This window comes from Gopherus flavomarginatus, chromosome 12 (assembly GCF_025201925.1).
Source record: "Gopherus flavomarginatus isolate rGopFla2 chromosome 12, rGopFla2.mat.asm, whole genome shotgun sequence".
Lineage (NCBI taxonomy): Eukaryota > Metazoa > Chordata > Testudines > Testudinidae > Gopherus > Gopherus flavomarginatus.
The window spans coordinates 51,594,164-51,705,278 of NC_066628.1; the positions used below are offsets into that span (position 1 = coordinate 51,594,164).

At 57.8% G+C, this 111,115-nt stretch overlaps 3 protein-coding genes across 11 annotated transcripts; all 3 read left to right on the forward strand.

Annotated features, from left to right (window-relative positions):
* The first annotated feature begins 12,906 nt into the window (after nt 1-12,906).
* TIMP2 (TIMP metallopeptidase inhibitor 2) lies at nt 12,907-38,553 on the forward strand. The gene is made up of 5 exons (XM_050920065.1): nt 12,907-13,184; nt 32,383-32,483; nt 32,792-32,900; nt 35,018-35,142; nt 36,984-38,553. Exons 1-5 carry the CDS (start codon nt 13,055-13,057, stop codon nt 37,179-37,181), a joined length of 663 nt encoding a protein of 220 aa, XP_050776022.1. The 5' UTR covers nt 12,907-13,054; the 3' UTR covers nt 37,182-38,553.
* A 4,461-nt stretch (nt 38,554-43,014) lies between these two features.
* Nucleotides 43,015-59,805, forward strand: USP36 (ubiquitin specific peptidase 36). 5 transcript variants are annotated; one of them, XM_050919916.1, is made up of 19 exons: nt 43,015-43,100; nt 44,698-45,003; nt 45,395-45,616; nt 47,169-47,279; nt 47,691-47,793; nt 48,740-48,807; nt 49,312-49,382; nt 49,879-49,961; nt 50,336-50,447; nt 50,738-50,878; nt 51,241-51,341; nt 51,682-51,820; nt 53,206-53,868; nt 54,559-54,689; nt 55,374-55,838; nt 56,238-56,446; nt 56,989-57,126; nt 57,410-57,525; nt 57,752-59,805. In XM_050919916.1, exons 2-19 carry the CDS (start codon nt 44,751-44,753, stop codon nt 57,881-57,883), a joined length of 3,258 nt encoding a protein of 1,085 aa, XP_050775873.1. In that variant the 5' UTR covers nt 43,015-43,100; nt 44,698-44,750; the 3' UTR covers nt 57,884-59,805. The 5 variants fall into 5 exon arrangements, with proteins under 5 accessions (XP_050775873.1, XP_050775872.1, XP_050775875.1 ...); XM_050919915.1 differs by having other exon boundaries at nt 43,059-43,119; XM_050919918.1 differs by having other exon boundaries at nt 43,078-43,100; nt 44,742-45,003.
* A 5,768-nt stretch (nt 59,806-65,573) lies between these two features.
* Nucleotides 65,574-110,578, forward strand: CYTH1 (cytohesin 1). 5 transcript variants are annotated; one of them, XM_050919997.1, is made up of 14 exons: nt 65,584-65,653; nt 75,703-75,872; nt 98,195-98,277; nt 100,123-100,187; nt 101,254-101,320; nt 101,865-101,983; nt 102,667-102,747; nt 102,964-103,076; nt 103,416-103,564; nt 103,725-103,837; nt 108,269-108,347; nt 108,769-108,840; nt 109,466-109,620; nt 109,951-110,578. In XM_050919997.1, the coding sequence occupies exons 2-14, from the start codon at nt 75,800-75,802 to the stop codon at nt 110,027-110,029; spliced, it is 1,248 nt and encodes a 415-aa protein (XP_050775954.1). In that variant the 5' UTR covers nt 65,584-65,653; nt 75,703-75,799; the 3' UTR covers nt 110,030-110,578. The 5 variants fall into 5 exon arrangements, with proteins under 5 accessions (XP_050775957.1, XP_050775954.1, XP_050775958.1 ...); XM_050920000.1 differs by lacking the exon at nt 75,703-75,872 and having other exon boundaries at nt 65,574-65,653; XM_050920001.1 differs by lacking the exons at nt 65,584-65,653; nt 75,703-75,872 and adding an exon at nt 67,283-67,453.
* The last annotated feature ends 537 nt before the right edge of the window (nt 110,579-111,115 follow it).

Genomic DNA, 111,115 nt, shown 5'->3' on the forward strand with positions numbered 1-111,115 from the left:
CATCTGCTGGCGATGCGGGGCCTGGCCAACCCAGCGATAATTGCATGTGCAGAGTGTGCTGGCTTGCACTTTCAGAGACCCCTGGTCGGATTGGGCTGAGGGGGGGCCCTGCCGGCTGAAAGGATCGCTTGGGGCTCTGTATAGGCCAGTGGCTGAGAGCAGCTAGAAGCAGCCACTCCAGAGGAAGGTGCAAGCTCTCCAGTGACAGGGAGTTCCGCCGGTTATGCATTGGATCTGGAAGTGTGGCCTCTCATCTGCCTGGTACTCGGAGCAGGCCCCAGCTGCCCTCCCTGTTTGACCTGGGTGGGGCTGGGGTCACATGCATGATAGTGCTCTGCTGTGCACAGCTAGCATGCGCCCGTCTGCCTGTGGAGCAAGTCTGCTTCAGGCCCCCCCAGGGGCTGTCCAAGGAAGTGGTGTCCCCTGGCCTGTTGTGCAGGGGCTGGGATTGGAGATGGGACATGGCTGGGGGAGCTTGGCGTGCTGGTAGTGGCAGAGTTGGGGGGGTGGGAGGGTAGGCTCGTAGCCGCGGCATCCCCCTCCGCCTGCCTTTCTGGCGGGAGTTCTCTCGCCTGCCTGCCAGGGAAGTTGTGAAATCGGAGGCTGCAGGTCTGCAAGGCTTCCAGCAGACGGGATCCACGCTGGCTGCAGAGTCTGGCTCCAGCACACAGGCCGCGGGACAGAGTCTCTCAGGGCCAGGGAGGGATCAAAGGGGACCAAAGGCCAGTCCCTGGAGCTCCCCGGCCCTACCAGCTGTGGGCAGCAGGAGCCACCCTGCTGGGGGACTAGGATTGTAGTTTGAAGTCAGGTCACAAGAGCAGCATGTGCTGTCCCTGCAGCAGCAGGGCTGGCTGGGAAGCCAGAGCAGCAGCCCATGCTTGCGCCCTGCCGCTCTCCGGTCCTGCGCTGGCTCGGGGCATGCGGGCAGCAGCTGCCTTGCAGGGCGGGTGCCGAATGCTGGGGGAGGACTCTGGGAGGCTTGGCAGTAAATGACTTACTATGGGCAGCCCCCTGCTGTTCCCATGCCCCTGCACAGCCTGGAGGAGAGGGAGCCCCAAGCTTGCCTTGGCCAGGAACTAGGCCAGAGCCTCCCCAACGCCCCCTTACTGCCAGCACCCATGTCCTGGTACAGCTGGGTTCGGTGAGATGGGGCTGGGAGGCTCAGGGCAAATCTTCCCCCATCCCCAGCTGCCTATGCCCCTCCCATCGCTGGGCCAGTTCACACCCACTTGCAGGGGGCAGCTGTGGCACACTCAAAACAACCAGCAGTGCTTCCCTCCCCCCCCGACCCCCAGGGTCTGGAGCAGCCCTAGCCCATGCACACAGCCCCCAGGGAGCAGGCTAGTGGCATGGGGCCAGCTGCAGCACATCCTGGCACCCAGTGTGAACGTGGCCCAGTGGAGAGCACAGAGACTGGAGAGCACTAGGTAACCCCCCCCCCCCCATTACGAAGTGCTTCTCCTGACCCCACAGCTGCCCTGTGTGTGTCTGGAGGGGCTGAGCCGGGGGTGTCTGTCGGCTGCCCCCTGCTGGACTCAGGTATGTTCAGGCCAGCTCTCCCACACACACTGTGGCTGTGGGTTTGAGTCCCTGGGATACTCCCCATTGCTTTCCAGGTCTTCCCTCCGGGGCTTGATGGTCCAGTGGCAGCTGGAGGGGCTAGGCCAGGGGAGCGAAGGCCTCAGACCCCTTGGCAGGAGGGTACAGAGCCCCCAGTGCAGCCCCATCTTGCTCTGTGGCAGAACCAACTTGCAAGTGTGTGGAACAAACTCCCAGCTGGGGGCTGGCACTGCAGCTGCTCCCCATCAGCCCAGCCCCAGCCCAGTCAAGGGATGCACATGACTGGCCTCCATGCAGGTACAGACATGCCTGGCATGCTGACTGTCATGGCAACACAGCATGGTGCTCTGGTTATGTAAAAGTGCCCCCCCTCATCCCTGAGTCCTGCTGCTGGTGGAACAGGTGATCTGGGCTAATACCTCACTCCCAGCTGTGCTCAGGCCTGGGGCTGCACCCTGCTGCAGGTGCCTCCCTGGGCTGGGCTCCTTTGGGTCAGTGAGACCTCATCCATTTCATTAGGGAATCTGCTCAGGGCAGCGCTGAGCCAGCATACAGGATATAATCCAAGGGAGGGGGCAGCCTGGTCCAGGAATACGGACAGGACTCCTGGGTTCCATTCCCAGTGCCACGAGCCTGCCAGGTGATGTCAGACAAGTCCCTTCTCCGCCCTGTGTCTGTGTCCCCAGCTGCAGGCGCAGCCAGTGACCGCTCTACCGAGTGATGGCCTGTGAGCCTAGGCAGCACCTGGCCCCATGTGACAGGGAAAGGGAAAACAGGCTCCCCTTTAAGAATCTGACTTGCAGGAGGGGAAAACAAAGAGATGCTCATAAACAACCGCGTAGTCTCAGTAATGACTAACAGCTGTCAGGGAGAGGGTGCGCCAGCTTGGGGCTGGGCCAGCGCCACACCCCAGACACACATAGGGGATTGTGGGACCTGCAGAGCACAAATCAAGTGGCCAGAGGCAACTGCCTAACCCAGCAGGACAGGACTAGCCAGCCTGGGAAACCAGCTGCCACAGCCAGGTCCTGGACACACTCTATGCATAGACACAGAGCTGCCTTGCGCCAGGGGCCTGGAGCAGTGGGGGGCCTAGGCCTCAGCCTGCAGTGGGGGTTGTGGCGTGGGCTTGGCGAGGGTCCCATCCCTTCTGCTGGGCACAGAGCATGGCAGGCAGGGCACTGGCTGCTCAGCTGGGATGCTGCCACTGTGGAGCCTGGCCTGTATTATTGGCACCTTCAGGCCCCCGGCTGGAGTCATGTTGCCATGGGATCGAATGGAGCTTGGGGGGCAGTCAGAGGGAGCCTTGCTGAACCATAGCAGCAGAGGCCCAGCTTGGGCCCTGGGGTGCAGGGACCTGGGCCACCTCAGCTCACTGCAGGGCACCCTGCATTCCTGACTGGCCCCTGGCACCAGGGGCCCTGGCACAGGTTTTATAGTGGGGGGGCTGAAGGTGGAATCTGTGCATTTGAGTTATTACTACTTTAAGCCAGGGGGTGTGGCAGCCCCCACACCTGGTCTTCCAGCAGCTGGGCACGGCACTGGGCATTAGCCTGTTTCAGGCAGGCGGACCATGCTCCCATTAGAGGCTCATTGTTGAAATCAGCCTATGGGGCTGAGGTATCCCCCATCCCAGACAGGTGACTCACACTGCAGCCCAGCTCCTCTGCGGACTCGTAGTCACACAGCTCATAGCAGCCCAGCTTGGCCAGGCTGGGCTGGGCTAAGGCCTGGGTTCGTCCTGCTGGTCCCTGACAGCCAACGTCCCCGCTCCCGCTGCTGCTGAATCAGATCAGGGCTCTCCAGGGGCTGCTCAGGATAAGGCTCCAGGCTGGACCTGATCTCAGCAGGCCTCGGCAACACGGCTGGGGTCAAGGGCTCTTGGCTTTGTGACAGGTGTTTGACACAAGACAGGCGCTGGCCTTGCCAGTCCTAGATGTGAGGCCCTTCCTCCCCAGAGCTGTGGGGCTCAGCAATCTGGACTCTCCATACATATGGGACTGGTTGGTTCTGAGGGGCCAGTTCAGGAGCCTTTGTAAGGACAGGCCCCGACCTGGCAAGTTCCATCCAGCTGCAAGTCCTCAAAGTCCAGTGGTCAGCGCAGGGGACTGGGGCTCTGCTTTAAAGCAAAGGGCTCGATTATACCCCCGAGCAGAGGCCACTGCTGATCCCACGCGCTCCACTGATCTGATCTGGCAGCCTGGCCACGGGCACGGCTGATCAAAGCCTTTCCTTGCTGGCTGGCCGCCTCGCACCCTTTACGATGTGTTTTGTTCCTTCACCTGCAGGGAAGTCATCAGCTAGTGCTTCACATCTGGCAGAGACCACACACGATCCCCATCGAGGCAACAGTGAGATGACGGTTGGACGCGGGGTAACATCAGCGTGGGAGTTGTCCCTGCTAAGGTTCTGGTTTGCTTGATGGCTGTTTCTTAGGGTGGAGCCCTCCATGTTTCCCTGGGTGTGTGCTAGCGTGTCCTGGCACCGCAGCTAGCTGTCTCTGGAGGCCCCCTGATTGTGCCACCTGCTGCCATCTGGAGACAGCTGATCTCCTGCAGTCTGGTGCAGTGACTCATGTGCCTCTAACACAGACTTGCCCAGACGTACCCCGGCAGGTATGTTACCCTGCGTCCAACCGTCCTCTCACTGTTGCCTCGACGGGGGTCGTATGTGATCTCTGCCAGATGTGAAGCACTAGCTGATGGGCATGGTTGGGGGAGAGGTTTGTACAGATGATAACTAGAGTTCTGTGACGTAGGATATTGGCTTTCAAAACTGCTGCAGTGAAACTTCTCCCCTGGGGTGAGGTGAGTTGCAGGGTAGCTCAATCGCTAAGAGCACCAGACGCCTCTGGAGCTGTGCTGGGGGTACCACCAGGACCAGGTACAGGCGTGAGGATTTACAGAGACAAAAGAACCCCCCAAAGTCTCTGATGATGGGACCGCCAGGGCAAGAGGCAAAGGGCTACAGGTCTATACGAGGTGAAGAAAGCGCCCACATGGGTGTTCATTATGGGGGAGACACTCTGCCAGCAGTAGGGTCTGGTGAAAGGTGGGGGCCCAGCTCTCTGGCCTGGACAAGTGCTGCCAGGACTGCCCTTTGGGAGAGGAACACCATATAGACAGGACAGGAGTCTGTCAACAAGGGCCGGCTGTAGATTGCACCCCGTGTTTCTAAACCCTGCCAGTGCTCTGTTGTCTCAGCTTCACTTTGGTTTTCCGACAGACCTGGCTATGTGCCTAGTACTAAGGAGAGTGTACGGAGGTGAGCCGAGGTGTAACCGGTGACCTGGGGTGCACTGCTTCCATGGCTAGGGGACAGGGCCTTGAGAGTAACAACGTGGGGTGTGTAATGTGGTAGTCTGCAGAGGGAAAGAGCCAGCTCCCGGAGCCTGGAGTGGGCACCTGTGCTGCCAGGAGCCAGAGGCTGAGGAGCACTTCCCCTGGTGGGCACAGACAGGGCTCCCTCCCGCTGTGAGCACAGGGCAGTGATTCACCCCAGGCAACTCAGGTACCCCGAAAGGTGTCACACACACCCCCAATAACCCAGGCACCTCCACTAACCCCTGAACCGTTTTCCCTGCACCCTGGAGATGGAGGTTGAGTTCATTTAGGTGAGCGGTGATGTCAGTTAGAAACATGAGCTTACACAGCCATTTGTCATTATCCAGTTTGGGGTAGTTTTGTCCTTTTTCTGACAAAAAGGCCTTGATTGCATCAAAACAGTTTACAAAGCGCACCAAAACCTTGCCACGACTTAGCCACCGAATGTTGCTGTGAAGTGGGATGTCGTTATAAACACTGTCCATCTCTTCTAGCAGTGCTTGAAACTGTCTGTGAGTCAAAGCAGATCAAGCAACAAGGAAATTCACAATTCGCACCACTGGATTCATCACATTACTGAGTTTTGAATTAGAAATTTTAGCAATAGGTTTTCTTGATGGATGATACAGTGAAATTTGACTGTCGGGCAACCAATTTGATCTTCAAGTAACTTTACAAATCCCTTCTGTTTTCCCACCATGGCAGGAGCACCATCTGTTGTCACACAAAATATTTTTCTGATGTCAACTCCTCCTTCAAAACGGTTTACAAAACTTTCCACTATATCTTCCCCTTTTGTTGTGTCATGCAAGGGTTTTAGGCAACAAAACTCTTGGATTTCATCGGAAGCACAATATTTTGCAACAACTGCCAAACGTGGAACGTCATTTATGTCCACACTCTCATCAGCTGCAACACTAAACACTGCTGTGTCTTTTAATGCAGTCGTCTGCTTTTCGTTAATGTTTTCTGCCATTTTGCTTACACGTCTCTCAACTGTTCTGGCAGAGACAAGCAGTTCTTTTATTCTAGATACGATCACATCTTTATTTAGCAAATCATTGAACAAAACCTCCAAACTGCTGAGAAAAACTTCTTTTATATATTTCCCATCTGTAAATGGCTTTCCATTTTTTGCAATGCACTGTGCAATCCTGTAACTTCATTCTGTGGCTTGATTTTTACTTACACTTAAGCATTTAAAAACACTGCTTTGCTTCTCATATTCTCCTACTGCCTTTTTGACTGATTCAGTCTTGTCTGCTTTGTCAAGAAAGGTTTCCTCGTGCTTCGTTTGAAAATGTCATCAAACCTTGGATGTGCAACAAACAACACTTTCACAACAGAAAGCACAAACTGCACAATCCTTCTTTTGAATAAATCCAAATGTCTGTATCCAAGAAGGCTGAAACGAACGGACATCTAAGTTTGCTTTCTTAGGCGCTGACATTTTGTCAAATGTACCCCTCAACTTACAGTGGAAAAAAAAATTGTGGCAGACGGCACACACAACGTCAAACGCAGTGCGCTGTTCCACGTGATGTGATGGTGATGTAAGCAGCTAATCAGGAACTAAAAATATCCCGGTACAGTGGCACTGGAACAGTTTTTAAGGTGGGGGGTGCTGGGCTGTGCCCCCTCTTGCCCCTGTCTACACACCTCCCTGCCTCAGGCTGGGGCCAGTGGGCCACAGCTGGGGGGCAGCTGCAGAGCCCCGGGCCGGCAGTAGGACCCCAGGCCCAGCAGCAGAGCTCCCAGGACTGGTGGCCAGGACCCAGGGCCGGCAGTGGGCTGAATGGGGCCGGCAGTAGAGCTGCAGGCTGGCAGCAGAGCCCCTGGGACCGGTGCCCAGGACCCAGGGCCGACAGCGGGCTGAGCAGGGCCAGCAGACGGAATTCCAGGTGGAAGAGGGCCAGTGGTAGGGCCCCAGGCTCGCAGGAGAGCCCCCAGGCCAGTGGCCAGGACCTGAGCAGTGTGAGTGCCACTCAAAATCATCTCGCATGCCATAGGTCGCTGACCCCTGTGCTAGGGAGATACTTTGCGACTGGACAAGCCACCTCCACATATGATCTGCATCTTGCTTGGAGAAGGCTTGGTCTCCTTCAGAATCAGCCTCCTTCCCAGGCTGCCCTGAGCAGAAACACTGAGCTGTCCCCCCAGCCCCCCCGGCACTCAGGTTCCCTTCTGGGCATCACCGTGGAGCTAACGGGACACGATGGAACCCAACTCCCTGGAGATGCCCCCTAGGGCTGGTATCTAAAGTTACCCTCCCCTGGGATCTGCAGCACATGTGCTGGCCTTGCCTGGACCCATAGTGTGCTGGCTAGCTGGCATGCCCTTGTCCCAGGGCCCATCCGCGCCGGGCTCTTGCCTCCGGCTGCTTGTGCTGTGCGACCTGGGGAACTGCATGGCCTTGCACTCATCTGCTGAGCCTGGCCCTTAGCTGGCACCTGGGGAGCTCCTCGTCCCTTAGTTAAAGGGACGTGCCAGGTTTGGTGCCTGGTGGCTTGTATCAGGGCATAGAGGGGGCGCTTGTGGGGCTGGCCTGGCATGGGGCCCATCTGTCTGTGCTCTCGGCTCTGAGAGGCCAGTCTCTGCGGCTCCCGAGCAGGTACCAGGAACCTGTAATGGGGTTAATGGCCTCATCTGCCTCACCCCACGGTTGGTGCCTGTCTTCTGTCCAGAAGCAGGGGGGTTATCTCCTGAGTCAGCTTCTCGTTTAACCCTAGCTCGTCCAGTAGTGACCATGTGTGGGCTGAGCCTCCACGAGACAGCAAGAGGCTTGTGCTGCACTCCCCATCTCAAGGGACAGTCTCATTTGTACACTTGGTGCCTTGGCCTCCAGATGAGGCTGGTACCACTCCTGTGCCCTGACACCAGCACCCCCTGGACCCTACTGCTTTCTCCCAAGACTCCAGCTTCACCTCCCCACCAAGCACCCTGTCCCTCTGTCTCCTATCCCCCTGGGGCAGAACTGGAGAGGAGGAAGTAATGGTGCTCTGTCAACTCTGCCCAGAGGCCAAGCTTTGCCCACTGGAGACACTACTTGCAAAAGATTCAGCAGACTTTCAAAATATGGTCATGCATGTTTTGAGGGATCTGCTGGGCTCCCTAGGCAAGGGTCATCGCCCAGCAGGATTTGGGTGTTCCTGTGGGCTCTACTCCCTCCACCCCACCCCTGTGGGCTCTGCTGGGCTCAGCTCCTTAGTTTGGGAGGGTGGGGAAAGACATGGTATCTCCCAAATGCCACCTGCCCCACTCGCTGTAGCTGTAACATGCTCCTCTGTCTCCTTCCGTCCATGCCGCACTGACCGGGGATAGTTGGTATTTAGCTCAGCGACCCTGGGCACCTGCATTCCTGCCTCACTGAGATGAGTGGGGCAGTTCACACCTCTCCAAGCCATTGTTTCAGACTCTCTGTAAACTCAGGCAGACGGCTGCAGTGACTCACAGCTTGAGTCGGGAGTGCAAGGAGGCAGCTTGAAAGGGGCAGTGCTCGCTGCCTTGCCATAGCCTGACTCTCCTTCCGGCACTCCCAGGAGCTATCTGCCAGTTCTCACCCCCCCTGCACCCTGCTTGGAGAGGTGGCAGTGCTGTGCCTTCTGGGTGCATTCCAAGCACAGACCTGCTCCGTGGTGCAGCCGTTGCCCTGAGCTCCCAGCATGCTCCTCCTGCCTGTGTTGTTTTCATGCTCACAAACGTATTTCCTTTGGCAGCAGATGAAGGAGCTGCACGGCTAGCGCATGCTGCTGGGGGAGGTAGGGGCCACACTGCCACTGCTCTCTGCATCACAAGAGGAGATGCTGCTCATGCCAGCTTCGCTTCAGCATGCCCTGCTCTGGTCCCTGGGACAGGCTGCATTTGTTCCTCTGAACAGACTGCCAAGAACAGGGCCTGGGGGCAGGAATGGCAGATGCCAGGGCTGGCAGTGACCCATGGCATGGGAACAGTGGGGGCACACCTTGCTGTAATTGTAAATGCTGGATCCATGCTCTTCCCAGCAGCCCTGAGCAGGGGATGAGATTTCCAGCCTGAGGTCAAGGCGCTGCTGGCAGGCCAAGCAGCACCAGCTGAGACCTGTGAGCATGCAGTCTAGGGGACTGCAGACCGCCTCCCTGGAGTGTGAGCTGGGGTTGGGCACTCCCCTTCCCTGGCCCAGGAGGGTGAAGTGCCAGCTGTTTTTGGGAGAGGGGACAGAGTCAGCCAGGGAGACCGGCCCATAGCCTCGGGCTGGGCTCAAAGCCACAGCACAGATCTAGAGAGCCAGGGCCATGCGTGCCAGGAGGGGGCTGGGCTTTGGCAAATGAGGACCTGCCTCACTCAGTCTCCTCTGGGGAGTGCCCCTTCTTCCCATCAGAGCTGCCTTCCCCTGCCCTGCTCCACCTTTGCTGTGGAGCATCGGGAGTCAGGCCCAGCCACTCCCTTGCCACCCAGAATTGCCCTCACCCGGGCTGTGTGCTCAGCGGGACGCAGGGCAGGTTGGTCTGGGATGGGGGTGGTGCCTTCTGAGATGACCATTGCTGGAATTTGGGGTTAAACTCCCCCCAGCCTGATGTGCTGGTGTGCTGGGGCTGGGGCCCTCTCCCCAGGGCAGAGCCAAGCAGGCTCCTTCCCCTCCCCCTGCCTGTGTTTACCGAGTGCCTCTGGAGAGCTGAGCCATAAGCCAGCCTGGGGCTGGACATGTGTTTCCATTTATCCCATACAGCCATGACTCACTGCTGGGCTCGGGGCTTGGGGGAGCTTCCTCCAGCGCCTCTGCGGAACATTCCCTGCCGAGGCCTGCTGCCCCCGAAAACCACCTGAGAGCAGGGGAGCCCTATCCCAGCCCGCTCTGGACCCCAGAGCCGCCCAGCTCCAGCAGTGCCATGGGCCCCCCAGAGGCTCCTCGCTCGCTGCTGGCTCAACTAAGTCAGCTCTGGCTTTGTCTCGGCTTCTCGCTTTCTCTGGGCCACCCCCAGCCCAGCTTCCTCTCAGTGGGCCTGGCCCATGTCTCCCACCCCACCACCTTGGGGCCCTTCTCTTCCTCCTGCTGTAGCACCTGGGTTGGCCAATCCCTCTGTTGTCACTCCCACCCCATCCCAGGTACTGCTTCGGTTTCCCCTGCTGAGCTCCTTAGCCACATCTGTCTCCTGCAGCTCTCACAGGGCCTCAGTCTCCAGCATTGCTGTGATTGGCACCTCAGGCTCTGTGGCTGGTGGCTTGTATCAGGGCATAGAGGGGGCGCTTGTGGGGCTGGCCTGGCATGGGGCCCATCTGTCTGTGCTCTCGGCTCTGAGAGGCCAGTCTCTGCGGCTCCCGAGCAGGTACCAGGAACCTGTTATGGGGTTGATGGCCTCATCTGCCTCACCCCATGGTTGGTGCCTGGCTTCTGTCTCCGACTGCTCTGGAGGGCGGCTCTGGTGCAGACTGGGGTGCCACCCTTCTGTGTGTGCTCCAAACCCCATCACCCCCATTCCAAGACAGCCTGACGGCCATTCCAGAGCCAATTTCCCAACTGTCCTCCCCCATCTCGCCCCAGCCGGCCTTGTGGGTTTGGCCCCCCTCTAGAGCCGTGCCCCATCCTTCTGTGATGCTAACTGTCCCCCTCAGTATCAGAGGCCAGTGCTGCTGTTGAGGGGGACTGTGCTGGGGCCTTCACCCCACACCAATCCTAATGGGGTTAAGGTGGCTAGATGGGCCAATTAACCACCTAGGCTGCTCCTCGAGGGGAGCCAGGGCTCAATAATGCTTAATTAAGGCTGAAGCTGCCCTGGGCAGGCTTGTGAAAGACTGAGAACAGAAGGGCAGGTGCAGGGGGCAATAGGCTGTAGTCACCCCCTGCCCGGAGGGAGGCGTGTTAGCAATTACAGGCTCTGGTAAGAAGCCCCAGGGAGAAGTAGCCATGGGAGTGGGGCCACGCAGAAGGGGGAAGTAGGCCAGAACCCGGGAAAGTAGCCACCAGGTCTGGGCGTGAGTGGCCCATAGCTGCGGGGCACAGGGTCCCTGGGCTGGCACAGCTGGGAATGGCAGAGATGCTGACAGACCCGGAAAGGGGAGGACTACAGAGACCTGGCTAGAGGGCTGAATCACAATGAATAAGACTATGCTGAATCCTGGAGGGGAGAGAGAGCTGGAGGGGAGCATGAGACGAGGGGCTGAGGGACTGTGGGAAGGGGCCATGGTGAGCTAATCCCCAGACAAGCCATGAGGAGCTGTGGCAGGGGTGACTCATGAATCCCCTTATAGGGACACAGTGGGGAGGGGGTCCTGTGCATCCCACCTCCCAGGGGACGGCACTGGCAATGCAGGGAGAAAGGAAATGTGCAGCTCACCAGATGTGATGCTGATTCCAGCTCTGCCCTGTGCTAGCTCTCAGGCATGCTGATATTTAGTACCCAGGCATAAGCATCTTGCTAGAACAGACTTCTCCTTGTTGAAAACCCACATCTCTGGGAGTGATGTTGTGATTTCGTGATGTCGAGCTGGAGTTCAGAGCAGACTGTCCCTGCCATGTAGCAGGCAGTACTGAGTCTCCACAGCCCTGCCAGGCACAGCCACAGAGCCACACGTCCTCCCCACTCTCACACTGAGGCAGGGACTGCTGGAGAGCCTGCGTGTGGAACGACCAGGAAAGTTGTGTCCGCTGCATGTGGCCGTCAGTGTTACACAGAGCCTGCCTCCTCCAGCACTGAAATGGAGGCCAGTGGGCAGCCAGGCCCAGGCTGAGTGTCGGGGGGGCTGCACTGAGGGTTGCAAGGCCCAGAGAGAAGATCTGAGCTCTGTGCACAGTAAAGGACGAGGATCTGGAAAGTGGCACATTGGTGGGTGTGAGCAGCGGTTGGTCCCAGCACTGTGGGAAGGGGCGGCTCTAGACATTTTGCCGCCCCAAGAATGGCGGCATGCCGTGGGGCATGCTCTGCCGGTCGCCAGTCCCGCAGCTCCGGTGGACCTTCCGCAGGCATGCCTGTGGAGGGTCCGCTGGTCCTGCAGCTCCACCAAAGCCGCGGGACCAGCGGACCCTCCGCAGGCATGCCGCAGAAGGCAACCTGCCTGCTGCCCTCCCGGCGACCAGCAGAGCGCCCCCATGGCATGCCGCCCCAGGCACGCGCTTGGCGTGCTGGGGCCTGGAGCCGCCCCGTGGGAAAGCAGTTGCTTGTGGTGCTCAAGGGAAGAGAGCTGGGGAAGGGGGGGCAAGAGATGGAAGAGACCAGCAGGAGAAACCAGGAAATGCTTGGGCACAGACATAATCACAGCCCTTGGAGGAAACGTACTGCTCTGCTCAGCACTGGCCAGCTGCCACCTCCACGTGAGGCTGCGTTTGGCCTGGTGCTGATGTCGCAGCTGTGAGCGCTTGGCTCCTGAGCGCAGGGGAGGGGGTGATGGCAGGAAACTGCCCCTTCCCCCAGTGCTCACATTTCAGGGGAAGATAATAACCCCCTGGCCGTGATCCTCGTCCTAAAATCCCTGCCAGGCTGGCATGCCGTGGCCCTTTGTGTCAGGGAGGGGCAGCGCTCACCACTCCTGGAGGAGCGGCACCTGTCGCTGCCATGCTGAGGTTATTCCTGCCAGCAGTGGAGGGGTCTCTGGAAGGTTCTGCCCCACGGGAAGGAACGGAGCCCCACAGGAGGGGGCACGCTGCAGCGGTGGCCTTGGTCTCCTCCCTCCCCCCGCTGGCCCACAGGGCCGTCTGGGGCACCCTGCTAACTGCGGCACAGGCCTGGGCATTGCTGGGGCGCTGGCAGGCCAGACCCAGAGGGAGGCCGTTGGCAAGACCGACCCAAGCCCAGCCGCCGAGGGGACTCCCCAGGTGTGGGGGGAGCAGAGGGGCAGGGGGCTGGGCCTGGAGCCGGGCATGACCTGCCCCTCGCAAGGAGAGCCGGACCCTCGCCGCAGGCCCGGGGGAAGGAAGGGGCGAGAGCGATCGAGCTGCTGAGCGCAGCGGCCTGGCCCCGTGCCACGGGGCGGAGCAGCGGCGAGCCCCGAGCGCGTTAAAAGCAGCTTTCGCGGAGCGGCGCAGCAAACCCTCCGCGCAAGGGAGGCAGCCGCGGCGTGTGTAGCCTCCTGTCCGCGGGGATCGCGGCTCTCCAGGCCCGGCGGAGCCGGACTCGGACTCGGACTCCGGCTCGGGCGGGAGCTGGCGGCAGCGCCTGGCTGGATGCGGCGGCCCCCACGGGCGCTCTGAGACCCGCAAGATGCGCGCTGCTCTGCCCAGCCTGCTGGCCTGGCTGGCGATGCTGCTGCTCTGGAGGGCGGCGCGCCCGGCCGCCGCCTGCAGCTGCTCCCCGGTGCACCCGCAACAGGCCTTCTGCAACGCGGACGTAGGTAAGGGCGCTCGCCGCCCGCCCGCCGCGCCTCCTCCCGCGCCGGGACGTGACTCGGGCCCGCTGCGGCGGGGCCACGGATCGATCCGGGCCGGGCAACACAAACCGCCCCGCGGGAGGGGCCGGCCGCCCGCCGCCGCCGCCAGTTGGTGCGGTGGGGGCTGAGACGTGCGCCCGGGCCGGGCCGGGCCGGGGCCCTGGGGGTCTGGAGCCCGGGCTGCTGGGGGCTGCGCTGGGTTGCGGCGCTTGTACAAACGTGGGAAACTCTTTTATCGGCAGGGGGCGGTGGGGCTCGGATCTCTGCGGCCCCTGGCTCAGGGCTGCCGGGCAGGGGGGCCCGAGAGACAGGCCAGAGGGCGGAGGCTGTGGTCGCTGGACGTGACCCGCAGGCTGGGCAGGCCGCGGGGGGAGTCGTAGAAGGATGGATTGTACAGGATGAACTTAAGTGTGCCTGAAATAGGCGCCCGCCCCCCCACTTTCCAGGCCTGTTTGGTTCACTGGGGTTTATTTTTGGGTCAGAGCCCTGTGCCCACGCCTGGTAGCTGTGCCCAGGGGCAGCGCTCTCCCTGCATCCAATCAGCAGAGCGGAGCTGGGAAGCTGTTACCTGCGGAGAGCCGAGTTCAAGGGCTCACTGCTTCCCTGGTAGCTGCTGGGGAGCTGGCCCCTCTCAGCACCATGAGCAAACAGAAGCCCTGGCTGCTCCCGCCCCGTTAAAACCCATGAGAGATCAGTCTGCTGTGAACAGAACCATTTCCCTGGAGTCCTTGGCAGGTCACTCCCAGACCCGCTCTTGGAGGCATTTGTGATGGAACAAGGCACCTGTAACACCCACCCTGAGAGGGGCCTGGCCAGGGCTCCCAGGAACTGCCCTGATTCAACATATCCCCCCAGCAGCCTCAGGCTCCCTGGAGCCCTTCCCAGGGCAGAAGCTGCTGGTGTCCCATCTCTGCCCAGGGAGTGCTGAGCCAACCTGTGCACGTGAGAGCTGGACTGGGCCTGCTTAGTCAGAGCCATGGCTCTGGCGAGAGACAGGAACAGGAGCCTGCTGTCCTCCTCATATGCCACCTGCCTCTGCCACTCGGGCCATTCGGCTTTCAGCTGAGAATCATTTGTGCTTTAGCTGTTGCCATCACCACCTGCCACCTAGCTACTGATGGGTGCCCGGCCCGAGCTCCCTGCTCCCTCCAGCCTGTAGGACCAGACACACGTGGCCTAAAGTGGGGCCTGACTATCTCCTCTTTCACCACCTTGCAGTTATCAAATGTATTGCTCATTTTATGGTTCCCTGCAGTAATGCCTTTAAGCACTGTCGTCCTCCAGGCCTGGCTGGATTGGCTTGCAGGCATGTGGGAGGCTGTGTAGACGAAGCTTAAACAGCAAAGCACCCGATAGTGACGCCTTGTAGCTCTCTCCGGACCCAGCACCAACCTCAAACTGAACTTGAGCTTCTCCGGGTTTGTAGCCTCAGGGCTTCTGTCTGTTAATCGGAGGTGGTGCTGGGTGGGAGAGTGTGTCAGTCCGTGCTGCCAGGAGTGTGCCTGTCTGGTAGGGTGAGAATCCCCAAGGCCAGTCAGATGAAGATCCTCCTTGAGAGGTCTGAGCTTTGTTCTCTGCGTCCCTGCACAACCCTTCCCCCAAGCTCAGCCTGGGCACTGGGCCTGTGGAGGGCGAGTACCAGGCACAAATGGAGCTGTCTGCTCTGGTGGGTTTGACTCAATACAGCTGAGCCCCTAATGACAAAAACTAGCATTGCACGTTGCCATCTTGATTTACGCAAGCTAGCTGGTGACGCCCTGGGGAAGGCGAGAGCTTTGTTAGTGCTGTTGCTGATTGGATGCTGTGCTCAAAGGGGAATGCTGAGCAGAGCGCCGGGCCCTGCCTTGGGGAGTAGGCTGTGTTGGGTTGGGTCACCTTCTGTCTGTTCCTTACTTCCAGGCATTTCCTTTCCTCCATTCCAGTTTATTCGGCTTGGATGCTGCTGAAAGAGAGGCCTTGGCAGGGCCGGGATCTGGATTCCTCTTTCTATGAATAATGCCCTTATTGCATTTAACATATTAATCAAACTGAGCCCAGTCCCACTGCCTGCCGCACTCAGGGGCAGTGCCATGCCACAGCACCCAGGCTTGGCTGGAGAGAGACATTCTGAAATGCTTTGGCCGCTCCGTTGGGCTGACAGCCCAGCCCCCTTCCATCACTGCACACCCTGCGCTGCCCCAGATTCCCCTCGCTCCTGGGTGCCCACTGCCCTTGATTGGCCTCCTGGCTTTGGATGCCTCACCCCTGCCGACCCCCCAGAGTCTGTCAGGGCCCTGCTGTTTGTTAGGGAACTGTGCAAACTGATTTAGGGACAGGAAGATTTTAGACAAAGTGAAGCAGCATCAATCTGAGCTGCTGGATTTCCCCGAGTCTTTCAGTGGGAGCTGGGCAGGGCAGTATAGCTGCAGTTAACAGCACATGTCAGCTGGCCTCTGTCACTTTCCTGCCCTCATCCTCCCAGGCTCCCCACTCCTCATGCAGGCTTCAGCCTCAGTGGTCCCTCTGGATGGTTCATCGGTGACATGGCCTTGGAGTGACTACAGCAGGAAATGCTGCCAGGAATTGGGCTGGGTATGGGCACTCACCTGCCCTAGTTGGGATCCTGGCCATGGTCACAGCACTCATCTGGCTGCGAAGTAAAACCCACCTGTGCGTGAGGCGAGAGCTCGCCAGTGAGCAGCCCCCAGCAGGGCAGAGACCTGGCTGTGGCCCAGTGAACGCTGCCGAGGGAGAGGCAGCTGGTGCCCTTGGCTCTGACCTGCACAAGCTTCTCTCCCCATTGAGGAGACAGGCTTTGGGGCAGTGATCCCGGCTGGCTTGATGCCCTCTCTCTCGGCTGGGGGGTGAGGTGTATGGAGGGCAGGGAGGGGCAGTGCAGCTAGCACGCAGGGCTGTGGTACAGGCCCTAGGATGTCAGACTTCCAAGGGGCAATTCTCTGGCCCATGTTATATGGGTGTTACCTGCACACTTTAGGGCACCCACCTCTGCCCTTCTGTAGCTCAAGGCACAGGCTGGTTAGTTTAGGCACCTCCACCCTTGCCACGTTCCGAGGGCTTGGGGCGTACTCTTCTATGGGTTTGCAGGGTCAGTGAAAGAGCCTTACACGGTAATATCCTTAACCTCTATTAACAGTCATCAAACCAGACTGCACAGGCTCAGCAGACAGTGCTCGCCACTCCCAGTGAGGCAGACACAAACTTTTCTTGGGGGCCAGTCAGGATCAGGTCATCCAGGGCCTCCGGCTTCTGCACGGTGTGGTTGTCAGAGTGCTGAGCTCTGGCAGGTCTGATCCTGGGCTGTGTCCTGCAGTGGGTTCCAAGGAACTTCCTTTTCGACCCCAGTTTATACAGTTAAAACGTGAGTTCCGCTGAGCTGCACCTTAACCAATCGTACACTAAAGTCCTACATGACAGTGTTTTTCACCAATACTGGCACATTGTGAAACAATTCTTTACCCAATCAGATCCCACCACCTTAGTTGACTTAAATCTTACAAAATTAGTTATGCAACAGACAGAAACAATTAAAGGACCTGATGGAGACCCTACAGATAAACAATAGAGAAGTGGAGATTTCACAATCACAGCTGTTGAAGTGGTTCCTTCCCAGACAGGATGCATCAAACAGCATTTTCATTAGACGTCTTACAATCTGTCTCTCTGGTGGCGGTGGTGCTGCTAGGACAGGAGCCTCCTTAAGAGCCTGATGGGACACTGTTGTGATGCAATTTAGATGGAATGTAAGGATGTGACTTTCTGCTTTTTAGCTCATGGCTGCTGCTGGCCTAATGTGGCTGCAGAAAAAGGCCTGAGACTCAGCCTGGACGATCAGTGGCCCCTCCTGGTGTTGGGATCTGTGATGCTGCTTGCGTGTCTCCCTGCACTGAGCCGTGCATGCTGCCTGCTGGGAGGGGAGCTATTGCTCTGGGTCCTGTAAGCCAGCTCTGCTTGGGCTGGGGGAGCCTGGGCTGGGCACAGAAGGAAATGGACATGAATCGAAAGCCTGATTTCTAGGCAGAGCTTTAGGAAGGGGGGAGTAAGTATTGAGCTTTGGGTAGTGGGCGCAGCGGGATGCCAGACTGGGAACCAGGAGGTCTTGAATTCGTATATTGGCTGCAGGTAACTTTGGGCAATTCACTTGGCTTCTCTGTGCATCTTTCCCTGCCCCATGGCCCACTCTTCCTGTGTTGCCTGGGGGAGACCTCAGGCCCATGGCTCATAGGGGTGTGAGCCCAGTGCAGGGAGTGCTGTTCCCCTCCCCTCTGCAGAAGCCAGCCCAGGGTTTGCCGCATGGTCCTGGGGCCACTTCCCTTTCCTCTATGACCCTGACTCTGCTGCCTTGTTCAGACTGGAGTTCTCCTGGGCTAGTCTGCAACTCAGCCAGCCCCACATGTGACCTCTAGGTAGGCTGCAGCTCCCAGCTTTCTGCAAGGACTCAACCCATGGCCCTGGCCCCACTAGCAGATTCCTTGAGGCCTCTGGCTGGTTAGTCATAAGCCCTGGGGGAGTACCAGAGGCCAGCAGCACATGGAAAGGACCTGCAGAAGGGGGAGGCTGGGCAAGTGGGGACTCCAACTGTCAAGGTTCCTTCCCTACTCTGAACTTTAGGTGCAGATGTGGGGATCTGCATGGACACTTCTAAGCTTAATTACTGGCTTAGATCTGGTACACTGCCACCATCCAGAATTCCAGTGTCTGGAGCACTCTCTGTCCCCCCCAAAACTTTCCCCTCCCTGGGTTGCATTGACGGACTTCACCAATTCCCCGGTGAACACAGATCCAAATCCCTTGGATCTTAAAACAAGGAGAAATTAATCATCCCCCCTCTTTTCCCCCACCAGTCCCTGGTGAGTCCAGATTCAATCCCCTTGGATCTTAAAACAAGGAAATCAATCAGGTTCTTAAAAAGAAAGCTTTTAATTAAAGAAAGAAAAGTAAAAATCATCTCTGTAAAATCAGGATGGAAAATACTTTACAGGGTAATCAGATTCATATAACCCAGAGGAACCCCCTCTAGCCTTAGGTTCAAAGTTACAGCAAACAGAGGTAAAATCCTCTCAGCAAAAAAGGACATTTACAAGTTGAGAAAACAAAAATAAGACTAACACGCCTTGCCTGGCTGTTACTTACAAGTTTGAAACATGAGAGACTGATTCAGAAAGATTTGGAGAGCGTGGATGGACGTCTGGTCCCTTTTAATTCCAAGAGCGAACAACCCTCAAAACAAAGAGCACAAACAAAAGACTTCCCCCACCAAGATTTGAAAGTATCGTGTCCCCCCATTGGTCCTCTGGTCAGGTGTCAGCCAGGTTTACTGAGCTTCTTAACCCTTTACAGGTAAAAGAGACATTAACCTTTAACTATCTGTTTATGACACCAGCTCTGATAGTCCCCCAGTGTTTGGCCAAGGGATGGGAGGCTGCAGCTCGCTCTGGAGTGGCTCTGCCTGCGCTGCAGCAGGGCTGGGTGAGCGTGGCACGAGGCTGGGGTGAGAACGGAGCCCCCAGGGGATTCAGGTGTACAGCCCCTGTAGAAGGAGAGCTGCAGGGGAGTTGTGTGTCTGAAGCCCTGCGGCAGTGCTGGAAACCCCAGCCCTGGCAGCTGCTTCATGTGACGAGTGGAACAGCCAAACCAGTCCCTGAAGCTGTGCTGCATGTGGACAGCACCCCTCACCCCACTGCCTGGGGCCTTGGCCCTTCCTGGCCTTTTCCTGGCAACTCCGTGTCACCTGCCGGGGCCTGTCTTTCCCTGACTGAGCTTTAGAGTGACTTGCTTCAGATCCACCGCACCAGCACTTGGACGTTGTCTCACTAGCCTTCTTCAGGAAACCTCTCCGCTCCGAGTGGGGGTGCTGGCCTGGGGTGGGGGTGCTGGCCTAGGGTGGGGGGGGCCTTAGTGAGGGTGCTGGGGATGGAGAGGAGGCGCTGTCCTGAAGTGGGGGGTGGAGTGGGGTGCTGGCCTGAAGTGGGGTGCTGGGGTGGGAGTGAGGGTGCTGGAGGGGGTGCTGGCCTGGAGTGGGGGGGCCTTATTGGGGGTGCTGGGGGTGGGGAGGGGGTGCTGGCCTGGGGTGGGGGTGGAGTGGAGTGCTGGCCTAGGGTGGGAATGGGGGTGCTGGCCCGGGGAGGGGGTGCTGGCATGGGGTGGGGAGGCCTTAGTGAGGGTGCTGGGGGTGGGGAGGGGGTGCTGGCCTGGAGTGGGGGTGCAGTGGGGTGCTGGCCTGGGGCAGGGGGGCCTTAATGGGGGTGCTGGGGGCGGGGCTGCTCTGTCACATGGACCCATTCTGGCTGGGGAGAGATGCTGGCGTCCTATGGATGCTAGCATGGCAGGTGGAGTTGAGCTGGTGCTGGTGCGTCAGGGCTAAGGGCAGACTCGCTCCGAGGGGGCTAGGACAAGGGGGTCCCAACTACAGGGCAGGCTCTGGATTCCTGCCTTGCAGCTGGACTCTTCCTTTCTGTGGTGGTTGACACCGCAGAGCAGTAACAATATAAAATGGGGATCCCTAGAGATTTCACTCCCTTCAGGTTAGCCTGTGCTGGTGTAAATCCAGACTGACTCCAGTGACTCCAGATTTACACCTTAGAGCAGGTGTAGCCCATTGCCAGGGTTTGCCGTGCACCAACAGAGCCATATAAATAATATGCAGAACTTGCAATGAAACATAACCACCTGCAGCCCTCTCCTCCTGCTGGGATCGCTGAGCTTAGCAGCCTCTGCTTCCCTTGCAGCTAACAGTCCAGCCCAGGGCCCGGATCAGAGCTTTTCCCTGTGCTGTTGACACCGGCTCACGCCCAGGGAAGCCCCGAGCACAGGTCAGTCCTGGCAGGTCAGTAGAGGAGGCACTGCTAGGGTGGAGTGTGGCTGTGATGTTTGTGGCACCTTCCAAGGAATCCGAGATGCCTGTGGGTGCTTCCCAGCAAACCCTCTGCTGGCAGCGCCAAGCCTGCCAGCTCTGGGAGGCAAGGCCGGGGCTGGGATGCCTCATGCTGGCCACGTGATTGGCTCTCCCTCTTGTCTCACTAAGTCCTGTGTGTCACAGCTGCTTGGAGTGAGGTCACTTCCTGTCCCAGTGCCCCTCCGAACTGGGCGTGCAGGAGCCAGGGGACCTCCTGCTGACCCCAGGGAAACGCCCAGCGCAGGAGAAGCAGGGAGGCTGGCAAGCAGCTGCTCCTCTTCTGGCTGTTCTCTGCTGTTAGAAGCATTGGTTCCGCTGTGCGGGGCCGGGCCATACCGGGCTGTGCGGGACCTCTTGGGAAACTCACTTGTTTTGCTGCTTTGACTCAGCAGGTCAATGACTTGTTTGGTCTTGTCTTCACTAGCTGAGGATTGTGGGGCAAACTCCAGTGTGCGCCCAGGGGATCTCCATGCAGGGCCAGCTTTGCCGATGTATCTGTGCCTGTTGCACCTCCCTGACTGCAGGCAGGATTTGTGTAAGTGGTGACTCCTGCTGCCATGGTAGCGGCCTGTGCAGGTGACCTGTTACCCATCTAATCTCTCATCGGGGGGTGGAAATGACCCCTTAAAGTGAGGGGCCCCAGGCAGACAGCACTGCCCACTGCCCGGTTCTATTGCACAGTCCCTGCAGGGAGCTCTGCTTGGCGGCTCTAGGGGTGGAACCTGCCCCGTGAGTCTGGAGTTTGATGCTGGAGAAGTGGCCAGTCAGACAAGCAGCCATTGGCCAGGAGCCACATTGTCTGGCCATGGTGCTGCCGTGGCGGTAGCTGCGCTCTGCAGGGTACTGCTGTGTGGCCCTGCCACAGGGCAGCCCTTGCCTCCCCCCGACAGCAGGGCTGACTCTCCTAAAGGCACTGGCTTGGCTACGCTGCCACTAAGGTCGGTGTGACCAACCACCCCTGAGCCACGTAAGTGACACCGATGTGAGTGCGCTGTGTCCTGCCGATATTCCTGCGGGCCGCTGCTCCTTGGGGCTGGATTAATTAAGCTGACAGATGGGAGAGCTTTCTCCTGTTGGCTTAGAGCGTCTCTAGCCAGGGATCAGTGGAGACCCATCCTCACACCAGCTGGCTGCAAGTGGAGAGTGGACCCCTCCCTGCATAACGCTCCCTTCCCCCATGTGGGGCTGCTTGAAGGCTCCTGGGCCAGAGCTGTCAGATTCCAGTGCTGCTGCCTTGGGTCCCTGGTGCAGGGAGGGGGAGTCGGGGCTGGCAGCTCAGCTGCAGCAGAGCGCTCCCCTCGCAGGCCCCAGGCTCTAATTAAGCTGCAGATTTGGAGCTTGCAGTGTTTTGGTCTGAAGCATTAATTCTCTCCAGGGCCTTGCCATGGTAACCAGTGGGGACACAGGACCTACCAGCTGAGTGCCTGGGAAGTGGCCTTCAGGTGGGGGAGACGCAGCATCGGAGGGTGGGGGGAGTTTCTCGCTCTTGGCCAGCACATGGTGATCAGCCCCTTGCTCAGGGGAGCTGGCGTCTTCAATGAAATTGGGCCCAGCAGTCTGGTTCTGGTCCAGCTGCACCCTAGTTTGGTGTCAGAAGGGCAGGGCTGCCCTGCTCTGGCCAGAGGGGCTGGAACAGCTTCTACAGTGGGGGAGCTGAGAGCCATTGAACCAAACTGTAAACCCTGGATAGGATGGAACCACTTCAAGTCAGGGGGTATGGCAGCACCCCTAGTTCCAGCACCTCTGGCCTGAGAGTTACAGGTGAGAGGCAGCCTGAAAGCAAGGGAGGGTCCGGAGAGGAGAGGGTGTCCAGAGACTGCTCAGAGCAGGGCTGGGCTGCCCCCGAAGGAGGGAGTGGCGAGGGCCCCTGCCGAGCAGTGGAGTCAGGGCAGGCTGGTGAAAGCAGGAGGCAGCAGGTCTGTTGGGGGAGGGAGGGGGGTCACCTACAAACTTGCCCAGGCCAGAGTGGTCTGAAGCCTGAGAGCTGCAGAGGGAGGTACCTGCTGGCTCATTGGGCTGCAGAGGGCTGAAGGCTGGGGAATGATGGACGGGTGAGTGCGCTGATGTCTCTGGGCGAGAGCTAGGACCAGACCTGAGAATGAAATGAGTGGAGGAGCTGAGGAGCTAGAGGGGCCGGGTGAGGTGTGGTAAGAGAGGCCAGAGGTGTGCCGGAGAGCCTGGCTGTGGCGGGGGAGACAGGGGCCACGCCAGGGAGCCTGGCAGTGGCAAGAGGGGCCGGGTGAGGTGTGGTGAGAGAGGCCAGGGAGCCCTGGGTGTGGTGGGGTGGCCAGAGCCACGCCAGGGAGTCCCAGCCTGGGTGTAGCGATAGAGGCCAGGGCTGTACTGGGTGTGTGGATGGACAGTCGGTGTGAGCTGGGGGATTCTGGGTGGTGGGGCTGGGTTATGATAAATGCTCAGAAAGTTTTGCCTGAAGTTATTAGGGACTCAGAGAGGATAGTTGAGGCAGGGGCTGCTTGCAGGGCCACCCTGAGGCGGTGTGTGGGTGGTGATCACCAGGCCACACCCCTGTTACATGGTGGTGTGGGGCATGGGGGCTGGCAGGGGCCCATGGCATTGGCAGCTCAGAAGTGGCCGGAATAACAGAGTGCTCTGAACACGAGTGCAGAGGCTGAGTAGCACAGTACCCCTCAGCGCTCTGTTGGGAGAGCCCCTGGCCAATGTCAGCAAGGAGTGATTGGGAGTCAGGACTCCTGGGTCCTGTTACTGGCTCTATACTGAGTTTGGGCAGGTCTTTGAGCATCAGTTTTCTAACCTGTGAAATGGGATCAGTGGTAGCTATTTTGCTTTGGGATGCTGGCTATTGTTCTCATACAGGAGCCCAGAGCTCTGCTCCCTGCTCTCTCAAAGGCCTTGGGAAAGTCACTCAGGGTATGTCTGCACTGCAGTGAGACACCCGTGGCTGGCCCATGCCAGCTGACTTGGGCTAAGGGGCAGTTTAACTGCAGTGTCTGTTTGTGCCTGTAGAATGGAGCCAATGGGACAGGCCTCCCTCCTGGAAGGGGAGGGTGGGCGGGAGTACTCGCTTCTAGGTGCTGTTATTTTGATCTTCCTTTCCTCTGAAGAGGGTGAATCCAGCCTTGTATCCAGTAACATGGAGCATCCCAGTGTGGGATTCCCCACATACAAGGCGGGACCTAGAAGGGAGCCCCTCTCGTAGCAGGGACACAGGTGGGTTTGGCAGCGCAATGCTACCCAGCTAGCAGAGGCACATGGCGACCCAGGAATCGCCCTTGCCCAGGTTACAGATCACAGCAGAGATAATTCAGACTCTGAGTGTTGCTGCATCAGGCTCCTGCAGCTTGGCTGGCTTCCCCTCGTTCCTAGCCTGTTTTCAGCCACTAGTACAAGGCAGGAAGTTTCCATGTAAAAGCACACAGGCGTTCCTGTTTCGCTGGGGGGTTATTTCAGATGTGGCTATGGGTTAAACTCGTTCCCACAAACCCTGTGTGATGCCAGTGCTCCTGCTTTAATTCAAGGCATCTGGAACTGCAAAGACTCTTCCAGGTGGTTCTCTTCTCCCTCTAGGCTAGAGGGTCGGTCAGGGGCTTACTTATTTTGAGGGAGTCCCTGTTATATAGGTGCCAAGGACTGGCTGTCAGCGGTGCCTAGATACAGTGCTCGTGCCCCTGTGACTTCACCTCTCATCCAGCTCTGTGCCCCAGAACCAACATGCATCATCTCCTCCGTGTGTTGGCCTGGGAACTGGCTAGCTCAGGTGTGACGGTGGCCTGTGATGCCTCTCCCTTGAGGTCCCTAGTACAGATCCAGCCCAGGGCAGTCATGATGGAAAGTTACCATCCATTGCTGGCTGCTCAGCTCCCCATGAACACCCCCAGTATCAAAAACACATGAGTTTAGGGAAGTTTCTGCAGGGAAGCCAAGGACCGAATGGGCCATAGAGAGTGAGCTTCCTGCTCAGAACCAGCTGGAGTGAGGGCACTCTGGCTTAGGCATGTTTCTGGGCAAAGCTAGACTGATAACCGTGCGTGCGTGCTCTCTCTCGCTCTCTCTCTCGCTCTCTCCGGAGTTATCAGAAGAAGCAGGGAGCAGGGGTCCACATTCCAGTGCCTCCAAGAGCCAGTGGAGAAATCCATGGGGAGGGAGATGGGCTGTAATGGGGAGAGCTGTGGGGACAGCTGCACCCATCTCTCTCTCTGCATGGAGGCTGCTGCAGAGGCAGCTAATGGCTAAGTGCTTGAAAGCTGCCCAGAATACATTTGTCTGGCTCCTGGAGGTGCTGTTAGCAGGATGGGGGACGGTGGAGCGTTTGGCTGGCCAGTGATTCAGACAGCGCAGAAGACGGCAGTGTGGGGATGAGAAGTGTGTGTTTGCTGGAGTCCTTTGCACAATCCTGGGTCATCCCATTGCACCCCCACCCCCTCCTGCTCTGGGGCAGGTCTGGGGGACTCTTGGATTCATCCTGGATGGAGTGTGGGGGGGCCTGTGAGCTCAGTGGTAACAGCCAATCGTCATATGGCATCAGGGAATTTCATAGTACAATCCTATTGGTTAAAATGTGTAAGGTGACGTGCTTCCCCCTGCCCATTATAACACTCCCTCAGTCCCATCCATTGGCTCTTGCTGCTGACATGGAACCATACCCCACTTGTTGCCATGGTGTCTGAGAGCCCCAGACAGCACTCCCCCCATTAACAGCTCACCCAGCCAGGTAGCCACCTGGCAGTGGGTCTTGTTAGCATCCCTGGGCAAGGGCCTGGGCACATGTCCCTGGATGCCCAGCGTCACTGCCATGCAGCTAATGAGGTGTGAGTTGGGATTCTAGGCAGCCTCAGTTTGCCAGGCTGCCGCTGGCATCTTTCCCAGGGAGAGGAGTGTTTTATCTCCAGGGTACTGGGCTCTGCGTGTCCCATTCTCTTGCCTGGGGAGGGCACCTTGTCCTTCCTGGGGAGCCAATATGAGGCCATCATTACTCACCCCTGGCCTTCACCAGCTCTCTTGTGACTTTAGCATGAGTTGGAGAGTAGCTAGGATTTCCATTAAAGCTCCAGCTCCTGGAGTCAGGGAATTCTGTGGGGAACTTGGCTTTCGTTGGGAAACCCCAGTATATTTACAGCCCCCTCCGCCCCCCCAGCTGCAGAGATGCCTGAAAACGTGACCTGATCAGCTCACTCAGCAGACATGGCAAATACAAAGGGTTTCTTAGCATTAAAATCTCCTGACTTTGTGGGTCTGACTCACGGTCTGAGTGCTCAGAGCTGCCTCCCGTTGAGGGGCTGGGAGGGACCTCATGCTGTGCCCTGGATTTCCCTGGGCTGACTCTCTCCCTCTGCTTCCCACACCACCCTCCCCTCTGGCTCCTGGCTTTCAGCGTGGAGCTTGGCTGGGCTCTTGGCCGGGAAGTGCAGAGCAGTCTGCTCCACAAAGCCGCACTGTTCAGAACAAATCTGCCTAGAGAGGGCTGCATTTCTGTCAAGTGATTCATCAGCACGTGAATGGAAAAGGCCGGAGCCCACTGAACCAGGAGCTGTTTTCCTGCCCACAGTCACTAAGCCAATGTCACTGCCCACCCTCCCAGGCCAAAGCAGGAGCCTCAGGCGGCAGCTACTCTGTTTGCTACCTTACCTGAAGCAAAGCTGGAGAGGCTTGTCCTCCCTGGGGCAGCAGGGGGTCCAGGCAGGAGCTGGCCAGCAGCTCACAGGGACACCTCTGTTTCAGAGCCATTCCCATGAGCCCCTGGATGTGACTTGGGGGTGCCAAGAGGGCTGGACAATCAGCAGGGGCAGGGAGTGGCAGTAGGGCAAACAGCCGGCATAGGCCTTGGCCCCTACAGCAGCACTTCCTGTCCCAGCCAGCTCGGAATCGGGACTCCTTGGGGGTCAGGCGGCGGCTGTGCAGTGAGCACTGGGCATGGCTGCTGATCGCTGCATTGGGCATGGCCTGGATGCTTCTGTCTGGTAACTAGGACCACACCACCCACCCCATCAGCTGCTCCCAGCCCCAGTGCCAAGAGCGGGTCAGGGAGGTGTCCTGTCAGGTGAAGGGGGAAGAGCAAACAGCAGAGGGGAGGGACCTAGACCAATGCCGCTCTCCCTGCCAAGGGCCCGACTGCATGGCTTGCGTCTGGAGCTTGGCAGAGTCTTTCCTAGAGGCTGGGTGGGGTTTGGGTGGGGACGATCTCTGCTGGGAGCTGAGCTGACAGGTTCTCAGCACAGCCCTGGGCAAGTATGGCACCTCTCTGGCCCATCACCGTGGCAGCAGAGCACCTTTCTATGTGACCAGATGTGCCGGAGACCCTGGCTGGGCCAAGTCATTCCCTGGAGAGCCCGTTGGCTGCATGAGGAGAGGCCTGGGTTAGTGCCAGATGTACGGAGTGGCCTGGCTTGGCTGGCTGCCCACGCCAGCCGCCCCGTAGACGGCAGCTGTCCGGCGCAGGCCTGGGGCAGGTAATGCTCTGCAGGGAGTAGGGGTGTCCTGTGACGATACTCTCCAGTGGCCTGTTCACACTCACGCCTGCTGCTCTGGGCCATGGGAGGGCGTCTGCGCGCTGCCCTTGCCTGGGGCTCTTGGAACCAGCTGGATTCCAGTCTGCCCTGTGTTGCCAAGACTGGTCAGCTCAGGGTCTGAGGCAGAGAGGCCGTGGCTGGCTGGCGGAGCCCAGCTACCATGGCAGCCCTGCAGCCAGGTTCTCTTGCTGCGGGGGAGTCAGCTGGATCCTGCCCCAGGAGAACTGGCCTTGGGAATGAGCTCCTGCCCTATGCATGATCCTGGAATCATCCGATGGGAGCAGGGGTGGGGGGAGATCATGGAGCCCCACAGCTCTAGCTATCACTGGATCACATCCCCGTGGAGAAGCAGAATGGACCAAGTTTAACCCCCGCCCCTTCACCGCTTTCTGCGCCCTGCCTGCTCTGTATGTTCCCCTCCCGCAGGCCCTGCCCTGCGCTGTCAGCAACTGGCATAAGCCTAAATCCAGGCTTGGAACCTGAACCTGCAAACGCTGGACCCGGACAGTGGGGCAGCCATGCTGCCAGGTGAGCTGTGCTCGTGCCAAGTTCTGCCCAGGGTAGCGGGAGGCCAGGACCCTGCCCTGGGGAGGGGACACCACAGGAAATGCATCTAGGCAGTGGGGGGAAGCCTGGCTCCTGAACCTGCCTTTGGGAAAGAAGTGGCCCTGTCCCTCCAAACTGGCCCCGCCTCACCTCTGTTTGCCCACTGCCTGCTTTTCACTCTGCTGTTAGGCCTTGGCTGGTGCCTTCTGCCTTGCAATGAAAGCTGCAGTGTCCTTGCTGCACCTGCCAGCAGCACCCAGCACTTACTCCCCGCTCTGCAGGACGAGCCTCTCCAGGGGCAGGTCATTAGGCTGGGGTGGAGGTGGATGCCAGCAGGCAGGGCCGTCCTTAGCCATAGGCAGAACAAGCAGCCGCCTAGGGCACGACTAGGTCTGCGGGCACCACTCTGCCGGGAACCCGGACAGACGGGAAGCAGTGGAGAATGTTAGAGCAGGGCTGCTGGGTCCTAGAGAGCCGAATGCAGCACAGTCTGAGGGAGGAGATTGGCTGCTGGGAAGTCTCTGGGAAGAGGTGGGGGAAGGAACTCACCTGTAAGTGTGACTCTTTCCCCCGGCGTGAGGGCTGTCAGAGCTGTGTTGGGTGAGGTGCTGGGAGGAGGTGAGGCTGGCTGCCTACCTGCTGAGGAATGACAGTGAAAGTAACGCACTTCCTCGCAGGCAGCCAGGATTGGAATGGTCACACATGGCTGGGCTGGGGATAGCCAGACAGCATGTGTGAAAAATCAGGACAAGGGGTTGGGGTAGGGTGAGCAGATGTCCCACTTTTATAGGGACAGTCCCAATTTTGGGGTCTTTTTCTTATATAGGCTCCTATTGCCCCCCACCTCCCTTCCTGATTTTTCATACTTGCTGTCTGGTCACCCTAGGTGGGGGTAATTGGTGCCTATATAAGACAAAATCCCAAATATCGGGACTGGCCCTATAAAATCAGGACATCTGGATCTAGTCACCTTAGCTGGGGAGCGCGTCTCTCCCCTGGGCTGGCAGTGAGGGGAGCTGCACAGGGCAGGATGAGCTGCTGTGGCTCCATGGGTGCCCCATCCCTGAGATCAGATGCTGTGCTAACTTCACCATGGTCCATTGGGCTGGTGGTGCCCATTGGCATGTGATCAGATCTGAGGGTTTGCTGCTGCTGTTGCCACTCTGCACCCCAAGAGGTGGATTTTGGGGTCCTGCAGTTTTCCACCTATCTGCTCCTCTACTGCAGCTGTTGAACCAGCAGGCTGGGGGTTGAGCCAAGCATGAATGCAGTACTGTGTTGCCATTTTGATTGTCATTGAGCAAATTTATTTGCCAAAAATGCTTGCTAACAATCCTGAATTCAATTTCTATATATATAGAAAACCAATATCTTAGCGAAAAACAGAAAATTAAGTTGTTGACAATTGTTTGTGACAAGTTTGGTATATGGAAGGGAGTGGGCCAGTTTTCATCAGAGAAACAGAAAATGTTGACTGACTTTCCTGTAGCCCCGTTACTGCTAAATAGAGCCCTCCAACAACTGTAATATGCTCATCTCTTTACTAATGTATAGAGCAGGGGTTGGCAACCTACGGCACATGTGCCAAAGGTGGCACGCGAGCTGATTTTTGATGGCATGCAGCGGTGGGCTGAGTGGCTCAGCCTGCCACTGCTCTGGGGTTCCAGCTGCTGCCCCATTGCCACCCGGGGTCCTGGCCACCGGCCCCACTCAGTACCCACTGCTGGCCTGGGGACCCCCAAGGAATCCCAGGCTGGCAGTGGGCTGAGCAGGCCGGCGGCTGATACCCTGGGTGAGCCACTCAACCCGCTGTCGGCCTGGGGTTCCATTCACTCAGCTGGCAACAGGCTGAGCGGGACTAAATTCAACGAAATAGGAAAACAAGAGCAACTAATGACAAAGTGCAAGAACCTAGAGCAGTGGTCCCCAACTTCTTTCGTCTGGCAGGCACCAGACGAAGGACCGTGGTGGCGGATGAGCATCTGCTGAAAATGCTGCCGAAATTCAGTGGCAAGCAGTGTCATCCAGAGGCGCCGGCGCCGAAATGCCGCCAAATTTCAGTGACCATTTCGGCAGATGCTCATCCTCCAGCAGTATGTGGGTGCACTGAGAGGCCCCTGTGGGCTCCATGGTGCCCGCGGGCACAAAGTTGGGCACCCCTGACCTAGAGAGCCTCCTGAAGCATGGTGATCATTTTGATTTAAATGGACTTGAACTGTACGAAGAATTGAGTTGTTGCCACATGCAAAATCGATGATGGGCATTGTACAGTTTATTCATACCAGCCAACCTGCCACTCATATTCTACTGACAATTCCTGTAACAGCAGCATCAGGAGAATGGAGTTTCTCAAAACTAAAGCTCATTAAAAACTATCTCCGCTCTACAATGAGTCAGGAACATTTGACTGGTCTTGCTATTCTTGCAATCGAACAAGTCATCACTTTGTCTTTGTCATATGATGACATTATTACTGATTTTGCAGCCAAAAAAGCCAGAAAGATTGCTTTTAATTAAAAACAAATCCTTGTTTCAATACCTCATCATATAAATTTCCAATAAAATGTTGAAAAATTAAAAAAATTATATTTGCATCATACTGTCAAATCAGAATTTTTTCTTTTAGTGCTAGTTCATCAGCATTACAGTGTGCTTAATTAAGTTAAACTGGTTTTAGTAACATGGATGTGGCAAGTTTTCCAATACTGTAAGCTTATGTTCATGTTGCTAAGAGCAAGACAGGCACAGGGGCACCAGTTTAATAATCCCGCCTAGGGCGCCATAAATCCTAAGGACGGCCCTGCCAGCAGGGGAGAGTCAGGAGAGGAGGGGCTCCTCAGTGCAGGCCTCGCTGTGTACGTAGGGGAGTGGTATCATCACAGGAAAGCTGCCAGCTCTGGGGTGGAGCCTTCACCCTATCAGTTGTGCCCACACATGGGCCCTTGTTCCTGCCACTCACTTGTGTTGCAAAGCGATGAGGCTGCATTAGGAGGAGGGGCACACGGATGTGGAGCAGCTGCTGCCATAGGGAACTGAGGTCCAGGACCCAGGGTTGGAGCCTGCAGGTCTGTGGTGTTTGGCGAGGCCCATTCCCTTCGTGCTGCCAGCTGCTGCGCTCACCCTGACAGACCCACCTACCTGGCTGTTTTTCCAGAGCCCCATGAGGCCTGCTGTGACTAGAGGGGTTGTTTTTCCAGGCATCTTGGGGAGGAAGTGACATCATGTGGTTCGCTTTGCTTTCAGCCTGGAGGGAGGATGCGGTTCCTCGTGGCCACCCAGCATTCCAGCAGCCGACATCTGGCAGGAGGCTCCTCCGCCAGCGCGTCCCCTTGATCTCAAACGCAGACGCTGGGTTAAGAGCGGCTGCTAGAGGAAGCAGAACTAACAGCTCAGTGGCAAGGCCAGGCTGTCAGTCCAGAGCTGGGCTCTCTGTTTACACCAGGGCTGCTGCTCTTAAAAACCTCCCCATGCCACGTGCTGCTTCTGCTGGCCTTGCAGTGTTACCCGTCCTTCCTCCTAGCTATCTTCCTTGGTCTCTGTGCAAGGTCCGTTTGGGCTGCGGGATGCCGGGCCGTACACACCGCTTGACAGTGGGGAGCTGTGTGCCTGTAACATGACGTGGCAGCCGCTCGAGTCCAACGTTTCAGGGAATGGCCTGGGCACCACTGGGCAGAACCTCATGGATTTTGTGGAAAATTAGTGAACCAGAAGGAAGAAACTGAGGACCTCTGTTGTCTTCTCCCTTTGTGCCCCTCTCCTTCTCCTGCATGTGCCTTCCCTTCTGTCTCCAGCCTGCTCTCCTGTATCCTCATCCTCCCCTGCCGCTCCTGGTGCTTTTTTCCGAGCTCAGCATTCCCTCAGTGCTGCTTTTCCAGCTATTCTGATGCTGCTTGTTCACCTCTTTGCCCAGTGCATGAAGCCAGGCTGCGATCAAAGCAGCGTCTATTCAGCTGTGTGCAGGAGTCTCTGGAGAAGCAGCAGCCCGTGCTGAGGAGTCCCTGGAAGCTGCTCTTGCTCTGGGCTGCGTGATTGTTTTTCCCCTGCTGTGTGGAGTCTCAACACTGGCTTTCGTATTTAATATATGGCCTTGGAAAGGAAAAGAAAAATCATGGAGTTCTCCAGCCTGCAGAGTTTGCAGGCTTGGCTGAGGTTGCCAGAAGACCTAAGCTCCTTTCTATGAAGGACCTTCTCCGCCCCCAGTGGGTGGGGCCTGGCCTGTCAGGAATCTGTGCCCACTTGAGGGTCACTCCACACAGCCCCATTTGCAGGATTGGGGCCTTACAGCTGTGCACACACTGGAAGCAGCTGTGTATAATGATGAGCCTTGGCATGCCATGACGGTCCCGTGGCACATGCCCAGCCTGCACTTCTCACACGCTCCTCTTTGTAAATCCAGACCATTTCTCCCCAGGCTGACCCCAGTGCTATCAGCTTCTTACCTCCAGACCAGGTTTCAGGCATTTTGTGGAGGCTCTTGTCAAAGGACGGTTGGAATGGGCTGTAGTGGAAAAACTCACTCAGGCACTGCACAGGGGATTTCAGTCGTTAGCAGCCCTCTGGTAGCACAAGCTGGGTGCTAGGTGCTGCACAGAGAGGAGGAGCCAGTCCCTGCCTGGGAGCTGTGGGCAGAGACCAAACCCTGCAGGTGACCAAATTTGGCAAGGCTGAGGTGTGGGACTGGCCTTGCACTGGAGTCTGTTTTGCTGCCCTATAATAGACACCTAAGGGGTCAGTTTCCTTTACTGCACTGTAAAGTCATTGAATTCTCATGTGCTGGCTCCAAACCAACAGGGCCTTTGACACTCCCCGTTGTCTGCCCTGGTCTTAGTCTGCAGCCCCGTCTGGCTAGCAGGCCTGTTGGGGAGGGCTGGGGTGCAGGGAAGCCAGCGGCACTAGAAACACACCAGCAATAACTGTTGGAACCCAGCGTCCACTAGCACCAATCTGATTCCACTGTGCACAACAAACTAACCAGAGGGAGACGCCAGTTCTAACTCGGCCAACCCCGTCCACGGCTAATGGCTATGGAGTGGGAGCAGGGAGGCCTGCATCAGCATCATCGCACCAGAAACCATCCTGGCCAAGGCTGCACTGTTAAAAACACAGGTGGTAGCTGCTCATTGCACTGCCCCTCAGTGCAGCTCCCCTGTCTGGGGATGGGCAGGCTGAAACAGAGCCAGCAGGGCTGGGGAACGGAGGCCGTTCCCCCACTAATGCTCATCCTGTCTGTTTGTTGCAGTGATCAGAGCAAAGGCTGTCTCCGGAAAAGAGGTGGATTCTGGGAATGATGTTTATGGGAATCCGATCAAACGGATCCAGTACGAGATCAAGCAGATAAAGGTAAAGACCCCAGCCTGGGGGAGTCGGGCTCTGGGGGAGCAGGTGGGAAGAGGGTGCTAGGGAAATGGAGCATGTGCAGGAATGAGAACAGGGTTAGGGGGTCCCCACAGCAAACCCACCCTTGGATCCCATCTGCATGGGCTGCAAGAGCTGAGCTCCCCCAGCTGTGATCTGTCAGTACCACCCAGCACTGCAAGAGCTCAGCTTCCTCCCCGCTTGCTGTGCGCATGCTCCTGGGGCAGCGTGAGAGCCAAGCAGTGCCGCCTGTCTGACTGCGCGCTCACGCTCTCTCTCTCTCCTCCCGCTAGATGTTTAAAGGACCTGACAAGGACATAGAGTTAATTTACACAGCTCCTTCGTCGGCTATGTGCGGGGTGTCACTGGACACCGGAGGGAAGAAGGAATATCTCATTGCAGGTAGGAAGTGCGTTGCTGGAGGAGCTGGCATGGCCCCTGCTGCTGGCTCTGGGGCTCCAACCGAAGCAGGACACTGGGGCATCTCAAAGACTCTCTTGACCTGAGTCAGTGGAGGCAGGAGGCAGGCGAAGGGAGTGGACCCATATAGGGAGGTTTCCTGGAGCTGTGGAAATTGCCCAGGGAAAGGCCACAGAACTGAGAACCTGCTCCAGCCAAGGGGCCTGCTCTCTGCTGTGGCCATGGGACCTCAGGAGAGGTCAGGATTGCGGCGCTGCCCATAGGGTTCCCCTCTGCCCTCTCCGGCCCCTGCGCTGGACCCCCAGAGTCCTTAGCGCTGGTCTGATCCTGGAGCAGTGAGCATAGCACACATGGTGCTCCCATGCTGGCCATGGGGCCAGGGCCCTGCCCTGTGACTGGGCTGGTGCTTCACATTCCCCATCCCATGCAGGGTCCCTGATCATCTGGGCCCCTTCTGGCACCATCTAGTGGCTCCTAGGGAAATAACAGTCAATAGCATTTCTTGACCAGTCTGCAAGCTCGTGCCCAGTCCATGCTGGCCTGGGGGCAATGATCATGTTCAGAGCACAGGGCCAGCCACCAGGGTCACTCATCCCAGCTCAGACATTGGCTGCTGCGCCCTGGGGCCTTTCAGCCTTGGTTTCCCTGTCTGTGCAATGGGGATAGTGTTCCTGTCCTGCCAAACCCACAGGAGCATTTGAAGCTGCAGCTCTCGGTCCCAGTGGCAGGAGCACGGGAGTCTCCCTCTGTCCGTTTCCAAGTCCAGCACTTGCCCAATGGCACTAATGGAGAAGGGCACCGAAAAGAGTCTGGCTGCAGTGTGAGTGCTATCACACATGCCTTCACCCAGGCGTTTCTCCTGGGCTCTCTGAGGTCTGCTGGATCCATCTCTTGGTCCATTCTTCTGGTCACTCCACTCCCTGCGGGCCCCAGCATCTGGTGCTGCAGGAGTGTCTGCTTCTAGGTGTGATGTCTGTCTCCTCCTCTCCCTGGATGGAGGCTGTCAGAGAGTGTCCTACTCTGTAGCCTCTTGCTCGTCCTGGGATGTGCTCGCTCAGAACACGGGCTCTAGAGAAGCGCCAATCAACAAGCCCTAAATAAAGTCTTCCAGATCCATATAGGAAGGCACTGAGCCTAGAGGACTCTGGACAGCCCCCTTGGCTTTATCCCCTCTGCATGGCTGCCTGCTGAGTGGCCCTGTGGAGTGTGACATCACAAGCATTGTGATCTCTCCAGCGGGGATGGCCACCTTTCCAGAGGTGCCCAGCTCATCTTTCCCTTTGGAGCCTCCTGGAAAACCTGGCCCGAGCAAGCAGTGGGATGTGGGCCAGGGCAACTTCCTCCTGCCTTTGTTTGCTGAGCGGACCCAAGCGGATAGGAGGTGCTAATCTGAGGCAGGAGAGCTGACCCAGGTCTGAGCAGTCAGTAGAAGCTCTGGCCAAGGGCTAACCAGAAAGGACAAACCAATAAACTCCCTTTCCAGCACACTCTGCCTCAGGGAAAGACCCCAGGGGGGCTTGCCAGCGGCTCAGCGGGGTTCGGTGATAGCATCACGTAGCTTGCTGCACAAGTACCCTGGAGAGACTCCTGGGGTTTGAATTAGGCCGGCCCAGAAAGCCCTTGGGCCCCAATTTTCACTGCAGTTCACTGGCACTGAGACCTTGAGAGTCTGGGGAAAGTGAGCCAGGAGTTGGACCTGCTGTGGAACATTACCCCAGGTGCTTGGGAAACTCCCGGGGCTTTTTAGAGCAAATTCTCTATGCAGGGTCTGAGGGGCCGGAAGGGAACCCGGTGCCTCGCACCCATACTGACTGGCTGTACGTCACAGCAATGATCTGCTTCTCCGAGGCTCTTTTATTTGTCTGTCTTCTCCCGTGCCCACAGTCTGCTGCTCATGCCATGGCAGTGGTGAACTGCGTTAGCCAAGAGGGACAGTGTCCCAAGAAGGGGATTACTGTGTGTGGAGCACACAGCATGTCCCTAGAGCCCCCCAGAGGGGCGGGCTGCTTGCCTGGGGCTCGTGCTGTTCGAACGCCCTCAAGGCCCTGATGGGATGTGTGTCTCTAGAAAGACTAAAGCGCTGTATGACCTTTCCTCAGGCAAGTCCGAAGGCAACGGCAAGATGCACATCACACTGTGTGACTTCATTGTCCCTTGGGACTCCCTGAGTGCCACCCAGAAGAAGAGTCTGAACCAGCGGTACCAGATGGGCTGTGAGTGCAAGGTATGCAGAGTGGGAGCACTCCTGCCTGGAGCCTGCCATTGCTTGTGGGGCTCTGAGGTTTCTGGGGTCCTTGCTCATGGCCATCAGAAGGCTTGGGGTTGAGAGACCTTGGCTGGATACAGTGCTGCAACTCAGGAAAGCACGTGCTGAAGTGAACGGCAGAGATACTTTCCTGAATCGAGGCCTGGGTTTGTATCTGAAGAGGGATCAGTGCATTGCTGGGCCAGGTGCCTCCCCTAGCAGGGGTAAGAGTCTTGAGGGTGGTGCAAACCCAGTGATTTTGTCTGGAATGGCCAATGAGGGGTACTGCTAGAGAGGCAGAGAGTGGGCTGTCTAGGAATGACGGTCACTTGGCCTGTTCTCCTATTGCAGTACTGCCCACGGGCCCCTACTCGGGATTGGGCCCTCCACAGCCACCTAGGGAGATACTGTCCCTGCCTTGAAAAGTTTACTACATAACTGGGGCTGTTTCCAGGCCCTCATTCCCAAGGGATCTGAGCATCCCATGTACCCTCACAGCACCCTGCTAGGGATGGAAAGACGAACATCCCTATTTCACGGCCGGGAAGTTGAGGGGAAGTGAGTTGCTGAAGGTCACTAGGGAGTCTATGGTGAAGGTGGAGTCAGACCCCAGTTTTGGGGAATCCTGGAGCTGTTCCCCACTCTCCTCTGCTCTTTGTTCTTTTCCTGATCTCGCTCCATCCCCTCTGCTTGGAATGCTCCACTCTGCTCCCTGAGCAAGCTGGACTCTCTATGGCCAGGCTTCTCCCGTGCACCCACCCTCACCCCAGCCCCACATCTCCTGCTGTCTGTAACTTGTCTGGAGGCTTGTATCTGCATGGATTGGTTGCAGTTAGATGTGGAGTATTTGTCTAAAGGATGTAATCTAAGTCCACCTTGCATCGTACTGTGTGGAGATGAACTGCTGGCCTCATTCCTCAGACATGCCAACATCAGGATGGTTTGCAGAGCTAGACTGTCCTGATTCCTCTGTTAGAGAGACTTCTTTGCTCTGTGTGTAGTTCTGTCCAGGCAAAGATCCCATGTTTGGCTTCAGCATTGGGAAATTCACCTTCAGTAAGAGGAAGACCCAATTCTGTCTCCTTAAAAGGAGCCATGCGGCCAGTGCCTGGAACAAAGGGCCTGGACCATCTTGAGCCTAGATCCCTGCCTCCCTTATGTGACCCTGAGAAACTTGCTCGGATTTCTTGTGGCTCAGTCACCATCCCTGGGGGGCTGGGTAAAGCACAGGTGCTTCTGAAGAGGAGTGACCCGTTCTATTCATGTTAGGCAAAACTTTCTAAGTGTAAGGAGAGCTAAGCCCTGGAACGGGCTAAGAGCAGCTGTGGAACCCCCACCAACCTGTTCTTGGGAAAACTCCTGTCAAGGATTGGGTGAGGTGCTTGGTGTTCACCAGGATTCAGCCCAGGTTTGACTCCCGGGGGACTGCCCCAGGGCTGAACGGTCATTCACAGACCCTTCGAGACAAAGGCTCAGCCCTGCCCTGAAGAGCTTGCAGGCTAGGTGGACAAGGGATGCAATGGAAACAAGTGACGGTTGGGGACAGATAAGACCGTGGCCTTAGAGCCACCCCTTTCTCCTCGTGTGCTTGGAGAGGGGAGTAGGGGCTCTAGAGGGTGGGAAAGGGAGGGGGAAGAGGGACATCTGCCCCATCTTCTAACCCTGGAACTTTAGCGAGTTGCTTTCCTTGGCTCCGGGTCTCTCTCCATCCCCCAGCCCAGAGTGACCGATGTGGGAGATGGCAGAGGCACAGCAGGTCCATCTCTTCCCCCAGGCAGGGCATCCGTGTATGCTCAGCAATGGTGTCTGTTCTTCTGCAGATCTCCCGCTGTCCCTCCATTCCGTGCTTCGTCTCCTCGTCGGACGAATGTCTCTGGACAGACTGGGTGACGGAGAAGAACATAAACGGGCGACAGGCTAAGCATTACGCCTGCATCAAGAGGAGCGACGGCTCGTGCGCATGGTACCGTGGCGTGGCCCCACCCAAGCAAGAGTTTCTCGACATTGAGGACCCCTAAGCTGAATAGCTGCATTCCAGTACCCAATAGAAAGGCCTGCAAGAAATTAGACTGGTCCACCTCTGACATCACTTCCTGGAAACAGCATGAAAATACAGTATCCCAAGTGGGTCCCAATCGGGGTGATTAAATGCCACGTGCTTCCAAAGTGGGGTGAGGGGCCACTCCATTGTATTTAGCTCCCAGCAGTGCTTTCCCTTTCCTTCCTTTCACAGATGCAGTGGGGCATGGGATGGCTTCATACTGGTCGGACTTTGATCCATGAGATCCCAGTGCTGTTCTGGAGGAAACCAGAATGCTCGAGGGTCGATGTGTCTCATTCTGTGTAGCAGGCCTACCAGGTTCCCCTCACCTGGGGCTGGAGTGTCCCTTGTTTTGGGTAGCTCCTGCCCCTCGATCCCCCAGCACATTGGCGTCTCTTTTTCAAGCAGCCTTCTCCACTGCCAGAGGACGGACCAACATTCCCCAGATCTCCTTTGTAAGCCCTCTAGTCTCACTGCTCCCCTGGTCACATGCACCCCCACCTCTTGGGCTAGACGGGAGAGTCAGCGAAAGGTAGCACTGGCTGAGTCCCAGCTGGACTGCAGGGGCCAGGAAAGGATTAGGCTCTAGTGAAGTCTCCTTAGCCATTTGTCAAGTAAGATAAAGGCCCTTTGCACTGACAGTGTCCCTGTGGTCCCCAGCATCAGCATCTTTTGAGGGGGACCAGAGGGTCCCCGTCTCACTCATTTGCAAGCAGTGTTGTTGTTTCATGCATCCTTCCAAGTCAGAGGGTGCTGAGGTTGGACCTCTGGGGTGGCGCATGCGTGAGACCCCTGCAGACTTTGGTCCTGCGCCTTCATCCTGGCAGTTTACTAAGGAAAGCAAATCCCCTGGTGGGTATGTGTGTGCCTTGCTGTGGTGTAGCTGCCGGATCTGTGTCCTAGTGTAGGCTTGTGCCGTCAGCATAGTGCTAATGCCAAGTTCCAGGTGAGGGGAAGGGCTTGGTTACCGTATAGCCTGTAGGATTATGCAGACAGCAGAGGTATTATTGTGAATTCATTGCTCAGCAGGACAATGAACTGAGAGCACTCTAGCCCCACAGACGGTGGCGTGCTGACAATGACCCATAGCTACTTCCCTTGCCGAGAGCCTTTATTCCCAGCAAGGTGCATGAATGCAGGAGCTGGCGATCGGAGGCATATTCCAAGTGCTCTGCCGAGAAGGAGCATGGTGAGAGACCCCACAGGACGAGGTAGTTTTCTATCCACTGATGGCTGTTTGCTGATTGCAGTTGTGAGGCTCATGGCAGTGAGCTGTGATAAAAGTCAAGCTTTTCAGACCCTCTTCTCCTACGCAGTGAGGGTGCGCGTGCACACACACAACATACCTGGCCTCTACGCAGTGAGGGTGCGCGTGCACACACACAACATACCTGGCCTCTACGCAGTGAGGGTGCGCGTGCACACACACAACATACCTGGCCTCTGGCTGCTATAGCCTTCTGTGAAACCCACCCAGCCACCTTCAACTCCCGCTTCTTTGGAGCTGGTTTCATTTTGCTGAGCCACTAGAGAGCGCTGCATGGCTAGCCCACCTGGAATGTGGCCAGCACAGACCTCGGTGAGATAAAACCTAGATATCCAAGCAGGTTTGGGAGAGTCCTGAAATTATCCCTGCAGACCACCTTCAGGGGCATTTTCATGCTGTGCATCGGTGTAAGATTTTAATGATGTCATATTGGACCAGTCTGGGTGACTTCAATATATAAAAATGAAGAGGGGAAAAAACTAATCAATTCAATATAAGACTCCTGTTTGCTTACTGTATGGTTATATCATATGTGACATTTACTCCTGTCTCTGCTGATGCTCTAGTTTTGATTTTGATGTTTCAGTTTGTTTTGGCATCTGCTGTATCATTCCTGTGCTGTAACTTTTTAATTTCCTTGTTAGGTATTAGAACTGCACTTAATTTGTTTTTTAAATGCATTTCTGCATTGGAAGCATTCAACATGAAGTGGGAAGAGTATCAAGAAAGTCTGTGGAGGGTTGAGTCCTCCAGATTTTTCTGTTTGTTTATTTTCCCTCCTTCCCATCCCCCTCTTCTGCCAAGTGCACAAGTCTTCAGAAGTTGGATTTGGAGATGGGATGTACCATACATTTGCCTCTTGCTAGTTTGTCTCCATGGCCTTGCTGAACAGCAATATCATGGCTGTTGGCAAACACGATGGGTGAGCCTCACACAAAATAATTGCAAAAATCTCTCTCTGTATGTCAGGTATATGAAGGATGCTTGATTGGCTTTTTTAATTTATGTCTTCTGTTCTCAGCTCCATTCTCTGCCCTTCCTTCCTAGCTCCAGTCTCCTCCTCCATGCAAGCAATTCAAAATATTTAAAAAAATAAAAAGTTTACATTATAGTTATTTTCAAATCTTTGCTTGATAAGTATTAAAAATAAGGAGTATCTAACTTGCTGCCATAATTTAAGGCTTTTGGGTGGGGTTTTTGTTTAGGTTTTTTTGGAGCAATATGTTTTTTTGCTGGAATCTGAAGTCTGAGACCTTCTTGTGCTGGAAACACATGAAAGTTGTTGAATAATGACAAGCAGACTGTGCATGTCTCTGATGCTTTGTATAATTCATATGTGGACATTCAGTCTTTGGACAATAAACAGTATTCTAAAAAATTAGATGATTTTCCTCTTATTGAATTCACTACACATCTATAGTGCTGTAAAAATAAGTAATAAGCAGACGGGCACACCAATCCGCTGGTGCATATGAAACAGCCTGTGGGGTGAGCGTGTAATCCACTCCCCCTTGGGGGGCATATGGCATGGACATTCCCCCCGCTTCCCTCAGATCTGTAGGTCTGCTGGTAAAGTTTCTTATTACAGAAGCTGTTCCACTGCATCAGCCTTCTTCATATAAAGCAATTCTGGGAAACTGCAGCCATGGGAGAGAATGGCCCCAGTCTCGCTTTTATTATAATCGCCATGTTTGAGAAAACCATCCCTAACCTCTACGCTCAGCTCCTGCTTGCTCCAAGCGTGGCTAGGGGCTGGCCTGGTAACGCTGCTCCCAAAGCAAGTACTGCTACCCCAGTACTACTAATTGTATGGCTTTAGCCGTGGCAGAATTCAAGTTTTATTTTTATAATGTCAGTGGATAAGATCAGTGTTTTATTGCTAAGCTTGCCCCCTCTTTGTATTGATTTAAAGGTTCACAGTTGCAGGAAATGATGCAGGGGAGAGGGTCAGACAATAATGCCAGCAGACCAGTGGATTTCAACATTTCTTCCTTTGTGGACCCCTAAAAATGTAAAATGGAGGCGCAGACCCCTTTGGAGATCTGCCATAATCTGCAGATCCCCATGGGACACTGGAGCACAGGTTGGAAACCACTGCAGTAGACTCAGATACAAAACAGTTAAAGCTTCATAACCATTAAATCACATTGCATGTGAAAATACACAGTCAGTATCCTTAAATCAAACTCCAGTGAGTTCTCAAGCAGCACTTTTCTTAGTTTGCCAATTTGAAAATTTCAGTTGTTAGCAAGTTAGTTCCCCTCCCCTGCCCATTGCTTTGTGTCTGCAGTGAAATCAACATGTGCCCACACTTACGGATAAAAACAGACTCTTTCCAATCCTGTTTGTATGACAGCTGAGACTGGGACACCCCCCCCCCCCCAACACAGAGTAAAAGACACTCCCGCCACAAAGGGGTTGTCTATTTAGACTACAAGACAGACAAAGGAGGGGGAGGGAAAATAGGTGCAGAGAGATGTGGTAAGTCACCCAGGGTTGCTTATTTCCCAAGTTCACAATCTAAGATTACTGATTTTGCTAAACATACTTTATAGAATGGGTTTAAGTAACGTTGGTGCTTTTTTACTGTATTGAAGCTGGATACACCTGTTGCAAGCAGCAGCAAATCTGTCAGCAGCGCTCTTCAGAAGAAGACACTTTGACAACTTTTCCCTCAATAGCCTCACAGAACTACAAACAGAAACTTACCATGGCCATTGAGTTCACAAAGCTACTTCAATTCCACCAGTTTATTTTTGGGTTGTACTTCTTTTAGAAAGGCTTTGAATTTACCATGTGTCACTGATCCAGAGAGAAAAGTGTACAGTTTCTCCAGAATAGTGGGGGGGAGTCAGTACCTTTGTTTCCTCTGCATACCTCAACAATAACTAAATTGAGCCTGTGATTGAAACAGTCAGCATCCATCTTCCTGTAAAAGAGATTGCACACCATAAATCTGGGCAATACAGTTCTGGATTTCAGTGCCACACCGTGATGTGTTCTTCAAGTACTGAAGGAGAGACTTTGCATCAAGTGAGTCAGCAGGCTCGAAAGCAAGAAATCTTTTATTTACGCAAAGCAGGCAGTCATGTGATAAGAGGGAAGGTCCTCTCATGGATCAGTAGCTGGTTAAAAAACAGGAAACAAAGGGTAGGAATAAAAATGGTCATTTTTTCAGACTGGAGAGAGATAAATAGTGGTGTCCTCCAGGGGTCTGTACTGGGACCAGTGCTGTTCCACATATTCATAAAGCAGGCTGCGAAGAGTTACAAAGGGATCTCATTAAACTGGGTGACTGGGTGTCACGGAGTGTGGGGGAGTCCGGTCCTGCACCCCTCTTCCTAGGACCCACAGTGACTTTTAGCCAGCCAGTAAAACAGAAGGTTTATTGGACAACAGGAACACAGGTTACAGCAGAGCTTGCAGGCACGGTCAGGACCCCTCCACCGAGTCCTTCTGGGCTTTCAGGGTGCTTGGATCCTAGCTAGGAAACCCTGAATTCCGCCCACCCAGCCCCCAGCCCAAACTCAAACTGCTTCCCTCCTGCCACTCCCTTCCTTTGTCCTCCTTCCTGGGCAAAGGTGTTGACCTTTCCCCTCCCTTACCTAGCTCAGGTTACCGGCTCCGGTATCGTCCATCCCCTAAAGTCCTCCCCTGCTCTCCCACTCCCCACACAGACAGCCCCTACTCCATCACACTGGGCAAGAAAAGGCAGATGAAATTCAATGTTGATAAATGCAACGTAATACACATTTCAAAACATAATCCCTGCTGGTAATAGGTCACTTTAACTGATCACGCTTGTTAGAGTGTGTATGGTAACACCCATTGTTTCATGTTCTCTGTGTATATATAGACCTTCCTACTGTATTTTTCCACTGTGTGCATCTGATGAAGTGAGGGGTAGCCCAGGAAAGCTTATGTTCAAATAAATCTGTTAGGCTCTAAGGTGCCACAAGGACTCCTGTTCTTTTTGCAGCTACGGATTAACACGGCTGCTACTCTGAAACCTGTCAGAATCCCAACTATACACACAAAACAATGAGGTCTGAATTAGCTGTTACCACTCAAGAACCAGGTCTTGGAGTCACTGAACACAGCCATGCAAGGCGCTGTGGCAGTCAGAAAAGCGAACAGACTGTTGACATCATTAGGAAAGGGCTGGACAAGCGAGAACATAGCCTAACCCCACGCGTGCAGGACGCCCCGCGGAAGAGTGGTGGGAGGCGGGCACTGCAGAGCCGGGCAGGAACAGCTCCCACGTGCCGTGTGTGAAATGCACTGGGGGGGCTCCGCGTGGCGAAGAGTCGAGCCCCGGGCCCGCAGAACGGGCTGCCGCAGCCCGCCAGGGGCGCGCCCATTCCCCGCAGGCGGCGGGGCCGGCGGAACTCCCTGCCACGGGCCGCGGCGCGAAGGTCGGGCTGTAGCCGCGGGCGCTGAGACCCGCGGGCATCCTCCCGCTGGGGGCGGGGCTTCAGCGTCACGCGCAGTGGGAGGAGGTTCCGCCCCAGCGTGGCCCCGCCCCTTAAGGGGGAGTGGCGCGCGAGAGGGGATTTGTGTCGGCGGTTCGCAGGCGCCTCCCCTTTAAGGCGCAGACACGTGTGCGGCCGGGCCGGGGAGGCCCGGATGGTGCGTGAGGCCGGAGCAGGTAGCGGGGCCGCGCGGGGCGGGATCCGGGCCGGGCCGGGCCGGGGCTCGGGGGCGCCTGGCTGAAGCCGCCCCGGCCGGGCGGGGGGATCCTGCGGGCCGCGGCCCTGCCCCTCGGGGGCTCCGGGGCTCCGCCCGGCCGGGGCGCTGCGGGGCACCAGGGCTGCCAGGCCCCGCCCGGGGGCACACAGCTCTCCAGCCGCGCGCTCCGCTGGGTGAGCCCGTTCTGCGCGCCCAGCCCAGCGTCAGCCGGGGAGGGCACCGGGCACCGCCCGGCTCCCCCCACCGCCCCTTCCCGGCCTGGGCGCCCGGCAGCCAGGGCAGAAGTTCCCGCGAGGGCTGGCGGAGGCGCGTGTGTGACACCGCACTGCAGGGACTGACCCTGGAGCTGCTCGGCCTCCGCCCCAGCCAGCCAGGGCTGTGCACGGGGGGCGCTCAGAGGGACGGGGGTTATGCTTCAGTGCCGGCTGGGACTAGAATGGCCAATGTTTTAAAGCAGACACCTGGCTGGGGACCCTTGGGTCCCACGGCTGGCGGGGGGGGGGCGGACACCCTTGGGTCCCACGGCTGGCGGGGGGGGGGGCGGACACCCTTGGGTCCCACGGCTGGCGGGGGGGGGGGCGGACACCCTTGGGTCCCACGGCTGGCGGGGGGGGGGCGGACACCCTTGGGTCCCACGGCTGGCGGGGGGGGACACCCTTGGGTCCCACGGCTGGCGGGGGGAGGGCAGGTGGTACTGGTGGACCTTGGGCCCCGTGGTGGGGGCTCTGCACTGCCCTGCCCTGCAGGAGCACAAACTCATTTCCCTCTTGTGCAGTCTGTCCCCGCGGGGTGCTTACTCCTGGGTGAGGAGGAGGGAGTACCCGGCATCACTTGTCTGAGTGAAGGGGTGCTACTGGCTGCTCGTACATGCCTCGTGGCACAAAGGGAACGGACTCTGACGTGTGTGGTCTGGGAGCAGGGTGAGGAGTGCCCTGGCCAGGGGCGGCTCCAGGCACCAGCATGCCAAGCGCGTGCTCGGGGTGGCAAGCCAAAGGGGGGCGCTCTGCCGGTAGCCGCAAGGGCGGCAGGTAGGTTGCCTTCAGCAGCTTGCCTGCGGAGCGTCTGCCGGGCCCACAGGGTGGGGGACCTCCCGCAGGCAAGCTGCTGAAGACAGCCCGCCTGCCGTGCTTGGGGCAGCAAAATACCTAGAGCCGCCCCTGGCCCTGGTGCTCATGCGACAAATGACACATTTGCTTGCTGTTCCTGATTATTTAAATCCTGCAATCCTAGAGCCTATGTGCCATTTCTGGGCAGGCTGAGGAGATCCTTCCCAGAGCCAGCCCAGCAGATGCCCCTGATCAGGAGACGAAACTAATTCCCACTGCCAGGGGCTGCAATCTGACAGTCTCTGAAGGTGGCTCTAACTGCTGTGCTGAGAGCTCTCGGGTTGCTTTGGGTGGTGGGCAGGCCAGGGTTACAGCACTGTCGAAACCACATGCCTGGAAAGGTCTCTGGGCCTGGTAATTGCTGTGAGATCTGTGGCAGTTCCCGACTGGCCACCCTGCCCGTCAGTCTCCCTTCCAACTCTCCTCTGCAGAGAGACGCTTCCCCGGTTAGTGAGCTGAGCCCACTCCCCCACAGTGATGCACCATGCCGATAGTGGACAAGCTGAAGGAGGCTTTCAGGCCAGGCCGGAAGGACTCCACTGACGATGGTGAGCTGAGCAAGCTCCTGGCATCTTCTGCCAAGAAGATCCTGCTGCAGAAGATTGAGTTTGAGCCGGCTAGCAAGAGCTTCTCCTACCAGCTGGAGACCCTGAAGGGCAAGTACGTTCTGCTGAACCCCAAGACAGAGAATGCCAGTCGCCAGAAGAGCTCTAATGAGGCCCAGATCAGGAAGCAGGGTAAGTAGAGGGCTCTGGGGTTGGGAGCTGCTTCTCTTACCAGTGTTTGAATCTGCTGAGATCTCGTCCCTTGAATGTCTGGGCTCTCCTACGCTACAGAGGCTCCACTAACATCACTGTGCCTCTGCAGCTCTGTCAATGTAGCAGCATTGTGTAGCTGCTTCCTGCAGCGCTGGAAGAGGTTTTCTATTGCTGGAATTAATCCACCCTTCCGAGAGGCGGGAACCAGGCTGATAGAAGAATTCTTCTATCGATTTAGCTGCGGTCTATGCCGGGGGCATTCAGGGTGTCCCGTTTTCACATGCCTGAGGGCCGCACCTCGGTCAGTCTGACTTCTCTGTGTCGACCAGGGCTCCGTCTCCTTTCTCAGTGACTCCTCTCTCTCTCGCAGGGAGTGACCATGCTTTGGGAGGCTCTGGGGACGGCGTCCCAGCTCCCCAGAAAGTTCTCTTCCCCATGGACCGCCTGTCCATGAAATGGGACCGGATGTACAGGGTTGGAGCAGGACTCCACAACCTGGGCAACACCTGCTTCCTGAACTCCACAGTGCAATGCCTGACATACACGCCGCCGCTGGCAAACTACCTGCTGTCCAAGGAGCACAGCCGCAGCTGTGAGTGGGGGAAGGGCCAGCTGGCGCGGGGGCTCGGTAGGGCTGAGCTGAGTGTCCCCGTGGTGCTCAGCGGCTAGTGCTGAAGCTGAGGGTTCTCAGGCATTTGCCAGGTGAATCTCCTTGCGCAGTGACCTCTGGTACCTACATTGGAAAGTGCTGATTGAGGAGGGAGGCTTGTGTGTGAATTCCCCAAGGCCAGAAGGGACCTGGTGTGAGCTCCTGCATGACACAGGCCAGACACCATCACTGAGCCGTTCCTGCATGTAGCCCAATCACTGAGCTGCTCTTCCTGGGGGGGGTGTATAACTGACCTGCCTCTGCTTTATCCAGTTACTTTCTTGTATTGTGCCCACTGCTGTGGTCTCTGGGCACTTTTCTTTCATTTCCCATCGGTCTGTTCCCCCTCTTCCCTGGCATGTGCTGTTCTGCCATCCACTCCTCTCTGGGAAGATCCCCTGTCCCTGCCAGGCTCTTCCTTGGTTCCAGCGGCATTGCCAGATCTCAGTATGGAGAGACTGATGGTCTGGGAGAAACAGCAGGGAAGGAGGAGCACCAGTGCCATGTGATCTGCCGGTGTTGTGGAGAGCAGGCCTTAGCAGCAGTCCCTATTCCCATCTCTGCGGGCCATGGAGTGACTGCAGGCACCCCGGCAGAAGAGGGGGAGAGTGCAGGCTGAACAGGATAGTGCTTTGGGAGGGTGCTATGTATGGATTGTTGGGAAGGGACCACACCGCCCAGGTGGAGGGGGCCATTGCTATGAGCCTCTACACTGCAAGAAGCAGCTGGTCTGAAGAGATGCCCTGGTGATGGTCACTTTTTAATGTGGATGGAGGGGTCTTGATGGCTCTGAAGGTATGTTCTCACTGCAGAGTTAGCCTGGCTGTTCCTCAGACACCTGTCCCCACACACAAACCTCTGACCCAAGTGCTTAGCCCCAGACACCCCAGCTAGCCCAGGTGCAATCGGCTAGAGCCGGAGAGCTGCGTGGTAACTGGCTCACTCTACCAGAAGGACACAAGCCAAGTTGAGTGCTCATGGGCCTCCAGTATCTTCCCCATGTTTCTGGCCAGAGAGACAAGTTCTCCCACAACTCACTGGGGAAGACTCCTAGCACGGTTCTGCATAGTGGAGCAGAAAACTCATGGCTATGCCGCCAGAAGTCCTTGGGCCTCATACGGGTGAGCGTGGTGCCAGTAACTTGGGTGGGGCTTTGCAGTGTGGCAGCTCACACCCAGTTTAGGGTAACCCAGCTGCTTAGGTGTATGTGCCAGTCACCTGAGTTAACGCTGTGATGAAAACAGAAGGCTGGCAGCCCCTGTCTTTGGTATAATGGCCTCCATCGTGAATGCTGGCCACCCAAACGCTGCCCACTTGCCCATGGGGGCTCTGTGGCTCTGCAGATCAGGCTGGAAACCTGTGACTAGGGCATGGCACCCCGGGCTCTGCCTGTAAGAGGAGTGGGTGCTGTGCAGGTTGAATTGGAGAGAGCAGTGTGGCTCCTGCAGCGAGATCTGTGCCTAACCCCCTTTCTCTCCTCCCCACCCTGCTGCAGGTCACCAAGGAGGCTTTTGCATGATGTGCATTATGCAGAATCACATGATACAAGCTTTTGCCAACAGCGGCAATGCAATCAAGCCAGTGTCCTTCATCAGAGATCTCAAAAGTAAGGAAACGAGCCCTCCCTTCTGCTCCGGGCAGCGAGGGGTCTCCCTTCTTTTCTCCCGGTACTGCTGGGAGAGGCAACGAGTGCACTTGGGAGGCTTTCTCTGCTTGAGCCCAAGGCCTGAATCTCCCGCTGTCTCCTTGCAGGGACTCACTAAAGCAACATGGCCGTGTACTGGACATGTGGGTCACTAGCCCAGCCCCGTGACTGAGTCCTTGGCTGGGGTGCGCCTTCCTCCTCAGCCCTGGGGACAGAACTAGGCACCTGGCTCTTAAACTGGACTGATGGTCTGGCCTCCAAGTGGCAGCGTTCCTGTTTGAAGGAGGGGATCTTTTCGCTGTCCCTGGCCAGTGCTCAGGGGCCAAGGGCTAAGCAGCTGGCTGACTCGTTTCTCTCTCCCCCCTCCTGCAGAGATCGCTCGGCATTTCCGCTTTGGCAGCCAGGAGGATGCACACGAGTTTCTGCGCTACACCATCGATGCCATGCAGAAGGCCTGCCTAAACGGCTACACCAAGTAGGTGGTGCCTGTGCAGAGCCCCAGATTTACCCCTTTACCCCTGGACTGAAGGAGGGAACTGCCCCCTTAGCCAGACAATGAAAGAGAGAGCAGGAGCCGCGGGGGACTGTCTGGGGCAAGCACAGTGCAACATGGGGCATGTTGTGCTGCAGGTGGCGCAGCTGCACCTGGCCGGTGGGGAGCAGCGTGCCGGCCCCCGGCCCCTCCATGCCTTGCAGCACCAGGATCCAACCTGCTCCTCCCCGTGCGCCTTGGAACTTGGCAGCTCCACAGCCTGCTTGCCACTGCCTCCTTCCTTGTTCAGTGGGCACAGCCATGGCAGGTGTCCCCTGGCATGCTGGGGGCAGGTTGTGGGTGTGGCGAGAGAATCCTGGCACACTCACTGAGCTGAGGCCTGGGCCTGGCTTGAGACCCTGGCCCTAGCCCTGACATGCCCCCCGCCCATTCTCCTGGAGGTAAGTCTCCCCGCCGTTTTCACCAGCACCACACAGCTGACTTCACCACACGCTGATCGTCCTGTAACAGCGAAAGGTGCATCTGCAGGCCCCAAGGCTGGCATCCTGGGACGGGGCAGAGGGTGCCGCCCTCTCGAGGTGCCTGTCCCCGTGCTATCCACTGAAGTCGAGTGGTGCATCGAGCTGCGTCATGCTTGGGGGAAGCCCCGTGGGCAGGTGGCTAAGGGCTGTGATGTAGGCCTGTCCTATGCCATTCTGAGGGGACTGGATGTGGTCCTTGCATCCCCAGCACCTTGTTGCACTAACAGAGGTGTCTGAGCTGTCCCTGCTGTTGCTGAATCCAGCAGACTCTGCTGCCTGGGTAGCCAGGCCTCCCAGCCAGGAGCAGGGCTGGAGCCTGCTTGGGGGGCTGCAGCCTGGGAGGTCTGGCTCAGAGGGAAGGGGGCATAGGGGAGGGGACTGTGCGAGACCAGCTGCTTGTCTCGTAGGTTGGATCGTCAGACTCAGGCTACAACTCTGGTTCATCAGATCTTTGGCGGTTATCTGCGGTCCCGTGGTGAGTGCAGGTTGTGAGGCACCTTGTCCTGGGCCCAGACAGACCTGAGCCTCCCTGGCAGCTTCCTCTCAGGGGCCCACTTGATTCCCTTGGGACCCCAGCCCACGGTGGGGTTATATTGCATGTTCTTTCCCCCGGCTGCTGGTCCCTTGGCATGTGGAGCCTGAGCTGCCAGCGGCGAGCACAGAAAGCTCCTGGTCGGGCTGGCTCTGAGGGCTCCCTGACCCCCAGCGAGGGTGCAGATGTGTCCGCAGCACTGCCTGGTTCAACTCCACCCACTCTGCTTCCAGCACTGCACAGACGCTGCTGCTGCTGCTTCAGTTGGGTGGAGGGGAGTTAGCAGAGAGCCTGGGCTCTGCTGTCCTGCTGCTTCCTCCCCAGGCCCAGATCCAGGGAGGGGAGCCGTCCCTCAGGGCTGTGTGGCAGTACCAGCTCTAGGTGCCAGTTGTTCCTGGGTTCCGCCCTCTGGTGCGCTTTGCTCATTGCTCTCTGCTTCCCTTGCAGTGAAGTGTTCGGTGTGCAAGAGCGTCTCGGATACCTACGACCCCTACCTGGACGTGGCTTTGGAGATCCGGGTACGGGCACACTCGCCGGTGGGGTGGGTCCAGGGCACATGCAGGCCTGGATAGAGGTGGAGCCACGGTCAGTGAGGCTCCTCGTGGGGGACAAGTCGGCCCAGCATTGAGGAATAGTGCCGGGGTGCAGCTCCCCCTGTAGCTGTGCAGTCTGCCTGCTGTTCTGGGCCTGGGCCGAGAGCACCAGGCACCCTGAATTCTGACCGTGGGCCAGTGGTAGGATGCAGTCCCATGGCAACCCCCACACCAACCTCCTCCTGGGAGGTGAGGTCATGTTGCCCCTGGACTGCCAGTTAGCGCCTGTGCAGGCAGGCCCCTTGCATGCTGGGGAGCACTCAGCCCGAGTGGCTGTGGGGTGGCAGGCTCACACTGTCTGCCCTTGGGCCCATACTAGTGCCCCAGGGGGTCTGCTAGCTGCAGTGCCCTGTGGTGCTGGTGGGCAGCCATGCCTCGGGGTGCCTGGACTCTGCCCTCTGACTCCCCCTTGTCGTTGCAGCAAGCCGCAAACATTGTGCGCGCGCTGGAGCTGTTTGTGAGGCCGGACGTGCTGACCGGGGAGAACGCCTACATGTGTGCCAAGTGAGTCGTCTCCCCCGCGGGGGCTGCTGGCTCGGGGGAGCGAGCTCCTGGAGGCTGTTCTGCAGCGTGGCACGGCAGTCTCTCTCCTCTGCCTGGTTGGGCCGGGCTCCTGATGCCAGCCCAGACTGAGCTCAGATCCAGTGTGGAGCCTGGCTGGGCAGCACCATGTGCAGCAGCAGGGCTCCAGGCACATCAGTTCACTCCTCCTGTTCCTTGACTCTGGGAGGGATCCCAGCCCTCTCCTTGCTGAGTGAAGGGATGCCCTGCCTCGGGGCAGTGCTGACACTGGGCCCTGCCGGGGTGGCTGGCACAGGAGCGGAGGCTGGGGGCAGGAGCGGTGTGACGGCATCAGCTCATCCCTCTCTTCTGTGCAGATGCAAGAGGAAGGTGCCAGCCACTAAGCGCTTCACCATCCACCGTGCCTCCAACGTCCTCACGCTGTCCCTCAAGCGCTTCGCCAACTTCAGCGGAGGTAAAATCACCAAGGTGGGTGTCTGCGCGGGGATGTCCCTGGGGAGCAGGGCTGGCATGTGGCGTAGTGCCTGAGCTCTGCCCCTGCACTTCAGTTCTGGCCTGCGCCCTTCCAGAGGCCCTCCGACCCCTTGGGCGTGCCCCCCTCTTGCATTGTGGGGTGGCTGTGCCATGCAGGTGACTTGTGTAACGGATCTCGGGTAGCTGATGCTGGCGGCCCCCTCCCGCCAAGGGGACGGGAGATCTGCCTCCTGAGCCGGGCAAGCCCCGGGGCCAGGTTCCCTGATGCCGGTCTCTCCTTGCAGGACGTGGGATACCCCGAGTTCCTGAACATTCGTCCCTACATGTCTCAGAGCAATGGCGACCCGGTCATGTACGGCTTGTATGCGGTGCTGGTGCATTCGGGGTACAGCTGCCATGCGGGTCACTACTACTGTTACGTGAAGGTGAGGCCCTTCCCAGGGGAGTCGCTCCTGGGCAGGGAGTGGGACCCTGAGTTGTGCGTCCTAGGGGCCCAACGGTGGTGCTGGGTGGCCCTGCTGGATGGTGGGTGCTGTATCACCTCAGCTCTCTGCTGCTGTCTGGGCAGCCTGCAGTGCTCTGTCTCTAGCTGTGTCCCCGCCTCCGAGATGCTGGGGGGGTTCCCTGTTCTGCCCTGGCGCCAGCGAGTGGTTTCTGAGAGGCAGCGCTGAGGAGCACTGCCTTAGACCTGCCAGGGGAGGGATCCCTGGCACCCCCCCAGATGCTCCAGTCTGTCTTGTCTCTGAGCGGGGTCTCTGCTACTGTCTGTTGCACACTCCTCCCCCAGGCCAGTAACGGGCAGTGGTACCAGATGAACGACTCCCTCGTCCACTCCAGCAACATCAAGGTCGTCCTCAACCAGCAGGCCTACGTGCTGTTCTACTTAAGGTACGCAAGTCGCCGTCAGCGGCAGGCAGCTCTGCCCCGTCCCTTGGGCTGCCTCGTCCCTTGGGCTGCCTCCTCTGCAAAGTGCTGCTTCCCTGGGAGGGCTAGAGTCATGCGCCTAGCAGGGATGGTTCAGCAGCTCCAGCTGGGCTGGCACGTGGCTGCTGGCCTGTCCCCAGGGCACCTTCAGGCCTTGGCTGGGAGTGAGGGCTCTAGCTGTGGTTCTATGATGACTCCCGATGGATGGGTGGCCCTGCACCAAGCCCCTCTCCACCACGGCATCTGTTTCCTCAGCATGTCCCCTGGCTCCTCTGACTCCACGTATTTCTCTGTCCTTGGCCAGAATCCCAAGCTCTAGGAAGAGCCCTGAGGGGCCTATTGCTAAGACTGCCTCTGCCCTGCCTGGCCGAGCCAACATGATCTCTGACCAGATCAAGAAAACCGTAGCCAACGGGCTGCTCTCCTCGCCGCTGCCTGGCAAGGTAAGTGTCCAGGCCTTGTGCCAGAGACTCCCAAAGCACGGGGCTGCAGCTGTCCCTGCTGCTGAGTGGGAGAGGGCTCTGACTCGCTGCCTTAGGGCCTGGGATTCTGCAGGCATGCAGGGATGTTCGGTGCCTGGGTGAAGCTATTTGAGTGAGCGGCACGTGCTCCTCCGAGGTTCCTTGCTGCTGCTAGCAGAACATGTCTTGGCAGGTGACAGAGGGCAGTGTGGGTTCTGCACAGCCCAGAACATGCTGTGACGGGTTAGGACCCCTCTGTCTAGGAGGCAACCGGATGTACTGGGGTTTCACTGAGCCTCTCCTTTTCCACCAGCCTGGATTCCCTCTCCCTGTTTTGCTGAATTAGGCTCTCCGGCCTCTTGCCGCGCACAGACAGGTAGGGCCACACCCAGCTGCAGATAGACTGAAGTCAGCGCTGTGTGAGAGGACTTGCCCAGAACTCACGTGCGCACCTCTTTTGGGAGATAAACCCAACCTAATACTGTCTTGCGCTGTGCAGATCTTTCTATATAGTGCAAACTCGTAAAATGTGCCCCCTCCCTCAATGTGGAGAGAGATGTACACGACTTCTTCCCCTCCGCGTATGAATTGCAGAAACTGGGTTATGTTATAAGTTTATTGTCTACAAAAGGTAAATGTTAAGTGCCTATAAGGGATAGCAAACTGATCCAAGCAGTTTGTCTTAGTAAATAAACAAAAACTGCAAACTGATTTTCATACACAGGCTAAAGTTCCTTCAAGCCTGGGACCATCACTTCCCACAGTTCAGTCTTTGTCCCTCAGGTGTTTCCAGGTGTGGTGTTGCAGGGAGAGTGAGGTCCCCCCATGATGTCATTTTTCCTCCTTTTATATCATCACCCCACTTGGTGGAAAGCTCCTTTGCTGTGACCTGGGTCAGACAGTTCCCCTTGTGCAGTGCTATCTCGGAGAGGTTTCTGTCGCACACAGTTCCTGGGGTAATCCCTGCGCTCGTGTGCATTTCCTCAGTGAGCCAGTAACATCGTTTGGCCTTGTCACTGTTGTACTTGAAAGGCTGCTTGGGGGTGTTTTCAGCCTCAGGACGTGTTTCAGTAACGCACACGTAGCCAAACGTCCTAACTTCACACACGACGATATCTTGTTAGATGGTGTGCATTGTCACTGTCTAGCAGATCAAGACTTGGAATGATACCTCACAAAACGCTGTGTATAAGACGTACCCTAATTACATGACAATGATCGATATTGGGTGCCAAGGTGTAAGACGCCTTCTCGCCTGGGATGGGGGCTAGGGCTGGCCGTACCCTGCAGCCAGCTGTGCTCCGGAGCAGGACTGAGTTCGCGGCTCCCTGAATCACCCCCTAACTCAACTCCTCTGCTTTGCCTAGAGACCAGACGGGACGCCTGGGAAGAGGCTCCAGGGAGCGGAGGAGGCTGGGACCCCTGTGGCCTGGGGTGTGTTTAGGGCCGGGCCCAAGCTGCAGAATGGGACCGCTCAGGCCAAGCCCCTTGCTGGGTTTCCCTCACCCAGACTGGGTGCCAGAGCCATGCATGTGGCAGCTGCGCTCTCTGATGAGCTGGCCAGGAGGCCCAGGAAGCCACTTGCTGTGTCCCAGGGCTTCTGTGACACCAGTGAAGCGAGCAGAGCCAAAGCCGAGGTCCCCAAGCAGAGCTCCTGGGAGAGCACGGAGTCTCTGTCACCCACCTCGCCCAAGCACCTGGTGGAGCCAGCTGCACCCAGCCAAGAGCCCAGGAGCAGCGGGGAGGGCACTGAGCCACGGAGGAAGGACTCCAGCAGCAGCAGCTCTTCCAGCCCAGCACACTTGGCCAAGGGACCCCTGCGGACTAAGAGTGGAGCCAACAGCTTCTGCGCCTCTCGGGACACGGAGTACGGCCCAGCCTCATCTGCGGAGCAGGAGGCCAAGCCGCCTGGCTCAGAGGACCCCCAAGTGGCGAAATTAAAATCCCTGCTGCTGACGGGTGCCGCCCTGGATCTGAGCAGCACCATGTCGCCCCCTCCTGCCAAGAAGCTGGCCCTTTCTGCTAAGAAGGTGGGTCTGAGGTTGTACCCTTGAGAGCCACGCAAGTCATGTCCGCTCTCTGTGCGTATGAGGCCTGGCCACAGTGCCCAGCTATTGCTCTGGGTGCAGGAAAGCCCCTCACCACCAGCCTGGGTGGGGCCTGTCTGGGCCTTGGGCTTATTGGGCAGCCTGGAGGGCACAATGTCACTTACCCACCTTTCCCCAGAGCTACCGGATCCGCACGTGACAGGCTCTCGCCCTGGGCAAGGAACGGAAGGGAGCAGTTCCTGGGTGGGCTGTCAGTCCCAGGTGACTTACCATGACATTGCCCTGCTGTGGGGGGCCTCTTCAGCCCTCCCGAGGGACCACCCAGACCAGGCCCACTGCCAGTCCTGCCTCCCAGGCTGGTTGGAGCTGGTGCTGCCATGGGAGGATGCTGCAGCTGGGAGCATGTGGGAACCCCTCCCTCTGCAGGGCCAGGCTCCCCCCGGGTCTCTGTTCCAGTGCTGGGGCTAGGGTTTCGGTTTACATTTCCGTCCTTCCTTGCTTCCTTTGTGTTTCTAACTGAGAACACTCTTCTGATTCTTCTCCTCCCATCCCCGCTCCTCCTTGTCTGTGTCCATCTTCCTCCCCCTCTCTGGGCTCCCGTTTTGTTTTCCCCTCTTGGCTCATGGAAACCTCTCCAGACCACCAAGTTTTTATTTATGTCGATAACTGCAGGGCAGCACCCCGCGGAGGGCGAGCGGAAGTGACCGCCATGCGCCGCCCCGCCCAGCCTTTGCTGACAACTCCTCCCCCACGAGCACCACTCACCCTTCCTCCACCTCTCCCTGGCCTCCCGACAAGTCCAGGTAAGCCGCGCAGATGCCCCAGCAGCTCGCTCGGCCTCACTCCCCCTGTGCTGAGCGGGATCCTTCGGCTGCAAGGCAGCGCAGCACCTCTGACACGCAGTGCTGGGTGTGCTCACTAACCCCTCCTGCCCGGCCCGGGCCTGGGTGCATGGACCAGAGTGCGTCTGGCCGGTGCAGGCTTTGCCCTTGTCTAGGAGCCTGGGGAAGCAGGTGCCCAGAGGCTGGGCAGGAGTCAGTGTCTGGGGGCCATACGTGGCTGGGCTATGGGCTGTTATGCATCTCTGCCAGAGCCACAGGGATCCTGTGTGTGCTGGGCAGCATGGCAGCTGCTCCCCTTCCCCAGAGGCCTGGGCCCTCCTGCCGCACCAACTGTGCTGTACCTGCCTTGCCGGGCACTCCAGGGCCTGTGAAATGTTCAGTCTGCTGTCAGCAGCTGGCTGGCCGCCCTGGCATTCTGCTTGTGCCCCACGTTCACGTGACGTGATGTGTCTGCCACCAACTGCCTCTTCCCTGCCAGGGTACCAACCTCCTCTGCCACCTGCCTGCTGAGCTGCTGGCCTGCCAAGGCAGGGGCCTCTCTGTGAGTGCTCACAGCTGAGGGCTGAGAATGGGGTGGGGGGGCTGCCCTCTGGACAGGCCCCTGGACCATGTTACCGCATCTCTCTCTCTTCCCCCCCCCCCCAGGGTGCTCTCATCTACTCCCAAATCACCACTTCCTCGGAAGCCTGCCTGCAGCCTCAGCCCAAACTCTCCGCTCCTGGCCAGCAGCCAGCCCACCCACCCTTCACACTCAGGCAGGGAGCAGGGGGCCAGCCAGGCCCTGGCCGGCTCCTCCAAAAAGAGACGACGAAAGCGGCATCTTGAGGTGGTCCCCCAGGGCCTGGGCCCAGCAGGTGCTAGTGGCGAGAGGGCTGGGCTCATCAGCCCCTCCCGGAAGAGACGGTACCTGGAGGAGGGTGAGAGTGAGGAAGCTGCAGCCAGGAAGAGAGAGGGGCTGGGCAGTGGGGATCTGGAGTGGGAGCGCAGGCACCGAGGCTCAGGCTCCAGCTGCCATGTGGGCACTGGGCCCATCACTCCCCGGAAGAGGAGGAGGAAGAGAATGCGGCAGCTGGAGGAAGATCGCAGCCCTGGCACATCTCCCTTGGGCAGGTGAGGGGGCGGGGGGCGGGAGCCTGGGCCTGGCGGCTCAGCGCCATGGGGAGTAAAGGTCCTGTGCTGGCTGTCTTGCTGGGTGAGGGGCTGGGCCCCTGAGCCCTGTATCTCTGCAATGAACCCAGCCCAGGCCCTGGACCACTGAAGTCAGTTGCCCCCTTCCCTGCCCCTTGGCTTTGCTGCCCTCCTGGCTCTGCCTGGCAGGAGATCCCTGTGTGCAGCCGCTAGCCTATGGCGGGAGCTCTGACTTTAGGGGCTCCTGGACCCTCTGGAGCGATCAGGTGTGGCTCCAGTGCAGGGCAGGCCACAGACGCTGGGCAGGCTCTGGGCCTGGAGTGAGGCTGCTGAATGACGATGACTCCTGCCGCCAGTCTGACCCTGGGTCTAAATTCACAGCAGCTGCTCCGGGAAGGGCGAGGCTGCGACCCTGGCATCTGGGGCAGGAGAGCTCCGCAGGGAGAAGCAGCAGCAAGGTTTGGAGGTGGAGGATGGCGAGAGCGAGCATCGGAAGTGCAAGCGGAGGGAGAGCCCAGGCAGCCCCGCTTCCAAGGCCGGCCCTGAGCAGGCAGCTGTGAATGGGCTCCACACCAGAGCCAGCACTCCAGGTACTGCTGCTGCACAGGTGTGTGCTGTGCTGGGCGTGTGCTCTCCTAGCCGGTGCCTGGTTCATAGCAGCATCTTTGGCAGACTGGGGGTGGGGCAGGGGCAGCTGGCTGCTCTCCCTCTACCTCCAGAAAAACCATCCCTCCTGCCCCACAGGCCACAGTTCTAGGCCACTGATCACACCCAGAAACTCCTCCTGCTGGCACGGCTGCTAGGCTCTCGTTGGCTGTGTCCTGTGCTCGTCACTGGGGAGATGACATTGCCCCTTCCCTCTAGGCTGTCGGATGTGACTTCCTTCAGGGAGGGGAAGGCTACTGCCCCTGTGCCTGGCTGATGGACGTGGATGTCTCCAGGGGGCCTGGCTCTGCCTGTAAGATGAAGAGTTCCCCTCTGCCAGCTGTGAGGCCAGGCCAGGGCCCTGCGGAGCCCACGCTGGCTGGGCTGGCTTAGTGCTCCAGCCATGGAATGGCCCCTTCAGGACACAAATTCTGCAGTGTAGCTCGAGGTGAGCTGTCTGATGCTCACCCCTACCTGGTCTCCGCAGTGCCAGTGTGCATCTGGGACAGCCAGGTCAGAGACGGCTCCATGCGGGACACTGGGACAGCGTGGCAGAGCAAGGAGGAGGCCAGCGTGGTGCAGGAGCTGCTCAGGAATTCCTTGGATAAAGCGTATGGGAAGCAAGGTAACATCCCGGCACTAGGCTGCCGTCCTGGTGGCTGTGCACAGGTGCTCCCCCCTGCACAGAGTGCACCGGGTCGAGGCTGCAGGATAATGGTACGGCCCCGCTTGGCGTTGCAAAGAGGCTGGTCCATGCAGCCGGAGGTGGGGCAGGGGATGTATCTTGCACTGAGGCCTGGAAAGCCGTCCAGGTGGCCACAGGCCCCAGGAGGGGCTGGTGGGTCGAGCAGCCTGGCACTGTGCATTAGTGCAGCCTGCAGTCGCTGATGGGCAACTCTGCTTAGCAGTGCTGACGTGGGAGGGTGAGATCTCGGCCATTAGCCAGGATGCCGTTCGGGACATGGCGTGGGCCCGGCGCGCGAGAGTCACCGACGACTGGGACGAGGACTTCGACAGTGGCAAGGTGAGCTGAGTGCTGGCGGTAGTGGAGCATTATGACTCGTTGTTGGGGCCCTGATCCTGTTGGAGGAGGGAACAATTGGACTTGGTCTTGGGAACTGATCCCTTCCTTGGGCTTCTGCCTCCTGTCCTGGCATGCTCCGTGTGTGTGGGGGGTGTATGGGGCTTTCTTGCCAGGTCTGATGGAGGCCCCTTCCCTTCACTCTGCCGTGGGCTCTGCTCTCATTCAGGTGAAGAAGAGTAAAAAGTTCAAGCGGGAACGGAGGAGACACTTCAACGCCTTCCAGAAACTGCAGAGCAGGCGTAACTTCTGGTCCGTGACTCACCCAGCCAAGGTGGCCAGCCTGAGCTACCGGCTCTGAGACAGGCCTTGCGGTTCAGTCCTGGCATTCGTGGGCCTGGTGGAAGAGTGGCTGCACCCTGCGGTGCTGAAGTCGACTCGTCCCCTCCCAGCTGTCCCCAGAGCCAGGCTGGGGGCCGTGGTGTGTGACAGGTTGGGGTGGCTGTCCTTGGTTCTGCTGGTGTTCAGCCTCCTGTGCAGGGTGGGAGCAGAACAGGAACAGGAGGAGTGGGGCCCTATGGAACAGGGGCTGGTTCTTGGACATTGGGGAAGGTTGAAACTTGCGGGGGCTGCTGCTGCTGGAGTTTAGCCAACCTGGCTGGTTCACATGCTTTGTTGCCCTCGTACCGCCATGGCTGGTGCGAAGGAGCATCATGGGGGCACTGATGCCTCCCCCCAGCAGGTAGCTGAGGAAGGGCCGCTTAGGGCATGTCCCATAGCCAAGGCTGGGATGCAAAGCATACCCTGCTCCTGATTGCCACAGCCTCTGGGTGACTCCTCCAGGCCCCCGCTCCTGGCACTGGGACTGCCCAGCAGCCTGCCTTGTGCCCAGCCATGCTCCTCCCTTCCCTGGAGCCTTGTGACTGTGCTGCTGTCACACGCTGCCTACTGGGGCAGCCATTCCCCTGCTGCACTCGCCCCAGGACTGCAGCGTGGTGCTGGGATTGCGTCCAGCCCAGTGCTTCTGGGCAGAGAAGTGCCTCTCAGTGGCGCTTTGTCGCTGCTGCCTGGTCTCTGCTGCTGCTCCATGCCGAGGCCTCTCCAGTTAAGTGCACATGTGGCTGCTGGGTTGGGGCTGGCTGCCGGCACTGCTCTGCCTTGCAAACGCGATCGCTGCTCATGGGGCTCTGAAGTGCTGCCTATGGCAGTTTTCTGTTAATGCTTCCCCCTGTACTGCCGATCTCCTCCCCACCCTTCCATCCACAGGAGCTGCTTCTGCCTGGGTCCCTGGGCGGAGGGAGTGATGGGCTCAAACAGACCTCCTCCAGCCCAACCCAACTGTTCTCGTGGGTGAGCATCACCCCCGTCCAGCTTGGCCTCCTGTCCTGGGTTCCCCCTGTCTAGCTGGGGACATGGCTGCTGCCAAAGTGGGAGAAGGAGGCTGTCCCCTGCCACAGCTTGGTCCAGCTGTGTGCATCCCTGCACAGAGAACAGCTGCTCGCCCCTAGCACACCTGCCTTGACTTCACTCTGTTTGGCTTCCCCCGGTAGTGCCTTGGTGCATCTCACTGAGGGAGCGCTCCCTGCTTTCTGGGGAGGGGATGCTGCTGGGCCAGGAGCAGATGAGATGGGGTCTGCTAGGCTAATGGCTGTTGTGGGGGCCGTGGGACGATTTCCTGCTTCAGTGGAGAGGCTGCCTCCACCCATCTGCTGCTGCGTGTCCATGTCTGCCTGGTATCTCTTAACTGTGTTCCTTGCATCGCTGCCCCTTGGCCAAACCCCCTGCTGTGCAATTCCCAGGAAAATAATGTTCTCCAAGTCTTCCACTGGCAGGGCCCTGCTATCCCCCCTTCTCCCTGGGAGCTGTCCTGCATTATCTTCTAAATACCCATTAACCTTTTGCACCCCCGTTAGCCAGACAGGCCAGGTGAAGGGGTTAATGGCTGCAAATCATTTCATTATCTCAGATGTGTACATATATCAAAGCCTGTTTAATGGCTGTTACAGCTAGGATTTGCATTTATTTAAATTTTCAACTTAGTCAAGGGGAGAAAAGCCAGCGTGAGACTCTGTCCCCACCCCAGGGGAGATTTCCCTCCTACAGTGGGGATTATTCTGACATCTGTACAGTTTGCTGATTGACAGTTCCATAATCTCAATGTATATGTGTGTAGATACCCGGAGCTGATCTGTACATGGTTGTATTTTGCACCTCCTGCTGGGGACAATGCAGTAGCCTCAGCTATTGCCAAGATCATGGTGCAATAAAGTAACCCGTTTTTGAGTCCTGGCTGTGTCCAGTTTGTGTCACTGCTGAAGAGCCATCCCTGACCTTGCCTGTGGCAGGCGATGCGGCAGCTGTAAGTAGCTTGATGCCTTGGTTGTGGGGAGTTTGGCTGTCTTTAGCAGTGCAGGTAAGGAGGCAGCCTGGGGGATGGTGGAGAAGGACCAGTCTCTGGCTGGGGAGAGAGAAGAGCCTAGGAAGTAGAAGATTCATGCATCTGCCTGGGGAGACCTGTCTCTGCTAAAGAGATTCTGTTCTAGCCTCAGAAGGCTTCTGTGCATCTCTGATCCCAGAACAGCTGCTAGCGCATGCTTTGGGGCTCAAGGAAATAGCTCCCTGTTGTGGGGCTGGGGGCTGTGCACACCCACTCACCCTGTGCAGAAGGGAGAGCAGCTGTTGGAGGGGTTGGTGTTACACTGCACGAAGCCCCACTCTTTAAAACCTTAGCTGATTGCCTTTAACCTCTGGATCCAAATGGGCTCTCAGCAGCAGCCAGTAGCCTGCCTTGCCCAGGAGCACTGTGCACCTAGGGATAAACCAGGTCTGTGGCCATGTCGGTTCAGAGATTGGTGGGGGGAAACTGTTATGCAGACAGAACTACACAGGATCGTTTTAGGGGACAAGACAAAGATGCCACATTTATTATAACAATTTGATTTATGACCAATAACTAATACCCCCCACACACACACACACACCAGATGTTCTGCAGCTGTTGTACAGTTACCAGTCCTGAACATAGCTTTAGTCTGTGGCTTGATTTAACAGCTTGGGTTCGTAGCTTGTGGCGGCTAGCTGGCCAGGAAAGCCGGGCACAAGGAAGGGCTGAGTCTGCCCTCCCATGTTGGCAGCAGAACGTTACCCTCCAAAGTCTTCCATCTCACCCATCCTTTTTGTAGGCTTTAGTTTGAATCCAGAGTCTATAGGTCTTGCTGTGTCACGCTGCCTCTGGGTTTTGTGACTGATCACCCAGTCAATTGTAGGTGTGACTTTCAGCCTGGGACCTGGCTTTGATCTTCCTCCTATTGTACCTTTGTTCTTTTCTTTTTAGGGTGGACTCTTCTTACTTTTGTTAGGGCTGTTGTCTGCATCTTCAGCTGTTTGTGTTTGAACTTTATTTCATCAGGACAGGCTGGTGCTGGAGGTTGATTCCATCATCCATACATGCCTCATTCCCACATCTAACCTAAACTAAGAAGATTACAGCAGGGTTTGCAAAAATGAAGGTTGGAGGAAGCTTTTACAAAACAGAGTGAGCGTTTTAAAATGGAGTTTGAATTACAATATGGCCAACACTGAACAGAAGTTACAATGTAGGCACGTGTAATGAATGGTGAACAGAATTTACAGTACTGAAACAGTGCAAGTCTCAGTGATTTAAGCAGGAATGGGATTGATAGTGAAACTTAAAAGGGTAATTGGCTGAACAGCTATAACTGGTTTATGAATGAATGTTTTCATTCATAAAACTTTACTTATGAAGTTACATTAATAAAGTGAACAATTAAAAACAATGTAATTCATCAGTTCTACATTGTCCCTCTTGGCTTCACAAAACAGCTGCTTCTTCCCTGCTGCCTCCCCAGCCCATTGGGTAGGGGGGAGGAATTCAGTATTGGATTTGCCATCCTCCTTAGAAACAGCTGCTGGCCTCATTGGCCCCCACCCACTCACTTGCTTTTCACTCTGTTTTTCCTCTGCCCACCTCTGTCCCCAGCAATGCACAAACTGCTTTGCTTTGAGGAGTGAGCACTCCTTTGTCTGCATTTCTACTTGCAGAGGCAGGCTGCTCTTGCTACCCTAGTGTCATTGCTCCTTTATTAATCTTGCTTTTGTGGTAGTGCCCCATGGTGCTAGGCCCTGCACAAATAGTACCAGATACTCCCAATGGGCATGAGGAACAAACAGGAAGAACTGGAAGTCTTAGTCCATAAGCTAAGTTAAGACTTAACTGGCATCACAGAGCCTGGGTGGGATAAATCTCATGAGTGGAATATTAGAGAGAAGGACCAATAGGGGGAAAATGGAGGAGGTGGTGTATATATTGCCTTGCTTGGAGGTGAAAAGCAGATCAGCTGAAATCCCTTTTGTAAAAATAAAAGGGAGGAAAAATAGGGGTGACAAAGGATGGACCTACTGTAGCAGCAGTGCTCAGCTAGGGGGTCTAAGGCCCCCTGGGGAGCTGTCAGCAGGTTTTAGGGGGTCCTCCAAGCAGGGCTGGCATTAGACTCAGTGGGACCCAGGCAGAAAGCCAAAGCCACGGGGCTAATGCTGAAGCCTGGGCAGCTTAGCTTTGCAGGGCCCCCTGTGGTGTGGGGCCCATGCAGTTGCCCTGACTTTTATATGCAGATAAACAATTGTCGTGACACAGGTAGGCCATTCAGTTTTTATAGCGTGTTGGGGGGGAGCCTCAGAAAGAAAAAGATTGAGAACCGCTGTACTCTAGCACACCAAATCAGGAAGAGGAGATGGCTGAGTCCTTTCTAGAACAAATGACAAATACCCCAAACCCAAGGCTGGGTAGTAATGAGGGACTTTAACCACCCAGAGACCTGCTGGAAAAGTAATACTGCACAATGCAAAATTTCCAGAAGTGTTAGAATGTGTAGGGACAACTTGTTTCAGAAAGTAGTAGTAGTACCCAGCTAGACGGCTGGTTCTGACTAATAGAGGAATTGGGAGCAAATCTGAAGATTGAAGGCAATTTGGGTGAAAGTGAACATGAAATGAGAGATTTCATGATTCTAAGGAAAGAGCAGAATATTGATAGTGGTCTTCAAAAAAGCAGACTAACAAACTCAGAGAACTGGGGGGTAAGGTCCCCTGGAAAGAAAATTCAAGAAAAAAAGTAGTTCTGGAAGTCTGAGGCACAAAGGAAAGAGGGGAAGAATAGTATGAGGCCAATATGGCTCCTCCAGGAACTCTTAATGACCCGAAAATCCCACAGAAAGTGGAAATGTGAATCCATTGCCCAGGAGGGGTACAACAGAATATAGCACAAGCAGGTAAGGACAAAATTGGAATGGGTAAGGCACACAATGAGTTACAGGTAGCAAGCCATCTAAAGGCAATAGGAAGAGATTCTCTAAAGAGATTAGGAGCAAAAGAAAGATATAGGACCATGTAGCCCCTCTACTTCAGTGGGGAAGGAGAGCTAATGATGAATCAAGAAGGCTGAGGTGTCTAGTGCCTATTTTGCTTCAATCTTCACTAAAAAGATTAATTATGACCAGATACTTGCTGCAATTAACATGGGGGAAGAAACATGTTAAAGAATATTTAGATTATTCAAGTCATCTTGTAAGGTTGGTGCACAACTAGCTGAAAACTTGTACTCAGATTTAGCAGAATTGGACAGCAAACTACGGTTGTCAACTGGGAGGACATATCTAGCAGGATCCTGCAAGGGTCTGCCTTGGGCCTGGTACTATTCAATATTTTCATTAATGATGCAGATTAGGGTGACCAGATAGCAAGTGTGAAAATTTGAGTGGGGATGGGGGGGGGGGTAATAGGAGCCTATATAAGAAAAAGCCTCCAAAATTGGGACTGTCCCTATAAAATCAGGACATCTGGTCACCCTAATGTAGATAATAGAGGGGCAAGTATACTTATAACACTTGCAGGTGACACCAAGCTCCAAGGGGTTGCAAGCATGCTGGAGGACAGGATTTGAATTCAAATGACGTTGACAAATTGATCAGAAATCAACAAAATGAAATTCAAAGCCAAGTGCAAAGTACTAAACTTAGGAAGGAAAAACCAGCTACAAAACGGGGGAAAGCTGGATAGAGCCACTGAAAAGGATCTGGGGTTATAGTAGATCCCAAATTGAGTACGAGCCAATGTGATGCAGTTGGGGGGGAAAAGGCTAACCTCATTCTGAGGAGCACTGTAATTGTCCTGATCTACTCAGCACTGGTGAGGCATCAAATGGAGTGTTGTGTCCAGTGCTGGGTGCCAAACTTAAGGAATTATATGGACAAATTGGAGAGTGTCCCCAGAAGAGCAACAAAAGGGTTTAGAAAACCTGACCTATGGGGAAAGGTTAAAAAACGGGGCCTGTTTAGTCTGGAGAAAAGATGATGGAGGGATCTGATAGTCTCAAATCTGTTAAGAGCTTTCTATCCTTCCTCTGCAGTTCAAATTGTATCATCTCAAGCTTTCACGCTGCCCCAATGATTTGAGAATGGCGATGTCAGTTGTTCAGAGACTAGAAGAATCCCCTCTCCTATACACGTCCTCAGCTTCTCTTGTTTTATTTTCCATCTATTCATTCAGTTCTGCTGGCTGAGCTTTTATCTTCCATGTCTCATTCACAGAGTCTTGTTGCAGAATTGTTCTTGTACTGATGTCTCATTCTAGCTGAATTCTCTTCTTTAATTTTTTCCTCTCTTCAACAATTTCCATGTATTCTTCTCTCTCAGTTCTTTTCACTCCTGCTGTCGGCCTGGCTGCACCCACACTTGCTGCTTTTAGAAATGGCCTTTGCTCTTCCCTATCGTCCAGCACTATCTTTAATTCTTCAGCTCTGTGGCTGGGCTGTAGCTTGAAATGAGCCTTCACTGCTGTACCTGGGGGCCAGCTCTGTGCTGGCAGAAGAGCCGCTATTTCTTCATGCGTGGGGCTCTCTGTCTGCTGTAGGGTGAACACTTAGTTGCTGGGCTGGGCTGGACTGGGTGGGTGCCTATGCCATAACTACCTGGCTGAGTCTGCCTAGCTCCACTGGTGCAGCTTTCTCCCTCCAGTCATGCTGCTGAAAAGGACCACGGAGAAGCTCGTGCTGGTGCCACACCTGATGTCTGGTAGTTGATAAACCCTGTAACTGGAAAGTGGCACTTTAAACGGGAGGCTTCTAGAGCCTTTTGGCCATCTGGGTACAAGCCCCCAGCACCCCAAAGCCTTCAGACAAAATGAATTCAGCTCACAGTACTCCAGGGAGACAGGTTGGGGCTGAACATTATCCACACTATAGGGGTGAGGAAAGAGAGGCAGTGATGAAATGACCTGAGATCATATGAAGAGTCAGGTGGATCTGGGAATGGAACCCAGGAGTCCTGGCTCCCCCCATCCCTAGACCCCCCCAGAGCTGGGGAGAAAACCCAGGAGTCCTGGCTCCCCCCATCCCTAGACCCCCCCAGAGCTGGGGAGAGAACCCAGGAGTCCTGCCTCCCCCAATCCCTAGACCCCCCTCCTCTCCCAGAGCTGGGGAGAGAACCCAGGAGTCCTGGCTCTCCCACATCCCTAGACCCCCCATAGCTGGGGAAAGAACCCAGGAGTCCTGGCTCCCCCCATCCCTAGACCCCCCCCCCCCAGAGCTGGGGAGAGAACCCAGGAGTCCTGGCTCTCCCACATCCCTAGACCCCCCATAGCTGGGGAAAGAACCCAGGAGTCCTGGCTCTCCCCATCCCTAGCCCCCCCCCCCAGAGCTGGGGAGAGAACCCAGGAGTCCTGGCTCTCCCCATCCCTAGACCCCCCCCCCAGAGCTGGGGAGAGAATCCAGGAGTCCTGGCTCTCCCCATCCCTAGACCCCCCCCAGAGCTGGGGAGAGAACCCAGGAGTCCTGGCTCCCCCCATCCCTAGACCCCGTCCCCCACCCCGTTGGGGAGAAAACCCAGGAGCCTGCGCACGCGCACACTCGCTCTCCCCGGCTCTCCGCCCCGCCCACCTGCGGTATCACGTGGTCCCAGCCCATGGCTGCTCCCAGCTCGGCTTCAGAGGCCGCGCCCAGCCGGTGAGCTCCGCCCCTAGGTGGGCGGGGTCGGGGAGGGAGCGAGCGCGGGGCCCGGCAGCCGGCAGAGGCAGCCGGGGGCGGCGGCGGGCAGCATGGAGGAGGAGAGCGTCTGCGGTGAGCGCGGGGCCCGGCAGGGGGCGCTGTGGGGACAGCTCCGCTGGGGCGGGGCTGGGGGTCACCTGTCCGCGGGGGCACTGCTAGAGCTGGGGGAAGTGGTGGGGCTGGGGCAGGGCAGTGCTGGGCTGGGGGAGGTGGGGTGGAGGGGCTGGGGCAGTGCTGGGGCTGGGGCAGTGCTAGGCTGTGGGGGGGAGGGGGCAGTGCCGGGGTGTTGGGGGGGGACACCTGCCTGGTGGGACACGGCTGGGGGGGCAGATGGGCTGGGGCAGTGCTAGGCTGTGGGGGGCAGGGGGACTGGGGGGCAGTGAGAGGGAGGGTGCCCCCCAGGTGAGGATCGCATTACTGGGCTTGGGAAGAGCGTTGTGTGGGGGGGACTGTAGGGCAGCTGCAGGAGCAGATGCTGTAGGCTGTTCTCTGTGGGTCACCCCTCCTGGGGGTGGGTGGCTGGGCAGGGCAGGGCTCTCTGTGTCTGAGGTCTGACGCTGCCACTCAACAGCTGGGCACATGGGCTCTCACCAGGCACCGGCTGCGTTCTCTCTCTGTGGCTGCATTTGATGCTTCTTGCTGTTTCCTGTTGCTGCAAGTGATCGCCTGGGTCCTTTCCTCTGGCAAAGTGCTAAGCATGGGGGCAGGCGCATAGTTCAGAGCTGTGCTTGGGTGGGATGTGGGCACTGCTAAAGCTGCTCCCCGGTTACCCCCGGCAGGCCGGTCACCCAGCTCTACTGGTGCTAAATCCTAAACTGCAGTTCTGGGTGCATGGAGCAGATGCCCTCAGTTCTGTGGCCGTGGGCTCTGGTCACAGAAATGGTTGTGTCTGATGGGCATGATCTGATATGCTGCTTAAACCCTGGCTAAGCTGAAAGGTGGGTCACGCAATGGGGAGTGAGAGGACCTGTCCCAGGGGACTTGGCTGTTTAAATGAGGAATGTGTAGCTTGCAGTGAGCTACAGACAGGGGGAGAACAGATGCCAAGATGGCCTGGGAGGGGTGGAGGTTGAGAATGAAAACACCTAGAATTGGTTGAGGAGAGGGAGGCTGGGGGTATAATCAATGTGCTCAGCCTATTGTGGATTTGGGTGTAATGTTCCTAGTAACCTGAACTACCAAGAGGTGTTTGGGCCTGAACTCTCCAAAGCTGTGAAATGCAGGATTTGAGCAGACAACTGCTCCCAGTGCTCCCCAGCAGGCTTGTATGTTGTGGGAGCTGATGATGTGCACTGACACCAGGTAGATGAGCTGCCATGCCTAGAGGTGCTTAGGTGAGGTGAGGATGGAGCAGCAGGGCTAACTGAGCAGCTTCTCTTTGCTTCAGTTGCCTGCTCACTTCACTTCTGGACAGGGTGTGCTGCTGTGAGCTTGCAGTTTTAATTCAAGTTTTCCTGGAGTACAGCCTGAGGGGGAAGGGGAAAACCCCCCTGGCTCTTTTCTAGTTAAAGGACTTGTTTTTAAAATCCAAATTCTCTCTTGGCTGGCATCTCTCTGCAACTTCCTTGCAGCAAGTCAGTGAATTAATATGTATGACCCAGTTATCAGCATGAACCCAACCTTCCCGCTAACAACTCCAACACAGACCTGCTTAAATTATCCTCTTACGCTGCTGCAACATCTTTCGTCCTACAGACTGCACCAGGATTTCTTAACCCTTTGGAGGCAATTGCACTTGGATATCTTTGGCCTTTTAGATTTGGGGGCATGGAGTGAGCTGGCTGGAGCTCTGTGATGATGATGGCTAGACTCCTCGGTTCACTTGGTTTGAGTGTTATGAAGTTCACATCTCGGGTAGCTTGGACTTCCCTGGTAAGTCACTGGGGCCTGGTGTTGATGTCCCAGGCCTTGCCTGAATGTGTTGATGGGGTCGCTGTTCTCAACTCCCTGTGTAGATGACTCTCTTGGTGGGAGTGGCTAGATATCAAACAGCTGTGTGTGCGCCTGTGTCTACACACCTGCTAGTGTTGCTTTTGTTCCTAACTCATTCAGGGAAATGGCTGCTGTGCTTGGAGTCTCATGCGGCTTCTGTTGTAGTCCTGGGTGCCTTGTCTGGTGAAAGCAAAATGGTGCTGACCTTATCCAGAGTGCACTGGAAGTGCGGGATTAGTGCTGCAGTGGTGGTCTCTTTCAGGCAAGTGGCAGGCTGCCCATCCTTGTTCTGAATGTTATTAGGATCTGTGAATTCTAACCAGGGCAGCGTTGCTGCTTACCATGTGCATGGAGAAGGACCCAGAGTTCTTGTTTGGCTGGTGCAGCTGCATGCACAGGGAGTTACCTGTGCTGCTGGTGACTGCCAGTGGCTCTCAGGAGGCAGCTGATGGAAGACCCCAGTGTTCATGGGACAGTGCCCCCATGCACCCCAAAACTGCTCAGGGATTCTTGCACCCCAAGTGCCCCACTGGGACTGTGGCGGTGACCCCATCGGATGTGTTCTGTATTCAGAAGCTCCGGAGTCTTGCTCCGAGACTGACTTTCCTCCTGGTTTCTGTGCCTGGGAGGTGACCTGGAGGTTGAGGAATTCTGCCTCAATGCACCATCCCCAGGGGCATGTAATGACTTTCTGAGCATAGACTAGGCTGTGCCAGCGGGCTGTGGAGAGGAGCAGGACTGAGCATGCTCTGCCTGCCCTCTGCGGGCTGAGTAATCGACCAGTTCACATTACTGCTGCTCTGTAGCTTTTCTTTCTATCCATAGATCTGGGCAGAAACTCAGTCTGCCCTACAAAGCGTCCTGCCCATTCTAGCAGCTGTCAGGAACGTGCTAAGCCAGGCAGGGCTGAGTGATCTGTATTGCAGCAAGGGGCAGAGAGTCCATGGCCTGGCTAGTGTGTTCCAGTCCTGGGACATGGCAAGGCAGCAGGCAAGGTGTCCCCAACATGCTGATGGCATAGTGTGGCAGGGAAGGGGTTCTTGGCCTGTCTTTCCATGACTGGGTTTGTTCAGCAGATTTAACGTGAGCCTGCTGCTAACAAACAGGTGCCCTTATGGGACTGCTGGGTGCTGTTCTGTGCCAGCTGCTTACACTGCTTAAGAAATGCCCCCTTGGTTTATTTGCTTATAGGGAAGCCAACTAATCCAGGTTGTGCGTGTGAGGTGTGTCCATCTGCTAGGCCAGGGTGGGGGGTGAGCCAAGAGGTGTGCAAGGGTGTCGTACCCAGGGTTATAACTTCCAATCCACATGCAGTCTCTGGTCTGCAATGGAAGGAATTATCGAGGGAGGCTTTGGAGTGTGCATCTCGGCAGGTTTGACTGCTTCCTGGTATTACCACTCACAACGTGCTGTGCTGGGCTCTTGCAGGAGGGAAGGATGAGGAGACCCAAGAGATAGGGCTAAAATTAAGCTGCCTCTGATCTTTTTTGGCTGTCACTTCAGAGAGCGTCCTCCAGGGAGCAGTCTTAGCAGCACCTGCCCTGCTTCCACCCAGGCTATGTCTAGATTATCTGCATCATGTCCTGGGAACAGAGAGAGAAACTGCTGTTTGTGTTCATGAAACCAAGCCCACATCCTGTGCAGCTGCTGTTCACACCCCTTTGGTCTGTTACCCCACACGTGGGCCCGGCTGGCTTGTGTGTGCGTATCTCTCAGTTCCTTTTCTGTCATCTCAGGGTTGGGTCAGTGGCTCTCCCCTCTGCCCTAGCAGCTCTGGCTGGGGCTGGTGCTTCATGATATGATGACTGTCAGTTTCAGCATCACTGGTAGCTTCTGACTGGCTCTCAGAATAAACCAAGAAACCAGCCAAAATCTATACTTTTGAACATTACCAATAGGATATGTGATTTCAGGCTGGAGGAATGTAACTAGATCTCCCATCACTCTCACCTAGCTGTCCTTCTCTAAGGGCTCCCACCTGACCAGCCCTTTGTGCTATGAATCCTCTGTCCCAGTGCAGCCAGCACCGCCCGAAGTGAGCTCTGAGCTTGGCTGTGTCTGACACAGCGGAACAGTAGGTTTCAGATTGCCTTGTCACACAGATCTGATACAACTATAGCTTCCCGTCCCCTGGGCTTCAGGACTCCACTGCCTGCATCTTCCCTCACTGCTTCACCTGCTCTGCATTCAGCTGATGCTTCCGAATGCTAACTGAATTTAAACTCTCAGCCAATGCTCCGCAAAGCCTTCCAGGGTGGGAGCTGGGTTTGAATTTCATAGTGTCTGTTGAACTGAACTTCTTGCAAACAGCAGCTGCCAGACAGCACCCCCTTGCAGATGATCACTGCCACGTGCTGTGCACAACGTAATCACGCTCTAGGCAAATAAGAGACCTGGGCTAGGTAGTGCAACTGCCCAGCTCCTCCAGAACTAACCTCTGGCTGCAGGCTCTGTCACTTCTAATATAGCGAACACTTTACATTTAATTCCCAGCTCTCTCAGGGCCTTCCTTGGCCTCTGCAGCTGGACCCCTGGTACTTTAATGTCTCTGGGCAGGTTGGTCCAGGCCAGTACTTAATGGGCAATCTCCATGGTGCACCTTGGTGTTGGGGACAGTGGTGCTGGTGAGTCAGCAGGTGGTGATCTTCCTTGGGAGTTAGTACTCACCCTGTGGTGCTCCAGGGGCTGGTTTGGTAAGATGTGAAACTGAGATCCTGACTGACCCTTGCGGTGCTTACAGTGTGGTGAGAAGTTGCAAGGGGCCACAGACCTGGCCAAAAAAACCCTGTAAAAATCCAGCCAGGTTGCTGGCGGCCACGCTTTGCTGGTTTACCAAGGCGGCTACTCCCAGATGATGATAGACCACTATCCTGGGATATGTAGGAGTCCAGTTTTCTTGAGCCAGAGTTGTCTACCACAGCACCAGGGCCAAACTCCCATGGGCTAATTCTGTTCTGCCTTCCTAAGCTGCCCCAGCAATTCCAGGCCAGTATGAGGCTGCTCTCTTCCTGTTTGAAATCATTGTGCAGTATAGCAGAGAGCTGCCACATTGCATCCCAGAAGTGCCTGCATTTTGATGATGAGAGAGTTGATCCCCGTGTGTTTACATTTTGGTTTAGTTTGGTAAGCACTTGGATTTCTCGGGACATTTTCTTCTCTCTAGAGGCCCCTCAGCACAGGCACTAGCAAAGCAGCCTGTGGAGCTGGAGAGTACAGAGCCAGATTTTTCTTGTGGCAGGTGACAGGGTTTTGTGTGGCCAGAGGCTGAGCAGGGACACCTCATTGCACCAGAGCTTGCAGATTGGTTGCTAGCCTAGCCACCCAGTTTGGTAAGTGGCTCACCACAAGCTCTCTAGTCCACAGCTAGCTGAGGAGCCCAGCACCCTCGAGTTTTCTCTGCCGCCTGTGTCTGTCTCAAATGCGAGGTGGTTTGCAGCCTAAAGCTGGGACATCCCGGTCTGTCTGCTGTGCCAGCAGCTCTTTGTGCTGCTTGGCGAGTGAGTTAACATGGCAGGCTTAGTGCCAGGGCCCTTGTGGTAACCGGGCCCTCTGCTGTGGTGGAGACAGGCTGCACCTTTGCCTGGGGACACTTTTTTCACTAGGGCCCTCTTGTTCCTAAAGGATAGTGCAGGGCAGGAAGGGCCCCTCTCTGGCCAGGCAGGGATCTGTGTCCTGGCCCCTTGCGAGTGGAGTGATTCTGCTGATGCTGTACTTCTTCCTCACTGCACATGTGGTGTGTGACCTTCCCCCAGCTGCCTGCTCAGCAGAGAGCAAATCCCTGGGTCAGCAGCGGGTGGCATGGGTGTGTCTCTGGGACCATGCTGCACCGAGCAGGGCTGCCCCATTGAGAGAGCTCAGAGAAGTGAATCACATTCACTCAAGGACTCAGAGCTGAACCCCTGTGGTTTAGCTGGGCAACGGGGCTAACAGCAGGGAAAAGTCTGCAGGGGGTCCTGGCACCTGTGAACCCCACGGGCAGTGCCAGGTGTAAGTAACTAGGAACGTTGTTCTGCTGGCAGTTAATCGGGAAGCCTAGAGCTGTGCAGAGATGTCTCTCTATCTTTAAATCTAACTACATAATTGGGAGGAGAAGGAAATCAGGGCTGAGCAGTGGGTGCTGGGCTGGGGCATCGGAGAGCAGAGAGGACTCAGCAGGGCTGTTCTGCTGGATGCACTGACTTGTTGGCAGTAGGAGCCAGGACTGGCCCACAGCCTGTGGGTGCCAGGGCAATGGACGCTCCTGGCAGGGGATTGGCAGGTAGCTGTAGTCCTGCTGCACTCTGAGGTTAGTGACAGTTTGGGCTGGGGTGATGAAGGGATTTCTGTAAGAGGGGCTGGGGGTGGGGAGCCCAGGCCTGGGAGCAGGGTGACGCTGCAGGAGCTGATGGAGAATAATTCAAAGGCACTTCTTGCGCTGGGAAACCTGAGCCTTTTCCTGGAGGACAGCAGAGGTAGCAGCCCCACACCTCACTGAGGTGCAACGTTCCCATCCTTTCTGGGCTCTTCCCGGCAACCATGTGACTGCAGCTCTGTGCCAGGGTGTACAGCAGCAGCATGAAAGTCTGTTAAGGCCTCACCCACAAGCCCCAGCCAGCCACTGGGCATCCTCTGTAGCCAGCGATCCTGAGCAGGTTTAGCATTTCTCTAAGCTCTGCCGCAGGAGGCCTGCACCAGCGTGGGTCCTGTGTGCAGCCTGGCAGCCCTACCCCAAAGAGCTCCAGGGGAGTGGGACGTGCTGGAGGGGCAGGCTTGGAGCAGGAGCAATGGAGAGCCAGGGTTGTGAGAGAGGCCGCGGCGCATGGGGAGCGGGCATGCAGCCAGGGTGCCAGGTGGTGGACCCAGAGGGTGCCCATCAGTACAGCTTGGTTCTCCTTCAGCTGGCTTAGCGTCATCTCTTCTTAGCTCGGGCTGTGCTAGTTCTAGTGAAACAGGAAAACTCACCCAGGCTCCTTCCGTGCTGCTGGCTGGGGGTGAGCTGGGGCCAGGCACAGGGCTTGCTGGTGTCTCCCTTCAGCAGTGCCAGCCCCGCATCCACCCGAGTGCCGCTGGGGGACCCTGCACTGGCCATTCATAGCACCGAAGGGGGAGCAGGGGCCCAGTCATCCCTGAGCGGCCCGTGGCAGCTCTTGCTGATTAGCATGGAGTCATTCGAACTTGCTTCCCTGCTTAGGGAGCCCTGAGCAGCCCAGCAGCTCCAGCTTTTCTCCGCCCGCCCCCCGTGGGAGCCCATGCGGGCCAGGCAGCACTGCTACCTCAGCATTCTGCCGGTTAAAGCCATGGGTGCCACTGGGTGGCCAGAGTGCTGTGAGCCTCACCAGTGTATGTGGGCTTTTCGAGATCCTACCCAGCTTCCCGGACATGTGGAGAGCTGCCGGTCAGTGCCAGGCCTACTGCACTGCTGGACCTGCGACCCCCTCCCTGCCTGCAATGGGAGGGGCTCACCGGGGTTGCAGGCATTTCTAATCCCAGCTGCTGAGCCCCTGAATCGTCTGAGCCCCACTGAAATCTCAGCAGGGGCCCTGGGCATCTCCCAGCCTATGGAGAGTTTGCCATCTTCTCTCTCCCCTTCCAGCCCTGAGCTTCTGGAACCCTGAATCCGGGAAACCATGGCGTCTTCTCCCCCTATAAACTGATCACACAGCCGTAGCCGCCCAGCGCCCCAGCAGTGCCCTGCAGAGCTGAATCCTTCCCCAGGCCTGTGGCAGTCGCTGGCTGTGAGCACGTCATGGGCCAGGCGGGCCACAGCCAGGACCCTGGGATCTGGAGCAGCAGCACAGAGTTTTATTGGTTTAGATAAAACCCACTGTGCACATTGGCTCCTGCTGCTTACTGTGAATTAAAAGGTTTTCACTGTCTTGCACTTCCAGTGTCTCATGGGGTCCTGTACTGGGGGTTTTTATTCGGGTTTGTGGGAGAAGCCCATTAGCTGGATGTTTCTTCTAATAAAATCAACCATTGAAATAGCTGAGAGGTAAATCTAGCCTGTTATCTGTAGGATTCAGAGTTAACCACGTGCTGACTCCAGTGTGGCCAGTGCATGTCTCGTGGAGCTATCTTTTCAGGCTACCTACAGACTCAGACAGGCATCACTGCACCAACCTTGCTTGGGTCACATCCAAAGGGTTTGTCTGGACCTATCAAAGGCCAGACGTATCTTGTACAGTGGGTGCTTGCTTTCTGGAGCCAGGTTTTATAGCACGGTTAGAGGGGGAATGCAGGACATTGTTGGGCCAGGCCCGCTGGGGTTGGGGTGAAGTTCACATCAGTTTTCTTCCAAAATGCCTCAGGCCAGGACTTTTGCTCAGAGAAATGTTGGCAGGTGGGAAACGAGCTGGTGCCCAGTGCACAGGACACATCTCTCTGCCTTGGCTGAAGGAAGGAAGCTCGGGGTGTCTGTCTGTGAGGTACAAATCTGTCCTGATTTCATACCAGCTGGGAGCTTCCCTGGCACACAGGGATGTTCCTGCTGCAGCAGGATTTCCTCTGGTGGCTGACACTGGGCCTTGGTCAAGATGCTGAGAGGACTATGTACGCTCCATCGCTGGCCCGAGTATCGTGAGCACAGCGCAACTTCCTCTGTGCTTGGCTCCTTCCTCGGCTTGAGCGTTTGCCTTGGAGCTGCTGGTGATGCTCAGGGTCAAGGCTCAGCCATGTGGCAATGGCAGCACTGTCCACTGGGGAAGTGAAAGCATGTGGAAATCAGAAGGTCAGGCCTGTAAGCCAGGACAGCAGCATGCAGCCCACACTGCTGTTCCTGGGAACAGTCGTTTTCCCCGGGTCTGCACAATCAATTGCACCATTTGTCTCTTGCTAAGAGCCTCCCTGAAGGCCAAATTCCTGCCCCAAGTGCCCATGGGATGACCTACCAGAGGTTCCCCCACAGCTGGTGCTCCTTCCCCTCTGATGTCTCCGCCAGGGAGCTCCTGGCTGCCCCTTCCGCTCCTGACTCTTCCAGCTGGACTGCAGTGTGGTGGGCTGAGATCTCAGTTGCTTGGCGGATTCTGGGTGCAGGGGCAGCTCCGGGCCCCGGCCTTTGATTCAGAGCTGGTTGCTTAGTGCCTTGGTGCTGCAGCAGCTGGTTAGTTCTGAGGGGTGGCATCTGTCTGGACTGCCTAGGCTGCACCATGATGCTCCCGGCGGGCTCTGACAACAGAGCAGCAGCCAGCTCCGGTGTCTGGAGGGGGAAACGCACCCCACCCCATTGGTTGTCTCTTAGTGGCACATGTGGAACAGCAGCTGCAGGGGCCTGAGGGGCTCAGGTGTGGGCGAGGGGGACAGGTGGCCAGGGCTGCAAGGTGCTGAGGGCTTGGGACAAGAGGTGATGGTGAAGCATGCAGCATCTGTCTTTCCAGCTCTACTGCTGTCCAGCCTTCCAGCTTGGGCTGAAGCTCCTAGGCCTGGCCTCTGTGGCTGGGTCTGAGCTGCCTCGGGACTCTCCCAGCTGCACACTGCATGGGCTGTTCAACTCAGCTGTCCCAGGGCAAGATGCTCATGAGCGGAGGATTTACGTCGGGCATCACCCAGCCAGAGCCCAGGTCTAAATAGCAGGGAGGCACGTGTGGGGCATCGGGTTCAGAGGGGCTGGGCAGACATTCTCCCTCCCTCTGCCCATGCGAGATGCTCCAATCAGGCTGAGCCAGTGGGTCAGAGCCTGGGGAGCATCCTCCTCCTGCTGCAGCTGGTGCACGTCATGCTGTTGGCCGCCCTCGGTGGGGCTGGAGGGGAGCTCGCCACACCCTCCTCATGCTCTTCCCACCTCCATCACTTCAGCTTGTGTGCGTTGTAGTTTTTTATGCACCTTCCCTTTATGCAGTGGTGGTTGCTATGCAACCACCGGGCTCACTGGATGCTTAAGACTCTAAATACAGAAGGCAAAAACTGACCTAGAAATCCCCCCGCCCCCCTGGGGGCAGGAGGGGTGGTCTGGAGCTGATAGGCCGGGGCAACTAAGGGGAAGTTCCCCAACTAACTGTCCTTTAAGTGGCTTTGAGCACCCCCCAGCCGCGACTGCAGGAGCAGCAGCTGGGTTAGTTCTCAGGCGGGGAGCTGGGATTGGCTGGCCTCCTGTGCGTGGGCTTCCTCAGCTGGGAGCTTCCAGGTGCCAGATAATCAGTTCCTCCTGCTGGAGCCAGACCGGGGAACCCTCTGTCTGTCTGTCTCTCCCTCCCACTCCCTCCTTGGTGCTGCAGAGCCAGGGCTCTGGCCATCCCTTTTCTGGCAGGTGCGCTGTCTGGCCTGAAGTGGGCACCTGCTGGCCTGGCTGTTCCTGCCCACTGACATCGGAGTATGGGGACGGTCAGCGAGCTTTGTGCCTCGAGTTTCCAAGCCTTCCTGTGCCCCTCTGCAATCACCAAGGCAGGTATGCACTTTACCTTCCCCCTCTCCCTGTGCAAGGTGCAGGCAGCTGGGGGAGCAGGCAGGATCTCTGGCTCCTGGGAAGCCCTTAGCTGCCTGCTGCTCTGTGCCCTTGTGGCTCTCGCTGACCGTAGTGCATGGAGAGCTCACGTTCCCTTCGCTGCCTGTATGTGCTGCTGGATCCTGACCTTTTCCTGGGAGCTCCTGGCAGTGCTGCTGTGGTGCCAAGCTGTCCCTGCCAGGGGGGCATGGGGTCACCGGGGGGCTGGTATAGCTCCACTCCTGTCACATGGGTGCTGTGTGGCTGTGAGGAGGGTGCCAGGAGTCTGTGACTGCTGCAGCCCCTCAGAGGGTCTGGACAGGCCCAGGGTTCCTCCCAAGCAGCGCTCAGCATGTGTGCGCAGCGGTGGCATGGCCACTCCGTGCTGCCATCCTCGGGGGCCTCACCTCAGGATGGATCTGGCTGCTTCTCAGCCCCTGTGGGGGTGAGGCTGTTCTGCTGCCAGGCACGGGAATTATCACGAGTTTTGGAGGAACTGCTGGGTGAAGTGTCCTTGGCTAAGCCACAGAAACCAAATGCAGTGCAGTGCTGAGACTGCCTGTTTCCATTGCTCTTTCGCACGAAGCCTCTGGGGTAGCACGCAAAGAGAGTGCAGGCAACTCTTGGTCCCAGTTGCTGAAGTCTCCGGATTCTTGGTCTTGTCGTGGAGCGAGGGGGTGGGGAAGGATCTTGTAGGGCATTTGGCAGTGTCTGGCATCAGCTGTGTGGATGAGGGGTGGGGGACCGGGCTGTAAGAGGTGGCACTGTGTGCAGAGCTCCCATATACGGGGTGCATTTGATACGTCTCTAGGCTGGCCGTGGAGTACAAGGTGTACAGGAAATAGGCATGTCAGGGTCCTGCTTACTGCTGAGCTGTGGGGCATGCCTCAGCCTGGCTCTGACCTGCTTCCAACTGGGCCCATCTGGAACATTGTGGGGTCAGCTCTGTGCTATGTGTAGGGGACATAGTGCCTGCAATGGGCCACGCATCCCAGGACGCTGACTGTGGGCCAGAACAGACCTGCCTGCAAATTGGGCCCCATGCTGGCATCTCGTGGCCGTCATTCCCCTCTGCTGGTTCCCTAGGGCATAGCTGTACCTGGTGAGAGTCCCTGGGCCCGTCTGGGGCACAGACCTGAGAGTGGCATGAGTTTGAGGAGCCATCCCTGGGCTCCCCCTTCAGTGAGCGGGGGCAGGGACCAGCTGCTGAGGACGGCTCTCTGACCCCCTCGGATGTGTCCCCGTGTGCCTGCAGTGTCCAGCTGCTGGCCGCAGTGCTCCAGGTCAAGAAGAAAGAGTCAAGGGCCCACTGGGCATCAGTCTGCGATTCCACAAGGGGGCTGAGGAGGGAAGACAACAGCCCTGCTGCTGAGGGGCAGAGACGGCTCCCTGGGCAGCACTGGCTGCGCCGATGCCCACCCTCCTGGGAGCATTACTGATGCAGAGGTGTCTGCGGAGGCTGATTTCCCGTTCAGCTGGCCTGAAAGGGGCGCTCTAGCTGCTTGTCACTAGCTGGGAGCAATGGATCTGCCCCCTGCCTCCACCCCTCTCCTGTGCCAGAACCAGACAGGTGGAGGCTCCCTGCTCAGCCGCCAGTGTCTTGCAGTTTGCAGAGGACAGAGTGAGAGGTTATCAGACAGGAGCAGGGAGGCAGGTACATGCTAGGCACCAGCTGGGGGGGAGCAGGGGAGGGGGAGCATGGCTGACATGTGGGGCCCACAGTTCCCTGCCATCCCATCCCTCGGTTCCCCCCTATCCTGACCCACAGCCTCCTGGGCTTTCTGCAGCTCTGCCGGTACCCCCGAATCATCACCAAAGTTCACCTGTGTTTCCAGGCAGGTGTGTGCTGTGCCTGGCCATGACAGGCTAGATTCCTGTCCCTTCAGGCAGGTGGTGGTGGGGGTGGGGGTCTCCAGGGAGTCGGCTGGTGCTTTAAGCCCAGGTAGCTCCTTTGACTCTGTTTCCCACATCGGTCACTGCCAGGCTCCAGGTGAGGGCTGCTGCCTGGGGAGGCCTGCTTGTAAATGGGCCTAGCTGGGGTTCAGTGCAGGCATTGGAGGTGGGGGGCCAGGGCAGGGATCCCGCAGCTGCACTGCCATTCCTGCCCTTGTGTTGTTTGGGGAGATGCAGCTCATGTGATGGCCCCTCTGCTCTGCCCCAGTGGACAGAAGGGGGTTCTCGCTTGGAGGGAACTGGGGAGCCTGCAACCAGAGCGCTGAGTGAGCCAGTGTCCATGGTAACAGGTCTTCTGCTCAGCCGGGAGGCTGCGGGCAAAGAGCTGCTGCTTCTCCTTATCGGCCTGGGCAGGGACTCGGGCTGTGGGTGAAGAGGAGTGAGGGTGACTGAGGCCTGGCTGCCCATGTCTGGGGGTTACTCCATGTGGCAGCTGAGGAACCTGAGCCAGCCTGGCTGCAGGAGGGACCCAGGCAGTGTCTGGCTGCATGTCCCTGGTGCTGCCCCCATCCGCAGTGGGCCTCTGGCTGCACCCTGTGGGAATAGCTCACTGTGATGTAACCCTGGGACGTGCGCATCGCGCAGTGAAAACAGGATGTGGTGGCCCTGTGCCCGCAGTGCTGAGGCAGCAGGCAGAGGTGGGAGGCAGGGCAGGAAGTTCCCCTGCAATGGCTGGGAGACCTGAGTGCTCCTGAGCCGGCATCGAGGAGCAGCCAGTGGGGAGTGGGACTTCTGTGTGCTGGTGCCCGGCCTTGGCGCAGAGCAGCAGCTAAATCCTCCCTTTGCCACGTGTGGTCTTGGCCACCGAGCTCCCCGTTCCTCTGCACCCTCCTTGTCCCATGGCACTCCGAGACAGGTGCAGGCAGGACTCGCCCAGGTGTCTGGGGACTGGGAAGACCCTAGAAGATCATAGAATATCATGGTTGGAAGGAACCTCAGGAGGTCATCTAGTCCCACCCCCTGCTCAAAGCAGGACCAATCCCCAACTAAATCATCCCAGCCAGACCTTTGTCAAGCCAGACCTTAAAAACCTGTAAGGATTGTGATTCCACCACCTCCCTAGGGAACCCATTCCAGTGCTTCACCACCCTCCTAGTGAAGTAATTTTTCCTGCTATCCAGCCTAAACCTCCCCCACTGCAACTTGAGACCATTACTCCTTGTTCTGCTTGTCATCTGCTACCACTGAGAACAGTCTAGAGCCATCCTCTTTGGAACCCCCTTCAGGTAGTTGAAAGCAGCCGTCAAATCTCCCCTCATTCTTCTCTTCTGCAGACTAAACAATCCCAGTTCCCTCAGCCTCTCCTCATAAGTCATGTGCTCCAGCCCCCTAATCATTTTTGTTGCCCTCCGCTGGACTCTGTCCAATTTTTCCACATCCATCTTGTAGTGTGGGGCCCAAACTGGACACAGTATCCAGATGGGGCCTCACCAATGCTGAATAGAGGGGAATGATCATGTCCCTTGATCTGCTGGCAATGCCCCAATACAGCCCAAAATGCTGTTAGCCTTCTTGACATGCATCTGAGGAAGTGGGTATTCACCCACGAAAGCTCATGCTCCAAAACGTCTGTTAGTCTATAAGGTGCCGCAGGATTCTTTGCTGCTTTTACAGATCCAGACTAACACGGCTACCCCTCTGAGACTTGGCAACAAGGGCACACTGTTGACTCAAATCCAGCTTCTTGTCCACAGTAAACCCTAGGTCTTTTTCTGCAGATCTGCTGCCTAGCCACTCAGTCCCTAGTCTGTGGCAGTGAATGGGATTCTTCTGTCCTAAGTGCAGGACTCTGCACTTGTCCTTGTTGAATCTCATCAGGTTTATTTTGGCCCAATCCTCTAATTTGTCTAGGTCTCTCTGTATCCTATCCCTACCCTCCAGCAAATCTACCAGGGAAAGGAGAGGCCAAGCCCTGCTGCACTCCCTCCTGTCAGCCGCTCGCAGGGTGTCACAGGTTCAGTTCCACTCTCCCAACAAATGGCTCCCGCAAACCCTGTTGGCCCTGGCCAGTCCTAGCACTGCTTTTCAAGTCCTGCATTACCAAAAAGCAGGGCAGTGTTGTGCCCCCTGCGGAGGCCTGGGGCAATGTGCACCTAGGCTTGGTGTGAGGGAAGGGTTCTGAACCTGGCTTTGGGGGGCAGTGTCACAACCAGTGAGACCCCGGCTCACCGGGAGTGCTCCTGATGCAGCCTGTGCTTGGCCGGAGTCTTTGCCCTGTGAGCTGGGTTGGCCTTCTGTAGTATGAGTTGTCACGGAGTGTGGGGTAGTCCGGTCCTGCACCCCTCTTCCTGGGACTCACAGTGACTCTCAGCCAGACAGTAAAACAGAAGCTTTATTGGACCACAGGAATGCAGGTTACAGCAGAGCTTGTAGGCACAACCTGGACCCCTCAATCAAGTCCTTCTGGGGTTCAGGAACCTTAGTCCCCAGCTTGAGATTCCTTGAATTCCAACCACCCAGCCCAAAACCGAAACTGAACTTCCCCCAACTCCCTCCAGCCGGCCCCCTTCCTTTGTCCAGCTTCCCAGGCAAAGGTGCTGACACCGCTCCCCCCCATCTGGCTCAGGTTACAGATCTTGTCCCTCACCTAAAGACATCCCCAGCTCTCCCATCCCCGACACAGACAGTCCCTACTCCATCACATCTCTCCCCCCTTCGAGACTGAACTGAGCAGGGTCACTCTGCCCAGTGACCTGGGGAAGTTGAGGGCCCCCTCTCCGGGACAACGCATCCGCTGTCAGGTTGGCACTTCCCTTCACATGGACCACGTCCATGTCATAGTCCTGCAGGAGCAGGCTCCACCTCAGGAGCTTGGCGTTGGCTCCTTTCATCTGGTGCAGCCAGGTCAGGGGAGAGTGGTCGGTGTACACAGTGAAGTGTCGCCCAAAGAGATATGGCTCCAGCTTCTTAAGAGCCCACACCATGGCCAGGCATTCCTTCTCAATGGCTGTGTAGTTCTGCTCCCGGGGTAGCAACTTCTTACTCAGGTACATGATGGGGTGTCTCTCCCCCTTTTCATCCTCCTGCTTTAACACCGCCCCCAGTCCCATGTCTGAGGCATCAGTGAACACCATAAAGGGCTTGTCAAAATCTGGGTTTGCCAGAACTGGGCCACTAACCAGAGCCTCCTTCAGCGCCCGGAGAGCCTGCTGGCACTGCTCGGTCCACACCACCTTGTGTGGCTTCCCCTTCTTGCACAGCTCAGTGATGAGGGCGGCTATGGCGCTAAAGTGGGGCACGAACCTTTGATAGTACCCCGCCATCCCAATAAAGGCCTGGACCTGCTTTTTGGTTTGGGGGGCGGGCCAGTCTCTGATCACCTCCACCTTGGCTGGTTCCGGCTTCAGGCAGCCGCTCCCCACCCGATGGCCCAGGTAAGATACTTCAGCCATCCCCACCTTGCACTTCTCAGCCTTTACGGTTAACCCAGCCTCTTGGAGTCAGTCCAGCACTTGTTTAACCTGGGACACGTGGTCCTCCCAGGTCCGGCTAAAGACGCAGATGTCGTCAATATACGCCATGGCAAAACTCTCCATCCCCCTCAGTAGCTGATCTACCAGGCGCTGGAAGGTGGCCAGCTCTCCCTTGAGGCCAAAGGGCAGGGTCAGAAACTCGTAGAGCCCCAGAGGGGTGATGAAGGCCGATTTCAGCCTGGCCTCTGCGTCCAGCGGCACTTGCCAGTAGCCCTTGGTAAGATCCATGGTGGTGAGGTACCGAGCACATCCCAGCTTGTCTAGGAGCTCGTCAGGCCTGGGCATGGGGTAGGCATCAGATACGGTGATGGCACTGAGCTTTCAATAGTCCACACAGAACCAGATCGACCCATCCCTTTTGGGGACCAGCACCACTGGTGAGGCCCAAGGGCTGGAAGACAGCTGGATCACCCCCAAAGCCAGCATGTCCCTGACCTCTCTTTCGAGATCCTGGGCAGTTTTACCAGTGACCCGAAAAGGAGAGCATCTTATAGGGGGATGTGACCCGGTCTCCACCCGGTGGACAGTCAAATTAGTGCGTCCAGGCTGGTTGGAAAACAGCTGTCGGTAGAGATGCAGCACCTCTCTGATCTCAGTGTGCTGGGCCAGGGTCTGCTGATCAGAGAGGGGAATTGCCTCCAGGGGGGAACCAGCTTTTGTCCCAGGGAATAGATCCACGAAAGGGTCATCTCCCTGCTCCTCCCAATGTCCGCACACGGCCAACACCACATTCCCCCTGTCATAGTATGGCTTCATCATGTTCACATGGTACACCCGGTGGTGATGTGCCTGGTTAGACAGCTCCACCATATAGTTTACCTCATTTAGTTGCTTGACAACCTTGAAGGGCCTTTCCCAGGCAGCCTGGAGTTTGGTTTTCCTCACAGGGATGAGAACCATCACCTGATCCCCAGTGGCGAAGGCGCAGGCCTGTGCCGTGCGGTCATACCAGACCTTCTGCCTCCTCTGGGCTCAGGCCAGATTCTCCCTGGCCAGGCCCACAAGCTCGGCAAGTCTTTCCCGGAATGTCAGGACATACTCCACCACCAACTCTCCATCGGGAGTGGCCTTCCCCTCCCATTCATCCCTCATCAGGTCCGGGGGCCCCCTTACCCGCCTTCCATATAACAATTCGAAAGGTGAAAACCCAGTAGATTCCTGGGGTACCTCGCTGTACGTGAACAGCAGGTGAGGTAAGTACTTGTCCCAGTCCTGTGGGTGCTGGTTCATAAATGTTTTTAGCATCATCTTTAGCGTCCCGTTGAACCTTTCCACCAGCCCGTTGGACTGGGGGTGATACGCTGAGGCCCAGTTGTGCTGGACCCCACATTTCTGCCATAAGGACCGGAGCAGGGCCGACATGAAGTTGGACCCTGGTCCATTAAGACTTCCTTGGGGAACCCCACCCAGCTGAAAATTGTCAGCAGCGCATCTGCCACCGTGTCTGCTTCGATAGAGGACAAGGCCATCGCCTTGGGGTAGCTAGTGGCGAAATCTACCACCATCAGAATGTATTTCTTCCCCAACCGGGTTGCCTTGCTGAGAGGTCCCACTATGTCAATGGCCACCTTCTGGAAAGGTTCTTCTATGATGAGTAAAGGCCTCAAAGCCGCTTTCCCCTTGTCCCGGGCCTTCCTCACCCTCTGGCAGGGGTCACAGGATTGGCAGTACTCTCGGACATGGGTAAAGCCCCCAGGCCAGTAAAAGTTCTGTAGCAGCCTCTGCCTGGTGCGCCGGATTCCCTGGTGCCCTGCGAGAGGGATGTCATGGGCCAGGTACAGTAACTTGTGGCGAAATGTCTGGGGAACCACCAGCTGCCTCCTGATCCCCCATGACTCTACTTCCCTGGGGGGAGCCCATTCTCAGTACAGGAACCCCTTCTCCCACAGGAACCTCTCCTTACAACCTCTCCTCATGGACTGTACTGTACTGAAGTCAGCCAGGTCCCTTGGCCTCCGCAAGGAGGGATCTTTCTGCAACTTGGCCTGGAACTCAGCAGCTGGGACAGGGATGGGGACCTGCTCTCTCTTGTCGGCTGGGTCTGAGACCGCAGCCTCTCTGACCCGTGTCCCTGGGCGTTCCCTCCTCACCAGGTTAGGGTCCTGTGCCTCGGGCAGAGTACCTTCCCCATTGTCAGGGTGCAGCGCCCTGCGCCGACTCTGACTATGGGTCACTACCAGGGCACCTCAGGCATTGCTTGGCCAGATCTCCAGGTCCCCCCCCATTAACAGCTCCGTGGGCAAATGTGGGTGGCCCCCCCACTTCAGGTGTACCCTCGCCACGGGCATCTTGAATGGGGTCCCACCCACGCCCCTCAGGGTCAGGTAGGTGTCGGGCACCATCCGATCTGAGGCCACCACCTCAGGCCGGGCCAGCGTCACCTCTGCGCCTGTGTCCCAGTACCCAGTGACCTTCCTCCCATCTACCTCCAGGGGAACAAGGCACTCTCTCCAGAGGGGCAGCCCTGCACCCACCCTGTAAACCAAAAACTCAGAGCCTGGAGCATCCAGCCCCCCAGAGAAGCTGACCTGGGGCCCTCCTCCCTCCTTCGCAGGCAGTATGCGGCCAGCCCCCTTTCCTGCGAATGCTGCCCCTCGTCCAGCTGGGTCTCTACCAAGTTAACGCTGTGTGGGGTAGGTCTGCTCAGTCTGTCCTTGAGCCTGGGGCACTCGGACCATATGTGGCCCCTCTGGCCACATTGATAGCAGCTCATGTCCCTTTGGTCCTCTCGAACCAGTCAGTTGTCCCTAACGCTGGGCATTCCCCTTGGGAGGAGGGGGTTCTCCCTATTCCCCCTTTGGGAGGTCCCAGGATGACTCTCTCTCTCTCTGCATCGCGGTGGGCCTATTCCTTTGGGACTCCTCTCTGCCACCCCCTGTCCGGCTCTTCACAAACTCATCAGCCAGCCGTCCTGCATGTCGCGGGTTCTCTGGCTTTTGGTTCCTCAACCACAGCCTCAGGTCAGATGGGCACCACTCATACAGTTGCTCCAGTACCAGCAATTTAACCACGTCCCCCTTCGTCTGGGGCCCATCTGCCCACTTGCTGGCCTATCCCTCCATGCGGACGGCTAGCTGCAGATATGAGACCTCAGGGGTTTTATCCTGACTCCAGAACCTCTCCCGGTACATCTCAGGAGTCAGCTCAAACTCGCGCAGCAGGGCCTGCTTGAATAGTTCGTAGTTCCCTTTCTCCTCCTCTCCCAGCTGGCGATACAATACCATGGCCTTGGGGTCCAGTAAGGGGGTGAGAACCCGGAGCCCGTCCGCAGGACCTACTTGGTGCAGCTCGCAGGCCGTCTCAAAGGCATCCAGGAAGTCATCCATGTCCTCCCCCTCCTTACGCTGGGCCAGGATGCACTTCTCAAAGCTCCGCGCAGTCCTGGACCCCCCCTCACTCACCACATCCGGGGGCTCGCTGCCCCTCAGCCTCGCCAGTTCCACCTCATGATGACGCCGTCTCTTTCTCCTGCAGTTCCCGCTGTCTCACTTCATATTCTCTGTCGCTCAACGATCCTCCAGCTCTCTGTTTTAGCGCTCTCTCTCATTCCAGCTGCGCCGGGATGATCTCCTGCTGGCCGGGGGTGTCACGGTGCCCTCGGCATTCACTGGGCTCCTCCTCACCCTTCCCCTAGGCATAGGAATGGGGGGTCTCGGGAATCCCTCAGCTGCCGGCTGACCACTCCCAGCAGTGACAGACACTGGTTTATTGAACAGTAGGAACGAAGGATACAGCAGAGCTTGTAGGCACAACCTGGACCCCTCAATCAAGTCCTTCTGGGGTTCAGGAACCTTAGTCCTCAGCTTTAGATTCCTTGAATTCCAACCACCCAGCCCAAAACCGAAACGGAACTTCCCCCAACTCCCTCCAGCCGGCCCCCTTCCTTTGTCCAGCTTCCCTGGCAAAGTGCTGACACCCCTTCCCCCTGCCTAGCTCAGGTTACAGGCTGAGCACCTGTCCCTCACCTAAAGTCACCCCCTGCTCTCCCATCCTCCACACAGACAGTCCCTACTCCATCACATGAGTACAGAGTGCCGCCTTTGTGCCAAGCTGCCCCAAGCCCCACAATGTCCATGGCCGGGGAGGTGGGATGGTGGTGAGCTTCCCGGGCCCGTGCGGCTGGCCCTGGACAGGGACTCGCGGCATAGGTGGGTTTTGCTAGTAGCTGGTGCTCAGGAGAGCCCTGCCCTGTGATGGGTTTGCTCCCTGAACCCAGCAGCATCCTGTGGACCTGGCTGCCATGAGACATGCCAAGGCCTGGTGCTCAGCAGAGGTCGGGAAAGCGAGGACGTAGATGACAATCAATAACATTTAAAATAACCAGGCCTGTGGGACAGGACAAACCCTCTTGCTTCATGATGTGGGCAGCTTCTGAGGCAGCGTGGGAAGAGCCATCCCTGGAGCAGGTCACACTGTCCCTGCCTGCTGCAGGGCTCCTGCTTGCTGAGGGCTAGGTGGGCCCTGGCCTGAGCCAGCCTGGCAGCGCCCATGTTCCTGTGTAACCAGCAGGGGGCAGCACGGGCCAAGGTGAGGCCCTGTGATTGGCATCTCTCCTGTGGTGGGGGTGCGGGGGAGGCAGGATCTGGCCTCTTGCCCTGAGGCCTGGGCAGAAGCGGCTGTCTGTTCCTGGCGAGAGAGAGGAGCCAGCAATGCTACCTAGGGATGCAGCCAGTTAATTACCTTACTGGCCTTGGGCCCCGTCCAGCGGGTCCTGCAGGCATCGGCCTGGGCCTTGTCTGTTAAAGAGCTGGGGAAGGGGATGAAAGCCAGCAATGGTAATGGGAGGGTCTGCCAGCACCCTGGGAGCTGCAGGATGACGGAGGGGATGTAAGGAGATGGGCTGGCAGGCGAGGTGTTGGGACACCCACTGGACAGAGTGCAGTGCTTGGGGCCAGCAAGCAAGACCTAGCCCTGAAGATGATACAGCTGCGGGTGCAGAGGCCTGATGTCCCAGAGCAGGGAGAAGTCAGTCCCCTCTGCGACCCCAACTCGCTGGGATGCTGCACTCCCCTGTGAGCCCCTCCTCACTGAGACATGCAGGGAGAGGGGCTCTGGGAGGACCTGGTGAGTGCCCGGAGCAGCAGCAGTGACCTGTCAGCGCTGTGGCTAGGAGCTGAACTGCGGGAGGGGGAACCCCAAGGCTGTGGGCAGGGTGGGGAAGCCCATGGGGGAGGGGATCTGTGCCAAGGTTGGCCTCAAGCCAGGTCTCTGGCTCCTGTGGGCAGGGGAAAGCAGAGCCTTTGGGGCTGGCAGGCCTGGGGCTTGGCTGCTGTACTCCACTGTGCTTTGCTGGGGGTATTCTGAGGAGGTGTCTGAAGGAACATGGCTGTTGGACACTTTGAAATCTCTCACGTCCCAGCAGTGTCCTTGGCACCCCCAGACCGTAGGTCCAAAACTGTCCCCCTACCCATCCCCAGGCCTGCTGGCCCCCCCCCCCCCAGAGAGGTTTGGATTTCCCATCCTCCAAAGACGCAGTCTGAAGCCCCAGACCCAGCTGTCTATGGTGGGTAACACTGCTGTTGCCTAGGGCCCATGTAGCAGGGCAAAGCATTTGCCCCAGATCCTGGGGTGGTAGGAAAGCCCAGGTTGGCCATGGCAGAGCAGGAACAGTGTCCTCCGGCCCAGCCCAGGGTCTGTGGCAGATGCTGTGGGCCGGGTTGGCGTGTCTTGGGGCAGTGCCTGGGCCAGAGTTCTGGCTCAGAGCACTGTGTGCTGAGCTGGGGTTGTCTGGGAGCAGAGGGGTTAATGACTGCTGACGGCAGGAACAGGGTGTTGTACTGTAGCTCCGGATGACGCCTGCCCATCCGGCTGACAGATCACTGGCTCAGAGCGACTGTGAGTCATTCCGGGAAGTGCAGCGAGCAGCAGGTGTCCCACCCCGCCTGGCCTGGTGGAGCTTACCTAGTGCTGGAGCCGAGGACAGGCCACAGGGCAGGCCCTGCAGGAGCGCTGGCCAGGATGGTCCTCAGGACAGAGGAGGGGAGTGGTGAGTCGGCAGAGTGGGGGTGGCTTGCTTTATGCCTTGGGGGGGTGTTTCTGTGGATCCCCATATGGCTTTGTGGCTCAGGTAGGAGTTTGGGGAACATCCAAGCCCCACTTCTCTGAGTGGTGTTAATGGGTGGCCTGTTGGGGAGGTGATGGGGGCACCCCTGGGTCCCTCCTCTCCAGGGATTTCTGCTCCTGCCTCAGAATGCGTGCTGGGCCTGAGTCCAGCACTCCCCGTAGGCCTGTTGTCAGTGCTGTAGCGGTGCCCGGTTGGCAGTGCCCAATGCACCCAGGAGGTCAGCTCCGCCCATGCCTCGGGTGCTAAGGAAGCAATGATCCCACTTCTCCCATATACTGGAGAATGGGAGAGCACAGGGACCCTGACTAGGCCATCCGAGCCCTGCTCCAATCGCCTCACTGCATCAGCACCTGTGGACTGTGCTCTCCCCTGCCCCAGAGGGTAGCTCCATGGGGCAGTGCCTGCCTCCAGAGTAAACACTCTGACCCATGGGCATCCCAATGGCGGTTCGTGGTTTGCTGGCCAAGGCAGCGCATGGGCAGCTTGTCGGGAGCTGGGTCTCTACTCTCCCTCCCGGCGAAGGGTTAAGGGTGCTGCTTCCTGGGAGAAGGCATCTCTGGGTCCCTCCCAGCTGCAGACTCCAGTGCGTCTCCAGGTCATGCTGCTGCTTGCCCCGAAGCTTCCAGGCAGCTGGGAACGTGCTGGGCAAATTGCAAATGGAGTGAACAAGTCCCACGGGCCCTCCTTGCCAAGCTGTTGGGGATGGGGTGGGGCTTGGCTGCTGCTTTCTGCAAGTTCCCCCCCAGGTCCCCTTCACCTTGAATCTTGGGGGGATGGGTCCCTTTGAATGGGTGCCTGTCAGAATCTGCTGGGGTGCAGAGCAGACGGTGAATGTGGGGTGGCAGCAATTCTCAGAGCTTCTGGCAGAGCTCTTGGCTGCTGATGGGCTCAGCTGCCCCTCCCCCCCCCAAATGTATTAAGCAGAGAGGCTGGCAAACCCTGTTCAGTGAACAAGGGACCTTGTGCCTAACCAGCAATGTGTAGCTCTGCTCGTGCCCCTTAACTCTGACACCATCCCCTGACTATCCTGGCCCTGAGCCTGTAGGCTCTGCCCAGGCCCCTTAACTCTGACCCCAGCCCCTGGCTATTCTAGTCTGGGACACTTGAACCCTGGTCTCCACAGGAATAAAGTGGGGTGGCACGTGGATGGCACCTCTCTCTGGGGTGGCACGTGAGCTGGGCAGGGAAGTGAGATCTTGTGCATGTTTCTGGAGGCTGAATCCTGTGGAATTGTGCCAGGACTGGGGCACTGTGGGCTCAGTCTCTCTGGCAGGGATTCTTACTGGCTGCAGCACTGCCCCTGTTCCTAACAGCTGTGCCCTAAGCCTGCAGTCTGGGGGCAGTGATGCTGTCTGACACCACGCTCTGGGGGAGGGGGGGTCTCCTTCAGCCTGGATGTGGCAAGAGGAGGGGGTGCTGCTCTGGCCTGGCGCCCAGCATGGAGAAATGCCCTCGGTAGCTCCTTGGGGCTGGTTCAGATGGGCACGGGTCCGAGCTGGGCTCAGCTTTGTGCAGGATCACTGCAGCGCCTGTCCATGTCTCGGCCAACGTCTCGGGGAAGAGCCAGTCCCTGGCTCCTCCCTGCAGGTCTCTGCTTACCCCCTTCCCAGCAGCCGCCTCGCTTGGCTCCTTGGGCGAGTGGCTTTAGTGCGACCCCCTCCAGGAGAAGGCCCGTTCCTAAGGTGGGAGGAGGACAGGGCTGTGCTGTCGGTGCAGGCAGCGGGGGGAGGGGCTGACCCCCTCACCTCAGGAGTGTTCCCTGGCTCTTGGCATTGCATGGGGAGGGGGACAAGCCTGAATACCCCCCCACACACCCCCCAACTACTCTGCACTCATCCTGCTGCTGCCAGTGAGCCAAGTCCTGCTCCTGAGCCTAGCGCAGCTAGTGGGCTCTGTCCTGACCCAAGCCATGGCCTGGCGGGGAGCAGTGGCCATTGCTGCAGCAGGCCTGGCCTGACTCAGTGGCCTGTGGCTGGGCCTATTGGGAATGGCAAGCTGCTGCACTACCCTGAGACCCAGGGCCAGCTGCCCCACTGGGCAGCACCTGGACTGAGTCACTGTCTCAGCTGAAACGTGGGCTCTGGCCCAGCCAAGTGGCGGCCTCCGTGGGTGTTGAGGCAGTGAAGGCCCCCTGCTTTCCCCCATTGTGGGGCTTCCCCCTCTGTCCTCACAGGCTGCTGAGAGCTGGAGTTCTGTACCTGAGCTACTCTCAGTAGCTGGGAAAATGTGGGGGAGGCATGCTGGGGGGACCCAGCTCGGACTCCTGAATCCCTATGCAGTCGACACTGTCCAGGTTGGGGTAAGGTCCCATGCAGCCTCAGCAGTTTGATGTCCTGTCTGGGAAGGGTGGGTCTGCCCTGAGAAAGCGGGAAGAGTATAGCTGGATGGTGGGAAATGGCCCCCTCCATATTTCTGTGTCCAGAGGCTGGTGTGGCTACGTCTCCCCCCACGCTTCCCTTGTCCTCTCTGCCTTTTGCCTCTGGACTCTCTGACGGGATGAGCCTGTAACTGACTCAGCTCCTGAGAGTCGCCTCCACTCCAGACAGAGGACGAGCGCTGATGGGCGCAGTCACCGCGGGGGAGCTGCCAGCCCTGTGCAAACAGGCTGCCCTGCTGCACAGACACCTAGGGCTCCCTGCCAGGGGAGGGTTCCACGAGTGAGTTAGGTCCCCTCTTCTCTGTCCCCATGAGAAACAAACTGCGTCCCTGTTTCTCTTCACCTTTCCTGATGCTGACACTGGCAGGTCTGTGTCACGAGCCCATTTACCCTCTGTGCAGCAGCACTGCTATCTGCAGGCTCAGCTCCCACTGCCCAGCCTGACGGGGGCCCCAGAGCCCTGCCATCCTAGGGCAGGTGGGCACCTGCCCCAACCCCGTAGGCTGGGATGAGCTGGCAGCAGAGTCTCGTGCCCAGCACTCCTTCCCGTCTGTACCCGGGCCCCTTTTGCCTGGCAGTGCCACCTGCCCAGGGTTGCTGTGCCTGCTGCACCCTTCTCAGGGTGGCAGGGCATCTCTGGGCAGTGGAATGGAGATTCCTCGGGCCATGATGGCTGCCTGCCTGGGCCCTTCTCTCCCACAGTCCCCTGTCTGCCCGTTTGTTACCTCGCCTGGGCGGTCTCCCCGGCAGCACCTGGGGAGCAGCATGCTGGCTGGAACCCTGCAGTGCTTGGGGTGTGCCAGGAATTCCTCTGTGCCAGTTCTCCCAGCCACCTCATCCTCCAAGAACCGGGTGTGTTAGTGGTGTGAATTTCCATCCCTCCCCAAAGGCTCCGTGCTGCTGTCTGCGCCTGGCTGCTCATTGGGCTAGCAGCAAGCTGGAGTTGTCCTAGGCTGGGCTCCACACCCCACCTGTGCACTACTCCACGTGGGAGTGGAACTGCCAAGCGACACAAGAAGTTGTGAGCACTAGGAGGCACTGTCAATGCTGGCTGGTGGCAGCCAAGGGGCAGGCGAGACCCGCTTTCCTGTAATGCAGTAAGCACTGGGCAGGGCAGCTTTGAGAATCGAGCTGAGGAAGGACGGTTGTGTGGCTACAGCCAAGCTACTGTGCCTGGCCCTTGATGTAACTGCAGTCCTGAGCCCTGCTGTGCTGTGTTCTGGGGGTTTCTTTGCCACCCATCAGCCTGGTATCCGAGCACCTTGCACGTGAAGTGGGTAGCACAGACAGCCGTGCTTTCTGCACATCCTGTCTTGTCTCTTTGGGAGAGGAGCTTTGGTTTGGAGATTTAGGTTCAAATGGTATTTCCTTTGTTTGGGATTTGAGATGTCCCAGCAGCGCCAGTGTCCACGTCGCTGTTGTGTGGAAAGCTGCAGCTGTGATGTGCAGGAAGGGCCGATTGAGTCGGAAGCTGAGCTGCTAAGTCACTGTGACCATGTTAGGCATCCGGGGTGGGGCTGATGATGCCAACTCAGGTGACGTTATCGCAAGTCTCATGGTGTTTGGTGGTGGTCTTAAAGCTCCAGTTCCAGCTCTGAGATTAGGTGAGAGCCTCTGCTTTATTTTAGATCAATGTATCTAGCTGGTTGTGCAGAAGCTCGAAAGCATGATGTGAGTGCGCCCAGAAACTTCAGACCCTGAGGCAGAGAACTGCCCCACACTCTTTAAAAATGCCACATGCTTTTCAAGAGAGTCTTCTAACTTTGAGGGCCTGCCTGGGGAGTTTTACAGACATGGGGCTGATAATGCTCGGAATCGATCCAGTCAAATCTGGAGGGATCAGACCAAAAGCTGGTGGCACTGACCTTTAGAAGGGGGAGTTCCAGGAAAGGAGAAGCTAGTCAAAAAGGCCCCATCATCAGAAGTGAGGAAATTTCCGTGCTGAGTCTGGAGAGGTAAAGTGACTGGAGCTGCCCTAGTGGTGCGTCTAGCCCAATGGAAAGAGGAAGCAGTGCAGCCAGAGCAAAGCACCAGGCTTAAATGGCGTGGGACAGGAGAGTCCTGCAGCCAAAGGGGACTGGTCCTTTAGAAAGCAGAAGTCCAGTCCTAGGGACGGCACTAGAAAGCCCCCTAAGCCATGATGGAGAACATCCAATAGAAATTAGGACAGCAAAGAAGGATTTGAGAGAAGTCAGAACAGCAAATAATTCTTTAAATGTATCAGCAGCAGAAAGCCTGCAGGAAGCTGCCAGGGACTAAAGGGAGGAGGGTAAGGGCATTGCAGAGACACTGAGGGCTTGTCTACATCAGAAAGTTGCAGCGCTGGTGAGGGAGTTACAGCGCTGCAACTTAGGAGGTGTACACATCTGCAGGGCACCACCAGCGCTGCAACTCCCTGTTTGCAGCGCTGGCCGTACTCCCGTTTTGTCTCGGGTGTAGAGGATCCAGCGCTGGTGATCCAGCGCTGGTAATCAAGTATAGTCACTTACCAGCGCTTTTCTTGACCTCCGTGGAATAAGCAGGTATCCCAGCATACCTGAGGAAGCCTCCGGTAATCAAGCTGGTCTCCTTCCCCGGCTTGCTCTCGCGTTCCCCGAACCCCGAGCAAGCAGGTCTCCGTCCCTGTGGTTTGCAGGGTGGTTCCGGGAACGCGAGAGCAAACCGGGGAAGGAGACCAGCTTCGCCGCGGTTTGCTCTCGCGTTCCGCGAACCACCCTGCAAACCGCAGGGAAGGAGACCTGCTTGCTCGGGGTTCGGGGAACGCGAGAGCAAAGCAGGGAAGGAGACCAGCTTCGCCGCGGTTTGCTCTCGCGTTCCCCGAACAAGCAGGTCTCCTTCCCTGCGGTTTGCACGGTGGTTCGCGGAACGCGAGAGCAAACCGCGGCGAAGCTGGTCTCCTTTCCCGGTTTGCTCTCGCGTTCCCCGAACCCGAGCAAGCAGGTCTCCTTCCCTGCGGTTTGCGGGGTGGTTCGCGGAACGCGAGAGCAAACCGCGGCGAAGCTGGTCTCCTTCCCCGGTTTGCTCTCGCGTTCCCCGAAACCCCTTGAAGCCGCCCAACAGCGCTGCAGTGTGGCCACATCTAACACCACTTGCAGCGCTGGTTGCTGTAAGTGTGGCCACTCTGCAGCGCTGGCCCTATACAGCTGTACAAATACAGCTGTAACAACCAGCGCTGCAAAATTTTAGATGTAGACATGGCCTTAGTGATGTCTTTGTATTGGGCTTCATGACCGAGGATGCTGAAGAGAGAGACCTGCTCTTCTCGGGTGATCTGGGCAGGGCTGTCTTTGTGTTCTGTTTGCACTGTGCCTAGCACAACAGGTCCAGATGTGTGACTGGTGCCTCTAGGCATACCACAGTATAAATAATTATAATAAAGCCAGAAATGACAAAACGGGAGGTGCTACTAACAGGTAGGCAATGTCATTAAAATTAGCAGCTAGTCTACCAAAAGAATTGGATGACTTTGAGGCCTGAAGTAATAGAAATGGGATGAAATTTAATAGTGCAAGGTCATGCACTTAACAGAAGTTCTTATTAGTATCTCTGTGCCAGGAGCTCATTAGTTGGTAATGACAGGAGGCAAAAGACCTGGGTGTGCTGATAGATCACAGGAGGCCTATGGGCTGCTGATGTGTTGTGGCTGTGAGAAAGGCACAGAGAAGGGCTGCTAGGATTAGCAGAGGAGTGGAGAGCTGAGCTGACCAGAGGAGACTAAAGGAGCTTGGCTTGTTCAGCCTAGCACAGTGAAGGCTTAGAGGGGATCTGATTGCTCTCTCTAAACACCTTGGGGTAAACCCCAGGGAGGGCAGGGAGCTATTGACGCTAAGGACAATGCTGGGACCAGAACAAAGGAGGACAAACTGTCCACAAATACTTTTAGGTAGAAAGTAGAAGACGGTTTCTAGCTGTTAGAGGAGGGAGGTTCTGGAACAGCGTCCTCATAGTAGTACTGGGGGCAAACAGCCTAAGTAGTTGGAAGATGGTCTGGGTTGCATTTGAGAACTATTAGCTGGCATACAGTAATTGGATTGAAAGATGACTGCAGGTCTCAAAATGTAACTCTAAATGGGGAATCTCCATTGAGCAGGCATGTTCCTAGTGAGGACCCACAGGGATCAGTACATGATCCCATGTTATTTAACATTTGTATCCCTGACCTGAAAGAAATCCCAATATCCGCCTGGATAGTTTACAGATGACATAAACCTTTGGGGGGTGATAAATAATGAAGAAGACAGGACTCTGATTCAGAGCAATCTGGATTACTTGGTAGGCTGGGTGCGAGTAAACAGTAGGCATTTTCATATGGCTAAATGTAAATGTCTTCATCTAGGAACAAAGGATGCAGGCCATGCTTACAGGGATGGGAAGCAGTGACTGAAAAAGGCTAGGGGGTTGTGGTGGATAATCCACTGAACGTGAGCTCCCAGTGTGATGCTGTAGCCAAAGGACCAATGCGATCCTGGGATGCATGAATGGGAATCTCAGGTAGGAGCTGAGAGGCGATTTTAGCTCTATATTTGGCACTGGAATAAGATGTAGGTTTTTACCAGGGCAGGTAATTAATGATTGGAATGGTTTACAAGGGTTGTGGTGGATTCTCCCTCACTGGCAATTCTTTATATTCGGATGGGATGTTCCTCTAGCAGCTCTGCTCTAGGCATTCTTTGGGGCAGGGTCTCACCTGTGTTAGACAGGAGGTCAGAGTAGATGGTCACAGTGGTCCCATTGGCACTTGGAATCTATGGAGCTATGTGACAGCAGGGGCTGGACTTGACCGGAGGGTCCTACCAGCCCTGTGTTCTACAGTAAATGTTTGGAGGATTTTTCAAGGGGCTAGGGAACTGCAGAAACACGATTGAAATGATGACTCCAGTGGAATGCCTAGAGGAACATATGCAGCTGTTAAAGCAGTATGACAACTCGAAGAAAATTGTGCCTCTGAATCCACTAGAATTGTAAGGCGACAAGGTGGAGACACAAGGGCTGGGAGAGAGGACTGGCCCAGAGAAGTTGAAGGTAGGTTTCGTGCTCAGGCCTCAGGACAGGAGCAGTCAGTCACTGGAGTATCTATTGGGTTTCTGGGAAGTGGGCGGGCGAAGCCCACCCACTGCTAAAGGATCCTCCCCCAGCCTAAGGGGAGGACCCACAGAACCCACTGATTATGGGGGACAACTAATAAAAGAACAGGGACAGGAGTGTGGTCAAAGGGTCATAAGAAGGGAACCTGACGGGGACACTGAGCAGAGAACCCCAGACAGCGCCCACGGCTCCTCGAAGGCGTCAAGGGAGCCAGCGGACGCCGCCCAAAGGAACTCTGCCTGGATTCGTGAACAGACCATGGAGGCAAGGAACTGAAGTCTGATGAGTGCTGCCAGAAGAACTGGGGGCCAGGAACTGCTGGTGCCTCTGCTGAGAGGCGCTGGCCTGTGTCAGCAGCGGGAGGCCGGCGGAGGATGCCCTGTCCCGGGCACGTGGAACGGTGCAGTCGGGGTTGTGGCTGGCTCCTCCGGGGGCCGGCCCTGCTTGGAGAGCACCTCGGGGTGCCGGAGCCCGCGGGCCGGTCCCAGGGGAAGAGCGAGCCGGGCTCCGGCCAGCCGGGGGTTAACGCTGGGCCGGGCGGGGCTCGCATTGGTGGGGAGGCGCCGTGCCGCTGCCGCCGCGGGAGCCCAGGGCCGATGGGGTGGTGCGGGCCGGTGAGCGGGGACCTGCTGCGCTCCGGGCCCGGGGTGTCGGGGGCGGCGGGGACGCTGCTGAGGGTCCGGCGCCGGGATCCCGGCGTGGCTGCCCCGCCCCCTGGGTCCCTGGCCGGGGACAGCCCGTCGCTGCGCGGGGGCGGGACGCGCTCGGATAGGGGCTGAGCGGGTGGCGGAGGCGTTTACACGGAGTTCGGATCCTTGGGGGCGGGGGGGCCTCCCCCTGTACCGCCCCCTCCGAGTCTCAGTCCTGGGCCCTGCCACGGTGCGGCTGGGCGGGTCTGAGCGGGGCTCGCTGCGCCGAGAGCCGTGATCCCGGGCGGGCTGGGGTACGGGGGACCCCGGGGGGAACCCCGGGGTTGGCCTGGCACTTGCAGTGGGGCAGGGGGCGCTCACACAGCAGCACCTGTCAGCGGAGCCCCCGTGAGCCCAGGGATGTGGCATCCTGCAAGGAGCTCCCCCAGCCCTCGGGTGTGTGGGGGGGAGGGTGGCCATGACCTGGAGGGACGGCCCCTGGGCATGCAGCACCTCGGCTTCTGCAGCTTGTTTTCCCAGAGCTCTGCACCGGCGAGCTGGGACGTGGGTGGGAAGTGGCTCCTGAGCCCAGCTGCTGGGTGCTTGCTGCAGAGATAGGAGCATCCCCTTGGGAGACTCCTGGGGCAGGAAGGACACATTGGAAGGGGGGTCTTTGCACAGCTCTCCCCTCTCTGCAGAGGGATCTGCTCTGAATGAGCTGGGCACTGGCACACTCATCCCACAAGTGGCGAGAGGCCCAGCCAGTTGTAATGCATGTGATTTGCTGGCTGAAATGGTAGCTTCCTGCAGGACTTGCCTGGTGCTCCGTCTTCGGGAGGCATAATGCTAGGGAACCTTATCTGCTGGCTAGGGCAGGAACGGGAACCAGGATGCCTGGGTTCTATTCTCAGCGCTGCTACTGACTTGTGAGGCCTTAGACACAGTCACTTTCCCCTCTGTGACTCAGTTTCCCAAACCGTGTGAGGGATAGTGGGGACTGGGATGGCACCGCCATGCTCCTTCTGCTCCACAAGCTGGGGGTGGGGTGGGATGGGATGGGGGACTAAGTGCAGGGGGAACTGAAATGCAGCCAGCTCTGGAGCTGAGGGCAGGGGAAATGGAGCAGGCAGCACCCAGGTGAGCCCCCTGCTCTTCTGGCAAGTTGTGCTGGGATCTGTGCCGTCTCCCTGGGCTGTGCTGCTGCTGGGAGCCCCATGGCTGGTGCACTGAGCTGCCCTTGGGTGTTATTCCAGGTGTGAGAAATCCCTCCCCCTCTCTGCTGCTGGGGGGCACAAGTGCAGGGGCACATGTCCCTGCAGCAGGAGTGCTGCACATGGGAAGTTATTTGACTTCATGGCATTTGTTGCTCTGCCCGGCCTCCCCCCGTGACCCCGGCTAGGGCACTATCTATCCCTTGAAGAGTTGCAGCATGTTCAGCTTTGGGCTCCTGCCCGCATGTTAAAAGCTGCAAAGCAACAAAAAGCTGCTTCTCTTGTTGTTGTTCGGTTTGTCTATTCAGGCAGCACAATGGGCCCTTGTTGTGTCAGGAGCTCTATCTCCTTGCTGAGACAGACCCTGGGCTGGGCTCCCAGTTAAGCTCTGCCAAGGGCAGGGTCCCTGTCCCCCCCTTGGAGTGTTTTTGAAGGGGGTGGCTGTATGGAGGGGGAGGGACCTTCTGCAGTGGCTGCTTTCTGGCTAAAAAGGTTTGAGTCAGTTTCCTGGTCTTGGCCTCCCATGGCCCTGTTGATTGTGGGGCGGGGGGGAGGGGTGGAAGAGGGGGGGATTAGCAAACTTGTCCTTTGCAGTCACTCTCCCTGTGTTTATGTGGCTGGTGGCAGGCCCTGGGCAGAGCTCACTGCTCTGTCCTGGGCTGCTGAATCAGCAGGAATCTGGCAGCGTCAAGCCAGGAGGGAGCTCCCCGCTGCCAGCACTGGCTTGTTGGGGAGGAGTGTGGAATGTGAAGGACACTCGCACTCCTCGGGTGGAGCTTCCAGCGTGCCCCGCCACCCCACTGTCTGGGGTCTGAAAAGGGCAGGGATCCCAAGGGAAGGGGCCGTGGCCCATGTACGCAGATAGGTGGGCCCTGCAGCCAGGAATAAGGGCCTGGATGAGGTGACATCCAGAGGACCCCTGCTCCTGCAGGCCCCTATGAAAGGGGTGCTGTGTTACCCTTGCTGGCTTGTCCAGAAACTGCCTTCTGGGTGCAGGGGGCCGTGGCTGGGAGCAGAAGGTTGAGTTTCTGGTCGGGTTGTTGGAGGCTCCTGAGGTGGGAGTAGCCCCCAGACACGCTCTTTGGCTGAAGGCAGGTTTGAGGCCAGACCTGGCGTGTGGTGCTCACTCAGCTCTCCCTGTGGTCCAGCACGGCTGTTCTCTGCCTGCAGGTGCCAGAGCAGGGCCCTGGGAAGGCCAGCAGCAAAGCCAGATTCATCCCTGGAAAAGGGATCAGGCAGTGCAGACCCCAAGCTGTAGTCAGGAGTCAGGCTGCTAGGGCAGAGTAGGTGGTGATAGCCCCTGGGGAGTGCTGCTTGCTAGGCAGGACTGACCTCCCCAGTTCTGTCCTGCTCCGAGACCGTGTGGGGCACAGATGGAGTCCAGATGCCTCAGCATAGCACAGCAGCATGGCCAGGGGAGCTCCCAGCTTGTGCAGCGCAGGGCTCGGGAGGGTACATATGCCAGGCCTAACCCTCTCTCCTCTCCCCTCGCAGTCCCCAGTGACCTGACCCCAGAGGAGTGCCAGGAGCTGGAGAACATCCGTCGCCGCAAGCAGGAGCTACTGGCTGACATACAGGTGAGGGGGTGGGAGGCCAAGGGGTGGAAGGTGCTGGAGAGGAGCCCAGCTCTGCTCAGACCTGGAATCATCTGTAGGTGCCCTTTGTTCAGAGATGCGCTCTGGGCCAGGCCTGGCTGGAGCCCGGGACGCTTTCCCCGTCGGCATGTCGAGCTCTGCAGCTGGCCTGCTGTTCCTTTCCCCTTCCCGCCTCAGATGCTCTGATCTCGGCAGCCCTTCTGACCTCAGCACCGTCTCCGCGGGAGAGGGACGAGTGTCACCGCACATCAGTGTGCAGGGCGTTCCTCTGCACTGCTGCTGCCCGGGGAAGAGGGATGGGAGAGAAATTGCTGAAGGGCTCAATTAGCCATTGTAGCGCCATGTGCAAGCATCACCTCACTGTGGCCTTCCCCTGTTCTTGACCGGGCTTGTCAGGTCGCTGGGGCTTGTGGCAGTGATGGGGATGCGCTCTCCCCTCTGGCCCTTGCTCCTCCCAGCCTGTGAGAAGGGCCCCATCACCTTCCCCTCCAGCCTCAGCCCCGGGGCCCCTAGTCAGTGCTGTCAGGGAACGTTGCTCTCAAAGCCAGGCTGGCCGGCTGGGAGCAGCTCCCAGCTCGCGCACCATCCCCCTCCCCTCTGCTCCCCACACCTTGGCTCCCCAGAGCAGCTCTTCCCCTGACGTTTCTGGGGCAGAGCATGGGGGCCAAAGGGAAGTAAGTCGAGGAGGCTGAAGCCAGCGTGCTGGGGGCAGAGTGGAGCAGGCCAGGAGCCAGCCGTGGCTGTGCCCCCCATTGGCAGTGCACAATGCTATCTCTCCCAGAGATGTCCCCTTCTCCCTACAGCTGGGGGCTGGGTGGGGGCCAGTCCTTGGGTTGGTTGCACTGATCTCATGGGGTGCCCTGGCACTGGAGGCTGCTGCTGCCCCCTCCCTGGCAGGGCCCCTTTCCCAGTCTGTTCTCCTCTCTTAGGAGATGCTGGGCTTTTGGGTTTCTTGCTTTTTCCGAATTTCACATTGGTGCCTTTTCTGATGGTGGGCCCTGCAGCCAGGAATAAGGGCTTTTCTGTGACTCCTCCCAAGGGCCCAGGTGCTGGCTGCGTCTTGTGTGCAGCCAGGGGGCGATTGGGGGCCACTGAGCCAGGCCTTTGCGCCATGCTGAGTGGGGTGCTGGGGCCCATCTGGGGCACTCGTCAATCTTGTTAGTGATTAAGGCAGCGGAGTCTAATTACTGCCATATGCTGGGCATGAACTAAAAGGATTAGAGCGTAATTACGTTAACCTCTGGGCCTCTTCCTTCCTGTTGGAGCAGTGCGCCTTGGTGCTGCTTGGAGATTAGCGCCCACAGCACTGCCGGCTCCCCGTTTGCTAGCTGAGCGCTGCCACCAGCTTGCTGGGTTGCAGCACTGCACCTCAGGAAGAGGCTCGCTGGGGTCTCCGGGCTGCTCTGGGCTTGGCACTCACCCCAGCTGGCCCTCTTTGGGGAGGGTCAAGGCTGCCCTCCTGTCTGGGTGGGGTGTTCCTGGCCTGGCTGGCACAGTTAACCTTGGGCTGTATCTGGCATGGTCTGTGTCCCTTGCCTGTCTGTCTGGGCTTGTCCTGGCAGAATAACGCAGAGCCTGGTTCCGGGTGCACCACCCTGTGGAGTGCTGGCCCTGGCTTGGAGCAGGGGCCCAGACTTCAGGGCTCCTGGGTCCTATTGCTGGGTGTGTGACCATGGACAGGTCATTCCCCTCCCTGGGGCTTGGGAGGGTGGGTGATTTATGGGGTGTGAGCTCCTGGATTGAGGGAGCTGGGGGAGGTGGTGAGCCCCCCATGCCATGGTGAGAGGTCCTTGCTCCCCACTCACCACGTGTGTCTGTCTCTCTTAGCGACTGAGAGATGAGATAGCAGAAGTGACCAATGAGATTGAGAACCTGGGATCCACGGAAGAAAGGTGAGTCCTGCCTCTGACCCAGTTGGCTGAGCGAGAGGGTGAGCAGCCACGTTTGGCTGAGCAGAGTGGCATCTAGCTCCCTGGCGCTGTGCAGCCTGCCCCTGAGACGCGGGCTGTTCCTGGGGCCCAGTCCCTGCAGGGTGAAGCAAGGCCCCAGAGGAGCCTGAGCACTGGCAGCCTTAGCTGTGCCCAGTGGGTGTGGGGACGAGCTGGGAGTTTCTCAGGCTCTCGGCCCAGCGTAACCCCAGCCTGGCTGCCGGCTGAGGGAGGGTTGTAGGCTAAGGAGGCCACAGTCCCATGAGCGCCAGCGCGGTCTGGAATTCCCAGGCTGCCTCTTATTCCTTAATGCGGTAACGGGATCTCTGGCCTGATCCGCTACTCCAAATGGCCCTGTTTTTCCACGGCCCAGCCCCTCCGTCTGGCCTTGGAGACTGTCTGCCTTTGTTATTCTGAGCTGGTGCAGGCGGTGCCAGCGCGGGATTAGGGAGCCCTGATGGCCAATGGAAACTGACTTGCAGTGTCATTTCCAATCACCCTCACATCAGGGTTCCCCTCCCCCTGGAGTCACACCGTGCGAAGCTGCAGCCTGCTGGGCCAGAGCTCCCAGGCCTTCAAGTCCCCATCCATCCTCAAAAGCAGCGTGCGGGGCCAGACAGGAGCAGCCTCCTGTGCACTTAGTCTGCACAAAGCCCTTTCTGGTCCCCGGGCTGTGCCTGCACTGGGCCCAGGGCAGGCATGCCAGCTCTTCGGGGCAGGGCCTGCCTCCTGGTTTTCCTGGCATGCGGTGGGATCCTTTAACAACAAGGGGCTGAGGGCTCTGAGAACTTCCCCCCAAAACAGCTCTTTAAAATGGCCTGGTGCCCTGGGCTCTGGCTCGTGCCGCGTTCAGGGGCTGCAGCCTCCAGACCCAGGCGCAGAGAGTAGGGGGTTCCTACTCAGCCCGGGTGGGGCTCACATGGGTCTGTCTGGGGTTGAGAAGAGGCCGCAGGCTGGCACAGGGACTCTGCTCTGGCTGCTGAACGCCTGGCTGCTCCTGGAGTTCAGAGCTGGCCTTTGTGCATTATAGGAAAACCATGCAGAGGAACAAGCAGGTGGCAATGGGCAGGAAGAAGTTCAACATGGACCCCAAAAAGGTAAGGGCAGTGCCTCAGGGGCTGGGCTGCAGGCAGAGACGCAGAGCTGCAATCACAGCTCCAGGGGAAGGTGGTGGTTCCTGCCCCGTTCAGCCAGTGGTCCAGGCACTGCAAATGCAGCCTCCCTAGGTCGCTGGGACAGACGTTCCAGGCCATGCTCCATGTTGGGATTTGGGGGTACCATGTGCTGGACAGAATGGAAGGGCCTGGGGATGGGGGGCTCCATCCACAGAGGGGGCGTCTCACTGTTGCATTGCTTCTGTCTCCCTTCCCATCGCTCTTACCTAGAACCCCCATCCCAGGGGGGTTGGAGCACTGCTGGATTCCTGGGCTCCCTTGGGCGGATGGCTTAGGGGTCTATGGCAGGGGGCAGCCTCCTGTGCCCAGAGGGCTCCTGACGGTTGCTCGCAGCAAGGGCTCCTGTGCTGGGCTGGTGATGGGGATGCTGAGGAGCCTCCTGGCGCGGGCTCAGCTGTGCCCCTCGAGGCAGTGCTCCTCAGTGCTGAGAGCTGGAGTCACAGACCTTGTTCTCCTGCCTTGCCAGGGGATCCAGTTCCTGATTGAGAACCACCTGCTGAGGAACACCTGTGAGGACATGGCCCAGTTCCTCTACAAGGGGGAGGGGCTCAACAAGACAGCCATTGGTGACTACCTGGGCGAGAGGTACCTGCTGCTGGCCAGGGTGGTGGCATCTGTGGCCAGGGCATCAGCTGATCACTGCAGGGGGAGGGAGGAATCTCCTCTTGGTGCCTTATAGGACGGGCCCACTAGCCTGGGCTAAGGTGCCAAGAATTGGCTGCTGCCAGGGCAAGGACATGGGGCTGGCAGTTCCCATCTGCCTGCAGGTCCTGTGGCTATGGCAGCAGTGGGAGGGGCGTGTGGTGGTTGCTGGAGCGGAGGGCGTGCAGGGGTGAAGGCAGCGCAGGTGTCCCACTGGCGTCCCCTAGCGCTTCACAGAGGTGGCAGGGCCCCACTCCAGACCCAGCCTGTACCACATATGGTCAGGGGGGCAGAGGAGACAGTGCAGCTACCAGGCCTCTGAAATGAGCAGCTTGTGCCAGTCCCATAACCTTCTCCCTGGCTTGGTGCTGGGCTCCAGGGTCGGCAGGCATGGGCAGCCCTCAAGACTTATGGGAGGCCTGGGGGTGGGGCTGTACCTGTGTCTAGGGCTGGGCCAGGCATGGGGCAGGGCTGCCCCCCAGGGGTGAGGATGCTACTGCAGCCCATGACCCTGGGGAAGGCTGAGTGTCTGTCACAGGTGCAGGGGGCTGGGTGGGGCAGAGTGCGACCTGGGGGTATGGTGCAGCCATGACTGGGGCCCCTGGGCTCTGCCTTTGTCCCGGCAGAGACGAGTTTAACATCCAGGTCCTGCACGCCTTCGTGGAGCTGCACGAATTCACTGACCTCAACCTGGTGCAAGCACTGCGGTGAGTGTGTGCGCTGGGGGCTGAGCTGTTTCCTTGGGCACCTCTCTCCCCATCCCCATGCACATGGGTGAGCCCTGGCGGGGTGCCCGGGGTGCTCTGGCAGGGGCTGGTCTGGTGGGGATTGTCCCCTGCCCTTGTGGGGTGTCAGCCCGAGATAGGGGAGGAGGGACTCCGAGGCCATGTGCCCCATCCCTGATACCCACCCCTGTCCCGCAGGCAGTTCCTGTGGAGTTTCCGCCTGCCGGGTGAGGCGCAGAAGATCGATCGGATGATGGAGGCGTTTGCCCAGCGGTACTGTCAATGCAATCCCGGCGTCTTTCAGTCCACAGGTACCAGCACTCCCCACGGGGCAGGGGCACTCTGACAGACGGGCCTCAGGCTGCCCCAGAATGCCTCGTTGCCAAGCCAACTCCAAACCCAGAGGCCCCTGGAGAGAGCCGGAGAGGTCTGCCTGATCCTTGGCTCTGAACCCCCACATGCTGCTGGGGCATGGGGTCTGCATTGCTCTGGGGGCCCAGGGAGGGAGTGGAGGCCCGGTGTGGCGGTGTCTGCCAGGAATGAGCCTGGGGACTGCTTTGTGCAGGGTGCTCCCAGCCTGGCCTCTCTGCCCTTCACCATGTGCCTGGCCTGCCCAGGACCCAGCTGACCTGCCTCTCTCTGCCCTGCAGACACCTGCTACGTCCTCTCCTTCGCCATCATCATGCTGAACACCAGCCTGCACAACCCCAACGTCAAGGACAAGCCCACGGTGGAGCGTTTCATTGCCATGAACCGCGGCATCAACGACGGGGGCGACCTGCCGGAGGAGCTGCTCAGGGTGAGGGCACAGGCAGGCAGGGGGTACTTCCTTGGCTGGCACCTGGGGCTGGGGCTCACTCTGCTGCCCGGCCTGGGGCTCGCTGGCCCCAGGATCTGCTCCCTTGGCTCGGGGGAGCTGCGCCCTGGATTTGACCCTTGTGTGCTTCTCTCTGTGCCAGAATCTCTATGAGAGTATAAAGAACGAGCCCTTCAAAATCCCTGAGGACGACGGCAATGACCTCACCCACACCTTCTTCAACCCTGACCGCGAGGGCTGGCTGCTGAAACTCGGTGAGTGCTTTGCCCCGGGAGCCGAGCGTGGCCACAGGAATGTGCCTGCAGCCTCTTGACCCCCTGCTCAGGGGCGCTAGTGATGGGCAGTGAGCTCCGTGGCTCAGCCTGAAGGGAAAGCTGCATGTCCTGGCCCCAGCTCTGCAGCCTCCCCAAGGCACTTTCCCCGGTAATGGAGCCTCAGTCGGTCCCACCTTGCCCTCAGTGGCACTGTGCAACCCTGCTGGCCTTCAGCAAGGCTGGCCAGGTCTCCCTGGGAATCCAGCCTCACTTTCTGGTGACTGTGTGGAATGGGATGGGGTGGACCTGGGGGTGCAACGCTGGCAGGCAGGGAAGGTCCTGTGGTCAGTAGTGCTGGGAGGGAAGGGGAAGGGAAAGTGGTGGGGGGAGCGTCCCAGGAATCATGGTGCCAGCAGTGTGGGAGGGATGGGGGACGGTTCCAGGGGCTGTGGTGCTTGGAGAGGGCTGGGGGACAGACGGCCCTGGGGGCTGTGATGCTCGGGGAGGGATTGGGGGGACAGTCCCAGGGGCTGTGATGCTCAGGGAGGGATTGGGGGGACAGTTCTGGGGGCTGTGGTGCTCGGGGAGGGCTGGGGGACGGTCCTGGGGGCAGCAATGCTTGGGGGGGGGTGAAAGTTCTGGGGACTGCAATGCTGGGGGGAGGGGATGGGGAGGTTTCTGGGGGCCGTGGTCCTGAGAGGGGGAGAGCTGTGGGAGGTCTGGGGGTCTGCGGTACCAGCAGGGAGGGACTGGTTGGGGGCTGGTGACGGCTCCCAGGATCTTGGCTACATCCTGCTGGAGTGTCTCCCGCCACACTCACTCAAAGGCGAACTGCGGGCTGCCCCAGGCTGTATGCATCTCCTCCATGCCACAGCCTGGTTCCTGGCACACACCCTCCCCAGAGCATCATCACCTTGCACATCCTGGCTCCACATGCAGGCAACATGCATGGCATCCCTGCGCCCCGGCTGCAGCTCCCCACAGCACTAGCAGCCCCTCCCCAGCTGCGCGGCCACCCCGGCTCATGGGTTTCTTTGTTTCAGTAGCTATGTTGGGGTTTTCTTGTCTGTGCCCCGGTCGAGAGCTGGGGCTGCAGAGACCCGACAGGCCCTGGCAGGAGCTGACTCCATCTGGAGGCTTTTCCCTTGGGCTCTTGCTGTGGTTTGGACTGTACCCTCTCACGTCTCTCTGCCTTGTGCCAGCCCCGTCGGTAGCAGGAGAGGGTCTGCCACTCACACAGGACGTGCCTAGAGCAGGGGTACCCAGCCTGCCCTCGGGCCCTCCTGGTCACCTGCACAAGCCTGGGCTGGGGCGTTGAGAGGGATCCCCTCCCACTCTCCAGAGTTCCTCAGCCTGTTGCGATGGGATGTGGGGCCTGGCTCAGGGATGGGTGAAGGGCCACATCCCCACATGGGGTCTCCATAGACAGCAGCAGAGTAGCTCGGCCACAAGCACTGGCGTTGGTATCATGTCCCTGACGCTGATCTCAGGCCATCTACCCGTCAGTCTGAGTTCTAAACCCACTGGCCTCCAGCTGCTGGGTGCTCTGCAGCAAACTGGCTGCAGGACAGGGAAAGGGCCCTGCCTGCCGAGCGACTCACTGGGTCAATGGGCCCCAAACAAACCCCTGTCTAGGCCCAGCAGTCCCAAGCACTGGCTGTTTGCAGCTGGGGTGCTGCCTGCCGCTCTGCCCATGCAGGGCTGTGAACCAGCAGAGCTCCTTGGCTCTGTATCCCAGGGAGCGAATCCCAGATCCCGTGAGCCAGGCGCCCGCTGGCCATGCTGGGCATCTGCCTGGCTGCAGGTAGCATTCCTATTTGCCAGGACAGTGCACACCAGCCTGGTCCCCCCTGGCCAGTTCCATGGCACCTGTCCCCACTGCTCTAGCAGCACCCCCTCCTGGCCAACACGAACGTGCAGCACTGGCTGCACCAGGGCGAGGGCGGGTTTAATTTCTTTGTTTTAATTTTCTTTTCTCCCTCATTTGTATGTTTCCATGATTTTGGCTCTTCCCTTCCTTGCCCCAAACTCCAGGAGGTACGTACCCCCCTCCCTCCTGCAACCCCCCTCCCTCGCTCTGCTCTGGCTGCTGGGGCTTCCTCCATTTCTTTTCTTTTTGGTTTGAATTGCTGGTGATACACTCGCTGCTGCTGCTGCTGCTGCTGCTAACTGACCGCAGTCCCTGGGGAGCTCGCTTCCGGAGGGACTAGCCCTCACGCTCTGCATCCTGGGCTGAGGGCATGGAGTCGTCCACCTCGGGACCTGCGTGACCTCTGGGAGCCCCTCTCCTTGCTTGGCTGGGCAGTGGCAGTGGCCCTCCATAACTCAAACCCCGTCAGCCCCTCCTGAGTCTGCAGGTCTGAGCTCAGCCCCTGGGGAGGAAGCTGTGGAAATGGTGACAGCACCCCGGTGGAGCCCCAGCGTCTCTGCGCTCACATGCCAGCTCCCATTTGAGTGACATGTTGGGAGATGTTTGGGGTGGCTCAGCGCATCCTGCAGCATGTGAGGGGGCAGCTGCTGCAGCCCTGTGTCCACACCTCTTGCACTGGCTTGGCTTTGGGGTGCCCCTCTCACTGTGTGCTCTTGTCCTCAGAGCCAGTGCAGTGCCCCCCGCTGCAAGTGGCAAAGGGAGGCCGTTTCCAGGGCTCTAGTTTCAGCTGGGAAATTGAATCCCCCTTTTCCTGGACCAGCCGTGCGGATTGCGGGGAGCCTGGGGAGCAGCTCTCAGCCTGCTGCCAGCAGGGCTCAGGACCCTTGGTGCGTGTGGGAGGGGAGCCCATGAGTTCCCTGGGCACTGTCCCAGGTGCTGACTGGAACTGTCTGCTTGTGTTGTCTCCGCTGTGAGTCCAGGGTCTGTGTGCGGGGCTGGGCAGCGTCTGCTCCTGGGGGTGGCTGGAAGGGTCACCCTGCTGTCTGTGAGCAGAGCTGCCTCCTCCACTCCTCCCAGAATCAGCACCCGCTTCCCCGGGCCGGTGGAGAGCTGGGCAGCTTTGCCATCGCTGCCCAGTGCTGGCCAAGGGGGAACCCAACACCCACGATCAGCTAGGGAGTCCTTGCCACGCAGGCTGCCCTGGCATGAGAGGCTGGGCCAGGCCTCCACCCCCAAGAGCCCCAGCAGCTTCAGCTGAAGGGCACTCAAGGGCTCGCATGGGTGTTTGGGGCCCCAAGTACTCTGCGTCTCTGTGCAGACTTGGCAGTTGTGGACCCGTTCCTCACCCACTGGCTCCTAGACAGACACAGCCATCCTACTCCTTGCCTCTAGCCTCATCTCCTCACCAAGCCAGTGACGTCAGAGGCCCTGGCTCGACCCTGGCAGGTGAAGTCTTCTCAGCTCCCCCTAAAGCCCCGGATTTCCTGGACCAGAAGCCCAGGCTGGCCGTGCCCAGGGCCGCTGGGCCTGGCCCAACAGTGACTTCGCTCTCCATCTAAACAGCCCTCAGCAGCAGCCTCGAGCCTCTCCAAAAGACTGGCTGGCTTGGGGTGGGATATGATCCAGGGCCTTTCCCCCGGGGTGCTGGGTCCAATCCAGCCCCCGTCAGCAGTGAACGCCAGCTCTTGGTGGGCAGAGGGGAGTGGTTTGCAGTTCCTAGCAGGGCACCTGTCTGTCACAAAGCACTCCAGGCTGGCCCCACATGGCCCCCTCACCTTGGGGGCTCAGCTCCATCTCACCCGCTCCAGGGCACCTTGGCAGGAGCAGCTCGCCCTGTTGCTATGAGGGCGTTTGCTCTCCAGGGTGTCGGCACCTTCCACAATGGGTCATTCCTGCCCTGACTGAATGGGGCTGGGTCCCCGAGGAGATAGACTGTCCACCCCAACCTTGACTCAGGAGTGGGGGTTCCTCTGGGCTTGGTTCTCCTGGCATGTCGGCTGACCCCGGGTTCAGGGGTGGAGCTGTTCCTGGAGCTGTGCGGAGCTGCACATTTAATTTCAGGGTGAGTTTCCTATTTCGAAACTTCTGGAGTGAAACATCCACGAACCCAAATTCCAGAAACCGTGGGCTGCTGCATTCCGACGGGCCTGAAAACCCCAGAAACAGGGCCAGCGTGGGCCACTCCATGTCAGCGCCATACAGAAACAAGTCCTCAGTGCGGCGCATCTCCGAACCGTCTGGCTGTCAGATCAGCCCTTCCCCCCAGCTCCAGCTTCTCGATCTGCTTCTCACTGCCGCCCGCGTCCAGCCACCGTGGCTTTGTGCTGCCTGTTCTGCTGTGCTGGCCCCATGCAGTCACCGAGTGGGGCTGGCTCCCGCTGCTTGTGCCCTGGCTCTGCGCGACGCTTGTTTGTTCTGTTTGTTCTTGTCCGTGGGCTCTAGCTCTGCCGTAGCCTAGATGTGCCTGTGAGCTGGACCTCCACCCAGGGCAGACGTGCTCCGTGCTCGGGGGCCTGGGCTTGGGGGTGAGTGTCATGTCAACCGCTCCTCTCTTTACTTGGCAGGGGGCAGGGTGAAGACGTGGAAGAGACGCTGGTTCATTCTGACCGACAATTGCCTTTACTACTTCGAGTACACAACGGTGAGTGCTCCCCCAACCTGTGCAGAGTCATGGAGCGCCGCTGATGCTGGGGAGAGGAGCTGGGAGAGGCTGCAAGTGCCAGGCCCGAGCTGGGTGTATTTAGCAGGAATGTTCCTAGCCCTGGGGCTGTGGGAGACAGTGGGGCTCCACTTAGCTGCCCTGGGGTGCTCCACCCTAGTAATGGGTAGCTGCACCCCCAGAATTGAGGGGCTCACTTGTAATGGCACAAAGCGGGGGAATTTTTAGATGGCTGGCTAAGGCTATGGGGCAACCAACTTCCTCCCCTCGCAGCCCTGCTCCTGGGGGGCAGCCAGTGGCTGGCCAGGGCCGGAGTCTTGCCCTGGGAGGAGCAGATCTGGATGTCAGTGGGCCCCCACAGCTCTGTGGCTAATGTCTTCCCTCTCTGCTTGGCCTTCTGCAGGATAAGGAGCCTCGTGGCATCATCCCCTTGGAGAACCTGAGCATCCGCGAGGTGGAGGACTCCAAAAAGCCTGTGAGTCTCTGCACGGCCCCTGCCTGTGGCGGGAGGGGGAATCTCCAGCTGGGAATTTTCTCCTTACTGGGCTGTGTTCATCTCTCCAGCAGAAGCCCCTGCGGTCTCTGTGTTTGGGGGATGTAGTGTAAATGTCGGCCTGGGCCTCACTGGGCAAGGAGAGAGCCTGGGGCTGCAGCATTCTCCCCTCATGACCAGGCACATGGGGTAGGGGCTGTTGCCCCTATAGTGGGGGAAGCTGGCATCAGGGCAGCATTGGTGTTGCTTATTCAGACCTGCTCCCTGCTTTGGCCCCAGATGACAAATCCTTCCCTGGCAGAGGATGGGCCGTGCCCGCCCCGTCTCCAGCACCCGGCTCTGTGGCAGGCTGCTGGACTGCCACAGTATGGTATACTGCAGCTGCAGTATACTGATTGCAATAGAAGCATTTCTTGTTGCACACTTAGTATTTCACCCAAGGGGGTGACATTCCTAGGCCTTAACTGGACGGGAGGGCGTGTGTGACTCCCAGGCCTTCCCTCTACCCTGCTCCTCCGCAGGCATGGCCCTAGGACCCCTGAGTGGCCGGGGCAGGTCCCATGTGCTTGGCTGGAGGCTGCTGCTAAAGGTTCTCCTTCCTTCTTAGAACTGCTTTGAGCTTTACATCCCGGACAACAAAGACCAAGTGATCAAGGCCTGTAAGACAGAGGCAGATGGGCGGGTGGTGGAGGGGAACCACACAGTGTATCGCATCTCGGCCCCCACGCCCGAGGAGAAGGAAGAGTGGATGAAGTGCATCAAGTGAGTGGTGCTGCCTCCCTCACCCCATGGCAGGGGGATACCGCCTGGGCACTGGGCCAGGTTCTCTGGGCTGCCCCTGCAGAGGGAGGGTGCTGCACTGGCCGGGCCGTGATACCCGGGTGACCCACATACATTCTCCCAAGAGCTGCCCAAGGTTACCCAGAGTCTGGGGCAGAGCCTAGATCTCCTGGATCCTGGTCAGTTCCTTTGCTGCCAGGCCACACTTCCCCCCTGGGGTAGCAACTCCTAGGTCGAGCTGGGGACAGGAATGACCTGGGATTTCCCTGGTCTCTTGGGTGTCTCATTTACATGTCCTTTCTCTGTGCCCAGGGCAGCGATCAGCAGGGACCCCTTTTATGAGATGCTGGCGGCGAGGAAGAAGAAAGTGTCCTCCTTGAAGAGACATTAGCAGCCTGGGCCAGCCAAGTGAGGTCGGCATTCCCAGGCAGCGAGAGGCTCCCCTCCCCTGGAGATGGAGAGAGCAGGTTGCCAGGCAAGGGCCTCTCCTGCAGCCCAGCACAGCCTGAGTTTCCAAGGACTAGCTTCAGCTTTTGCAATTTCTTTACCATTGGGGGGTGGGCAGGAGTTTGGGGGGGACTGGGAGGGTCCTAGGGCCACAGTGAAGACCTGCAGCTACGGTCGTCGTCAGCAAAGCAGCCTCCTTGCGAGATAGCAGGAGTTTGGGGCTGGCATCTCCCTTCTGGGCTCCCTTCCCAGGAAGCCATCTTCAGGCCCTAGCCCAGGTCCGGATGGCCTGGGGGGAGTGAGACACGTCACCTGCAAGGAGCTCAAGGAGGATTTGTCAGCGATGCGTCTGCCCCAGCTGGAGCCCTGAGGCCAGCAGCCAGGGGCTGGGGCAGGAAGTGTCGGGCGTGATCTCTGCGGGGGATCGATGTATATGGGGGCAAAGGCACCTGTACACACCTGTGGGGAGGGGCAGGGTGGATGTGGTGGGAGCTCTGGGAGCCCTGCCCAAGCCTGGGGCCACCTCCTGCTCGACTGCTGTCTGCCCATGTGTACTATACCCCGGCCCCTGGGGAGGGAGCTGCGGTGTCTTGGCATGGCCCCCAGGGCGGGGGCAGACTGGGTTGAGCTGGGCACTTGTTTGGAAGCACTTTGGGCATGTTCCGTCTGTCACTGCTCAGTCGGTGCTGGGCTGTTCAGCAGCAGGCGTTTTGCTTGCAAGGGGGTGGAATCACTGCGTGGGGAGGGAGGAGGTACTTGGGTGTGAACACGATGCAAGCCAAGGGGAGCCCCTGTGCCTTGCCAACCCACCTACCCTCGTTCTAGAGGGCACCAGTCTGTCCTGGGCTCCTTGGAGAGCCCAGTGAGTTCTGGGACGCACGGGGAAGCTGGGCTCGTTAGAGATGGGAGCAGACAGGCACAGAGGTTCTGGGAAGGGGAGGCCAAGGGTCTGAAAACTATCATGGTGCCCTTATGTAGCCATAGCTTCCACAGATGCCCAGTGCCATGCAGCAGTGCCGAGCTGCCAGAA

Coding starts and splice junctions, on each gene's coding strand:
- TIMP2 (XM_050920065.1), top strand. CDS start 13,055: ATGCGCGCTGCTCTGCCCAGCCTGCTGGCCTGGCTGGCGATGCTGCTG. Junction 13,185..32,382: donor CTTCTGCAACGCGGACGTAG/GTAAGGGCGCTC, acceptor TGTTTGTTGCAG/TGATCAGAGCAAAGGCTGTC. Junction 35,143..36,983: donor AGATGGGCTGTGAGTGCAAG/GTATGCAGAGTG, acceptor GTTCTTCTGCAG/ATCTCCCGCTGTCCCTCCAT.
- USP36 (XM_050919916.1), top strand. CDS start 44,751: ATGCCGATAGTGGACAAGCTGAAGGAGGCTTTCAGGCCAGGCCGGAAG. Junction 50,879..51,240: donor ACTACTACTGTTACGTGAAG/GTGAGGCCCTTC, acceptor CTCCTCCCCCAG/GCCAGTAACGGGCAGTGGTA. Junction 56,447..56,988: donor CACCAGAGCCAGCACTCCAG/GTACTGCTGCTG, acceptor TGGTCTCCGCAG/TGCCAGTGTGCATCTGGGAC.
- CYTH1 (XM_050919997.1), top strand. CDS start 75,800: ATGGGGACGGTCAGCGAGCTTTGTGCCTCGAGTTTCCAAGCCTTCCTG. Junction 98,278..100,122: donor AGCTACTGGCTGACATACAG/GTGAGGGGGTGG, acceptor TGTCTCTCTTAG/CGACTGAGAGATGAGATAGC. Junction 108,841..109,465: donor TGGAGGACTCCAAAAAGCCT/GTGAGTCTCTGC, acceptor CTTCCTTCTTAG/AACTGCTTTGAGCTTTACAT.